The sequence below is a fragment of the Oncorhynchus mykiss genome, chromosome 25, assembly GCF_057628025.1.
Source record: "Oncorhynchus mykiss isolate SJ-2025 chromosome 25, ASM5762802v1, whole genome shotgun sequence".
In the NCBI taxonomy this organism is placed as follows: Eukaryota; Metazoa; Chordata; class Actinopteri; order Salmoniformes; family Salmonidae; genus Oncorhynchus; species Oncorhynchus mykiss.
This window is the reverse complement of record NC_143046.1, coordinates 76,796,998-76,919,758: the sequence shown is the minus strand read 5'-3', so window position 1 is coordinate 76,919,758 and position 122,761 is coordinate 76,796,998. Positions and strand designations below refer to the sequence as shown.

Genomic DNA, 122,761 nt, shown 5'->3' with positions numbered 1-122,761 from the left:
CCAGATCAATGAATACGGCTGCACAGAAATGTTTCTTATCGATGCCGGTTAAGATATCGTTTAGGACCTTGAGCGTGGCTGAGGTGCACCCATGACCAGCTTTGAAACCAGATTGCATAGCAGAGGAGGTATGGTGAGATTCGAAATGGTCGGTAATCTGTTTGTTGACTTGGCTTTCGAAGACCTTAGAAAGGCAGGGTAGGATAGATATAGGTCTCTAGCAGTTTGGGTCAAGAGTGTCCACCCCTTTGAAGAGGGGGATGACCGCAGCTGCTTTCCAATCTTTGGGAATCTCAGACGACACGAAAGAGAGGTTGAACAAGCTAGTAATAGGGGTGGCAACAATTTCGGCAGATAATTTTAGAAAGAAAGGGTCCAGATTGTCTAGCCCGGCTGATTTGTAGGGGTCCATATTTTGCAGCTCTTTCAGAACATCAGCTGACTGGATTTTGGAGAAGGAGAAATGGGGAAGGCTTGGGCGAGTTTCTGTGGGGGGTGCAGTGCTGTTGTAGGGGTAGCCAGGTGGAAAGCATGGCCAGCCGTAGAAAAATGCTTATTGAAATTCTCAATTATAGTGGATTTACCAGTGGTGACAGTGTTTCTTCAGTGCAGTGGGCTGCTGGGAGGAGGTGTTCTTATTCTCCATGGACTTTACAGTGTCCCAGTGGTATGATGGCTGCGTGATCCCATGGTGTTTATATTTGCATTCTATTGTTTGTACAGATGAACGTGATACCTTCAGGCATTTAGAAATTGCTCCCAAGGATGAACCAGACTTGTGGAAATTGTAGACCACCAAACTTGTGGAGGTCTTGGCTGATTTCTTTGGATTTTCCCATGATGTCAAGAAAAGAGGCACTGAGTTTGAAGGTAGGCCTTGAAATACATCCACATTTACACCTCCAATTGACTCAAAGGATGTCAATTATCCTATCAGAAGCTTCTAAAGCCATGACATCATTTTCTGGAATTTGCCAAGCTGTTTAAAGGCACAGTCAACTTAGTGTATGTAAACTTCTGACCCACTGGAATTGTGATACAGTGAATTATAAGTGAAATAATCTGTCTGTAAACAATTGTTGGAAAAATGACTTGTGTCATGCACAAAGTAGATGTCCTAACCGACTTTCCACAAATTTCTTGTTAACAAACTATAGTTTTGGCGTGCTTGAAAAACTAGTTTTAATGACTCCAACCTAAGTGTATGTAAACTTCCGACTTCAACTGTAAATGCAAAGTACTACTACGGCACGGGGGGCTGCCAGGTCCCTCACAAAAGAGGTTTCTAAAGAAAGGTTAAATTGCACCCTATTCCCTTTACAGTGTACTACACTTGTACTTGAGAGGTATTGACATGTTGAATGTACCGAGCTGGTTGTTTGAACCTCTGGCACACAGCTCGGACACCCATGCATACCCCACAAGACATGCCACCAGAGGTCTCTTCACTATTCCCAAGTCCAGAACAGACTATGTGAGGCGCACAGTATTACATAGAGCCATGACTACATGGAACAGTAGATTTAAGAAACAGATAAAAATACACTTTATGGAACAGCGGGGACTGTCAAGCAACACAAAATGGGCACAGACGCATGCATACACACACACAACATTTTTATTTATTTATTTTATTTTACCTTTATTTAACCAGGTAGGCAAGTTGAGAACAAGTTCTCATTTACAATTGCGACCTGGCCAAGATAAAGCAAAGCAGTTCGACAGATACAATGACACAGAGTTACACATGGAGTAAAACAAACATACAGTCAATAAATAATACAGTATAGACAAGTCTATATACAATGTGAGCAAATGAGGTGAGAAGGGAGGTAAAGGCAAAAAAGGCCATGGTGGCAAGGTAAATACAATATAGCAAGTAAAACACTGGAATGGTAGTTTTGCAATGGAAGAATGTGCAAAGTAGAAATAAAAATAATGGGGTGCAAAGGAGCAAAATAAATAAATAAATTAAATACAGTTGGGAAAGAGGTAGTTGTTTGGGCTAAATTATAGGTGGGCTATGTACAGGTGCAGTAATCTGTGAGCTGCTCTGACAGTTGGTGCTTAAAGCTAGTGAGGGAGATAAGTGTTTCCAGTTTCAGAGATTTTTGTAGTTCGTTCCAGTCATTGGCAGCAGAGAACTGGAAAGAGAGGCGGCCAAAGAAAGAATTGGTTTTGGGGGTGACTAGAGAGATATACCTGCTGGAGCGTGTGCTACAGGTGGGAGATGCTATGGTGACCAGCGAGCTGAGATAAGGGGGGACTTTACCTAGCAGGTAGATGACATGGAGCCAGTGGGTTTGGCGACGAGTATGAAGCGAGGGCCAGCCAACGAGAGCGTACAGGTCGCAATGGTGGGTAGTATATGGGGCTTTGGTGACAAAACGGATTGCACTGTGATAGACTGCATCCAATTTGTTGAGTAGGGTATTGGAGGCTATTTTGTAAATGACATCGCCAAAGTCGAGGATTGGTAGGATGGTCAGTTTTACAAGGGTATGTTTGGCAGCATGAGTGAAGGATGCTTTGTTGCGAAATAGGAAGCCAATTCTAGATTTAACTTTGGATTGGAGATGTTTGATATGGGTCTGGAGGGAGAGTTTACAGTCTAACCAGACACCTAAGTATTTGTAGTTGTCCACGTATTCTAAGTCAGAGCCGTCCAGAGTAGTGATGTTGGACAGGCGGGTAGGTGCAGGTAGCGATCGGTTGAAGAGCATGCATTTAGTTTTACTTGTCATACGCAACATACACACACGTCACATGGATTTTGTGTTGTAGATATGTGATAGTGGAGTAGGGGCCTGAGGGCACACACTTAGTGTGTTGTGAAATCTGTTGTAAATGTATTGTCATGTTTTTTAAATTGTATAACTGCCTTAATTTGCTGGACCTCAGGAAGAGCTAATGGGGATCCATAATAAATCCAAATTGGACTAGGGTCCTTACTTAGAATGTCTGCTCACTTGGTTTCCAGGGCAACATACATACAACACTTTGATTAGTCTATTTCAGTGTCTTTTTCATCAACAGACTACCCATTCTCTCTGCTGTAGTATATTCTGTTATTTTCTTGTATTATATATACATTTAACATATATACAGTATTTGTGTGGCTGATCTTGCCTATTGGTGTTATGCATTTTGTCATGTGTTCATGTTTTGAGCCGACCCCAGGAAGAGTAGCTGCTTCTTCTGCAACAGCTAATGGGGATCCTAATAAAATACCAAATTGTATGCTCTTGCATCTTTTCGTGTATCTTTTCTCGTATGCTCTTGTCATTTGCTCATAACACTATATCAGTGGCTGACATGAAAAAAATGGTGCTTTGCTTACTTTGAACAAATAGTAGAGCTTATTAGGGAACGATGAGTCATTTGCATGTAACCTGTAACATGTGACCAACAATGCCTCACGTAAGGTTACAAGACAATGTGCTGCTAAATGCAAAAGTTGACTCATCTCTCTTCAAATGTAATTTCAGGTTGTGTAATTTTGAGCCCTGATCGGGAGTCCTATCGGGTGGTGCACAATTGGCCCAGTCAATGTAAATAAGAATTTGTTCCTAGTTAAATAAAGGTCACATTTTAAAAATGTAAACGTAACAATAACAATAGATACATTTTGAGGTCTGATCCAGTGAAAAGCTGCTTGCACAATGGCTGTGGTGCTATTCTACAACTGAAATGCCACACAGTGAACGTTCTCACTGGAAATGGATAACCTCAGAGTTCAGTGAGATCTGCTGCGCTCTGCTGGTATACAGTGCATTTGGAAAGTATTCAGACCCCTTGACTTTTTCCACAATTTTTTCCTCATCAATCTACAAACAATACCCCATAATGACAAAGCAAAAACAGGTTTAGACATTTTTGCTAATTTAAAAAAATTAAATATCAACTCAAATCATATTTATTTATATTTGGAGTTTCTCCCATTCTTCTCTGCATATCCTCTCAAGCTCTGTCAGCTGCACAGCTATTTTCAGGTCTCTCCATAGATGTTCGATCAGGTTCAAATCCGGGCTCTGGATGGGCCACTCAAGGACATTCAGAGACTTATCCCAAAGCCACTCCTGCGTTGTCTTGGCTGTGTACTTAGGGTCGTTGTCCTGATGGAAGGTGAACCTTCGCCCAAGTCTGAGGTCCAGAGCTCTCTGAAGCAGGTTTTCATCAAGGATCTCTCTGTACTTTGCTCCGTTCATCTTTCCCTCGATCCTGACTAGTCTCCCAGTCCCTACCGCTGAAAAATATTCCCCAAGGGCATGATGCTGTCACCACCATGCTTCAACGTAGGGATGGTGCCAGGTTTCCTCTAGATGTGACGCTTGGCATTCAAGCCAAAGAGTTCAATCTTTTTTTTCAGACCAGAAATGGTCTGAGTCTCCTTTAGGTGCCTTTTGGCAAGCTCTAAGCTGGCTGACATGTGCCTTTTACTGAGGAGTGGCTTTCTTTTGGCCACAACCATAAATACCTGATTGGTGGAATGCTGCAAAGATGGTTGTCCTTCTGGAAGGTTCTCCCATCACAGAGAAACTCTGGAGCTCTGTCAGAGTAACTATCGGGTTCCCCCGATTGCTCAGTTTGGTCGGGCGGCCAGCTCTAGGAAGAGTCTTGGTGGTTCCAAACTTCTTCCATGTAAGAATGATGGAGACCACTGTGTTCTTGGGGACCTTCAATGCTGCAGAAATGTTTTGGTACCCTTCCCCAGATCTGTGCCTTGACACAATCCTGTCTCGGAGGTATAAGGACAATTCCTTTGATCTCATAGCTTGGTTTTTGCTCTGACATGCACTGTCAACTGTGGGACATTACAGTGCCTTGCGAAAGTATTCGGCCCCCTTGAACTTTGCGACCTTTTGCCACATTTCAGGCTTCAAACATAAAGATATAAAACTGTATTTTTTTGTGAAGAATCAACAACAAGTGGGACACAATCATGAAGTGGAACGACATTTATTGGATATTTCAAACTTTTTTAACAAATCAAAAACTGAAAAATTGGGCGTGCAAAATTATTCAGCCCCCTTAAGTTAATACTTTGTAGCGCCACCTTTTGCTGCGATTACAGCTGTAAGTCACTTGGGGTATGTCTCTATCAGTTTTGCACATCGAGAGACTGACATTTTTTCCCATTCCTCCTTGCAAAACAGCTCGAGCTCAGTGAGGTTGGATGGAGAGCATTTGTGAACAGCAGTTTTCAGTTCTTTCCACAGATTCTCGATTGGATTCAGGTCTGGACTTTGACTTGGCCATTCTAACACCTGGATATGTTTATTTTTGAACCATTCCATTGTAGATTTTGCTTTATGTTTTGGATCATTGTCTTGTTGGAAGACAAATCTCCGTCCCAGTCTCAGGTCTTTTGCAGACTCCATCAGGTTCTTCCAGAATGGTCCTGTATTTGGCTCCATCCATCTTCCCATCAATTTTAACCATCTTCCCTGGCCCAAACCATGATGCTGCCACCACCATGTTTGACAGTGGGGATGGTGTGTTCAGGGTGATGAGCTGTGTTGCTTTTACGCCAAACATAACGTTTTGCATTGTTGCCAAAAAGTTCAATTTTGGTTTCATCTGACCAGAGCACCTTCTTCCACATGTTTGGTGTGTCTCCCAGGTGGATATCTTTAAGAAATGGCTTTCTTCTTGCCACTCTTCCATAAAGGCCAGATTTGTGCAATATACGACTGATTGTTGTCCTATGGACAGAGTCTCCCACCTCAGCTGTAGATCTCTGCAGTTCATCCAGAGTGATCATGGGCCTCTTGGCTGCATCTCTGATCAGTCTTCTCCTTGTATGAGCTGAAAGTTTAGAGGGACGGCCAGGTCTTGGTAGATTTGCAGTGGTCTGATACTCCTTCCATTTCAATATTATCACTTGCACAGTGCTCCTTGGGATGTTTAAAGCTTGGGAAATCTTTTTGTACCCAAATCCGGCTTTAAACTTCTTCACAACAGTATCTCGGACCTGCCTGGTGTGTTCCTTGTTCTTCATGATGCTCTCTGCGCTTTTAACGGACCTCTGAGACTATCACAGTGCAGGTGCATTTATACGGAGACTTGATTACACACAGGTGGATTGTATTTATCATCATTAGTCATTTAGGTCAACATTGGATCATTTAGAGATCCTCACTGAACTTCTGGAGAGAGTTTGCTGCACTGAAAGTAAAGGGTCTGAATAATTTTGCACGCCCAATTTTTCAGTTTTTGATTTGTTAAAAAAGTATGAAATATCCAATAAATGTCATCCACTTCATGATTGTGTCCCACTTGTTGTTGATTCTTCACAAAAAAATACAGTTTTATATCTTTATGTTTGAAGCCTGAAATGTGGCAAAAGGTCGCAAAGTTCAAGGGGGCCGAATACTTTCGCAAGGCACTGTATATAGACAGGTGTGTGCCTTTCCAAATCATGTCCAATCAATTGAATTTACCACAGGTTGACTCCAAGTTGTAGAAACATCTCAAGCATGATCAATGAAAACAGGATGTACTTGGGCTCAATTTCGAGTCTCATAGAAAAAGGGTCTGAATAATTATGTAAATAATGTATTTCTTTTTTATTTTCTATTTTACATTTGGAAAAATCTCAAAAAACAGTTTTCGCTTTGTCGTTGTTGGGTATTGTGTGTACTGAATGTCAGAGAATAGCTTTGTATCCATTGCAGTGCTATGGATGTTCTTTCGTGCTTTCTTTGAATGCCTGACTTTCAAACCGACATATCTTTTAAATAAAAAACATTTGTACCAATTCAGTAAACTGCTCTGGTTCTCTTCAGTTCAGGATGTGATTGTGCCTTACAACTTCAAGGAGAAGGGCAGCATGTAGGAACATACAGGTAACTGCCAAAATAAAGGAAACAACTGAGAAATGAGGGATACAAAGTATATTGAAAGCAGGTGCTTCCACACAGGTGTGGTTCCTGAGTTAATTAAGCAATCAACATCCCATCATGCTCAGGGTCATGTATAAAAATGCCCAAATGTCCATTATTTTGGCTACCCTGGCTAGACGAGATCTCAGTGACTTTGAAAGAGGGGTCTCAAAGGAGCATAGGGGGTTTAAAGTGTGTGTGTGTGTGTGTGTGTGTGTGTGTGTGTGTGTGTGTGTGTGTGTGTGTGTGTGTGTGTGTGTGTGTGTGTGTGTGTGAGACAGTCACCAGATCTCAACCCAATTGAACACTTATGGGAGATTCTGGAACAGTGCCTGAGACAGAGTTTTTCACCACCATCAACAATACACCAAATTGGAATTTGGAATTTTTCATGGGTCAATGGTGTCGCATTCCTCCAAAAGAGTTCCAGACACTTGGATAATCTATGCCAAGGTGCATTGAAGCTGTTCTGGCTCGTGGTGGCCCAACGCCCTATTAAGACACTTTATGTTGGTGTTTCTTTTAGTGCTGACCCCATTTAGTCGACTGGTCGATTGTTTGGTCGTTAGGTTGTTGGTCGACTGAGATTTCTTTAGTTGAGTAGTAGCAAAATATATAGATTTTTGTTTAAAATCATGGTGTGATTGGCACCTGTCTGAGTGGACTAATCCATTGTGGAGGCCATGGGGATGGCACAGTCCATCAGTCTAATATGTGCTACTGAAGTTGTATATGGTTAAATTACATAAGAACAATGGTGCAACACTAATAAAAATTATATTTATAACAAATGTGCTTTCTCCCGCGTTGGATAGTGGGTGGGGTCCGGGGTTCAGAAGCACATAAGTGAGCTATTGAATTGGTGCCTTTTCCTAGACCATGTAGTTATGTGCATAATAGCAAAGTTAACCAGCATATTGGTGTTAAGAACAATGTGGGGGAGGCAGCAGCAGAATGAGATGAGAAATCAGGCCTTGCCTTATTGTCTAAGAAAAGTGATGAGAGAGCAAACCTCAACTTAATTAGATCTATAATCAATAACCTAACTAATAAATGTGCCTGGTTTTATAAATAATGAATATATCTACAGAAATAAGACAGATCCTGATTCTATTGCCTGTTTGAGTTTTTGTTTAATAATAGCCTACTGATTCCGCAAGCACCAAGCCTCACTCAATGACATGTCAAGTAAACTATTTTACAAATTCGACTGTTTTTAATCTTTGCTATGCTGTAATTTGTCATTTGTATTAGGATCCCCATTAGCTAACGCCGTAACGTTAGCTAATCTTACTGGGGTCCAACACCAATTAATAAGACTTTACAAACAATTACAAATCAAGACTTCACAAACATTCAACAAGTAGACAATTACCTAACAGGAAACACATTTAACATTCAGTTGATGCACAAGGCTGTGGGGCCAGATGGATTACCAGGACGTGTACTGCGAACATGCGCTGACCAATTGGCAAGTGTCTTCACTGACATTTTCCACCTCTCCCTGTCCGAGTCTGTAATACCAATATGTTTCAAGCAGACCACCATAGTGTCTGTGCCCAAGAACATTAAGATAACCTGCCTAAATGACTACTGACCCATAACACTCACTACTGTAGCCATGAAGTGCTTTGAAAGGCTGGCCATGGCTCACATCACCATTATCCCAGAAACTCTAGACCTACTCCAATTTGCATACCGCCCCAACAGATCCACAGATGATGCAGTCTCTATTTCACTCCACACTGCCTTTTCCCACCTGGACAAAAGGAACACCTATGTGAGAATGCTATTCATTGACTACAGCTCAGCGTTCAACACCATAGTGCCCTCAAAGCTCATCAATAAGCTAAGGACCCTGGGACTAAACACCTCCCTCTGCAACTGGACCTCGGACTTCCTGACGGGCCGCCCCCAGGTGGTAAGGGTAGGTAACAACACATTTGGCACTCATTTGATCCTCAACACAGGGGCCCCTCAGGGGTGCGTGCTCACTTCCTCCTGTACTCCCTGTTCAGTCATGACTGCATGGCCAGGCACGACTCCAACACCATCATTACATTTGCAGTTGACACAACAGTGGTAGGCCTGATCACCGACAACGATGAGACAGCCTATAGGGAGGAGGTCAGAGACCTGGCCATGTGGTGCCAGGACAACAACCTCTCCCTCAACGTGATCAAGACAAAGGAGATGTTTGTGGACTACAGGAAAAAGAAAACCGAGCATGCCTCCATTCTCATCGACATGGCTGCAGTGGAGCAGGTTGAGAGCTTCAAGTTCTTTGGTGTCCACAACTAACATGGTCCAAGCACACCAAGACCGTCATGAAGAGGGCACGAGAAAACCTATTCCCCCTCAGGAGACTGAAAAGATTTGGCATGGGTCCTCAAAAGGTTCTACAGCTGCACCAGCGAGAGCATCACTGCCTGGTATACCAACTGCTCGGCCTCCGACCGCAAGGCACTGCAGGGGGTAGTGCGAATGGTCCAGTACATCACTGGGGCCAAGCTTCCTGCCATCCAGGACCTCTATACCAGGCGGTGTCAGAGGAAGGCCCTAAAAATGGTCAAAGACTCCCGCCACCCTAGTCACTGTTCTCTCTGCTACCGCACGTGCTGCCACACGATGACAAGTCTAGGTCCAAGAGGCCTCTAAACAGCTTCTACCCCCAAGCCATAAGACTCCTGAACATTTAATCAAATGACTACCCAGACTATTGGCATTGCCCCCCCCCCCCTTTACACCGCTGCTACTCTCTGTTGTTGTCATCTATGCATAGTCACTTCAATAACTCGACCTACATGTACATACTGCCCCCGCACATTGACTCTGTACAGGTACCCCCCTGTACAGTCGTAGCCAAAAGTTTTGAGAATGACACAAATATTAATTTCCCACAAAGTTTGCTGCTTCAGTGTCTTTAGATATTTTTGTCAGGTGTTACTATGGAAAATTGAAGCATAATTACAAGCATTACATAAGTGTCAAAGGCTTTTATTGATAATTACATGAAGTTGATGCAAAGAGTCAATATTTGCAGTGTTGACCGTTCTTTTTCAAGACCTCTGCAATCCGCCCTGGCATGCTGTAACTTCTGGGCCACATCCTGACTGATGGCAACCCATTCTTGCATAATCAATGCTTGGAGTTTGTCAGAATTTGTGGGGTTTTGTTTGTCCACCCGTCTCTTGAGGATTGACCACAAATTCTCAAATGGGACTAAAGTCTGGGAAGTTTCCTGGCCATGGACCCAAAATATCGATGTTTTGTTCCCCGAGCCACTTAGTTATCACTTTTGCCTTATGGAAAGGTGCTCCATCATGCTGGAAAAGGCATTATTCGTCACCAAACTATCCTGGATGATTGGGAGAAGTTGCCCTGAGAAGCAACCCCACACATGAATGGTCTCAGGATGCTTTACTGTTGACATGACAACAGGACTGATGGTAGCGCTCACCTTGTCTTCTCCGGACAAGCTTTTTTCCGGATGCCCCAAACAATCTGAAAGGGGATTCATCAGAGAAAATGATTTTACCCCAGTCCTCAGCAGTCCAATCCCTGTACCTTTTGCAGAATATCAGTCTGTCCCTGATGTTTTTCCTGGAGAGAAGTGGCTTCTTTGCTACCCTTCTTGACACCAGGCCATGCTCCAAAAGTTTTCGCCTCACTGTGCGTGCAGATGCACTCACACCTGCCTGCTGCCATTCCCGAGCAAGCTCTGTACTGGTGGTGCCCTGATCCCGCAGCCGAATCAACTTTAGGAGACGGTCCTGGCGCTTACTGGACTTTCTTGGCGCCCTGAAGCCTTCTTCACAACAATTTAACCGCTCTCCTTGAAGTTCTTGATGATCCGATAAATGGTTGATTTAGGTGCAATCTTACTGACAGCAATATCCTTGCCTGTGAAGCCCTTTTTGTGCAAAGCAATGATGATGGCAAGTGTTTCCTTGCAGGTAACCATCGTTGACAGAGGAAGAACAATGATTCCAAGCACCAACCTCCTTTTGAAGCTTCCAGTCTGTTATTCAAACTCAAACAGCATGACAGAGTGATCTCCAGCCCTGTCCTTGTCCTCGTCAACACTCAGAATCACTGACATGATGTCAGCTGGTCCTTTTGTGGCAGGGCTGAAATGCAGTGGAAATGTTTTGGGGGGATTCAGTTAATTTGCATGGCAAAGAGGGACTTTGCAATTAATTGCAATTCATCTGATCACTCTTCATACCATTCTGGAGTATATGCAAATTTCCATCATACAAACTGAGGTAGCAGACTTGGTGAAAATTAATATTTGTCATTCTCAAAACTTTTGGCCACGACTGTATATAGTCTCGCTATTGTTGTTTTACTGCTGCTCTTTCATTACTTGTTACTTTTCTCTTATTCTTGTCCGTATTTCTTGAAACTGCATTGTTGGTTGTGGCTCGTAAGTAAGCATTTCACTGTAAGTATTCGGTGCATGTGACTAATAAAATTTCATTTGATACACTTTGATGTCATGTGGTGGTCGGTGGAGAAGGGAGGAGTGACAACGGGTGCTAGTCACAGTCACTCGCGGTCTCGTTTTTAAAAACACAGAGTAGCAAGTCTGAGCCCGGCCGGGCACAATCAATCGCTAGTCCGACTTCCTCTAGTAATTTGTGTTTAGTCATTATTTAATCAGACAGTGTGCTTAAAACATCATGCAAGCTCAGTGCATATAGTTGATTTGATTAAACCACATAGGAAGTGTCAATATATGGAAAAATACACTTCTGAAAATTTGTACAAATCAATTGGACGACTCTTGGTTGACCAATATTTATTTTAGTCGGGGACAGCCCTAGTTTACTTTATTTTGAAAGTTAGCTGTAAAAGTTCATAAAATCTGATAAAACATCTAGTTGAAAACAGCATCACTCAAACTAAATCAAATAGAAAGTGTTAATAATCAACAAAAATGATTTTTACAGTGAGGTATTTTATTAGAAAAGTCCAAATTAACACTGTTAGTAACAAGGCAGATATGATATGAGATCCGGAGAATAGCAAGGGCAGGTTTAATACTCTGCAAATCTGTCTGTATCGTGGAGCATGTTAGTACCACTGTCTGTATAGTACAGATGTAGGATCTTCATTTGAACCAGTTTGCTACAGCAGGAAAATAATCTTGCAGAAATAGAAAATGTAAATTATGTGGATTATAATTAATGGCCATTTTTCTCGGGGTTGTTACATTTTTTGTAAAGGAAAAGTCTGACATTACAAACTTCCGAATCCTTTTTAAACCTAAAATACACCGCAACTGTTAAATATAATGCATTGCAGGAAAGTTATTCCACAACAAGGTGATCAAATTACGATCCAACATCTGTACTAGGCAGGGTTTTGTACCACAATGAGTTTTTGATATGAATGACGAACATTAATTAGATAGCACACACTAAAGGTCTGAAAATAACCTATTATTCTGTGGCGTACGCAGGGAGAACAGAAAACAAATTCAATTAAGTTGTATTGGATTCCCCAAGCTTTACCAACTGACGATACAACACCCACCGTTTCTCTTTCTGTAAGCCTGCAGCTATGACAGCTCTGATTGACTGGACGATAGTATTATACATTTCTCTGTTTGATATATATTTTTTTATAGAAACACAGACAGAAAATGTAATATAAAGTAAGTCTGGATGCTGTATTGTTCTAGATAAACTAGACGTATTGCCATTGAAGCATCAAAATAAAACATCCAATAAAATGTCTCCAACTGGATGTTGGGTGAGTTAGTGTTCTGAGGGGAAAGTACATCTACATAAATATCAGACTCATCTTACGATTCATATACTGATCCGGGACCAAACATTTAAGCTAGCAGTCACCAACTGATGTTTTCTTTTGTTTGTTCTTTTTACAATCATTGACCACCGACTAGTCACATAAAAAGGCTGTCCTGCAGATCATTGTCTGTATTTTGTCACTTTCCTGTACATAGCCATTTTCAATATTAAAAAGGAGAAAGAGGAAGACATATCCTCTTCTGGTTGTTGACTTTCCCAAGTATAGTATGAGTTGACTGCTGTTGAGCAATCCTGGGTTCATATAGTATTTGTTTTCTTCCAAATACTTTAAGTGTTTGAGCCGGTCTTGAGTGCCAGATGGGAGGGGTTTGCTTTTGGGTCTATTCCATTGGCTTTATTTCGCCAGACAAGCTCAATCAAGCACAGATTAAGTACTTGAAAGAAAACAAATACAATCTGCACCCAGGTCTGCTGTTGAGTGGATGATGAGGTGGAACCATGGTCTGTGATGCTGACGTTCAGTGGTTACTATGGGATCTGTCTCAGTCTCAGGCAGCGCTGGACACAGCCAGCTTCTTCAGGTGGTCCATGAATACCTGTAGACTGACGTCATCTGTCAGGATTGGGGCTCCTGACTCCTACACACAGAGAGGACGAGAGTGGAATTCAGTTATATAATCTGGGAAAGTAGTTACACCCTGGAGGCTCCTCAGAGGAGGAAAGGGAGGACCATCCTCAGAGAATTTCATAAAAATAATTAAACATGAAAAAAAGTGATCATTTTTAAATAAAACTATTCACGTCACCAAATAATGTATTAAAAAACACAAAGGTCTACAGTATCTCCGTAGGGTAGCACCATGGTGTAGCAGGAGGACCGGTACTCACCCCCTTCCATAGACTTACACAGTAATTATGACAATTTCCGGAGGACGTCCTCCAACTTACCAGAGCTCTTGTAGGATGAACTGACATGTTGTCCACCCAATCAAAGGATCAGAGAATAAATAGTACTGAAAGAATAAGCTACATCTAGCTAGCATTGCAGTGCATAAAATGTAGTGAGTAGTTGACACAGAGAGAGAAAGACAATATTTGAACAGTTTTGAACAAACTAATTTCTTCAAAAATGAGGGAGGCTAGAGAGAAAGAGAGAGCAATATTTTGTTGTATTTTATTAACTTTCACTTACTTATCTAATGAATGCAGCTAGCTAGTTTAGCCTACTCAAACACCCGGCTCAAACAGAGAGGGATGCTATGTTAGCTAGCTGGCTATGGCTATCCAACACGGTAACTCTTCCAAGTCAAGGTTAAGCTGGTGGCTTTGTCAATGTATTACCACTGGGGCCCACCAGTGTAACTGCTAAACTGCTTGCTGACTGTACTGCATGATAGTAGCTAGCGGGTTTACTAATGCGTTAGTTCTAGTAGCTATGTTGACTATGACGTTCGCTAATATGGTTGCAAAGATGCATGCTGTTTGTAGCGATTAGCGGTAATGATATGAAGGTTTGGCTTGGAATTTTTTTTTTGCATGGTCACAGAGAGTTGATATGTTGTACACTGAAGTCCACAAGCGAAGGGAAAAGGTGAGAGAAGGAGAGTGAGTAGATAGATAAGTAGGAATTATACAACGCGCTAAGTGATCATGCTGTTTGAATGTGGCAGCTATGAAAGTAAATTGTGTTTTCACATGATCAGAGGTGTATTCATTCCACCGATTCTGTTGAATGAAACAGGGATAAACATACCTGAATTTGTCCAATATAAACTCTTGTTTGCAACTGTTGGACTAATGGTTACATCCTAGACCAACTAGCTGCAGGCAATAGTGTGCAAGGCGGTATTGAATGTGCCACTGTCTGTCACCATGATTACTCAAAATGTCTCTCGACCTGTGCACTTAAGTTGTAAACTTTCATTCATAAACAAGATTGTAGCAACCTCATGATCATTCGGTATAGGAAAAATCTGAGTATCACGTAGTAGCCTAAACCTATCGATGTTACATTGAGCTGGGTGAATGGATTGTGACTGACAGTCATCCAATATGCTGTAATAGAAATAAGGCCATGCTCATGAAAAAAATGAGTATCCTCCCTCATCTTAAATGGCACCGACAGCCACTAAGTTACACCTTCATTATCCACTAAAAATGTAAGATGACTACACTAATTTGTGTAGACTTTACCTGCTTGTGTAAAAGAAACGGACAACAAGTAAGAGTTGGGACTCTCTCTCCAGCTACATGATGACTTTCAATACAACATTAAGCTGAGTCAGGCTGAACCACAGTGGACCCTATGCTCCTCCAGGATCAACAGTCATTATTGCACAGACATGCCATTCAGAAAGAGACAACGTGCTTATCCTTTACAAAATAAAATACTAAAAACACCATCCTTAGCAGTATGTACTTTTTATTAATAGTATCTTCTCTAGTTCCTGGGTAAAAAATAAGAATCAGTAGAAGTCTTACCTGGCCCCATGCATACATGTTGTTGTGGGTTTGTGATGGGTTAACTTTAGATAGCAGGAAACGAGCCTAGAAAACAACAAGAACATCAATACAGGAAGTTGAATAGACTTGACAGTTGACATTCATATACATTTTAGCGAGTGTGTGTATGTACCTGTGATCCGCCAAACTCTGTGTCTATGTAGCGGGGCATTGGGAAGCGGCTGTGCAGGATCTCCTGGGCGTCGTCCGCTGGAGCCTGCAGCAGGTGGCGGAAGTTCTCGTACTCGGGCATCTCCTGGTAGCCTGCCTTACGCCACTGAGACACAGTCTGATGGATAGACAGAGAAAAAGGGTTAGAGAGAGGCCAGTTAGAGATGTCCTGAAGACATGTAGACGTTTACAGATCTGAGAAATTGAGAGAAGTCTGTTTAGGAGCAGATTGGTTTTGATTGACATTATTTCAATAGCAATCAATGACACTGGATATAATGTATTTCTTTTTTTCAAACAATACAAAACATACACATACAAATATCAACAACCTCACCCCCCCATCTCCAGCGCCGCACATGGCCTCAAACTGCACCATTTTGTTTGTCTCCGTCATCCTCGTATTTTCAATATTTAGATAATAAAGCATCTGACATCTCCATTGTGTTAACGATGGAGTATTGGTTGATTTCCAATTTAAGTATACATTTTTGAAAGATGATTGCTGAGAAAAGTATGTCTCTATGCACCCTCATATGCCATATCTTGAAATATGCAAACAGATTAAAAGTACATTTACAATGTAATACTTCTGACAGCTAACTTTCTAACTCCGCCCATAACGTCTGGATTTTATAGCATTACCAGAAGGCATGGATAATTGAGTCATTGTTAGTTTTACACTTAAGACAGGACTCTTGTATAATATTAAGAGTACATTTTCGTTAACTCATTTTGTTAGTTATGCTCCAACATTCCCTCCATCTTGTCCATAAGTCTTGGTTCCAATAGTTTATATTTTTTCTAAGAGGTTGTCAGTTGGATATGCTCTCTGCAAGGTTCTGTATAGCTTACCTATCATATGAACATCCTTTTCTGACTTTAATAGGATTCCCTCAAGATTGCTCTGATGACCAAGAGATTTCAAATCAAACATAATTAAGTTGCATGTATTTGAAAATATCTAGATTGGTCAGTCCAAAATTGCTTTTTAATTTTGTCAAAGAAATAAATATATTTCCTATTACCAAGTCATTTATGGTTTATATGCCTTTAGTGGACCATATTATCGGTGAATTATGAAAAGCTATCCAAGGATTGTTCCATAGGGTTGTGTTTTTGGGGAGTGATAATAGTTCTGGTAGAATACGTATAATTTTCATCAATATTGTTATAGTGTTCTTAACTATGAAGTTAATGTTCTTCGCTTAATCCTTTGAAAATAGACAAGTGAAAAGATTTTGGGGATGCATATGCGCATCTTCAATATGTACACTTTGTTCCTCTTTAGTGCACTTAACTATATGTCGCAAGTAAAAAGCCCTGGGTGGCGAGTTGGTACAATTCCAAGTCTAGAAGGTTAAAACCCCCCTCAGACTTAGGAAAATCTAAAACTTACATTTTTATTTCTATGAGCGTTATTTGCCCATAAAAAAGTATGTTATGAAGGAGTATAGTTTTTTAAAGAATGTATTTGGTGGGTAATTAGAATGATCGAGAATACAGTGCCTTGCGAAAGTATTCGGCCCCCTTGAACTTTGCGACCTTTTGCCACATTTTAGGCTTCAAACATAAAGATATAAAACTGTATTTTTTTGTGAAGAATCAACAACAAGTGGGACACAATCATGAAGTGGAACGACATTTATTGGATATTTCAAACTTTTTTAACAAATCAAAAACTGAAAAATTGGGCGTGCAAAATTATTCAGCCCCCTTAAGTTAATACTTTGTAGCGCCACCTTTTGCTGCGATTACAGCTGTAAGTCACTTGGGGTATGTCTCTATCAGTTTTGCACATCGAGAGACTGACATTTTTTCCCATTCCTCCTTGCAAAACGGCTCGAGCTCAGTGAGGTTGGATGGAGAGCATTTGTGAACAGCAGTTTTCAGTTCTTTCCACAGATTCTCGATTGGATTCAGGTCTGGACTTTGACTTGGCCATTCTAACACCTGGATATGCTTATTTTTGAACCATTCCATTGTAGATTTTGCTTTATGTTTTGGATCATTGTCTTGTTGGAAGACACATCTCCGTCCCAGTCTCAGGTCTTTTGCAGACTCCATCAGGTTTTCTTCCAGAATGGTCCTGTATTTGGCTCCATCCATCTTTCCATCAATTTTAACCATCTTGCCTGTCCCTGCTGAAGAAAAGCAGGCCCAAACCATGATGCTGCCACCACCATGTTTGACAGTGGGGATGGTGTGTTCAGCTGTGTTGCTTTTACGCCAAACATAACGTTTGCATTGTTGCCAAAAAGTTCAATTTTGGTTTCATCTGACCAGAGCACCTTCTTCCACATGTTTGGTGTGTCTCCCAGGTGGCTTGTGGCAAACTTTAAACGACACTTTTTATGGATATCTTTAAGAAATGGCTTTCTTCTTGCCACTCTTCCATAAAGGCCAGATTTGTGCAATATACGACTGATTGTTGTCCTATGGACAGAGTCTCCCACCTCAGCTGTAGATCTCTGCAGTTCATCCAGAGTGATCATGGGCCTCTTGGCTGCATCTCTGATCAGTCTTCTCCTTGTATGAGCTGAAAGTTTAGAGGGACGGCCAGGTCTTGGTAGATTTGCAGTGGTCTGATACTCCTTCCATTTCAATATTATCGCTTGCACAGTGCTCCTTGGGATGTTTAAAGCTTGGGAAATATTTTTGTATCCAAATCCGGGCTTTACACTTCTTCACAACAGTATCTCGGACCTGCCTGGTGTGTTCCTTGTTCTTCATGATGCTCTCTGCGCTTTTAACGGACCTCTGAGACTATCACAGTGCAGGTGCATTTATACGGAGACTTGATTACACACAGGTGGATTGTATTTATCATCATTAGTCATTTAGGTCAACATTGGATCATTCAGAGATCCTCACTGAACTTCTGGAGAGAGTTTGCTGCACTGAAAGTAAAGGGGCTGAATAGTTTTGCACGCCCAATTTTTCAGTTTTTGATTTGTCCCACTTGTTGTTGATTCTTCACAAAAAAATACAGTTTTATATCTTTATGTTTGAAGCCTGAAATGTGGCAAAAGGTCGCAAAGTTCAAAGGGGCCGAATACTTTCGCAAGGCACTGTAGATATTAAATATTTGGGAGCCATGCCATTTTGAAGAGGTTTATTCTACCTGTAAGATTTGCTTTCATATTGGTAAGTAATGGGATTAGTTAAGTCATCTGTATATACAGTTGTAGTCGGAAGTTTACATACACCTTAGCCAAATACATTAAAACTCAGTTTTTCACAATTCTAGACATTTAATCCTAGTAAACATTCCCTGTTTTAGGTCAGTTAGGATCACCACTTTATTTTAAGAATGTGAAATGTCAGAATAATAGGAGAGAGAATTATTTATTTCAGCTTTTATTTCTTTCATCACATTCCCAGTGGGTCAGAAGTTTACATACACTCAATTAGTATTTGGTAGCATTGCCTTTAAATTGTTTAACTTGGGTCAAACGTTTCAGGTAGCCTTCCATAAGCTTCCCACAATAATTTAGGTGAATTTTGGCCCATTCCTCCTGACAGTGTGTAACTGAGTCAGGTTTGTAGGCCTCCTTGCTCAAACACGCTTTTTCAGTTCTGCCCACAAATTTACTATAGGATTGAGGTCACGGCATTGTGATGGCCACTCTAATACCTTGACTTTGTTGTACTTAAACCTCTCTGGGATATGTGGGACGGTAGCGTCCGACCTCGCCAACAGCCAGTGAAATTGCAGGGCGCCAAATTCAAAACAACAGAAATCCCATAATTAAAATTCCTCAAACATATAACTATTTTACACCATTTTAAAGATAAACTTGTTGAAAATCCAGCCACAGTGTCCGATTTCAAAAAGGGTTTACGACGAAAGTACACCAAACGATTATGTTAGGTCAGTACCTAGTCACAGAAAAACACAGCCACCTGTCATGTGGATGGAATATCTTGGCAAAGGATAAAGCCTCACTAACAGGGATGTAAACAAATTTGTTCACCAAATTTGAGAGAAATAAGCTTTTTGTGCATTTGAAACATGTCTGGGATCTTTTATTTCAGCTCATGAAACATGGGACCAACAGTTTACATGTTGCATTTATATATTTTTGTTCAGTATATTATTTCTGTATATTTTTGCTTAAGGTAATTTATATTATATTTGATTTACATGTATTATTTCAGTTGGAAAGTTGAAAGCTTCAAAAGATTTGAATAGAAATGACCATTCAAGATGGTCGAAAGCCTTTTAGTATCAACAGCCATTATTGATAAAGTGAGTGTGCAAAACACTAGGAATACTTACTCTTTCCATGACAGACTGACCAGGTGAATCCAAGTGAAAGCTATGATCCCTTATTGATGTCACATTAAATCTTAAATATACTTCAATCAGTGGTCACCAACCGGTCATTTGCGATCGACTGGTCGATCTCCAAGCCATTCTTAGTCGTTCACCAAACATTTCTGAAAAAAACCCAACAATAAAGCCTTGTGTTCCTAATTTTTGTATTTGTTTTGCATTGTTGGCGGTAGGTGCACTTGATTCTGCAGCCCTAGTGCCGGGAAGGTAAAGTGTTCTCATTTTGAATCATTTCAGGTCTGAAGTTTGAACTCCTCCTACTCGGCAGGCCCAGAGATCAAATCAAGGGCACCTAAAGGCCTACTGCTGGCAAATCAGACAGCATCTTTCTCCACAGTTTCCACGCGCCATAGACTGTAAAAGGAAGCCTCTAACGCACAGAAAAGTTGATAATGTGACATTTCAAAACTTTTAAAACCATAACTAGAGAGAGACTCAACTAATACAGCAAAGACCTGCTGTTTTTATGAGTAAGTTAATTTAAAGTTGTTATTCAGCACCGTCAACACTTTGTTCAACAGTTTTATAAGCCATTAACTTCTTGACGCTACCCATCCCTTAAGCGGGATAATTGTCATCAGCAACCGCTGAATAGCATAGCTCACAGTCAAATAATATTACTAAAAAATATTCATATTCATGAAATCACAAGTGCAATATTGCAAAACACAGCTTAGCCTTTTGTTAATCCACCTGTCATCTCAGATTTTGAAATTATGCTTTACAGCGAAAGCAATTCAAGTGTTTGTGTAAGTTTATCGATAGTACGGCAAAACATTATGTACACTAAGCATTAAGTAGCTAGGTAACGGAAATCAGAAAAGCAATCAAATTAATCGTTTACCTTTGATGATCTTCGGATGTTTTCACTCACAAGACTCCCAGTTACACAACAAATGTTCCTTTTGTTCCATAAAGATTATTTTTATATCCAAATACCTCTGTTTGTTCTGTCAAAACATGTCAAATGTTTTTTTATAATCAATCCTCAGGTTGTTTTTAAAATATATATTCGATAATATATCAACCGTGAGTGTAGGTTTTTCAATAGGACCGGGAGAAACAATGGCCACTTTACTCTGTTATGCAAAACTCACTCTGAGAGCCCCCACCTATCCACTTACGCAATGTGATCTTTCTCACTCATTTTTCAAAATAAAAGCCTGAAACTATGTCTAAAGACTGTTGACACCTTAGGGAAGCCATAGAAAAATGAATCTGGTTGATATCCCTTTAAATGGAGGATAGGCATGCATAGGAACAGAGAGGTTTCAAAATAAGAGGCACTTCCTGATTGGATTTTCCTCAGGTTTTTGCCTGCAATATCAGTTCTGTTATACTCAAAGACAATATTTTGACAGTTTTGGAAACTAATCTGAAATAGGCAGTTTCAAATTGTACGTTTTTTAGCCAAAAACGAAAACACTGCCCCCTACATGCAAAAGGTTAAATGCGTGTTCTCTATACTTCCACTCACGCTACAACCAGCACTTCAGCTGCAATAAAAGAGTATAGCTCTTTTATTGCGTTTCGATAAGCCCGCATTGTTATTATTTGCGGCTTGTTTTTTTTTTGTATCAAGGAATACATTACTTTCTCTGGTCATAGAAGTAACATGAATTGCTGCATGAGGCAGAAATAATGCAATGCGACTTAGTCTTCCAACTGATGGCAAAACTTGTCTCTTTTTCTCAGTGGAGAGAGGAGGGACGGTGAGTCGGGTGATCAGCAGCCTCACAAGTAATAAAACAAATTATATATTACCAGTGTGATCATATAGCTAAAATTTGGAAAATATAATTTCCAAATGTTATGAGAAGAACAATGGCAGGGCAATTCAAGTGTAGCCAATATGCAGTTTTAATGTATTGGGCCTATAGCCTACTGCACAAACCTCATTGCTACAGAACTGGTTGTAATAGGTTCATGTTGCATAATAGGCTTATGTTTTTTAAGTAATGTAAAAGAAAATCTGAGCGGTAGATCTTGGCTTGCATTTTTACGGAGTAAGTGAGCTTGACTCAGAAAAGGTTGGTGACCACTGGTGTAGATGAACGGGAGGAGACAGGTTAAAGAAGGATTTGTAAGCCTTGAGATAATTGAGACACAGATTGTGTATGTGTGCCATTCAGAGGGTGAATGCGCAAGACAAAATATTTAAGTGCCTTTGAACGGGGTATGGTAGTAGGTGCCAGGCACACCAATTTGAGTGTGTCAAGAACTACAAGACTGCTAGGTTTCCTGTGTGTATCAAGAATGGTCCACCACCCAAAGGACATCCAGCCAACTTGACACAACTGTGGGAAAAATTCCCGTGGAAGGCTTTTGACATCTTGTGGAGTCCATGCCCCAAATAACTAAGGCTGTTCTGAACAAAAAACGGGGTGTAACTCAATATTAGGAAGGTGTTCTTAATATTTTGTACACTCAGTGTATATCTTGTTTTTTAGCGTATTGTATTAGAAAGAAATACATGAACATGTTTCAGTTTAAGTGTCTAGTTTTTAAAAACACTGTTTGATTGATATGTATCAAGTCTGGTAAGAATTCTGCCATTCTATTGCTGATGAGCTTTGTAATTATTTTATTTTCACATTTTATTAAAACTTATGGGTCTGTAATCAGCAGGAGACACTCCAGATGCTCCTGGTTTTAATATAACTGAAATAACTGTTCGATACATGGAACTAGGAAGCACTGAATTGAATGACGCATGTTGTCATTTCTGTAAATAGGGGGGGCTACTTTATCCCAAAATGTTAAATACAATTATGGGGAAGCCAAGTCAGCTAGGCGAACCGAACTAGTGTGCTCGCATGGTCCCTTAAAATACATTTAGCTTGAAAAAACTAGAAAAGTGACAATAGTACTGTTTGTCCATTTAGAGAGACTGTAGCCAGTATACACTTCCAAAAATAGTCCAAATGAATAATAAGATAGATTTATTGAGTTGTCATTGATTTTGACGTTTTTGCCGAAGAGATCTTAGTCGCACAATTTTACATCTAATTAATGAAAAAATTCCCATGAAAACAAGTTGTCTCTTGTGGAATAACAACAAAGACTTTATTGAAGAATCCCTACTGTTGACCAATCACCAAAGAAGCTTCAGCTACCGATTTCAGCTTGTGTGCCTGAACAACCGAAAAAAAACGAAGTCCAAAACAAACAAAAACGCCACTAAACATTGTCATAATATATGCACAAACTCTTCCCAACCTCTTTTGGCTGGGAAGCATGCAGACGCCTTAAGAAGGGTGTAGGATCAGTCCAATTTTAGTTTAATTCCGATTTATATAGATTTTCATAGAAGCTTTGAATTATGTTGTTTCTAATTAACATTTGTATCTTTATCTTTTTAAATTATAACTGGATTGGCATATATCCGTTTGTGAGGGCTTCGAGATGTTTACCAGGTTTATTTCCCATTAAGTAGTATGCTTTATTTGAGTTTCACCTGTAGTTGTTGGCTCTCTTCAAAGTAAAATATCATATTCCTGCTTAAGTTCAAGATATTTTTATGGGCTTTTTCTAAAATAGTAATTTATTTTTCTTATATTTAAATGTTTTAAATCAGATTGAACTTGTGCAGAGAATGAGATTATCATTCCCCTAATGTACACATTAACTTCTTTGGGACTGGGGGGCAGTATTGAGTAGCTTGGATAAAAAGGTGCCCAGAGTAAACTGCCTGCTACTCAGGCCTATAAGCTAGAATATGCATATAATTAGTAGATTTGGTTAGAAAACACTGAAGTTTCTAAAATTGTTTGACTGATGTCTGTGAGTATAACAGAACTCACATGGAATGCAAGAACCTGAGAAAAAATCCAACCGGGAAGTGGGAAATCTGAGGTTTGTAGTTTTTCAAGTAATTGCCTATTGAATATAGTGTCTATGGGGTCATATTGCACTTCCTAAGGCTTCCACTAGATGTCAACAGTCTTTAGAACCTTGTTTGAGGCTTCTACTATGAAGGAGGAGGGAATGAGAGCTGTTTCAACCAGGTGTCTGGCAGAGTGCCATGAGCTCAGTCTCGCGCACTCCCGTGAGAGTTAGCTGCGTTCCTTTTCATTTCTAAAGACAAAGGAATTCTCCGGTTGGAACATTATTGAAGATTTATGTTAAAAACATCCTAAAGATTGCTTCTATAATTCGTTTGACATGTTTCTACGAACTGTAACGGAACTTTTTGACTTTTCGTCTGGACCTAGTACTCGCGCCTCATGAATTTGGATTAGTGGGCTAAACGTGCGAACAAAAAGGAGGTATTTGGACATAAATGATGGACTTTATCGAACAAAACAAACATTTATTGTGGAACTGGGATTCCTGGGAGTGCAATCTGATGAAGATCATCAAAGGTAAGTTAATATTTATAATGCTATTTCTGACTTCTGTTGACTCCACAACATGGCGGGTATCTGTATGGCTTGTTTTTGTGTCTGAGCGCTGTACTCAGATTATTGCATGGTGTGCTTTTTCCATAAAGTTTATTTTAAATCTGACACAGCGGTTGCATTAAGGAGAAGTGGATCTAAAATTCCATGCATAACAGTTGTATCTTTTATCAATATTTATTATGATTATTTCTGTAAATTGATGTGGCTCTCTGCAAAATCACCGGATGTTTTGGAACTACTGAACATAATGCGCCAATGTAAAGTGAGATTTTTTGATATAAATATGAACTTTATCGAACAAAACATACATGTATTGTGTAACATGAAGTCCCATGAGTGTCACCTGATGAAGATCAAAGGTTAGTGATTAATTTAATCGCTATTTCTGATTTTTGTGAGCCCTCTCCTTGGCTGGAAAATGGCTGTATGGTTTTCTGTGACTAGGTGCTGACATACCATAATTGTTTGGTGTGCTTTCGCTGTGAAGCCTATTTGAAATCGGACACGGTGGTTGGATTACAACAAGTTTATCTTTAAAATGGTGTAAAATACTTGTATGTTTGAGGAATTTTAATTATGGGACTTCTGTTGTTTTGAATTTGGCGCCCTGCACTTTCACTGCCTGTTGGCGAGGTAGGACGCTACCGTCCCACATATCCCAGAGGGGGGGGGGGGATATGCTTTTCTGTCTTTTATGTCTACATTTGTAATGGTGTTAATTTTTTACATTTACATATGTTTTTCAACAGGTCAATGTCCCAACACATCTCCAGGCTGTGCAAGGGCTAGTTGACCAAGAAGGAGAGTGATGGAGTGCTGCATCAGATGACCTGGCCTCGACAATCCCCTGACTTCAACCCAATTGACATGGTTTGCGATGAGTTTAACCGCAGAGTGACAGACAAGCAGCGAACAAGTGATCAGCATATGTGGGAACTCCTTCAAGACCTTTGGAAAAGCATTCCTCATGAAGCTGGTTGAGAGAATGCCAAGAGTGTACAAAGCTGTCATCATGGTAAAGGGTGGCTACTGTGAAGAATCTCAAATATATTTTGATTTGTTTAAAACTGTTTTGGTTACTACATGATTTCATGTGTTATTTCATAGTTTTGATGTCTTTACTTCTATTCTATAATGTAGAAAATAGTAAAAATAAAGAAAAAACCTTGAATGAGTAGGTGTGTCCAAACTTATGACCGGTACTGTATATATACATATATATTTTTTATTGGGGGGGCATAAAAGACTGTAAAAACACCAGCAAATCAAGTGATTTTTAATTGTGGAAATCTGTCCCAAAGTATGCTGATGCATAATAGAGAGATATACAAATGTAAGCAAGGATTGAAATGATTATGTTTTAGTCAAATATTGCAGTCAAATTTGCAGTCTACAAATTATGTGTAATTATATTCGGGCAACCTGACAATCCACTGCGGCTGAATCTAGTTGATGATCCCTGCACTACTGCAACACTGGCATTACAGTCCCCACTGCTCCCTCATCTATTCACAAATGTCAAATAAGGACAATAGTATCTGGCTGCAACCTGAAATGAAATCAGTCTAGTGTACGATAGAACAGGGATCATCAACTTGATACAGCCGCGTGCCGATTTTTTCTTGAGTGGATGGTGAGGGGCTGGAACATAATACAAAATAACTTGTAGACTGCAAATTGACCGCAAGAAGCCCAAACAGATATCATATTTGATGTAGTCTGTTAATAGGTATGTTGATTATGATTGGATGACTGATGAACATACCTCGCCATGGTAGATGAGGATCTGGAAGAAGGTGTCCATGAGAAGGATGCGATCAGGAAGGATACTGCTACTGTCCAGCAACACAGGCTAGGAGAAGGAAAAGTTCTACATTTAAACCACATGTAAACAATACTAATAGCAGGATACTGAACACAGGCTACGAGGAGAGAAACATGACACCATCTTAAACCACTGCCCTCTAAATGAAATGTCATCCTTCTAATGCAGCTCCAATCAATAATACTGTTTAATGACTAAACCAGGTTGGTTGAGGTATGGGGGGGTTAATCCCAGACACCGATAGCAATGTCACAATATCGGCGTTTTCCAAAACAAATGTCACAACACACCAACTCCCATCTCAGGTACAAAAGTACTATATCTTGTATAGTGTGTTGGCGTTTTAAAGGACACAAACAGCGCAGATAGAGTGGTTCTGTTTATACGTGATGCCATCTGTTTGACAAGGAGCACGGAGATAAGAAGATTACTCTTTCAATGTTCAACAGGCAGGAGTAGACAGAATATAAAGTCAGAGCCAGTGGAAACATTACATCCGCATCCCAAATGGCACCCTATCCCCTATATAGTGGACTAAGGTCAAAACTAGTGCACTATATAGGGAATAGGGTGTCATTTGAAAGGTAGCCTAGGTCTCTGCTAATCAAAAAAAAAAAAAAAGGAACACCTGAATGACTAAGACTAACATGCTGACCACACCGCTCGCGTTGCAAAATAAATTCACACATACATGTTATTCAATCATTGCACTATTTTTGACTAGAACCCCGTAGTGCACTATGTAGGGAATAAGGAGCCATTTATGACGCAACCACTGTTAAATAACTTACCCTTTTCAGAGAGGTGTGTACTACGCTGTCTGTCTGTAAGGTGTTAAAAATCACACTGTTGATATCTGCACTGAAAAAAACCACTTGTCTGGAACACATTACTGTACTCACACACACTACACTAATTAACCACAAGGTAATCTGTTATAAAAGGACCGGGGTATCTGTGCACTCTCTCTCTGTTGACCTGAGCAACACAGCTAGGCTTGCAGAATGTGAGTGGGAGGGAGGTGGGAGAGTCAGAGAGATTGAGGTCTTCATAAGGCATCCATGATTTACGTTTAGAAAGAAGAAGTAAAGCACATTTTTCAGTGGAAAAATACGTGTGTGAGTGTCTGTGTGTGTGTCTGCTTGTGCATGTCTGTGTCTGTGTGTGTCGGTCTTACCTCTGGGGGCCCGTTGAAGGAGTAGGCATAGAGAATGGGTTGTATCATGATGAGAGACTGGGTCAGGTCCTGACGCATGAACTGGTGTCTGTAGTACGAGCTCTCATCTGGACTGTTGTTGAACACTTGCAGAAAGGGAGACCTTCTCAGATGGAACATAAACTGAGGGACGCAGGAGAAGCAGGTTTTAAAATGCATTCCATCATGCTGCCAAAGCTATAATGTGCATTTTAAAATCATTTTTATACAAAGACTGAAACATTACTTTAAAAAATATATTTTTACCGTTAAGCTATTTATAACACATCTGTGTACTAGCTATAACTGTGTTGTTCTACTAAAGAGCATATCAGTCATCCAGCACATGATCACTTACCTGGGGATAGAGAGAAAAGGTTTCTGAGAAGCGGAAGGAGTTGGGATCATCCTTATGATAATCTCCAAACTTCTGACACTGGAAAGGAGAGAGAAAAAGGCAATGAAACAGGAGACCTACCAGAAAGTCCTTCCAGAGTCTACACTTAAAAATAAAATGCGACTTCACACTTCATCACACTACTTGAGCATGCCTGATAGCCTGGAAATAGCTACTTTCACTGGTTGCAGTAGGAAATAATGATATTGTTACATTTCAACATCTCCATTTTTTTTAAAACCTGGTCCATTTATGAAGGCTCTGTGGAGGGGAAAATAAAGCAGCCCTCTGCCTTGACCCCTGCCAATCTTCCATGTCATGTGTTGCTCTGTCTTAGATATAAGGCTATGGCCAAAAGTGGTGCACTATAAAGGGAATGGGGTGTCATTTGGGATGCAGACACTAAGAATAGTAGTGAGAATACTGTCTTACCAGTCGGATGAGCTGTCTATCCAGCCAGCGTAGCACGTCGGGACCCTCCTCCGTCTCAGCGCGATACACAGCCAGTCTGGCCATCAGGATGGCTGAGGCCTCCTGGTCAAATGATGCTGCAATGCTCTGGATCTGGGTCCCTGCATCTGCCCAGCTGAGAGAGGCAGAGACAGAGAGAGAAACAACCTACATAAGCATTGCATATCATTTGACGTAAACACTTTTGTTTATTTCAGTTGTAAGGTTCTCCTTTATAAGTGATACTACCAACACGAATCTCTACTATAGTTAGTATGGTTACATGAGGTAAATAAGGGATATGAAGGCCTCCCGGGTGGCGCAGTGGTCTAAGTCACTGCATTGCAGTGCTAGCTGTGCCACCAGTGACTCTGGGTTTGAGCCCAGGCTCTGTCGCAGGTGGCCGTGACCGGAAGGTCCATGGGGCGACGCACAATTGGCCTAGCGTCGTCCGGGTTAGGCCGGTAGGGATATCCTTGTCTCATTGCGCACTAGCGACTCCTGTGGCGGGATGGGCGCAGTGCGCGCTGACCAGATCGCTAGGTGTATGGTGTTTCCTCCGACACAATGGTGCGGATGGCTTCCGGGTTGGATGCGCGCTGTGTTAAGAAGCAGTGCGGCTTGGTTGGGTTGTGTATCGGAGGACACATGGCTCCCGACCTTCGTCTCTCCCAAGCCCGTACGGGATTTGTAGCGATGAGACAAGACAGTAACTAGTAACAATTGGATACCATGAAATTGGGGAGAAAAAGGAGGTAAAACAAATATATAATACAAATAAATAAATAAAATAATAAGGGATATGATGTCAGATGTTTTGTTCAGGTTGCTTTGACATTGAAAAGCCTTTAAGCATAATAAGCCCTTTAAATGAGTAAGTCCATGAGTAAATTGAACTGATGTTTTAAAAACAGTCTGGAACTCTGCTTATTTATACAAATTTCCACTTGCCACTGCCCTGTCACATGTTGAGCATTGTATAAACACAGATCTCATAAGGTAAAATACAATAAAATACAATAACTAACATGAATGTCAACATTGATCAAACGCCATACTGAGAGTTACATCACAGCTCAGTTAGTATCTACATAAATACACATTTAACAGTAACAACCAAGATAATCTCCTCCTCTGATCACAAGACAACAAACACACTTTGCCCTCTTCCCTACCGCGTTGCTATGGAAACAAGATGCATTTGCAGATGCAGTTCCATAGTGGAATAAAAAGTGGTAGATAAACCTTAAAGTCTGTAGTTACTTTGAAAAGAAGATGTGAATGAAGAATCAAATCCAGATTCATATGTTTGTGTGTTTTTATAAGTTTTATGTTTTGAAGTGAGTTAAATACGCAATCTGTGTGTGTGTGTGTGTGTGTGTGTGTGTGTGTGTGTGCATGTGTGTGTGTGTATTTACTTTCTGGCCGTGGTGGTGACTCGGATGCGTTTCTGTCCACTGGAGTGTTGGTACTGGGTGACGTACTGGACCGCGCCTCGGCCCCCCTGGGGTATAGGTGCATTATGCTGTGTAGAGGAGACAAGAACGGTTGGTAGGATCATTCGAAAACAATTGAGAACAAGTTATCTGATTATAAATGTACACATGCACATGTTATAAAACAACGCCAAAATATGATAAATGTAAATGACCCATCTAACTAGGCTAATATAAGTGGGTGGTGCCTGTGAGTTTTATTCAAATGGTTTTCCCTGTACAAACACACATAACTGCTACTGCCTTCTGGACAACTTTCAGAACAACTGAAATAATTGGGTGATATGAGGGGGCTTAATAATTCATAATAATTCATTAATAATTCATGATTGGGAGCTTAGATCGAATTAGAGGCAAGCTCCTTACCAATAACCCCCAAAACACTCCAGAGCCAAATGGCTCATTAACTGTGCTGCAGCCATTAGAGTGGAGGAGAGGATATTGGATCTCAAGCTTCTGTTTACACAGAGAGCATCTCTCTCCCTCTCTCACTCCTCAAAAATCTAGTGCTTGAAAGTAAGTTGTTCTGGTCTGTTTTTCTTTCCCTTCCACACTCTAATAGATAGTGTATAGTAAGGAACAAGCTAAGCCCTTGTACTGAACTCCACAGGCCAGAGAATAGGAGGATAGCTTGATGACTTGGAGAACAGCAGGAGACTGACACATCACAACAGCAACCGGTTCCCTGGAGCCCCAGAGGATCGACACACACAGGATAACGTGACTTTACACGTCAGACTCTGTCCACCAGTCAGTCAGCCAGGCAAGTCAGTCAAGTCAGCCAGTCAGTGCTCATGGACTGAACCAGGCGAGAGGAGAGTTAGCAGCCAGCCAACCCAGGGAGGCCGTGAGGATGCCGGTAGCCCAGGTCTATGCAGCTCTGATGGTGGTCTCCAGTCTGTTCTCTGTGTGTGGTAATGTGGTTTTATTACTGGTGGTTCTTCTTAACAAGGAGCTCCGCACCGAAACCTGGGCCCTGACCCTGAGCTTCTGCCTGAGTGACCTTGCCCTGGGTCTCTCCATCATTCCCTTCGGAGTCCACAACAGCCTGTTCAGAACGCAGGGCTACCCCAGCGACGGGCCCCTCTGCCAGGGCAGCGCCTTCCTCTACCTGCTTCTTCAGCTGGCCTCCATCCACTCCCTGACCTGGGCCACCATTGACAAGTTTACAGAGATCTGTTTCGCCCTGAGCTACAGCACCATCTGCACGTCCAGGAGGACCAGGGTGGTGCTGGTCCTGGTGTGGCTCTACGGCCTGATCAACGCAGCCTTGCCACTGCTGGGCTTCGGCCGCTACAGCTACAGCAGCACCAGGTTCCTGTGTGCCCCCAGCTTCCAGCCAGACTACAGGGGCTTCAGTCTGCTCTTCATCGTGGTCGGGATCATAGCACCCATACTCATCATGTGCTCCATGTATGCGTACATTGTGTATATTGTGAGGAAACAGGTGCGGCGAGGGACATTTGTTTGCAATGACCAGCACTGTTTTTATGTCCCTGCTAATAACTACTTCAGGAGCTCCTTAGTGATGGTGGCAACTGTGGGTGAGTCTCATTGGTACTTAACCTTGTGAATAGTACAGTGAAGCTATTGATTTGTTGATGCCATTTATTTCCAACAAAGCCAGGCATAAGCCTTTGATTATAACCCTTTGATGTACTCTGAGCACAGACACATAATAAAAGCGTTTTATGTAAGGAACAAAATGTCAAGGTCCATCAGTGGCTGTTATTCACATTTTTCTGTTGGCTACATTTATAGATGGTGAAATTCAGTCTTCTTGAATTTGTTCATATTAATGTGCTACAATAACATTACACACATAACAATAAGGCTCATTGTTATATATTTGCGAGATTCCATAAATATACCAAATAGAATTCTTATAACGTTCCCGTAATTAGTCAAATAACTGCCTGTCTGCATTTCTCCATAAATATACTTTTCTAACGTAATTACTCTGATAATCTCCTGTCTTAATTCTCTCCCTTGTAAGTGTGCCTGCTAGTGTGCTGGCTGCCTTACATCACCACCTGTTTCTATGAGACGTTCAGTGGCCATGATCCGCCAGCAGCAGCCTCAGCCGTGGCTACCTGGCTCATCCTCCTCACCTCCGCTCTCAACCCATGGATCAACTCCATGACGCAGACGTAAGCAATAGCCAACAACTGCTCGCTGGACGTCGATTGAGGCAGCCCCTTGCACCTCTCTGATTCAGAGGGGTTGGGTTAAATGCGGAAGAAACATTTCAATTGAATGCATTCAGTTGTCCAACTGACTAGGTATCCCCTTTCAACTTCCCCTTAATAGCCCCAAACAAACAGTCACTCAGACAATATAAAGTCATTTCAATGCTGCGTCTCAGGAAGAATAAGGCTCAATCTTATGAAGATGTTATACCTCAATATAAAGCCACTCAATATCCTTGTTGTCCATCAATGGCCACATGAAACCAAAATCAGAGGGAATTGAGAAATGATCTTGATTCAGACGTAAGGGATAAGCAATAGGGCTGGGACCTCACAATAATATCAAGATATTTAGGTGCCAATACAATATGTATTGCGATTCGATACTGCGACTTTATTGTGATTTGATGTTCCAAACATGTTGTAGGGCGTTCACTCACGCTCTAGAATGTAGTGAAATACAGGTCAATTCAAGAGGGTGCTACTAAATGAGGCTTTCTTTAGCCGATGTCATTATGAATCACATAAAATAAATCATCAGATTGTTCTCTACAACACTTAATATGCTTGTACTTAACCGTGTTGATGAAATAAGAACATTTGGTGTGACCACTGCTAGTTTAGATCGCAAAGCTCTTTGTTGTATCTCTTCCATATTTTAGTATTGGGAGGTGGTAACATTTGGTCCAAAGCACGGAAACACTTCCAATCAAAATCAACTTGATACCCTCCTCATTTTCATCTCCAAATCCATGGGTTTCTATTCCTCTAACCTCAGTCAATCACGTTGAGAGGGGCAGTTTCTATGGAGATTTAGAAATACTTTTTTTGGATAGTTTTGTGTGTGTGTGTGTGTGTGTACATATATATACATATATATACATACATATATATATATATATACACATATATATAGTATTCGGCCCCCTTGAACTTTGCGACCTTTTGCCACATTTCAGGCTTCAAACATAAAGATATAAAACTGTATTTTTTTGTGAAGAATCAACAACAAGTGGGACAAAATCATGGAGTGGAACGACATTTATTGGATATTTCTAACTTTTTTAACAAATCAAAAACTGAAAAATTGGGCGTGCAAAATTATTCAGCCCCTTTACTTTCAGTGCAGCAAACTCTCTCCAGAAGTTCAGTGAGGATCTCTGAATGATCAAATGTTGACCTAAATGACTAATGATGATAAATACAATCCACCTGTGTGTAATCAAGTCTCCATATAAATGCACCTGCACTGTGATAGTCTCAGAGGTCCGTTAAAAGCGCAGAGAGCATCATGAAGAACAAGGAACACACCAGGCAGGTCCGAGATACTGTTGTGAAGAAGTTTAAAGCCGGATTTGGATACAAAAAGATTTCCCAAGCTTTAAACATCCCAAGGAGCACTGTGCAAGCGATAATATTGAAATGGAAGGAGTATCAGACCACTGCAAATCTACCAAGACCTGGCCGTCCCTCTAAACTTTCAGCTCATACAAGGAGAAGACTGATCAGAGATGCAGCCAAGAGGCCCATGATCACTCTGGATGAACTGCAGAGATCTACAGCTGAGGTGGGAGACTCTGTCCATAGGACAACAATCAGTCGTATATTGCACAAATCTGGCCTTTATGGAAGAGTGGCAAGAAGAAAGCCATTTCTTAAAGATATTCATAAAAAGTGTTGTTTAAAGTTTGCCACAAGCCACCTGGGAGACACACCAAACATGTGGAAGAAGGTGCTCTGGTCAGATGAAACCAAAATTGAACTTTTTGGCAACAATGCAAAACGTTATGTTTGGCGTAAAAGCAACACAGCTCATCACCCTGAACACACCATCCCCACTGTCAAACATGGTGGTGGCAGCATCATGGTTTGGGCCTGCTTTTCTTCAGCAGGGACAGGGAAGATGGTTAAAATTGATGGGAAGATGGATGGAGCCAAATACAGGACCATTCTGGAAGAAAACCTGATGGAGTCTGCAAAAGACCTGAGACTGGGACGGAGATTTGTCTTCCAACAAGACAATGATCCAAAACATAAAGCAAAATCTACAATGGAATGGTTCAAAAATAAACATATCCAGGTGTTAGAATGGCCAAGTCAAAGTCCAGACCTGAATCCAATCAAGAATCTGTGGAAAGAACTGAAAACTGCTGTTCACAAATGCTCTCCATCCAACCTCACTGAGCTCGAGCTGTTTTGCAAGGAGGAATGGGAAAAAATTTCAGTCTCTCGATGTGCAAAACTGATAGAGACATACCCCAAGCGACTTACAGCTGTAATCGCAGCAAAAGGTGGCGCTACAAAGTATTAACTTAAGGGGGCTGAATAATTTTGCACGCCCAATTTTTCAGTTTTTGATTTGTTAAAAAAGTTTGAAATATCCAATAAATGTCGTTCCACTTCATGATTGTGTCCCACTTGTTGTTGATTCTTCACAAAAAAATACAGTTTTATATCTTTATGTTTGGCAAAAGGTCGCAAAGTTCAAGGGGGCCGAATACTTTCGCAAGGCACTGTACATACATACATACATACATACATACATACATACATACATACACACACATATATATATATACATATATACACATACATACACACACACACAAAACTATCCAAAAAAATAGTCTTTCTATTTAAATCTCCATAGAAACTGCTAGCTCCAGAACATTTCTAAATGACGACTGTTATGAGGGGGAAAAGCTGAGCACTTGAGATTATGAAATGAGCTTCTCAGTGTTGGAGCAGAGCTGTAGAGCCGATGAGGCCGAGCGGCTGGCTACACTGCATTGTTGGTTATTTTCTCTACCCCTCTCTCTCTAAATTCAATCTCACTCACTCACTCCCCCTCCCATCTCTTTCTCCCTCCCTCTCCCTCTCAGGCGCTACAGAGCGGCTCTGCGGAAAAGCCTGAATAAAATACGACGGCTGTTCCAGCGCCCTCTGAAGAACTCCTGCCCACAGAGCACCGCCATCCAACTTGAGATAGTGAGCCAAGATCGCCACCATCACAACATCTCCAACCCATCACTCTTGTCAGAAGCCAACTCCAAAACAGGGTCACCAGAGGCCAAATTCATGTCAAAGGTGACTATGGAGGATGGTAAAGACACTATGGACACTACACTAGGACAAGACTCTGTCACTGTGGAGCCATCTGAAAAACTAGCCTGACTACAGACTAAAATACAGACCAACTACAGACTTAATTTTATGAATCCCGGGACTCCCTGAAAAAAAAGTGGCAATTGTTACTGAGTGAACAAAATGAATGAATGAAATGAAATACAATACAGGTTGGGACTAAACACCAGAGAAGGACCATATGAAGGATCATTGTGGTGACAGGATGCAACAGACTGACAGTCTCTAGTATGACCAATGGGATTGTGACACTTGTGTCTTAAGTGGATCTATACACGAAGACTGCCATACCAGCGATCTTATCTGTTCTGTTTCTAACTAAAAAGGTTAGCTTACAATGCACATTGTACAGTCAATCAGGGACATTGGACCATTGTCTGTTTGAACTACAATGTTGAACTACAATGTTTGAACTAGATTGCAAACTGTACTAAACTGTACATATACAAACATTACTGTCTGTCCAAATGTGTTCTTCCTCAATAAATATACCTATGGCAACACTGCCTATCTAAAATCATTGAAATGTAATCTTTCAGTTTATCATAACTGGATGTATTGGATTAAAATGAATGTGATCATCTCAATTACATTTATAGATCCATCTTATACTACTGTATGTTTCATAAAGAGGCCATAGTGGTTTAATATATGAGCATACCGTCTGGTGGCATAGTGATGCTGTTGCACCTCTATCCGGTACCTCTGACCAGCCCAGTACAGCAGTGGAAGAGATCATTATGGAACAGCTAGCACCCTCTATGGTGGTGCAATCAAATTCACTGAGTCTTTGGCACAAGTGGAACATTGCTCTGTGGATCACCTAATCTCAGATTACTGTGATATAAAAACGACTACTCAGAAACCTTGCCAATAAAAAGCTTTTAACACAAAATATGGTAACATTACACAAAATATAGCAGTTATTGCCAAAAGTAGCTTAGTGATCACAATCCAGAGTGTGTAATATGAAGGCATACCTGATTGACCACCTCAAAGTACACTGCCAGAGTGGTGTTATGGTCAAGACCACATATCTTCCATTGAGATGTGCCCCCTGTTCCAATTTCCTTTAAGGAAACAAACAGAAGGGATCAGTATCAAAACGACATTGTTCTACAAGGGACCAGAAACAGAGCAACGTTGATACATCTCCTTCGGCAGAGATTCAGGACACACAATATTCTGGATTAACAACTACAGTTACAAAAGTGTTGACCGGTCAAAAGTACATGTCTGTTCTGCATATCAGCTGATCGATGATGTAGAGTATTTGGTCACTGTTCTATGTATTTGACATGGACTCACATTTTCAGACACACACGGCCCTTTGGCATTTAATGACACACATGGCCCGATGGCTCCTGAAATCTTGATCTCTCGAGACGTCTGAAATGAAGAAGGACAGATGATATTAGAAGATATTAGCAGTTTGCGCACAATTCTATTTGGTAAACTACAAAGTCAAGAAATCTATATTTCCCATAGAGTTTTATGGATAGAATCAACTATCCAAGAGAGCATGTCGCTCTGTTCCAATATCCACACTACGTAGAAGCAATGTATTGAGTATGCGTAGATATTGGAACAGTGGCTGTGTTCTAAAATGACACCCTATTCCTCAAAAGTGCACTACTAGTACACTATATTAGGTAAAACGGTACCATTTCAGACACCGCCAGTCTGTGCAATGGCTCTACCTTTATCTCCAGAGTGCCAGCGAAGGCCATCTTGAAGGCTCCAGCCACATCTTTGGTAAAGACCCTCTGGAAGGTTTGTTTGAATAGTGAGGTGTTGAAAGAGTCTGCCATCACCATGTAGCCTCTGCAAAACAGATATACTCATAGGAGTTCAACTATACATAGGGTGAATCTCAGAAGTCTCTCTTCGCCGCCTCCTCTCCTCTCTCCTCCTCTTCCTCAAAGCATCAGACGAGAGCATTTGAGAAGAAGAACAGAGGACAAACTCTCCTCTTACTATGGGAGGAGCCAGTGTTATTGACATATTTGTGTGTGTTCAGCGTATCAAATGGCACTATATTCCCTATATAGCGCACTACTTTTGACAGGGCCCTGTAAGCCCTGGTCAAAAGTAGTGAACTATATAGGGAGCCATTTTGGACTCAGCCTGTGTGTTCACCAGACAGAGTGTCCTCACCCGGTGTGATTGGAACAACACTTCATCTCCAGCAGTCCGGTCTGGTCCAGAGCACAGGCATAGATGTCTATGATGTGGCCGTTGATGGAGGCACGGCTCGCCAATGCCTCGTAATGCTGAAAATGAAGAAAAGGGGTAAAACCCTAACTTCATACAGGATAAAAAGAGGATCCAATATCAGGTTGTTTTCTGGATCAAAAAGGGGGTGGTGGGCGTGGCAGAGGGCGTGGCACTACGCTCACTGGGCGTGGTTGAATTTCAGAGAACATTTTAGAGGCCTCCCATCTTGGTGGTGTAGAGATGTTTTTGCATTATTAAGTCAAATTCCAGTAATTCTACACATTTCTTCATAGAGCTGAGAGAAATGTTTAAAACTGTAAAGGACATTTCCTGCAATTCTACACATTTGCCATGGATCTGAAAGAAAATGTTTTAAAGCTACTTTACATCAAATCTACATATTCTGCCATGGAGCTGAGATAGCAATCAGTTTTAAAGCTAATTTCCTGCAATTCTAATGCTATGTTATTTTGCTCAAACATAATCAAATCTATACTGTGTGGCCTACAGCAGGTCAGCCAACAGGGGGAGACTCATCGAGGCCTGGTAACAGATGGAGTATACATCATGAGGCGATGACTCCATCTGCTGGACATGCCAGGTCTCGATGGGCTCTCCAGCCAGGACTAATTGGGGCTGATTGGGAGCTGGTGAGTAATCAAGGGCAGATTGCTCACCAGCTGTGCAAGGCCCATAAAGCTGCCAGGAGGAATGGGGGAAGAAAGGACTCCCGTGGTATGGTTGACAGTTGCAGAGGTAAGAAGAGAGAGTTCAGTTTTGTGCCCGACAGGATACCGCCAGGAGATGGAGATGGCATCCCATTTTCTTTTTGATCTATTATTTAAATATACACCCTTGATCCTTCTCTGTCTGTGTCTGATATTGGTATACGTCTTGACCAAACCCTCTGATCTGCCACAACTGAAATGGGAATTTTCTATTCTACCTAACTTTTATGGTGATTGTTAGTTCTCAAATATTATAAAAATACATTAAAACATTTAGGTGGCTGAAAAAACACTTAGGAGGCCCGCCCAAGGATTTCCATGGCAGAAATATCCCATAATATAATATACAGAAAAAGGTAATACCTGTTTAACTTATGCTAAAACACATCTAGCCATTTAACTGATTGTCTCACTTTAATGTGGTGTAACACACAACTTCATCATTCACAGACAGTGGCAACGGACCTGAAAAAAAGTTCAGATCATGGTAAACTCATCTAAATAACAGGAAAAGTGAACCGTCAAAGGTTGAGCCAAAACTTACTTTGGTCCCCTTTTTCATGAACTTGGCGTTGTCCTTCTCAATGTCGTGCCAGGAGCGAATAGGGGTCTTTAGCTCATCTCCTACCACCATGCCTGGACCCTGAGTGGCTGGTCCACCGATGAAGGTCATGATGCGTGCCCCAGTGTTCGGGAAGGTGCACTGGATGGTGGAAAAAAGGGACATTTTATTACAAAACATTTCTATGAAGCGGACTAAACAATGCAACCAAACACAGACTAAAGCTAGTAATCCTGGTCAATTCCCACGGCATAATAGGTTTATACATCTTACAAATCCTACTTCATACAGAGGAACACAGGGAAATATGAATTTGAAGTAGTGTGCGGGGGCTGATCAGACTAAAATGGTAATATTGAAAATGGTGTCATTGAAATATGTACCATTCCAATGACAAATATGAACAGACCTGGATTTTAATATTATTTAAAATCTTTCAAACACTTTGAAAACAATTGCTTCAGTCTGCCTGAGATGCCAGATAACTATTGTATTGGTGCCGTTAGGTCAGGAAAAATCTATCAAACCAAAGTATTTTAAATATTTTAAATACTATTTGAACCCAGGACTGCATTGAGGCAGTTTATATTTCTGTCTAGGTCTAACCTCCAGCAAGCCAACAGCGATGGACATGGCCGACCCTAACGAGCGGAGGGGCCGTTTTCCCTGAGTGACAGGCCAGGGATCCCTCTGGAGCTCTCCAAGCAGGTCTGTCAGGTTCATGTCAATCTTCTGGACAGGCTGGAGGAATCTAGGAAAAAGAAAATAAGTCCTAAGATTAGTCTAATTTTGTGTCATGCTAAATTATTTTAATGTACAGTACCAGTCAAATGTTTGGACACACCAACTCATTCCAGAGTCTCTTTATTTCTACAATGTAGAAAACAATGAAATAACACATATGGAATTACATAGTAACCAAAAAAAGTGTTAAACAAATCAAAATATATTCTTCAAAGTAGCCACCCTTTGCCTTGATGACGCATATTTAATAGGTTTGATGTCTTCACTATTATTTTACAATGTAGAAAATAGTAAAAATAAAGAAAAACCCCTGAGTGTCCAAACTTTTGCCAGGTACTGTATGTACTGCCATGGCATTGGTGTGTGGCTGTATGTGTATTTTTCTTATACATTCAATAAATCAATAAAATCAGTCAATTCAACCAATCTACAGACCACAATAAAAAAGGTACTATACTGAACAAAAATATAAATGCAAAATGTAACAATTTCAACGATTTTACTGAGTTTATATAAGGAAATAAGTCAGTTAAAATGAATTAATTAGGCCTTCATCTATTGATTTCACATGACTGGGCAGGGGTGCAGCCATGGGTGGGCATGGGATGTCATTGGCCCACCCACTTGGGAGCCAGGCCCACCCACTGGCGAGCCAGGTCCAGCCAATCAGAACGAGTTTTTATTTATTTATTATAGACAGAAATACTCCTCAGTTTCATCAGCTATCCAGGTAGCTGGTCTCAAACGATCCCACAGGTGAAGAAGCCGGATGTGGAGTCCCTGGGCTGGCGTGGTTACATATGGTCTGAGGTTGAGGCCGATTGGACGTACTGCCAAATTCTCTAAAACAGCGTTGGAGGCGGCTTATGGTAGAAATATTAACATTAAATTATCTGGCAGCAGCTCTGGTGGACATTCCTGCAGTCAGCATGCCAATTGCATGCTCCGTCAAAACATGAGACATTTGTGGCATTGTGTTGGTTGACATAACTGCACATTTTAGAGTGGCCTTTTACACAAGGTGCACCTGTGTAATGATTATGCTGTTTAATCAGCTTCTTGATATGCCACTCCCGTCAGGTGGATGGATTATCTTTGCAAAGGAGAAATGCTCACTAACAGGGATGTAAAAAAATGTGAGAGAAGAACTTTTTTGTGGTCTGAAAAATGCCTGGGATCTTTTATTTCAGCTCATGAAACATGGGACCAACACTTTAGATGGTGCATTTATATTTTTGTTCAGTATACAATGTCAAAACAAGGCTGTAGACTGTAGCGTGGTTTACCTGTTGGAGAGGGGGGGCTGTGGAGCTTGTGGTCCCCGTCCTGCCTGTGCAGCAGTGGGTTTGGTCAAGCCCAGCATCTCCTGCAGCTGCTTGGCGTTAAGGTCTTTAGTTCCCCTGAAGACGTAGCTCTTTGAGATGCCATCGCAGCCCAGTTCGTGGACCTGGATCATGCGTCCGAAGGTGATGAGGCCAACCAGGGCTGTAGGAGGCAGCAGCGACAGGGACATCTGTAAGGACTCCTTCAGAGCCTGCAGGTCTTCATCCTCCATGCAGGTGTCCACCACGTACAGGAAGACCAGAGGCATCTGGGGACCTCTCTGTGGGGTAAAGAGAGAGAACCTGGTCAACTATCCTATTGCATAAAACAGTGAAAGGATGCTAGAATCCAACAGATGACTGATAGTTTAATTTTCTGTGGGGGCCAGGGGGACAGCAAACTAATTTTAAGGTGGACTAATAAAAACAATGACAAAATGGTTTTCAAGTAACATTATCAAGATGTATGAGAGGTCCAACACAGGCCTTGTTTTAATGTACTAGATGAAAATGAAATAACATACGTGTAGGAAAGATGAGATCTTATCTGAATGCTGTTAAAAACTATTATAAAACGGATCAAATTGAGATAAATCAAAATATTTTGATTTGGGGAAAAAAAATACTGTATTACAATTCGAGAATCCAGCATCGATCAAATAAAAACATTACCTGGACAACATATTCAATGGTGGAGAACTGTGGCAGCAGCTCAGCTGGCTGGTTCACTTCTGATATCCCAGCATAGGTAGGTGGAAACTGATTTCTCTGATAGCAGAAGTTGCAAGCCCACAGTTTGGCTCCGTAATCCACTTGGCTAGGTTGAGAGACAAAATGATTGTGGTAAAAATCTGAGAGAGAATGACCACACAGTTTAGTTGTAAACAATACAACTCTATGCACAAGGATTACGAAGATAATGTACAATTCACATACACATTTACTGGAAGAATGTGCAGATGCAAAGTTTGGTAACAGAACTACGGTAAAATGTCTCAGTTTTTTATGCAACCACATTTTCCAAAAGCTCTTAAAAATCTGCTCTGAATTACAATTCAAAGATGTGGCATGACACATTGAGTTTGAAAAAATATATATACAGTATTTTGGTTATTCAAATACAGTAGGAGACAGAATCCGGTAACAGAATAACGGTAACAGAATAACATCACGGTTCCCTGATCTGTACTATACAGAAATTCATCATTATGGATATGTATATCATTCTCTTTTAGAAAACATCTACCAGAAAGTCACAAGACCCCTTTTCCATCTGTTTGACCAGAAACCAAAGCCTTTACTTACTCCAAATGTTTTATATGCCTTAATTTCTCAAACATATAGACACTTAGCTTTCATTTGACACTCAATTTGACATGCTCCTATGAACTTCAAATGTTGGTGGTCATTTGTCCTTTTACATGGAAATGCTCCCAGACTACAACTATTTAAACAGTACATGTGAACCTTCTGAAGACTGAGGATGTGTAAATCACCTGTTTACAGTTAGGCTACACATGGAGGAATAGTCATGAATGAGGGAGGGAGATAATAGGGCAGGGGTCTCCAAAATGAAACATTGTGAGCTACTGATGTTTTTTCTTTAAAAAAAAGGCACATTCTTCTCCTCTCCGCTGCAACGCACCTCAGCTCCAGGTCCTTAGGGTAAAAGAGAAAGACATGCACTGTTTTTCCATCAAGATACCTGGGAAAATAATGGTTAATAAAAAAATCTCTAAAGGGGCCCTATAAAATCTGTTTTTTTCTCCCCAAATTGTTTAATATTTTCCAAAATTATGTTCCTAGTTTTATTTTTCCTGCTTTTAATTAATTTCACACTAAAAATGACAATGGTTCATAGAGAAACAACGAAATTGGATGTTCCGAGTCGATGTCAATGTTTAAATCACATCAGAAGACCATTTTTGGGGGGGAGGTACAGAAAAAAAAGTAACAAATGTAGATTTGTGTAATTCCCCTTTAATTGCGCATCGGGACCTTCAATTGCACATCTAGTGTGCAATGTGATCTAATGTGCCAGTCTAGCGATGATTCTGTACTGCTGCTGCTCATTTCATGGCAAAGTTTTCAAATAGATACAAATAATATAATTTTGCCAGGTAAGCCTACTGCGCAGTTAACATTTAATTGAGAAGGTTTTGGGGAAAGTATTTCTGTCAACTCACAAGACGGTAGAGGTTGACCGATTTATGATTTTTCAACGCCGATACCGATAATTGGAGGACCAAAAAAAGCCGATACCGATTAAATCGGCAGATTTTAATTCATTTATAATAATAACAATACTGAATTAACACTTATTTTAACTTAATATAATACATCAATGAAATCAATTTAGCCTCAAATAAATAATGAAACATGTTCAATTTGGTTTAAAGAATGCAAAAACAAAGTGTTGGAGAAGAAAGTAAAAGTGCAATATGTGCCAAATAAAAAAGCTAATGTTTAAGTTCCTTGCTCAGAACATGAGAACATATGAAAGCTGGTGGTTCCTTTTAACAAGAGTCTTCAATATTCCCAGGAATTATAGGACTATTTCTCTCTATACCATTTGTATTTCATGTACCTTTGACTATTGGATGTTCTTATAGGCACTTTAGTATTGCCAGTGTAACAGTATAGCTTCCGTCCCTCTCCTCGCCCCTACCTGGGCTCGAACCAGTAACACATCGACAACAGCCACCCTCGAAGCATCGTTACCCATCGCTCCACAAAAGCCCCTCTGCAAGGGGAACAACTACTCCAAGTCTCAGAGCAAATGTGACTTTTGAAACGCTATTAGAACGCACCCCGCTAACTAGCTAGCCATTTCACATCGGTTACACCAGCCAAATCTCGGGAGTTGATAGGCTTGAAGTCATAAACAGCGCAATGCTGGCAAACGCACAAAAGTGCTGTTTGAATGAATGCTTACGAGCCTGCTACTGCATACCACTGCTCAGTCAGACTGCTCTATCAAATATCAAATCATAGACTTAATTTTAACATAATAACACACAGAAATACGAGCCTTAGGTCATTAATATGGTTGAATCCGGAAACTATAATTTCGAAAATAAAACGTTTATTCTTTCAGTGAAATACGGAACCGTTCCGTATTTTATCTAACGGGTGGCATCCATAAGTCTAAATATTGCTGTTACATTGCACAACCTTCAATGTTATGTCATAATTACGTAAAATTCTGGCAAATTAGTTTGTAATGAGCCAGGCAGCTCAAGCTGTTGCATATACCCTGACTCTGCGTGTAATGAACGCAAGAAAAGTGACACAATTTCCCTAGTTTAATATTGCCTGCTAACATGAATTTCTTTTAAGTAAATATGCAGGTTTAAAAATATATACTTCTGTGTATTGATTTTAAGAAAGGCATTGATGTTTATGGTTAGGTACATTCGTGCAACGATTATGCTTTTTTCGCAAATGCGCTTTCGATAAATCATCCCCCGTTTGGCGAAGTTGGCTGTCTTTGTTAGGAAGAAATAGTCTTCCCAGTTCGCAATGAGCCAGGCAGCCCAAACTGCTGCATATACCCTGACTCTGTTGCACAGAACACAAGAGAAGTGATACAATTTCCCTAGTTAAAAGAAATTCATGTTAGCAGGCAATATTAACTAAATATGCAGGTTTAAAAATATATACTTGTGTATTGATTTTAAGAAAGGTGTTGATGTTTATGCTTAGGTACACATTGGTGCAACGACAGTGCTTTTTTCACGGTGATAAATTATGATAAATTAACAGGCACCGCATCGATTATATGCAACGCAGGACAAGCTAGATAAACTAGTAATATCATCAACCATGTGTAGTTTACTAGTGATTGTGTTAAGATTGATTGTTTTTTATAAGATATGTTTAATGCTAGCTAGCACCTTGGCTCCTTGCTGCACTCGCATAACAGGTAGTCAGCCTGCCACGCAGTCTCCTCATGGAGTGCAATGTAATCGGCTATGATCGGTGTCCAAAAATGCTGATTACCGATTGTTGTGTAAACCTGAAATCGGCCCTAATTAAATCGGACCCAATTAATTGGCCATTCCGATTAATCGGTCGATCTCAACAAGACAGTTATCACATCAACTGCTAGTGATGGGCATTCTAAGTATTTTCTGTGAGCTGGATATTTTGGCTCCATTTACCTAAAATAGCTGTTCATTTGGCTCCCAAATGGCTCTTCGTTCAGTAAATCTTAGAAATTGAACTAAAACCATGAAAAAAATAGTACATCTTTAAATTAAAGACTAAAACATTGCCTATCATTATCTCTGATCGTGAAATGTGAGTTGAAATAAATGTTTACCTGACCACTAAAGAAATTAGTGTGGACCAGATGACTAATGGCTTCTTCCTTGCTGAGCGGCCTTTCAGGTTATGTCGATATAGGATTAGTTTTACTGTGGATATAGATACTTTTGTACCTGTTTCCTCCAGCATCTTCACACTGTCCTTTGCTTTTGTTCTGGGATTGATTTGCACTTTTCGCACCAAAGTACATTCATCTCTAGGATTCCTGAGCGGTATGACGGCTGCTTGGTCCCATGGTGTTTATACTTGCGTACTATTGTTTGCACAGATGAACGTGGTACCTTCAGGCGTTTGGAAATTGCTCCCAAGGATGAACCAGACTTGTGGAGGTCTACAATTGTTTTTCTGAGGTCTTGGCTGATTTCTTTTGATTTTCCCATGATGTCAAGCAAAGAGGCACGGAGTTTGAAAGTAGGCCTTGAAATACATCCACGGGTCCACCTCCAATTGATTCAAATGATGTCAATTAGCCATGACATAATTTTCCAAGCTGTTTAAAGGCACAGTCAACTTAGTGTATGTAAACCTCTGACCCACTGGAATTGTGATACAGTGAATTATAAGTGAAATAATCTGTCTGTAAACAACTGTTTGACAACTGTCATGCACAAAGTAGATGTCCTAACCGGCTTGCCAAAACTATAGTTTGTTAACAAGAAATTTGTGGAGTGGTTGAAAAACAAGTTTTAATGACTTCAACCAAAAGTGTATGTAATCTTCCGACTTCAACTGTATATTACTGTAAATATTGATCACTTTCCCTGTGTATGATGATATATTTTGATACTGTGAAACTGTTATACATTTTTTTTTACCTCCTGTTTCAGAAAGTGTTGTCACGGAGTATTGCCCCTATTTATAGGACCTTCCACCCCCATCTGGGATATGGATGCCTGATGAAGACCTAAGGGTGATGTAAATAAATATCACCTGCATGAGCAGCAGTGTGCGGCGTTTTCCTTTCTGTTTTCCATGGGTTTTCCTACAACTCCAGCACCTGCGGAAAGTACCTGGATGTGTGTATGTTCAGCTTTTGTATCAGACCGTATACCACGAGTACAAAACATGTATTTGTACTGTTCTAATTACATTGGTAATCAGTTTATAATAGCAATAAGGCACCTTGGGTGTTTGTGGTATACGGCCAATATACCATCACTCCGTGATGCGTTGTGCATAAAAACAGCCCTTTGCCGTGGTATATTGGCCATATACCACACCCCCTCGGGACTTATTGTTTTAATAATCGACATATGCAGCTCAAAAAGCAATAGAAACAGCATGAAAATCAGGGAGCCAAATTACATTTGCGATTCGGTTACCGACTTCACCAAAAAGAGCCGTTCAAAAAGAGCCATTTGTTTGCGAACGACCCATCACAACTGACTACACAAGGAGTGCTAGACAAACGCCTGCACTACACAGACAGAAATGGGCAATATTTCTGGAAATTAATTGGCAGATATTGGCTTTATAAGCCAGTAGTGTCTAACTGTAACCGATGTGAAATGGCTAGCTAGTTAGCGGTAGTGCGCGCTAATAGCGTGTCAGTCGGTGACGTCACTCGCTCTGAGACCTGAAGTAGTTGTTCCCCTTGCTCTGCAAGGGCTGCGGCTTTTGTGGCGTGATGGGTAACGATGCTTTGTGGGTGTCAGTTGTCTGTGTGCAGAAGGCCGGTTAGGGGCGAGGGGACGGACTAAAGTTAAACTGTTACATAACCAGGGGTGGGATAATGTCAATGTTGCGTTGGTTAGATAGCAGCTGGGAGTTTCCAGTGTCTGATACAAGGTAGATTTGTTTATGACAGTTAGAGGTGGAACACATGAAAATTGCATGTACTTTCAGAATTGTTTTGCGAGCTACACATAGGTGGTCGGCAAGCTACTGGTAGCTCGCAATTGACCCCTGGAATAGGGAATGCTCCTTTGTTCCAGTGAAAAATAAAAAAGATTTGGAGCACAATTATCAAAATGTACCAGGCATTTATACACTCAGTGGCCAGTTTATTAGGTAAACCACCCTGATCACAAAAATGGTTCACTCCTACAGACAGTGAGTCACGTGGCCAAGCTATATAAAGCAGACAGGCATCCAGTTAGTGTTTGAGTGAACGTTAGAATGGGCAAAACGAGTGACCTAAGCGACTGGGCGTGGAATGATTGTCAATACCAGGCATGCCGGTTCCAGTATCTCAGAAATGGCCGGCCTCCTGGGCTTTTTACGCACAACAGTCTCTAGGGTTTACCGAGAATGGTGCAACAAACAAAAAACTTCCATTCAGCGGAAGTCCTGTGGGCGAAAACAGCTCGTTGATGAGAGAGGTCGAAGGAGAATGGCAAGAATTGTGCAAGCTAACAGGCAGGCCACAAACAGCGCAGTACAACAGGGGAACGGCATCTCAGAACGCACAACTAGTCGGTCCTTGTCACGGATGAGCTATTGCAGGAGACGATCAGAACAGGTTCCACTCCAATCAGCTAAAACAAGAATAATTGGCTACAGTGGGCAGGAAATCACCAAAACTTGACAATTGATGAGTGGAAAAATATTGCCTGGTCGGACGAATCCCGGTTCATATTGTGTCATGCAGCCAGGATTTAGCATAAGCATCATAAGTCCATGGCCACTCATGCCTTGTGTCAAAGGTACAGGCTGGTGGGATGGTGTGGGGAATGTTTTCCTGCCACACGTTAGATCCCTTGATACCAGTTGAGCAGCGTTTCCATGTCCCAAATAATTCAGGCTGTCCTGTAGGCAAAGGGGGGGTCCGACACAGTACGAGATGGGTGTGCCTAATAAATGGGCCACCGAGTGTAGTGTATATCTGCTTTATTTGAAACGTGAAAAATACAAAAGTGAAAAAGTATCGTTGTCTCACCAGAGCGGGTTAAGGACAGCGCGGCAGGTCGCCCTGCTACACAGCACAGGCTCATACTGGATGGGGGGCAAGTCTGGGCGCTCCTTCAGGGGGGTGAACAAAGAGGCCACGGGGACCACCATGCGGGTGGCCTCAAGACGACTGGAGGGCCAGACGTTCCAGCTGAAACGCACCCCATCACGCTCCTCATTCTGGGCGATAAACTCTGGGAAGGTCGCCATTCCACCCTACAGACTGAGAAGGAGAGAAAGGCGTGTTATAGAAATATAGGCTATACATTTATGGTAATGATTCCATTTGATATTTCAACATAGCATTAATTATATAATAGTCCACTGCACTGCAAGGAGTCTCATAATATTATCTTTTTATAATTGCCTGGCTTTTTACCATTGCAGTGTCCTGAGATACCCTTTTGGACTTTGAGCATAATGTTACACTCCAGCATGTTTACTTCCAATTTGAATGTGTCATATATACTGGTAGTGGAAATGCAGTCAAATATGATGTAACCTATGCTATGGGAAATTCTGGCTTACTTCTAAATAGGGCAAAAAAATGGCTCTAAAAGTCATGACTAGAACCTGGCTAAGGTACAGAATGTGATCCTGACTGTGACCCACTTCTTCACCCACTGTCTGATCAAATGTTCAAAATAATTTACTTTGAAAACACACTGAATCTGAATAGAAGTCCAATCAACAGGTGTAGACCTTACAGTGAACCGACAGTGCAGTTTCAAAAAATACGGATAAGAATAAGAAATAAAAGTAACAAGTAATTAAAGAGCAGCGGTAAAAAAAATAAAATATATATATATATATACAGGGGGGTGCCGGTACAGAGTCAATGTGCGGGGGTACCGGTTAGTTGGGGTAGTATGTACATGTAGGTAGAGTTCATTAAAGTGACTATTGCACAGATGACAACAGAGAGTGGCAGTGGTATGGAGAGTGGAGGGGGGGCAATACGAATACTCTGGGTAGCCATTTGACTAGATGTTCAGGAGACTTATGGCTTGGGGCTAGAAACTTAATTGGAAGCTGCTTGGACCTAGACTTGGCGCTCCGGTACCGCTTGCCTTGTGGTAGCAGAGAGAACAGTCTATGACTACAGTGGCTGGAGTCTGACAATTTTTAGGGCCTTCCTCGGACACCACCTGGTATGGGGGTCCTGGATGGCAGGAAGCTTGGCCCTAGTGATGTACTGGGACGTTCGCACTACCCATTGCAGTGCCTTGTGGTCGGAGCCCGAACAGTTGCCATACCAGGCAGTGATGCAACCAGTTAGGATGCTCTCGATGGTGCAGCTGTAGAACCTTTTGAGGATCTGAGGACCCATGCCAAATACTTTCAGTCTCCTGAGGGGGAATAGGTTTTGTCGTGCCCACTTCACGACTGTCATGGTGTGCTTAGACCATGTTAGTTTGCTGGTGATGTGGACACCAAGGAACTTGAAGCTCTCAACCTGCTCCACTGCAGGCCCCGCCGATGAGAATGGGGGCGTGCCCGGTCCTCTTTTTCCTGTAGTCCACAATCATCTCCTTTCTCTTGATCACGTTGAGGGAGAGGTTGTTGTCCTGGCACCACACGGCAAGGTCTCTGACCTCCTACCTATATACTGTCTCGTTGTTGTCGGTGATCAGGCCTACCACTGTTGTCATCTGCAAATTTAATGATGGTGTTGGAGTCGTGCCTGGCCGTGCAGTCCTGATTAAACAGGGAGTACAGGAGGGGGCTGAGCACGCACCCCTGATGGGTGATGGGCCCCTGTGTTGATGATCAGCGTGGCGGATGTGTTGTTACCTACCCTTACCACCTGGGGGTGGCCGTCAGGAAGTGCAGGATCCAGTTGCAGAGGGAGGTGTTTAGTCCCAGGGTCCTTAGCTTATTGATGAGCTATGAGGGCACTATGGTGTTGAACGCTGAGCTGTGGTCAATGAATAGCATTCTCACATAGGTGTTCCTTTTGTCCAGGTAGGAAAGGGCAATGTGGAGAGCAATAGAGACTGCATCATCTGTGGATATGTTGGGGCGGTATGCGAATTGGAGTGGGTCTAGGGTTTCTGGAATGATGGTGTTTATGTGGTCCATGACCAGCCTTTCAAAGCACTTCATGGCTTCAGATGTGAGTGCTACGGGTCGGTAGTCATTTAGGCAGGTTATCTTAGTGTTCTTGGGCACAGGCACTATGGTGGTCTGCTTAAAACATGTTGGTATTATAGACTCCGACAGGGAGAGGTTGAAAATGTCGGTGAAGACACTTGCCAGTTGGTCAGCGCATGCTCGCAGTACACGTCCTGGTAATCAGTCTGGCTCTGTGGCCTTGTGAATGTTGACCTGTTTAAAGGTCTTACTCACATCGGCTGTGGCCTTTAGCCACTGTGGCTCTAGCCTTTAGCTCAGTGCGGATGCTGCCTGTAATCCATGGCTTCTGGTTGGGGTATGTACGTACAGTCACTGTGGGGACGATGTCATTGATGCACTTATTGATGAAGCCAATGACAGATATGGTGTTCTCCTCAATGCCATTAAAGGAATCCCGGAACATATTCCAGTCTGTGCTAGCAAAACAGTCCTGTAGCTTAGCATCTGCTTCATCTGACCACTTTTTTATTGATCTAGTCACTAGTGCTTCCTGCTTGAATTTTTCCTTGTAAGCAGGAATCTGGATGATGGAATTATGGTCAGATTTGCCAAATGGAGGGATGAGGGAGAGCTTTGTATGCATCTCTGTGTGTGGAGTATAGGTGGTCCAGAGTTATTTTCCCTCTGGGTGCACATTTAACATGCTGATAGAAATTTGATAAAACTGATTTAAGTTTCCCTGAATTAAAGTCCCCGGGTACTTGGAGCCCCGCGTCTGGGTGAGCGTTTTCTTGTTCGCTTATGGCGGAATACAGCTCATTCAATGCTAGTGAATGCATAGTGGTGCCAGCTAGTAGTAAGTTCATTGTATTGAACTATCACTAACCTTTGCGGTCTCCTGAAGTCACAATATTTGACCTGATGAGATTCTATCAGATATGCAAATGTTCACAATTCCTTAATAGTTAAAAGGTCTTTCAAAATGGAAACACTCACTGTATTGGGCTTTTATCTAGCTAGTTAAGTATCTGACCTGAATCAAATACTCTACACACACGTACATTGTAATATTATTGTATGGTGGCGTTACACATTTTGTATTGTAGATATGTAGTGTAGTGTTATCATGTACTGTTTTATCTTTTGTGTTATGTGCCTTAATGTGTTTGAACCTAGTAGTTGTTGCCTTGGCAGGAACAACTGTAATGGGGATCCCTAATAAATACAAATGGTGACTCAATCAAAAGGCTTTACAAACGGATGCTGGATTACCAGCAAAGCTATTTTGATTGAATGAACAACCAGTCTCTGTACAACAACAACATTAGCTAGATACAGTAGCTAACAAGGGCACGCCAAAAACAATTACAATTGTTAAATAGATTTCAGGAGAGAAAATCACATCACAAAAAAAGATAGCCAACCCAAAAAGTAGACAAGCTAGCTAAATAGAATAAATTGCATTCACCATGTTAACAACCAGCTAACGTTGGCTATCTAATTTAGCTTCAGTTAGCGGATCGACCGGCGAATGAAACGTAAAAAAATAAAAAATAATTATTCACTCTGCTCAGCTCGCTAAACCGCTACACAACTGTAACTTAAGTATTACATCCAAAATGCATTACGTAATACACATATCCCAAACATATGTCTTAGTCAATAATTACAGCAAATAGTAGCACATTTGAATATTTACCTGATGTCCTCAGACTGGTTGACTCTGCTACGTACTGTAGTGACAGTGAACAGCGCCAAGCACAACGTTGGCTGACAACGTAGCAAACAACATGGCTGCGAGGAGTAATGCCACGTCAAGAGGTGTCCAATCATAGCCCCTCACCCACCTTTGAGGATGTGGTCTAATCTTTATGGCAAGAGTTTCATTGCTAGAGCGATAACACATATGATTGACAACTACGACAATCATTGATCAACCAAACAGAGAAAAGGAGACACTGGCTTTTTAAAACATTGCAATACAAATTTTATTACATTATGACAACAACAAAAAATGTCAAACTAATTTCAGCATATCCTTTACAACATCTCCAAATCTTGGTTGGGTTCATTAGGGTACACCGGAAAACATTTTAAGTTGTTTTGCAATTAAAAACACAAATTAGGGTATCTTATTGGACAAGTCCAATAGTGACTCCGGATTGAAGTCTATTTTCTTCTGTTTGGTGCCTAATGAACATAACTGAGGACAAGCTTCATAATCCCATCATTTATGCATCTTTTGTGCCTATTTTACAATTAGTGTAAAAATCACAGAACTTCTTTTGATTTATCCTGATAAGTAAATAAGCCTCTGCATAATTTTATACACAAACATCGTAATTAATTATATTAGAGGCAAAATAACTTGCATCTCCTTCTTGCTAAATCCAAATGACAACCTTTTATTTAACCGGGTTAAGGCTCAGTGGTTCACATATTGTTGAATCCCATCATTCCTTTCGCGTTGCCAGCTGCACCCTGTTGGAACTGTCTCATCATGGACTGGAGACCAGACATTCCACCTGAAGAGACAAATGATAATCAGAGTGTTTCAGGGGGGATCAGTTAAACTCTAGAGCAAGGCAGAGAGGCAGAGTCGCTAAACATGATCAAATAAAGGTTATTTGGGTTGCAAGGTGACTTGTAGATCAGCAATTCTGCAGTCTATATCACATCTATGTCATTACGTTTGGACCGACCATGCTCAAAGTAACAAAGTAAGTTTGGGTAATGTGAAATGACTTATTGTAAAAGTCAAGCCTACCCATATGGTGGAGAACCCTTGGGTCCATCATCTTTGCCATCTGTTGGTTCAACTTAGCCATCTGAGAGGGGTTGACATTCTTGGACATATCACCACCTGCAAACATGTAAAAGTGCAAAATTGTGTAATTGGATCAGTGCTTCTGTTTCCGGGCTGAAACGTGTCTGAAACGTGACTAGTCATGAAATCCTTGCTTCCCCTGTCCTTGTTTCCTCCCCCCACAGAGTGCATTGAAGGAGAGGCTCCAAGGTCCTTCCCTCAGACCTCCTACTATGCGATTTGAGAGAGGGAAATGGAGGAAACATGGACAGAGGAAGCAAGAATGACAACTAGTAATGTTTCAAAAGGCAAAAAGTTAATACCTTTGAACAGGCCCTTGATGCCACCCATCTTCTTCACCATCTGGGCAAACTTGGTGTACTGGGTGAGCAGCTCCTGGACGTCCCTGGTGGCAACCCCTGAACCGCGTGCCACTCTGGCGATTCGGTTCGGCCCCTTGCTGAAGAGCTTTGCACCGTCTTTGTTGTCAAGTTCTGCAAAAACCAAAGAAAGAAACCAGTGAAGAAAACATGTACGCATTTTGTATAACCCTTTTGTTTCTATCCCTTACTGTTGTTTATTGATGAAAGTGGATTGCATCTTTACCTTGGTCGTTCATGCTGTCCATAATTGTCATGAGTTTCTTCAACCTAGCCATGGACTCCTGCTCGTTGCCTTTGCTCATGAAGTCTGTTCCGAAACCTGGGATCATACCCTTGTGACATTAACAGAAGTCAGATTAGCATTGTCATCTTTAAATGTATCCCACACATGACCAGAAGAATATAAACTATTCTTAGGTATTCATTATTTACCAAGGGGGAAGGGTATACAGTTGAGATTGTTTTCGAAAGGTCTTTGTGCTGAAACGTTGACCATCTGCTTGTTTCATCTATAGAATGTGGGACTATGGGGACTTAGATTTTTCCCCTATTGGGTATTCTGGTTGCCGCTTACTTACCATGATCTGTCCGAAAGGTCCCATCTTCATGATGTTTTGAAACTGCTCGTACATGTCACGAAGAGTGAACTGACCTGTGGTGCAAATGGTGATTAGAATAAACTTAAACCATACCGCATATCTATGTTATAGACTGTAGAGCATATGCATACTGCATGTCAGTTATGATATGGGGCTGGTTTTACAAGTATGTTAGCTGATGATCTCATTCTCACCATGTTTCAGCTTGTCAATTAACTCCTCATTGTCATCCAGCTTGAGTTCATTGACTTTGTCTATCAAACCTTCAATGTCTCCCATGCCTGAGGACAAAATACACACAACTCAATCAATACAGGTTGTACATAACGTAAAACGTGTTATGATGATCCATTATTCAAAAGGGAAAACAGTTTACCCAGTAGCTTGCTGATGAAGGGTTGTGTCTTAAATGGCTCTAAGTCATCAATGTGTTCTCCAGTACCAATGAAAATGATGGGACTCTTAGTAGCAGCCACTCTATAAAAAAGCAACAGGAGTATGAAACATTACCTAACCATCAGGATTATCATGAAGTTAATGAATTCTGCAGTAGTAAGGAAACTCAGTTGACCATAACTTGGATAAACTGTCAAAACAAAGAGTGACATGTACTTACGCACTGAGAGCACCACCACCTTTGGCATGACCATCCAGCTTTGTCACTATGACGGACGCAACTTCTACTTTGTCTTTGAAGGCCTTCGCCTGGGCTTCACAAGCTTGGCCAATGGAGGCATCCATTACGTACACAATGTTGTCAGGTTGCTGGAGGAAATAGAAACATGCTTGGGGTAAGACCATGCATGCATTGATGCATTTTCTCTAAAGCAATACAGTGCATTCGGGAAGTATTCAGGCCACTTGACTTTTTCCACATTTTGTAACGTTAGTCTTTCTAAAATGTATTAAGTTGTCGCCTGTCCCCCCAATCAATCTACACCCAATACCCCATAATGACAAAGCAAAAACAGGTTTTCATAAATAAAATATCACATTTACAAAAGTATACAGACCCTTTCCTCAGTACCTTGTTGAAGCACCTTTTGCAACGATTACAGCATCGAATATTCTTGGGTATGACGCTACAAGCTTGGCACACCTGTAGTTGGGGAGTTTATCCCACTCTTCAATGTAGATCATATCAAGCTCTGTCAGGTTGGATGGGGAGCATTGCTGCACAGCTATTTTCAGTTCTCTCCAGAGAAGTTCGATCTGGTTCAAGACCAGTCTCTGGCTGGGCCACTCAAGGACATTCAGAGACATGTCCCGAAGCCACTCCTGTGTTGTCTTGGCTGTGTGCTTATGGTCATTGTCCTGTTTTTTCATCAAGGATCTCTGTACTTTGCTCCGTTCATCTTTTCCTCGATCTTGACTAGTCTCTCAGTAAATGCAGCTGAAAAACATCCTCACAGCATGCTGCCATCACCATGCTTCACCGTAGGAATGGTGCCAGGTTTACTCCAGACACGGCGCTTGGCATTCAGGCCAAATAGTTACATTTTTGTTTCATCAGACGAGAGAATCTGGTTTCTCATGGTCAGTCCCCTTTAAGAGCAGTGGCTTCCATCTGATCACTCCAACATAAAGGCCTGATTGGTGGAGTGCTGCAGAGATGGTTGTCCTTCTGGAAGGTTCTCCCACCACAGAGGAACTCTAGAGTGATCGGGTTATTGGTCACCTCCCTGACCAAGGCCCTTCTCCCTCGACTGCTCAGTTTGGCCTGGCTGCCAGCTCTAGGAAGAGCCTTGATGGTTCCAAACATCTTCCAATTAAGAATGACGGAGGTCGCTGTGTTCTTGGTGACCTTCAATGCTGCATAAATGTTTTGGTACCATTCCCCAGATCTGTGCCTCGGAGCGCTAAGGACAAATCCATTGACCTCATAGCTTGGTTTTTGCTCTGACACCCACTGTCAACCGTGGGACCTTACTTAGACAGGTGTGTGCCTTACCAAATCATGTCCAATCAATTTAATTTACCACAGGTGGACTCTAATCAAGTTGTAGAAACATCTCAAGGATGAGCAATGGAAACAGGATGCACCTAAGCTCAATTTTGAGTCTCATAGCAAAGGGCCTGAATACTTATGTAAATATGATACTTCCGCTTTTATTTGTAATAATTTTGCAAACCAACCCAAAATAACTTTTCTCTTTGTCATTATGGGCTATTGTGTGTAGACTGATGTGGGGAAAAAATATATTTGAGAACAAGGCTGTAACGGTCAGAGGGTCTGAATACTTTCCGAAAGCACATTTTATAATGATGATACAAAAGCTCAGACTGACAGAGAGATGATCACAGTGGTGCAAAAATACTACTTACCACTGCATTGGAAACCTGCAACATCTCCTCAAAAAGGGAATCTTCTTGCTTGTGTCGGCCACTGGTATCAACAATGATTATTTCAAAGCTCTCATTTTTGAACTTTTCCACACCTTCCGCAGCTATGACGACAGGGTCCATCTCTGTGTAACTGGATTTAACAACGTTAGTGTACTGTATGCAGCAAAGGCCCTGTAATAGACTTGCGTCCTTTCTAGGGGGTGTACTTGTACATCAAGGTTCCTTACCATATACATTAGCAAAAAAAATAACTTGAGATGCATCACATACAGATGAGAAGCAACCAAATGCAAAGCATACATACCTTCCATAGAATGGAATTCTGGCTTTTGTTGCATTTTGCTTCAACTGATCGAAGGCACCTGCACACACACAAAAATATGTTGTTGACTTAATTTTCTTTTAGGTCATTTTCTTTCTTTTGAGAAGGAATATCAAACAGATACATTTTGAAAATTAAACTACCAGCTCTGAAAGTGTCAGCGCAAATCAAACAGGTTTTCCACCCTTTTCTTTGGTAGTAGTACGCCAGCTGTGGAAAAGGTTTTCAATACAGAACATTAGTGATGGCATAATATATTTTGGACAAATGACCACCTGAATGTGCATATCTTTAGGCTGAAAGCCAGGAATGGCTCACCTTGGAACAGGTTGTGGTTTTCCCACTGCCCTGAAGACCCACAAACATGATGACATTGTTCTTTCCCTTTGTGGGTGTCCAAGCCTTGACCCCTGGATCCACCAGCTGAGAGACAACCACAACATTAAATCTTAGACACACTCCCATCGCATCAAATGCAACAAACACAGAAACATTGCATCTTTGTAAGATATGTGAAGTGAGAACATAGGGACAGGCCTCTCCAAACCACACAAGCTTTTTTAATGTGTAAACAAGAAATCTGAAAGTACTTGGAAAGTCTTCTCCCCGCATGAAATCTAAACTGATCAGCTGATTATCCATGTCCGAGGGTATGCCTTCTAATGTGAAACTAATTATGTATTGAGCTGAGCAATCAAAACCTTTAAATACAGGTAGACTACAGCTACTGGATCCCTTATTTCAATTAAGGTAATTTTTGAGGGGAATGACTTTTGATGGTATAGTACATTGCCGAAACAGTTTACAAAACACGGTGGAATATCAATAGACCAAATGACTTTTGAAAACCACTAATATAAAAATAACCAGGAAATCCCACCAACAACTGTCAATCATCTACCCAAGTTTTCAATCAAAAATTAACTCCTTCAGTTACTTTACACTGGACCATCATTAAACTAATACTAATGTATGGAGGTATTACAATACGTTCAGTTTCACGCCACAACAACTGACTAACAAACAATGAAGTAAGAATTAGAGGTCGACCGCTTATGATTTTCCGATTACGATTATAATAGATACAGATTATTTGAGGAACAAAAAAAGGCGATACCGATTACTTGGCCGATTTTTAAAATGTATTTGTAATAATGACAATTACAACAATACTGAATGAACACTTATTTTAACTTAATATAATACATCAATCAAATCAATTTAGCCTCAAATAAATGAAACATGTTCAATTTGGTTTAAATAATGCAAAAACAAAGTGTTGGAGAAGTAAAAGTGCAATATGTGCCATGTAAGAAAGCTAAAGTTTTAGTTTTAAGTTCCTTGCTCAGAACATGAGAACATATGAAAGCTGGTGGTTCCTTTTAACATGAGTCTTCAATATTCCCAGGTAAGAAGTTTTAGGTTGTAGTTATTATAGGACTATTTCTCTCTATACCATTTGTATTTCATATACCTTTGACTATTGGATGTTCTTATAGGCACTTTAGTATTGCCAGTGTAACAGTATAGCTTCCATCCCTCTCCTCGCTCCTACCTGTGCTCGAACCAGGAACACATCGACAACAGCCACCCTCGAAGCAGCGTTACCCATGCAGAGCAAGAGGAGCAAGAGGAACAACTACGCCAAGTCTCAGAGTGAGTGACGTTTGAAACGCTATTAGCGCGCACCCCACTAACTAGCTAGCCGTTTCACATCGGTTACACAAGCCTAATCTCTGGAGTTGATAGGCTTGAAGTCATAAACAGCGCAATGCTTGAAGCATTGCGAAGAGCTGCTGGCAAAACGCACAAAAGTGCTGTTTGAATGAATGCTTACGAGCCTGCTGGTGCCTACCATCGCTCAGTCAGACTGCTCTATCAAATCATAGACTTAATTATAACATAACACACAGAAATACAAGCCTTAGGTCATTAATATGGTCGAATCCGGAAACGATAATTTCGAAAACAAAACGTTTATTCTTTCAGTGAAATACGGAACCATTCTGTATTTTATCTAACGGGTGGCATCCCTACGTCTAAATATTGCTGTTACATTGCACAACCTTCAATGTTATGTCATAATTACGTAGAATTCTGGCGAATTAGTTCGCCAAGAGCCAGGCGGCCCAAACTGTTGCATATACCCTGACTCTACGTGCAATGAACGCAAGAGAAGTGACACAATTTCACCTGGTTAATATTGCCTGCTAACCTGGATTTCTTTTAGCTAAATATGCAGGTTTAAAAATTATATATATATATATAAATACCGATATCCGATTGTTATGAAAACTTGAAATCGGCCCTAATTAATCAGTCATTCCGATTAATCGGTCAACCTCTAGTATAAGAATAGTCCGACACTGACCTTGACAAGCTCCTTGAACACAGAATGCTGGATCATTCTCCTCTTGTTCAGCCCAGAGGCCATCTCCTCCAGGTCAATGGATGATCTGTGGTCAAAAAAATATTACATTAGTAGGATACAGAATTCAGCTTGTCTACTACAGTACAATGTGTTCCTGAATAATGCTACTTACTTTACATTTTCTCTGAGCTGCTTTACCAACTTGATGTTGACATCAGCTTCCAGGAGGGCAGCACACACTTCTTTCAGCATGGCATTTAATACCTACAGAAAGAGAAGGCATTATCTATGAGAAATATCATATGGTCTTGCTTGATTGAAACCTGGCAACATATGTAACTATTATTTAGTTAACAACCACACTTTGCCAAAAGTTGTACAAAAATAAGAAGTCTGATTTGGTACTAGATATACCTCCTCATTGATGATGGTGGCATTGCTCAGTGATCGCAATGCCGAGGTTATTTTTCTTCCCAAATCGGCTAACACCATGTTGGCAGGTCTTGTTGAACCTATAAAAAATATTTAGATTGGCAAATTTGGTTATACAGCCACTGCCAACTACTATACCACTTAAATGCTGGATAATAATGTTATGGAAAGTGAATTACAAAATCAGTTGAGAAATACGGCCTCTTCGGCTTCAATGTTGAGGGAACCCCCTTGTCTCCACACCTTTCACTGACACTTATTGGTGATCAAACGTCCGTTGTTGACTTCCTTAACTGAGCAATGAACGAAAATAATGAGTGAAATCTAGAGATTAGTTTAGCATATAGTCAGGACAACATGACAGAAATTCTTCAATAAATTGTCGACATGAATTAGCTAGAAAAATACCGTAGTTAACTAATACAACATAAATAATAGATAATTTTGACCCGACTGCATCCACACAGCTTATAAAACTATCTCGCTAGCTAAATTTCTAGCTAGTTAACGTTAGCATCGACAAACTCGAGTGAGGCCGTGGTTCTCCGAGAATATGATACGTATAAAGACAGCATCATAATTTCATTCGATGGATGGATCGATATCGTGCTAACATTACGACATTTACAAAACAGTAGCTAGCTACTCAATTACCATTATTATAATTATTAAGAAGATCGTTACCTAAAGTTTGCCAACTGGCTTGAGAAAAGCAACCAAACGAACGTCATCTCAATACCAGATATCCCAGAATGCCTATCTAGTTCCGGGGTTATGTTTACTTCTTTGCAGCCCCTGTATTTTAAGGTCGTCTGAAATGTCATGTTTTCTACTTAGAGTAAACGCTAATTTCATACAACACGTGTCCATTTAATTTGCCAAAATCAATATTCAATATATTTCTACAATATCAGTTACTTTAAATGTAATAATATATTCTAAATTCTCTCCATTTCACCACTACTGTTAATAGGGCTCCAATTATCGCGCCTCCTTAAATCTCAAATACGTATCCGGTATTTTCTACACATGCGTTCAATACATTCAAGCATGAGCAATCGTATGTGGCAAAATATTTGTTGAAATGAACTTTTCAGACGGAAAAAAAGAAATCGTACGATTACTCTCCAGAGTAAATTCAAAGGACCTGCCACGTTTAATTGACTGGATGAAAAACTCTGGTATTTAATAACCCTGGCATTAGCTATTTTAAGACTAAACCAACCATCCCATGTTCATGTTGGATTATGATGTTTTAACTGTATTACATTAGCTAGTCATTTTGTTTCTTGCAGATGAAGTGGATGATGGATTGATTGACAATCAAAAGGTTATACTTCAAAGTATTTCTGAGGATCTTAGGGCATGTCTTCCTTTGGAGGCTGTGCTCTCCTCCGAGTCCTTGGCTATTCAGAAGGTGGGTTACTGTAATTGCTTTCATTCCTCAACATCTTTACTCCGGGCCAAATTTACTTGCGGAGTGCTTGTATTTGGTGCAAGGTGTGTGTATTTTATTTTCAGAGAGGAATAAAAATTAAAAAACACTCACACTTAAAATTAGACTTTTATGTAATTAAATGGGTATTTCACCCAAATTACAAAATTACGTTGGTTTCCTTACGCTCTAAGCAGTCTATGGACAAGGTATGACAACAATCCATGCTTTGGTTTAGTTTCCCTTGAACTGTTTCCACATGCTAACGTGTGTGGTACAAATCCCAATCAAGTCATGGGACTGTTTTTCACACATCTCCAAATAATCCAAAAGTATCTAAACTTGTGAAGCTGAACAAAGTCACAGATGATTTGAACACGTGTGAAAAATGTATTATCGGTCCCATGGCTTGAATGGGATTTGTGCCACAAATGCTAAAATGTTAGCATGTGGAAACTGTGTCCAGGGAAACTAAACCAAAGCATGGATTGCTGTCATACCTTGTCCAGAGACTGCTTACAGTGTAAGTAACCAGTGTAATTTTGTAATTTCGGTGTACTATCGCTTTGACTGTCACAAATGAACTAATTATGTTCATCATCAATTGATTATTCAGACCCAACAGAAACCCCAGCCCACACTGCATGTGGATGCTTTCCTGTATGACGAGGACACCGTGGATACACTCTGTGAGGAGGGCAAGATGAGCCGCAACTACTGCCTGAACTGTGGCACTCACAGAACAGCTCCCCTGGGTAGGTTTGCCTAGCATGGGCCTCCCGAGTGACGCAGTGCTCTATGGCACAGCAAAGCAGTGCTTCAGGCGTAACTACAGACCCGGGTTTGATCCCAGGCAGTGTCGAAGCCAGCGGAGACCCATGAGGCGGCGCACAATTGGCCCAGCGTCGTCTGGGTTAGGGGAGGGTTTGGCCGGCCAGGATGTCCTTTTCCCACCGCGCTCTAGAGACTCCTTGTGGTGGGCCAGGCACATGCACGCTGACTTAGGTCGCTAGTTTTACGGTGTTTCCTCCGACACGTTGGTGCGGCTGGCTTCTTGGTTAAGCAAGCAGTGTGTCAAGAAGCAGGGAGGTTTGGCAGGGTCGTATTTCGGAGGATACATGGCTCTCAACCTTCGCCTCTCCCGAGTCAGTACGGGAGTTGCAGCGATAGGACAAGACTGTAACTACCAATTGGATATCACGAAATTGGGGAGAAAAAGGTGTAAAAAGTAGAAGAAAAAAAGGTTTGCCTTGCCTGGTTAATCATTGTACATGTTCTGAAGGATCATGCCATCTCACCAACAATCCAATTACCCAAAGCCCATCAATAATCATACTGAACAAAAATATAAGCGCAGCATGTAAAGTATTGGTCCCATGTTTCATGAGCTGAAATAAAATATCCCATAAATGTTCCATAAGCACAAAAATATTATTTATCCCAAATATTATGCACAAATGTGTTTACATCCCTGTTAGTGAGCATTTCTCCTTTGCCAAGATAATCCATCAACATGACAGGTGTGGCATATCAGGAAGCGTATTAAACAGCATAATCATTACACAGGTGCATCTTGTGCTGGGACAATAATAGGCCACTCTAAAATGTGCAGTTTTATCACACAACACAATGCCACAGATGTCGCACATTTTGAGAGCATGCAATTGACATGCTTAATACAGAAATGTCCACCAGAGCTTTTGCCAGAGAATTGAATGTTCATATTTCTATCATAAACCGCCTCCAACGTAGTTTTAGAGAATTTGGAAGTATGTCCAACCAGCCTCACAACCTCTACCTCATGTATGATGTTGTGTTAGTTGAGCGGTTTGATGATGTTAATGTTCTGAACAGTGCCCCATGGGGGTGGTGGGGTTATGGTGTGGGTAGGCATAAGCTTTGGACAATGAACACAATTGCATTTTATGGATGGCAATTTGAATGCAGAGAGATACCGTGATGAGATCCTGAGGCCCATTAGCGTGCCATTCATCCGCCACCATCATCTCATGTTTCAGCATGAAAATGCACTGCCCCATGTCACAAGGATCTGTACACAATTCCTAATGCTGAAAATGTCCCAGTTATTCCATGGCTTGCATACTCACCAGGCATGTCACCCATTGAGCATGTTTGGGATGCCCTGGGTGGACGTGTTTCACTTCCCGACAGTGTTCCACATCCCGACAGTATCCAACAACTTTGCACAGCCATTGAAGATGAGTAAGACAACATTCCACATGCCACAATCAACAGCTTGATCATGTGAAGGAGAAAATGGCCAGATTATTATTATTTTTAAAGGTATTTATGACCAACAGTTGCATATCTTTATTCCCAGTCAAGTGAAATCTGTAGATTAGGGCCTAATTTATTTATTTACAGTGCCTTGCGAAAGTATTCGGCCCCCTTGAACTTTGCGACCGTTTGCCACATTTCAGGCTTCAAACATAAAGATATAAAACTGTATTTTTTTGTGAAGAATCAACAACAAGTGGGACACAATCATGAAGTGGAACGACATTTACTGGATATTTCAAACTTTTTTAACAAATCAAAAACTGAAAAATTGGGCGTGCAAAATTATTCAGCCCCATAAAGTTAATACTTTGTAGCGCCAGACTTGATTACACACAGGTGGATTGTATTTATCATCATTAGTCATTTAGGTCAACATTGGATCATTCAGAGATCCTCACTGAACTTCTGGAGAGAGTTTGCTGCACTGAAAGTAAAGGGGCTGAATAATTTTGCACGCCCAATTTTTCAGTTTTTGATTTGTTAAAAAAGTTTGAAATATCCAATAAATGTCGTTCCACTTCATGATTGTGTCCCACTTGTTGTTGATTGTTCACAAAAAAATACAGTTTTATATCTTTATGTTTGAAGCCTGAAATGTGGCAAACGGTCGCAAAGTTCAAGGGGGCCGAATACTTCCGCAAGGCACTGTAAATGTACTGATTTCCTTATGAACTGTAACTCACTAAAATCTTTAAAATTGTTGCTAGTTGCGTTTATATTTTAGTTCAGCATAGATGTGTAAGATAAGGGTGGGTTTATAACCCTCATGTGGCAGCATTGTGTCAAATTAATGTTTATTTTAATGTTTATTTTCTCAGAGTTCATCTCTCACTCCTTCTCGATATTGGAGCTCCAGTTCCTTTTCCAGCATGTCCTACCAGACCTGACTGGGAGACTAGTGGTGGATGTGGGTTCCAGGCTAGGGGCAGTACTCTATGGGGTAAATTACAGTTTGGTTTGGAATGAAAGGGAAACCATTTATGGCATTGAGATGTATTGTTAAAGGTTATGTGAAAATATTGCTGGAAAATGTCATGAATTCTTTGGCAAAAAAGTATTTACTCTTCCAGTCATCTGTTGTGCTTCAGGGGTACCTGTACAGCTCTGCAATTCGGCTTGTTGGGGTAGAGATCAGTGCAGAGTTTGTCAGGCTTCAGAATATGGCTGTGGAGAAGTATGGCTTCAGTGACCGAATACAGGTAAAGCGATCATTAGTATAATTTTACATTTATTTATCTTGATCTTTGTTTTATGTTTTTAAAGAATGTAATTGCCACAGCTTTCTCTCATTGTCTCACATTTCTGCAGGTCATCCATGGAGATATCAGTACTCAGGATTCCCTGTTACAGAATGCAGATGTTCTCATCATGAACAATGTGTTTGAGTACTTTCTACAGCCCAATGACCAAATTAAGTAGGTAAACCTTGGACACCACACCAGGGGTGTATTCATTAGGACATATCGTTTCAAAAAGTTTTCCAACAGAAAATATCATTATCCTATAATGCAGCGTTTCCCAAACTCGGTCCTCAGGAACCCAAGGGGTGCACATTTTGTTTTTTGCCCTAACACTACACAGCTTATTCAAATGATCAAAGCTTGATGATTATCTGAATCAGCTGTGTAGTACCAGGACAAAAACCAACACGTGCACCCCTTGGGCTCCCAAGGACCAAGTTTGGGAAACGCTGCAATATAGGATGCAGTAAGTGGTCATTGGAAGATTTCAATTGCATACTCCTCATGTCCTGTCTCCTTCTCAAAACCAATTGGATGAGAAAGCCAGAGGTCCCGCCCCTCTGACCTCCTCCAATGGGTTTTGATGAGGAGAGAGGGGTAAGGATGCAATTGAGATCTTCCTCATATATTGTATCTGGTAATGATGCTGTGTAGTACCAGGACAAAAACCAACATGTGCACCTCTTGGGGTCCCGAGGACGGACTTTGGGAAACCCTGCTCTAATGTCTCTATCCTCGTGCTTTTGTAGAGCCTGGTATTTTATCGTTCACAATTTCCGCAAGAAAGGTGCTCTATTGGTTACCGTTCCAAGCCTCCAGGAAGCACTTTCTTCACATCAGGTAAGTACTGAAAATGCCTGTAAAAACTTTCTGTTTTCCACACATTGAGAATTGAATGTTTCTATGATGTGTAACTTCAAGCATAATGCACACCTCTCTTGCTGTACTGTGCTCCTCCTTCAGGGAGGGATCAACCTCAGCAAGTGGGTAGAGGAACTACCTCTGGATTACAACGTCTATCTGGGGAAGGACGGTGACCTGGACGCATTCAAAAATATACACCTGTATAGGGTACTGTGACCCTGAGTGAAGACCAAACATCTGCTCAGACTTTCTGTCCCTTGGATATTGACTTTCTGCTGCAATTACAGATGGATTATCTTATAGGACTGTGCCCTACCATATCATGTTCAAGGTATAACAATCTATAAAGATGACTGAGTGATCTGTGATAAGAAATCCCAAATATCACTCTGATAATGTTATGTACTTTGCAGTTCAGTGAATGATTTGTCAGCCTTTTTACAGAAAATGTTTGACCAATGTCTGAAATACTGTAGTAAATGAGTAGTTAAAACATTTGCCTGATGGTTCTTGTATGTTCCCCTCTGAAACAGGAAGCATGGGAGGGTAGCATAATTACAGCAGAAAGTGGCTATTAAATGGCACCAGCTCTGAGGAACTTCTGTGTTGCCTTCTTTACCAACAGCATGGCATCACATCTCTTTTGCAGCGCTTTAATAGTGTTTCATTTTGGACTCTGTGGCAATTGTAATTACAATCTCTTTGATGGATTTTGCACCTTAGTTATGAGGCTCTCTAACTACACCAGACAGGCATCATGCATATGGGGCGGCAGGGTAGCCTTGTGGTTAGAGCGTTGGACTAGTAACCGAAAGGTTGCAAGTTCAAACCCCTTGAGCTGACAAGGTACAAATCTGCCTCTGAACAGGCAGTTAACCCACTAGGCTGTCATTGAAAATAAGAATTTGTTCTTAACTGTTAACTGACTTGCCTAGTTAAATAAAGGTCAAATAAAAAATGCAGTCATGTTATAGTAAACATGACACCATTGTTGAACATTGGCCTTCAGTCACTTTTTCAGTCTGAAAGCTGCTGCGTTTACACAAGCTGACAAGTTTTACAAATCAGATCTTTTGCAAATAATTGGTCAAAATATCAGAATAAGGCTGCCTGAGTAAACGCAGCATAAGAACAAAGCACGTACATATTGGTGATTCAAAGCCCACATGGCGGACAGACGGGAAGTTGGATGCATGTGGAAAATGTTAGGCGCTATAATATGTATAGGCGCTATGATTATGATCACTCACAAACCTGTACAAAGGTTGTGTATCAGTTGAAAAAGTATGTTTTACCAGAACAGATATGCTATGTTTTACTATTAATTTGTATGATGCTCTGAATCAAGTAGTAACAAATCCCATATTGCTTCTCCACTCTGATGTTCAACGAAGATAAACATGATTGGAGGTGATGATGCGACCTGTACAAAGGTTGTGTATCAGTTGAAAAAGTATGTTTTACCAGAACAGATATGCTATGTTTTACTATTAATTTGTATGATGCTCTGAATCAAGTAGTAACAAATCCCATATTGCTTCTCCACTCTGATGTTCAACGAAGATACGACCTGTACAAAGGTTGTGTATCAGTTGAAAAAGTATGTTTTACCAGAACAGATATGCTATGTTTTACTATTAATTTGTATGATGCTCTGAATCAAGTAGTAACAAATCCCATATTGCTTCTCCACTCTGATGTTCAACGAAGATAAACATGATTGGAGGTGATGATGCGATTGGCGGGATAAACAACCAATGGAGATCATATAGTCTTCACTCAAGCTACGCCCTTCTATGCGCTTCTCATCTGTGAAATAGAGCGGATCAAATTTATAGTCAACACGCAGTCCGTCTGCTGGTGAAGTGGGGCAGTCCGTTGACTTTTTGTATTTTTCTCCCGCGGATTATTGTTTTAATGTTACATAACCGATCCGGTAAATCTCTTGAATTCTTCCTCTAGTATGCGAAAATGTTCTCGGGTGGTTTAAACATCGAGATTTTTAATTGCTAATATCAGACAGGTTCCCATTCATTGAGCACATTTTCATGTGAGTTGGTTGGAAAAGCGTCACTTTTGTGTGTTACTGGAAGCGTGTGCCATTAACAAAGGCTGGATTTCCTCTTAAAATTGTCGTAGTTTATCACGACCATTTTTTAAAAATGTTTGGGTCACTGTCCTCATGTCTGAGTTTATTGCCGATGAATATTGATTTAAAACTTTGTAATTACATGGTTTCTGGCTTTCTTTTCCCTCCTTTTTGAGTCTCAAAGAGGACAAATCGGAGACGAAGATAAAGAAAGATGCCGCTTCTCCACAGAAAGCCGTTTGTCAGACAGAAGCCCCCAGCGGACCTCAAACCAGATGAAGAAGTGTTTCTTTGCAAAGTCACACATGAAATCTTCAGGACATACGAGTACGTGAAGACCAAATTGATAAATTCATTAACATTAAATAATGATCAATGTTAGTTATTAACTATTAAATGAGCATCCAATTTTGTCTCAACTCAAATTAGGAAAGTTTAACCATAGTGACAGCAAACATTAGCTAGCTTGCTAAGAAGCTAAAATCCACTGCGGTGCTGGAAGATGGACAAAGTACTACTTATTATAAACTAGTTGGTAAATCATTAATAATGTATTGTCTGGTTGACACCTATTTAGCTAGTCATCAGATGAAATGGGTCAGAACCGTTATTTCTATTCAGTTGTCAAACTTTATTTGGCAGGTGTAGCCAGCTTGATCACCGCTAGTTTAGCGGCTACTATAGCTAGCTAGTAGTGTTGGAGCGACTACCATTTAACGTAGCCGTGTTAACCAAGTATTTGGGCCTGCTAGCCAGCTTGAAGCTAGCGTTGCAAAATATCCAACTTGAGTCAACTTTATTTGACTATAATTATTGCCGTAATTTACTGTCATATCCATCGAGTAACTGGTTGGTTAATCTAACCAGTCTTAGAAGTTATCGGATGCTCTCTTAGATACTTTTACATAGTCCTAAAATGAGAGCAGAGCCGTTCGCGCTCATCACAACTCGTCTTGCCTCAGTTCGCGTGTGGAACGTGGGCAGGCTCATTGTTGTGGGATTGTTTATAGCTAGCTAACTAGGAAGCAACATGTTAACTAGTGTGTATAGTGAAATATTTTAGCAATTTGTAACCCATAGCCTAGACAAACTTTTTAATTCGGACTTGCCTACGAATAATACTGACTTATTTCAAGGGGTTCTTGAAAGGTAAACAATTTTCACCCTGGCCCTCAGTCCAGATAGACTGCACGTTCCCATGTTACTGTACATTTAGTAGAGGGACAGTGACAGACATCTTTTAATTCTGTTAATTATTTTATCACTATTTTGAAGATAGACTGTTTTATATTTGTGGTTTTGCTTAAGGTATAATTTCTTTGGAATTGTATTTAGTCAGCATGTGTGACCGACTGATCAACATGACTTTGAGGTCCTATCGATGCAGAAACTGGAAAAGCATTTCAATATTTACAGTGTACACAGATGAGCAAGGTATATTTTGTGCAAGTTAGGTTGTGTTATGTTTTTAACGCTGATTTGGGGTGAGCATTGGTTTTCGTTTCCTCCTATGAATATGTGGGCAGCAATATTTTGCATATGTCCAGCCCAACATGCAAAATTAGTGAGCAATTTCATGCCCTTAAACATTAGGGCCCTTGTCAAAAGTAGTGATGTTACACTATAGGGGATATGCAATTATCTGTACTGACTAGAATCACCCCGTCTCCCAACAAGTGACTTCTTTGAGAGGACCATCCTATGCAACAGCCTAGTGTGGAGCTGTGCGGTGACGGGCAAGCCTGGCCTGACCTACCTGGAAGCTCTGGACTGTGAGAAGAGAGGTCGTCAGAGCCTCCAGAGCTTCCCCTCAGCCCTGGTGGTCCCCCTGCTGCACCTCACAGCCCTCACATACCGTACCCGGCTCCATGAGATCTGTGATGATGTGTATTCTTACGTCAAGGAGAGGTTCTTCCCTGGGGAGATTGTGGACGTTGTGACCCGCTCCGGTACCAGGTAAAGTGTTAATTTAACCACATGACCTCACCAAGCATCATCAGTTGTACTCAACTTTACTGTAATCTGGGTGTTCTGAGCCGCACCAGTGTCGGGTAATGTGTTGGTTTTATCCATATGATGACCTCCCCGACAGTCATCAGTTTCACTTTATTTTATACATATGACCTCATCTAGTGTCATCAGTTTCACTTCTAACCAGGGGTCTGATATCATTTGGTTTTATACCAGCTTCCTGAAGGACTACAATGCCTTTTACGTTCTCTCCCTATGAGTCTCGGTGCTTTGATAGTTCCTGTATTTAGCCAAAGTAGTATTCATCCAATGTCTTGTTTATTTATGTTCACTAGCATTACCTTGGTGAATGTAGAGCCCAGCTCTTTGACAGTGAAATCATGTTCTCTGTAGTAAACCGATACATGGATTTTTGTCAATGTGGTTGAGAGTTGGCTATGACCTGTTTGGAGAGGGGCACCAGAGGAGCTCTAATATAGAATTGTATTTGTCACAATGCGCCTTACTGTGAAATTCTTACTTACAAAGTAAAAAAATAAACTAGCATTAATTTTTTTTTAAATTTTTTATTTTACCTTTATTTAACCAGGCAAGTCAGTTAAGAACAAATTCTTATTTTCAATGACGGCCTGGGAACAGTGGGCAGAACGACAGATTTGTTCATGGGCAGAACGACAGATTTGTACCTTGTCAGCTCGGGGGTTTGAACTCGCAACCTTCCGGTTACTAGTCCAACGCTCTAACCACTAGGCTACCCTGCCGCCCCACAACAATAATGAGGCTATATGCAGGGGGTACAGGTTAGTTGAGGTAATATGTACAGTACCAGTCAAAAGTTTGGACACTCATTCAAGGATTTCTTTATTTTTACTATTTTCTACATTGTAGAGTAATAGTGAAGACGTCAACTACGAAATAACACACGGAATCATGTAATAACCAAAAAAGTGTTAAACAAATCAATATATTTCTATATTTGAGATTCTTCAAAGTTGCCACCCTTTGCCTTGATGACAGCTTTGCACTTGTTGGCTGCTTGTCCTTCACTATGTAGTCCAACTCATCCCAAACCATCTCAATTGGGTTGAGGTCAAGTGATTGTGGAGGCCAGGTCATCTGATGCAGCACTCATCACTCTCCTTCTTGGTCAAATAGCCCTTACACAGCCTGGAGGTGTGTTGGGTCATTTTCCTGTTGAAAAACAAAGATAGTACCACTAAGTGCAAACCAGATGGGATGGCTTGTCACTGTAGAATGCTGTGGTAGCCATGCAGGTTAAGTGTGCCTTGAATTCTAAATAAATCTGTGCCACCAGCAAAACACCATCTCCATGCTTCATGGTGGGAACTGCACATACAGAGGTCGTCTGTTCATCTTCTCTGCGTCTCATGAAGACATGGCGATTGGAACCAAAAATCTCAGTCTAATGCCCATTGATCCTGTTTCTTGGCCCAGACAAGTCTCAAATCAAATTGTGTCACATTTCACCTTACAGTGAAGTGCTTACTTACAAGCCCTTAACCAACAATGCAGTTAAAAATAACAATAAAATAGAAGAGAAACAAATCATTAAAGAGCAGCACTAAATAACAATAGCAGGGCGGTATACATGCGCTAACGGTACAGAGTCAATATGGGGGGGGAACCGGTTAGTTAAGGTAGTATGTATATGTAGGTAGAGTTATTAAAGTGACTATGCATAGATAAGAGTAGCAGCGTAGGTGGGGGGGTCGCAATGCAAATAGTCTGGGTTGCCGTTTTGATTAGCTGTTCAGGAGTCTTATGGCTTGGGGGTAGAAGCTGTTTAGAAGCCTCTTGGACCTAGACTTGGCGTTCCGGTACCGCTTCCCGTGCGGGAGCAGAGAGAACAGCCTATGACTAGGGTGGTTGGAGTCCTTGAGAATTTTTAGGGCCTTCCTTCCTCTGACACCTCCTGGTATAGAGATCCTGGATGGCAGGAAGCTTGACCTCTGTACTGAGCCATACACACTACCCTCTGTAGTGGCTTGTGGTCAGAGCCCGAGCAGTTGTCATACCAGGCAGTGATGCAACCCGTCAAGATGCTCTCGATGGTGCAGCTGTAGAACCTTTTTGAGGATTATGGTCAGATTTGGCAAATGGAGGGCGAGGGAGAGCTTTGTACTTTTCACTCTGAGTGTGTGGAGTAAAGGTGGTCTAGAAGTTTTGTGGTTGCATATTTAACCTGCTGATAGAAATGAGGTAAAACTGATTTAAGTTTCCCTGCATTAACGTCCCCGGCCGTTAGGAGCACTGCCTCTGGATGAGTGTTTTCCTGTTTGCTTATGGAGGTATACAGCTCATTGAGTGCAGTTTTAGTGCCAGCATCAGTCTGGTGGCATGTAGATTATGTGGTCTACAGGGTAGATTGTTTGGTCTACAGCTTATCATTAGATCCTCTACCTCAAGCGAGCAAAATCTCGAGACTTCCTTTAGATACCGTGCACCAGCTGTTGTTAACATGTATGCATCGACCCCCGCCCTGTGTCTTACCAGAGGCTGCTGTTCTGTCCTACTGATGTAGTGTATAACCCGCCAGCTCTATGTTCTTAATGTCGTCGTTCAGCCACGACTCGTGAAACATAAGATATTACAGTTAATGTCCCGTTGGTAGGATATACATGCTTTCAGTTCGTCCCATCTATTTTCCAGCGATTGAATGTTACCTAGCAGGACGGAAGGCAAATGCAGATTAGCCACTCGTCGCCTGATCCTCACAAGGCACCCTGATCTTTTGCTGCGAAATCTCAATTTCCTTCTCCAGCGAATGCCGGGGATCTGGGTCTGGTCGGGTGTCAGTAGTATCTCCCTCCCGTTCAACTTATTGAGGAACTCTTTGTCCAGTTTGAGGTGAGTAATCGCAGTTCTGAAGTCCAGAAGCTCTTTTCGGTCATAAGAGAAGGAAGCGGCAACATTATGTACAAAACAAGTTACGAACAACGTGAAAAAAAAACAAACAAAATATCATGGTTGGTTAAGAGCCGATAAGACTGCAGCTATCCCCTCCGGCGCCATCTTCAAACACAATGGCTTCTCTTCTTATTATTGGTGTCCTTTTAATAGTGGTGTCTTTGCAGCAAATTGACGATGAAGGCCTGATTTCACGCGGTCTTCGCCGAGCAGTTATTTATGTGTCTGTGACCTTTATTAGGGCTGCAATCTTTGAGGCTGGTAACTCTAATAAACTTATCCTCTGCAGCAGAGGTAACTCTGGGTCTTCCTTTCCTGTGGCGGTTCTCATGAGAGCCAGTTTCATCATAGCTCATGATGGTTTCTGTGACTGCACTTGAAGAAATGTTCAAAGTTCTTAATTTTCCACATTGACTGACCTTCATGTCTTAAAGTAATTATGGACTTTTGTTTCTCTTTGCTTACTTGTGCTGTTCTTGCCATAATATGTACTTGTTCTTTTACCAAATAGGGTTGTCTTCTGTATACCACCACTAGCTTGTCACAACACAACTGATTGGCTCAAATGCATTAAGAAGGAAAGAAATGCCACATTAACTTTAAACAAGGCACACCTGTTAATTGAAATATATTCCAGGTGACTACCTCATGAAGCTGGTTGAGAGATTGCCAAGAATGGCCAAAGCTGTCTTCCAGGCAATGGGTGGCTACTTTGAAGAATCAAACACTTTTTTGTTGTTGTTGGTTACTACATAATTCCTTATTTGTTATTTCATAGTTTTGATGACTAAAGAAATCGTTGAATGAGTGTGTCCAAACTTTTGACTGGTACTGTATATAATGTCTTCAACTTCCTGAGTGGGAAGTTGACTGACTCCTTCTGGACCTTACCCCTACCTAACATTTAGGCCTACATCAGCACAACCATCTCAGAAAATCCTAGGGAGAGCCCTGATTGTACATTTTTCAATGTATTTCTTGTTAGCTACTGTAGAGCAGCCAGGTACCCATAACATTAAGTCTATAGTTACCAGTCCTACTAAGGGTAGTCTTCTGCCAACATTATTATGCAACAAGAAATATGCTTTGGCCTTTTGATTTGAGCAGTGTGGATGTCGCGCTCCATTGTGGGGATGGATGGGAGTGTGCTCTTACTCCTGTCGTCCACGATCAGCTCCTTGGTTTTATTGACGTTGAAGGAGAGGTTGTTGTCCTGGGACCACACTAAGTCTCAGACCTCCCCTCTGTAGGCTGTCTCCTGACCGTCCTTATCCTGTGGCTACTAGATTATAGAAGCCACTGGGCATATGGATCTAAATAAATGAGCCCTCTTCATTCCAAGAGGACATCGGTCAGCCATCATAAACTGAACTTTGAAAATAACACAACGGGAGGGACTGAGTGGATGGACCTAAGGCAGGCTCTGTGATTGGCTGAGCCAGCAAAAGGAGTTGTCCCAGACATTACATTATCACAGCTTAGCAGTAGGTAGCTGAGTGAGAGAATGCCAGACAAGAAGCAACATGCACCCACAGCAGGGGGGGCAGAGGGAAGGGGGAGTAGGCCAGTGGTTTAGGTATTAGTGCGAGCATGTATTGTTACAAATATTCTGGGCCTCAACAATGACCATTTCAATTCTGCTACTATGACTATTGTTACAAGTACAGTTATTGAGCAGATTTAATCTAATTTTAAACATGTTAATGAACTAGACCTAGAGCCTTTCACTGAATGAATTTTAAGCCCCATCTATGCTCGTGACGTTTAGACCCTACCCTACCTAGGCCCAATTTTCTAATGTGAAATTTAAGCCCTGGTCCTGCCCTAAATCAGAAATAACTTCCATTAGCTGCTCGTCTGTCTTGTGCTGCATACACTCTGTGCATGACTTGTGAGTATCCATAGCAACACCTCTGCTTGGTGACGAGACTGAGAGCAGTTGGCTGTGAACCAGCTACTTTTCGTCACTCAACTCAAGGAACATTTTATTTTCAGTAAAATAATCTCTCCTGTGGAGTCAGACAATGTTTTAGTCTTATTTAAAGAGGTTGAAGCACTTCTGACGCTATATGTACATGGAATATGTACTACGCAGCAGAGCACAAGCAAATGGCTCAGCTTCAGAATGTTAATGATACATGAGTACTAGCTGTTCCTTAGTTATTGATAGAAAAACAGGCCCTACCCGGCCCTAACCCACTGTACAATGTTGAGACCTACCGGGGTGGGGTAGCAGAGCTCTAACTGGACCTTAGAAGCCCCATGGACTTGTAATACAGGGGTTTTCAGTGATTTAGCTTTGTTTCCTATTTGCTATCTCCTTGTATTGGGCAACAAAACAAACACTTTCATTCAAGAGATTTCATTCAAGAGATATATTACACACACACAGTTGAAGTCGGAAGTTTACATACTTAGGTTGGAGTCATAAACTCGTTTTTCAACCACTCCACTAATGTCTTGTTAACAAACTATAGTTTTGGCAAGTCGGTTAGGACATCTACTTTGCATGACACAAGTCATTTTTCCAACAATTTAGTTTACAACAAGTTTACAACAAGTTTACAGACAGATTATTTCACTTATAATTCACTGTATCACAATTCCAGTGGGTCGGAAGTTTACATACACTAAGTTGACTGTGCCTTATAAACCGCTTGGTTCATTCCAGAAAATGATGTTGAGGCTTTAGAAGCTTCTGATAGGCCAATTGACATAATTTGAGTCAATTGGAGGTGTACCTGTGGATGTATTTCAAGGCCTACCTTCAAACTCTATAGACCTCCACCAGTCTGGTTTATCCTTGGGAGCAATTTCCACAAGCCTGAAGGTACCACGTTCATCTGTACAAACAATAGTACGCAAGCATGAACACCATGGGACCACGCAGCCGTCATACCGCTCAGGAAGGAGACGCTTTCTATCTCCTAGAGATGAATGTACTTTGGTGCAAAAAGTGCAAATCAATCCCAGAACAACAGCAAAGGATCTTGTGAAGATGCTGGAGGAAACGGGTACAAAGGTATCTATATCCACAGTAAAACGAGTCCTATATCGACATAACCTTAAAGGCCGCTTAGCGAGGAAGAAGCCACTGCTCTAAAACTACCCTATAAAAGACAGACTACGGTTTGCAACTGCACATGGGGACAATATTGTACTTTTGGAGAAACGTCCTCTGGTCTGATGAGACAAAAATAGAACTGTTTGGCCATAATGCCCATTGTTATTTTTGTAGGAAAAATGGCCCGATTGCAAGCCGAAGAACACCATCCCAACCGTGAAGCACTGGGATGGCAGCATCATGTTGTGGGAGTGCTTTGCTGCAGGAGGGACTGGTGCACTTCACAAAATAGATGGCATCATGAGGAAGGAAAAATTATGTGGATATATTGAAGCGACATCTCAAGACATCAGACAGGAAGTTTAAAGCTTGGTCGCAAATGGGTTTTCCAAATGGACAATGACCCCAAGCATACTTCCAAAGTTGTGGCAAAATGGCTTAAGGACAACAAAGTCAAGGAATTGGAGTGGCCATCACAAAGCCCTGACCTCAATCCCATAGAAAATTTGTGGGCATAACTGAAAACGTATGCGAGCAAGGAGGCCTACAAACCTGACTCAGTTACACTAGCTCTGTCATGAGGAATGGGCCAAAATTCACCCAACTTATTGTGGGGAGCTTGTGGAAGGCTACCTGAAACGTTTGACCCAAGTGAAGCAATTTAAAGGCATTGCTTCCCAATACTAATTGAGTGTATGTAAACTTCTGACCCACTGGGAATGTGATGAAAGAAATAAAAGCTGAAATAATTCTCTCTATTCTGACATTTCACATTCTTAAAGTAGTGATCCTAACTGACCTAAGACGGGGAATTTTTACAAGGATTAAATGTCAGGAATTGTGAAACTGAGTTGGAATGTATTTGGCTAAGGTGTATGTAAACTTCCTACTTCATCTGTGTATTTGTTTTTGCCATCTGTGTGTGTGTTTTACATGCATCGGATTGACCATGCAGCTGTGTTTTTCAATCAATTGAAATGTGTTTTGAATATTTCCTACAGGCAGCTATGTGAAATCTTGGATGTGCAGTCTCCCAACCATTCCAACGGGCCGGTCAATGGGCATGCCAAACTTCAGATGGAGGGGGACTTCATCATCATCAGTGACAGTGAGGAGGACTCTCCTAAAAGCCCCAAATCAAAGGCCAATGGGTCAGTCTGTAAGCCAAGCTATTCAGAGCTGCATCTGAATATGCATCCTAATCCCTATGGTCAAAAGTAGTGCACTTTATAGGGACTAGGGTGCCATTGCACATGCACACCAAGTCTTTGCCCCTGTTTTTAGTTTCTTTGTTAGCATGGATTAATACCTTTTTGCCCCCCCCGTCATGTTTAAAGCAAGACAAAGAAATCTGTCAACCCGTCTGTGTTCAAGTACAAAGTACGGCCCATCAAGGAAGGCAGTGTTCCCATATTCACCAAGGCTGGTCAGATGAGGTGAGACTAACCTACTGACTAACAATGTTCTGGTAGCTTGTATTGTTCTTATTCAACAGTTAATCCCCTCTGACTTTTTAAATGGAACCACTAACCGTTATTCCTGTCTCTTGCTCGCTTATTTTAGCCGTAAGAAGAACACGTTTTCACGAGACAGACTAAAGCTGCTGCTCAAACAGCATTGTGAACCACAGAACGGAGTCGTTATGATCAAGGTATTAAGATTGAACTTGAAAATATTATGAAATATGCCCGTTGGTGTGTGTTCCTTTTTAAGCAAAAACTCTTAAGGATCTTGTGGCCATTTGAATCAAGTAGGGCCGTCCCCGACTACAGAACCTTGGTCAACCAAAATGTGTCTCTTCTTTCGACCAATCGATTTGTAAATGTGTATTTTTCCATATAGACAGACCCTATGCGTTTTTTAAAATAAAATCCACTGTATGCATTGAGCTTATCTGATGCTTTAAGCTTACTGTTCGATGAAATAACACGCAAATGACTCGAATGAGCCAGAGATCTAGAACTCAACCAGACCCAACCAACCAGACCCAACCATTCTCTTCAAACTCCTGCTGGCTTTTACTCTCCTGAAGTTGCTTACAATAGGCTACACGAGGAGTCGGCAACCTTTCTCATGTGGAATGCCAATTTCTTACCAATTCTACCAATCTGCGTGCCAGTTATGTTTTTCATATCAACATTTTTGTGGAACAGTTTCATTTATAATAAGTCTTCATATCTCAATCATTGTCATGTGATTAATAAAGAAAATTATACTTTTTAGGTTTAACATCTATTTAATCCCAGCCCCTGTCCCCGCAGGACATCTTTTGCCTCTTGGCAGGCTGTCATTGTAAATAAGAAGCCTAGTGGTTAGAGCGTTGGACTAGTAACCGGAAGGTTGCAAGTTCAAATCCCCGAGCTGACAAGGTACAAATCTGTCGTTCTGCTCCTGAACCCACTAGGCCGTCATTGAAAATAAGAATTTGTTCTTAACTGACTTGCCTAGTTAAATAAAGGTAAAAAAATAAATAAAGGTTCAATAAAATAAATGAATAAATATGGCCAACTATGTAAAAAATAGCCTACTTAAATCTAGCAAATTAAACATTAAATCACATTTGTCTACGCATGGCCTGTCTGCAATGAACTGGAAACATTGTATCAACTATTAACTTGGCTCAGGCCTGAAGCAGGTGCTAGTGAACTTGCAACATTGTATCAAGTTTCCTGCACCAGTGAGCTTGGGACAGACACAGCTGTTGGCTGTATTCAGACCCTTTGATATGAGACTTGAAATTAAGCTCCGGTACATCCTGTTTCTACAACTTGATTGGAGTCCACCTGTGGTAAATTCAGTTGATTGGACATGATTTGGAAAGGCCCACACCTGTCTGTATAAGGTCCCACAGTTGACAGTGCATGTCAGAGCAAAAACCAAGCTGAGGTTGAAGGAATTGTCCGTAGAGCTCCGAGACAGGATTGTGTCGAGGTAAAGATCTGAGGAAGGGTAATAAAACATTTCTGCTGCAGTGAAGGTCCCCAAGAACACAATGGCCTCCGTCATTCTTAAATGGAAGAAGTTTGGAACCACCTAGAGCTGGCCGCCCGGCCAAACTGAGCAATCGGGGGAGAAGGGCCTTGGTCAGGGAGGTGACCAAGAACCTGATGGTCACTCTGACTGAGCTCCAGAGTTCATCTGTGGAGATGGGAGAACCTTCCAGAATTACAACCATCTCTCTGCAGCACTCCACCAATCAGGCCTTTTATGGTAGAGTTGCAAGATGGAAGTCACTCTTCAGTAAAAGGCACATGACAGCCTGCTTGGAGTCTTCCAAAAGGCACCTAAAGGACTCTGACCATGAGAAACAAAGTCCTCTGGTCTGATGAAACCAATATTGAACTCCTTGGACTGAATGCTAAACATCACATCTGGAGGAAACCTGACACCAGCCCTATGGGGATCGTGGTGGCAGCATCATGCTGTGGGGATATTTTTCAGTGGCAGGGACTGAGCGATTGAGGCAAAGATGAACGGCACGAAGTACAGAGAGATCCTTGCTGAAGTCCAGTCGGAGGCCCTGAGCAGGTTAACAGGACAATGACCCTAAGCAGACAGCCAAGACAATGCAGGACTGGCTTCGGGAAAAGACTCAATGTCCTTAAGTGGCCCAGCCAGAGCCTGGACTTGAACCTGCTCGAACATCTGGCGAGACCTGAAAAATAGTTGTGCTGCGACGCTTCCCATCCAACCTGACAAAGCTTGAGAGTCTCTGCAGAGAAGAATGGGAGAAACTCTCCAAATACAGGTGTGCCAAGCTTGTAGCGGTTACCCAAGAAGACTCCAGGTTGTAATCACTGCCAAAGATGCTTCAACAAAGTACTGGGGGAAAGGTCTGAATACTTATGTAAATGTGATATTTCAGTTTATTTTTAATACATTTGCAAACATTTCTTACCATGTTTTTGCTTTGTCATTATGGGTTGTGTGTTTGTTGAGGGGAATAAAAAAAACCATCTATTTTAGAATAAGGCTGTAATGTAACAATGTGGAAAAAGTCTAGGTCTGAATACTTCCCGAAGTGTGTGTGTGCTACTGCTTGACGACAAAAAAAATCTGTCGACTAATTTGGGTCAGCCCTAGAATCAAGGAACTGTCATTTTGCGCTAGTGTTGTTGCCAACAGTTTCTTATTTGTGTTTCATGCTTAGGCATCAACTGTTGCTAAGTACAAGTTGGCAGAACAGCACTTCTCCCAGTTTTTCCCTGACCAGCCGCCTGTGTTTGTCTTCAGTCCTCCTCCTAAAGGGCGGAGCAGGCCCAAGAATGATTCTTCTCCTCGAGAGGTGAGGATTGGCAATGTACTTGTCCCATATGGCTCTACAGGTCCTGGTCAAGTCGTACACTGTATAGGGAATAGGCTGCCATTTTGGACACATCCCATATGTACACCCTTTGTTATGATTACTCAGCGAATATGTTATAACAATCTTATTATATTGTAAATGCTAACTTTTTGTTTGACTTCCACCATGAATTTGCTCAGTACGACTTGTGACGAAATGTGAACCATTTTAAGAGACGATTGCGTTTTGATTATTTATTTCCTTTACTGTAGGCAGCAGAGGAAAAGCTTCGTCTGATGCAGCAGAAAGAGGAGATGATAGCTACGGGTGAGTCCAGTAGATTAGTTGGATATTAGTAGATAATTCTTAGCATGTTATCATGTAAGTGCAAAAAGTAGTGCAGTGTTAGCATGTAAGTGCTAATGAGTCTGCCAAAAGATGTATGAATGATCCCATGGTTTGGCTGCCACATTTAATCTATATATCAAGAATGGTGACAATGTGTTTTAATAAATCTGTCATGTTCAGCACATGAAAAGGCCAATCGGGAGAGGGAAGATGACCTGGGGGCCAAAAAGAAAGAGAAGGAGGACAAAGAAAAGAAGAGGGAAGAGATGAAAAAGATGTTTGAAGAGGAGAAGCAGAGGAGGAAAGACGAGAAAGAACGTATGAAAGTGGAAAAGGAAAAAGTACGTTACGATTAACATTATTTTTGATCGATATCACTGGGTTTTTAATTTACATTTGTACACCATACAACGTCTCAGATCACTTAATATAGATTACACTGTATGGATCGTAATACTATATTGCAGGAGAGAGAGAAGCTGAAGGAGGAGAAGAAGAAATATGCAGAGAGACTAAAGATCTGGAGCAAACCCAGAGAAGACATGGAGTGTGACGACCTGAAGGTAAGCAGCCCCAACCTTAGCTAGTTTTTGTTTGGCCTCATCCTCCGTAATTGAAACGCTTACTTTTTCTCATTGATACAAGAAAGTTGGTGCTGTATAGGCAACTTCTGTGTTCGATATGAGTTGGCTATACAGCGGAAACTCATCTGCGTCCATGTTAGCCTTTTGTGTTTTAAGACACAACAGTTGTGAAACATTGTCCTAAATGGGATCTCTAAGTTGGTAAGTAAAGTTAGCATGTTTAGGCCTCTGACTCTCCTCTATGGAATCATGTCCAGGATCTCCCAGCCCCAGTGCCGGTGGAGACCCGTCTGCCTGCAGAGCTGTTCGGAGATGCTCTCATGGTGCTGGAGTTCCTCAAAGCCTTCGGAGAGCTCTTTGACCTCAAGGACGAGTTCCCAGAAGGCCTCACACTCGGTGAGAAACACTGGCAAAACATTGGAAAAATACAATCACTGGTTCTACAACTTTAGGTTTATCACCCATGTTTGATATTAGAATATAGTTAATTGTGTGAAAGTACAGTGACAGTTTGGTTTAGTGTGTGTTGTCAGGAGTTTTCTGACTGTTGGGCCTTGTCTGTGTGTTCCAGAGGTTCTGGAGGAGGCCCTGGTGGGGTCGAACCCCGAGGGGCCACTTTGTGAGCTGCTCTTCTTCTTCCTGTCGGCCATCTTCCAGGCCCTGGCTGAGGAGCAGGAGGAGGTGGCCCGCGACCAGGTGGCTGAGGTTGACGCCAAAGGTAGGGACAGAAACGGGCCTCGACAACGCTTGTTTACTGTCAACACCCTGTTTAGTCTACTTAACCGATCGTGATTGGTCACCAAATATACTTTGGTAGTGAGCAATACAAAGTTATCAATGGTGACATTTCACCCAGGCTGTAGGATTGACTGACTAATTACAAAGTTTAGCATATTGAAAAATCTATTAGTTTGTCAGTGTGTGAATCTTCCTTGTTGTCAGATCTGAGTGAGGCTCTGGATGATGATGCGGACCCCACCCAGTCTGCCATCAGTGCTGTGGCTTCCCTGGCTGCTGCCTGGCCTCAGCTCTACCAAGGTGAGAGAAGGACTACAATCTTTAATATAGTCAATGTTCATATACAACTACTCGCATATTTGTTTATTTTGTACTGAGAGCCTGACTTTTCAGTGCATGTCTCTGTAGGCTGCAGTCTGAAGCAGTTGGACCTGGACAGCTGTACTCTGTCAGAGATCCTGAGGCTGCACATCCTGGCATCGGGGGCCGACTGCAACTCTGCCAACGCCAAGTTCCGCTACCAGAAACGTGGAGGATTCGGCTCTACAGACGACCCCTGTGTTGAGCTAAGGCTGGCCAACCCTGGGTTGCTCAAGAGGCTGTCCTGCACTGCTGTCTACGACCTGCTGCCAGGTAACACACACACACACAGACAGCCTCTTCAAGTTATTGCTTAAGAAAAGAAGCAGAACTGAAGAAGCTATTTTTCTTTCTGTGCCCCCAAGTGTTCGGATGTAGGCTACTAGTAAAGTTATCAGGCCTGTCAATCAGACTCAGGAAGAAAACAAGTTTCCCAGTAATATGGGTCGTATCTGGTGAACTATTTGGTCTAGAAACACAACATTTAAGCTGTAGTAATGGTACAGCCACGGAGTTAACGACTATGCAAGCTTTTTTCTCTCTCTAGGGTTCCTGGAAACGACGGTAGAGCGACGCTTAATCATTACAACATATCTGGCTTTTATGAGAATTCCAGTTCTCACTCCAAAATTGTCACACTTCTGAGCCATGCTTGGGAATAAGTACTGTTTATCGAATGAGTGTAATTTGTCTGGTGTTCTGTCCCAGGTGAGAAGCTGAAGATCCTCCATGCGTTGTGTGGTAAGCTGCTGACTCTAGTGTCTACCAGGGACTTCATAGAGGACAGTGCTGACGAGCAGAGACAGGCCAAGCAGGAGCTCAGGGAACTGAAGGCTGAGCAGCACCGCAGAGAGAGGGAAGAGGCTGCAATCAGAGTACGGAAGAGGAAGGAGGAGAAGTTAAAAGAACAGGAGATGAAATTGAAAGAGCTGAAAGAGAAACATGAAAAGCTGATGGAAGGAAGAAATGGCGACATGAAAACTGAAGAGATGAACACCAGCACTGAGAGCCTGAAGGAGGAACATCAGACTGAAGATGAGGAGGAGCAGACGATCAACAGGACTAGGAAGAGTAATAGCCTTCAGTCCTCTTGGCATACTGCTAGCAATCATAGAAAGTGTTCACATACTGTGACTCGATCAATTGTTGCGCATAACACTATTTGCATTGGAAATGTTCTATATTCTGTAGTCCAGTTCTATATGCATTGTCAAATATTTTCACTTCTGGTTAGTACCATATTGCCATTCTAACACAATCCTTTGATTTCACCCTTAGTGATGGGCAGCAATCTCCAGGAGAAGCAGCCTAAAGAGGTGAGCGCTGAGCAGCAGCCGAGAGAGAAGGATCTCCTGGAGCGCATCCAGAAGGTTGCAGCCTGCACTTATATCCTCCCCCTGGGGCGTGACCGTCTATACCGTCGTTACTGGCTCTTCCCCTCCACATCTGCCCTCTTCGTGGAAGAGGACTATTTCGGCCTGACTGAGGACATGCTGGATCCCCAGGAACCAACCTCTGAACAGGAGCCAGCCAAGGCTGAGGAGATGGAGGTGTCTCAGAATGAGGCCGGACAACCAGAGGACCTCTCCCAGACAGGCTCTACCCCAGTCCCTGACTCCAAACCCATCATCCCAGCCCCCGTCCAGAGCAGCTCTGCTCCCCCAGTGAATCGTCCTAACCACTGGGCCTTCTACAGCAGTCCCCAGGAGGTGGAGGCACTGATCGAGGCCCTGAATCCACGGGGTCACAGGGAGAGCACCCTGAAGGAGGTCCTGGTGCAGGAGAAGGAACGTATTGCACAGCTCCTCTGTACAGCAACTGCTGACCGCTACCACCAGACAGGTACTGACTAGGAGAGGCCTCTGGCTAGACTAGAGCAACCTGATCCAAATGGCAAATCAATCAAATTTATTTATTAATCATTTTTATTATTTTACATCAATTGTCATCAAGTCGGCTATGTTGGTTTGTCTCACTGCACTTCAGCTGACAATCGCTTCAGGAGTGAATGATTGACTGAATGGACGTTTGGGATACTCACTGTTTTGCCTGTCTTTTTTTCTCTCCAGATATTAAACCAGAGGCTGGTGTTAACAAAGCTGTCTCAGCCAAGTCCAAGGCTGCTTCTGCTCTTCTCCCAGAGGGCACAGCGGCTCCTGCTGAGGACTTCATGGGCAACAGGCTGAGAGATCTGCTGCTAGATATAGAGGACCGCATCTACCAGGGTACACTGGGACAAGTCAAGGTTAGACTACATCTACCAGGGTACACTGGGAATAGTCGAGGTTAGACTACATCTACCAGGGTACACTGGGACAAGTCGAGATTAGACTACATCTACCAGGGTACACTGGGAATAGTCGAGATTAGACTACATCTACCAGGGTACACTGGGAATAGTCGAGGTTAGACTACATCTGCCAGGGTTCACAGGGGCAAGTCGAGGTTAGACTACATCTGCCAGGGTTCACAGGGGCAAGTCGAGGTTAGACTACATCTGCCAGGGTTCACAGGGGCAAGTCGAGGTTAGACTACATCTGCCAGGGTTCACAGGGGCAAGTCGAGGTTAGACTACATCTGCCAGGGTTCACAGGGGCAAGTCGAGGTTAGACTACATCTGCCAGGGTTCACAGGGGCAAGTCGAGGTTAGACTACATCTGCCAGGGTACACTGGGAATAGTCGAGGTTAGACTACATCTGCCAGGGTACACAGGGGCAAGTTGAGGCTTTGGTTGGGCAATAGCTCTTTCTGATTAATAATTTGTTTTATTTCACATAGTAAAAAAAGTTGAGATGCAACCGCTTTACATTTTAGTCATTTAGCATACCATCTTATCCAGAGGGACTTCCATTAGTGCAAATCAGTTCATTCTTATAGTAATGATTAGGTAATTACACTTGGGTAAGATGAGGAATGAGCTGGTATGCAAAGTGCTGTATGTTGAGTCATGAATTGCTTCTGAGTGCAAAAAAAAAAAAACTTTAAATACAAATGTAAATTTCAGTGAGTAAAAACATGGGTGCTTATTGTCTGATATCTTGTATGGTAGGTGATGGAGAGGAGTGTATGGAGGAAAGCACTGGAGGAAGGCCACTATGAACTACTGACCCCTGAGCTGAAGGAGAATGGTGTCACTAAAAGAGAGAACTGTGACGTGGAGAACATGGAAATACATTACTTGAAAAAAGACAGGTAAGTACTGTACACTCACCACATCAAAGTCCAGTCTGTCATCTTGTGCACTGACATTAGCTAGCTATAATCAATATGGTTTAGGGGTGTAAACGTTAAAACAAAGTTGGGAACCGAACTGAACCCTCCCCCCACAATTAAAATCAGTGCCTTTGTCACAGCATTATTTTCTGTGTTATAGCCTAACTAGACCATTTGGTTATAAAGGCTTGGGGAAAGTTGTGTAATTTAAATAAAACCAGAGGAAGAGGACCTTTAGGTAACAAGGTGAATTTGCAAGACAATTGCGAGATGTAGATTACCAAGACACATGCTCATGCCTGCCCCGCCTCTCTCGCACTGCCCTGCCTGCTCTTTCTCTTTGCTACTGATGAGTGTTCAGTCGTTGGTATGCTGCATGTAGAATGTCCTAGCTTAGGCTATTCATGGGACCGAGATGGAGGTACAGTATCTTCAGGCCAGTCTTTTGAGCACGGGGTTGGCTAATCTTTGTTGTTGAGTGGGTGGGGGTGTGTTTGCCTCATTATATGACATGACCGTAGGCTACCGGTATAGCCTGTATCGATTAGGCCTACCCTTTTCAGATAGAATGGTATGTGGCCCTTTGAAAGTGCTACGGCATGTCTTTTAGGCTACACTACGGCTTCTAAACATCGACACGAAACCTTATCTTATATGAACGGTATTTTACTTGTCTGTAAAGTAACGCTGCTTCTAAAGCGGGACTCACTTCCATCACTAGGCAACCAGAACTGTCAATCCTAGCATGCCTGCTGCCTTGCGCGCGGACTGCTCTTTCCTTAAAGTACTTTAAAGTGTTTTAATCATCGGCTTACCAAGACATTTAGTAGACTGAAAGCACATCTAGCTACCCTACCATGAAAAAACAACACAGCAGGACATCAATCAGCGACGTTTATTGTTGTCAGGGAAACAATATAACATTTATATGCCGGCACAGAATTTTACTGACTGCAAAGGTACCGACGCTTCTGATGCAGCACTTTGAAGTGTCTGGAAGGTTATACATTACCGACATGTTACTGTAGCTGCGTTCTATGTTTTTAAAGGTTCGCGGGAGAGAACTTCATTGCCCGGCCCTAGTGGTCATACGAATGTAATTGGACCATTAAAGGCTCTGCATGGTCAATCCAATCTCTGCAGTGGCCGTACAGCATTTACTGCGATACGGCCTCTGGAGAAGGCAGGGCATTCATACTTCTTGGGCTTGGCAGAGCTGTTGTGTGAGGAAGTTATCAAGGAAGTGAGTTTGTTTATACAGCACCTCCTGCCCCCACCTACCGTCAATCAATCATGTCAATATTGACATAAAATTGTATGATTATATATCTTTTTTTTAAGTTTACCAAAAACCCATAAAATGGCGGTTTAAACGCTCAGAAAAGTTGTCCATTTGTCACATCCCTAATATTGTTACATTGAGATCAATTATGGTTACGTCTGAGAAAAAGGCATAGCCACCAGACACTTAAATAAGTTTAAAAAAATGATTCCCAGTGTTTCTTTATTGACGCCCTGAGCTGAGACTGCACAGGATCGATCAGTAAAAAGCATTTTTGTTTTTTCTTTTTTTTCTCCATGTTACAGGTTTCACTGGTCAGGTTACAGGAGCTGAAGGCTGAGACCAAGAGGTTAGCTAGATATATGGTTACAGTGTGAGTTAGTTGAGAAAAAGCATTCTGTTGACTAACCCCAGTCCATACAAATTTGCGCAACCGCGGCTTTCAAACGAGGCTGCAATGAAAACTAATGGGACTGTAGCGACTGTGTTGTCATTCAAGCATTGATTGACATTGTAATGGCTCAATAGTATTGGAGAAAAGTAAGGAAAAAACGGACCTCTCTGACACTGTACGTTAAATTGTGATGTCGTACAGCCTCTCTCCACCAGGTGAAGCTCTTCTCTCACAGATTTAAAAACAGGAAAGGGACAGGGTAAGGACAGATACCTAGTCAATTAACTGAATATTATTTTTTTGCGTCATCACTGCAAGCCATCATGACTCTCAAAAGCCGTGACAGCCGCTGTTTACTTCTGAAGATAACTTTAGCGCCGCCCTAAAAACCTGACTCAAATTCGACACAAGCCTTCAAATAGGTATTTAATGACACATATAAACTCTTTTATAGTGTTTTACTTACATTTTAGAGGTGATGAATTGGACAGTGATATAAGCACCCAACATTTTTTTTTTTTTAAGACCCGACGGAGCTCTGCCTTCAAATCATGCGGAGAGGTGCAGCATGAAGGTCTCGTCATTGATTTTATGGAAAGGGGAGAAGTTGTGCTTTATAATAGTATTCATATTACAGTTGACCTGGAAGTATTATGTTTTTTGGGGTGCTAAAATAAGGTAAACTGTAAGTTACAGTGCAATGTACAAAAGTGTGTTAGCTAACTATAGGTAACAGACTTGTAAAAATGTGGTGTGGAACTCTTTTTGTCAGTGTTTGTAATGGGGAAACTCATGACCCCAAGAACAAGCAACATCTGGTACAATAAGTCATACATTCCACATACCTTCCTGTTTTTTGTATCCCTACAGTATCTTAGACTGTGCTTCCCCAGGAGTCAAAGTTTAACACAATCTCTCTCGGTCTTGTCCATGTTGTTCAGGTTACAGGTGTCATTGTTCAGGCTACAGGAACTGAAGGGGGATAGTATGAGCACAACGTCCACCAGCCCCAACACCCCTCAGATGGTCAACAACACTGTCCACTACCTGGCTCAGGCCCTGGCCCACATTCAACAGGGAATTGAGAGAAAGTTCCTCAAGGCTCCACTAGGTAGGCCAGCAAAACTCCCCCTCACATCATAACGCCTTCCTGCAAAGAAGAGGAATTGTCCCAATTGGCACCCTAATATATTTTATAGTGCACTACTGTGACTAGGGCTCATAGGGAATAGGGTGCCATTTGGGATGCACAGTGTTGTCGTGTCTTTACTATCATTTAAACTGAAGACTTATTTTTTATCAAAGATTCTCTGTAATTAGTTACTCAATTTAAACTGAATAATCATGTAACTGTAATTAACTAGGAAGTTGGGGCACCAAGGAAAGTATTCAGATTACAAAGTTATCATTTCCCAATATAACCTTTCAGATATTTTCATATCTGATCCATAGTCTTCTGATTAATGATTTATTTATTTTACCTCACGTTAGTCTCATTCCAAACGTTGTAAATTGTTGGTTATCTGCACAAATCCAGTCTTCACTATGAGTCATCCATACATCAATTGTCTTAAATAATTTATTTATCACTAACTAAGTAATTCACAGAAATGCATAAACAAACAGTAAATATGGTTACATGAAATGATAGAATGTGCCCTAGTGGGCTGAACCGGCATGACAGCTTGTTAGACAAAGGGGCAATGGGGGGGTCGACTAAAGTCCCTACAGAGTTAATTATAACAGTTAAAATGCTAATCCCTTACACATGAACGCTCACTCATTCGGGAACAATTGCAATCAATATATATATTTACGCTCAGTGTGTCGTCTTGATCGCTGGTGAAAAGTATTTATTTTGTAGAATTCTCTCTCTCTCTCTCTCTCTCTCTCTCTCTGTGTCTCTCTCTGTGTCTCTGTGTCTCTGTGTCTCTGTGTCTGTCTGTCTGTGTTAGAGGGGATAGTTCAAAGTGACATTCGTTATAGAATGGATGTTTCGGCGGTTGTCGTTCTTCACATTCAATGATGCCGAATTCATAGCTGCAGACTAGTAATTTGTATCAAAGATCTCAGAGTTTAATCACGTATGGTTAAAAAGATTCAGCAATGGTCTATACCTTTAGCCCTCTCGTAATTGAGGTAAGCTTGGTCTCAACCTTAGTCCTCCCCTAATGGAGAAAAACATGGTCTGGTGATAATTTCTCAAAGTTGGGTTTTTATTCAGAATGGCAGAAGAGGGCTGTCCCAGGATGTCTGACCCTAACTGGGCTCAGGGGCGGTCCTCTGATTTAGTTCAAATAAAAAGGGAATTATATTTTTCTTCATTAAACAGTCCACAATCATATTACATCATTGTACAAACAGTATCATCCTCACTCAGTCATCTTAAACAACAATTAGATATAAACCTCATATCTGAGGCTATTATATAAACAGCGTTATGTGGCCACAAGCCTTTATATCCATATGGTCTAGTTAGGCTAATGTGGCCACACCGTCTCTCATGAGCTTCCCAAGTTGTGACAAACGCACCAGTTTGTAGCTGGATTCTTCACCAATCTTTTACACTTTCTCTGGAACATTAAATGTGTTCGTACCTCAAGTTCTGTGAGGTGGAAGGATTTCCTTTGTCCTCTGTGAAAGTTTACCCTCTCTCTAATACTGTGTGTCCATGAGGCAGGGTCTTCCTTAGGAATTTATGACCTCACTCTGCCCACAGCAGTCTGGTTGTAGAAGCAGAGAGTGGGGGATGGTGCTCGCTGTACTCAGAGGGCAACATCATGACAGTGTGCACACTTAGATAATGCTAATTGTAGTAATTTTGAGACTTTTCCTGGATTTAAAAAATTGTAATTGAGAATCTCTTGAAATGCTTTTTAGGCCAAGCTTCTAGTTACAGACGATGTTCCCGCTAAGCTGCAGCTCCCCGGGGGACTGCTGTGCAGAAATATCAGCCCACCGAGAGAAGCACGAGATTTAACTTCTTTACTCAACTTTCTAGAGCAGTGGTCACCAACTCGGTGATCTCCAAGGCATTCTTAGTCCATCACCAAACATTTCTGTAAAAACCCCAATGATAAAGCCTTGCGTTCCCATTTTTTTTTTTTTTTTGTATTCATCATGGGCTGTTGACGGTAGGTGCACCCGCTTCAGCTGCCCTGTGCACCGGGTAGGCCAACTGTTGCTATTTTGAACCATTTCATGTGTCAGAAGGTACAAAATCTGCCTTCCCGGCGGGCCCAGGGAGGCCTACCGCTAGCCACTTAGATGGCTTAGATGACCTTGTCTGCAGTAACGTAGCAGGCATAAAAGAAAGCTCCAGCTAAGTTGATACTGTGAGATTTCAAAATGTTTAAAACCATGACTAGAGAGACTATCAATGAATAGAGCAAAGAGCTGCTGTTTTTGAGTGAGTTCTTGTTTAAGTTATAAACGCTACAACAAGCACTGCAGCAGTAATGAATGAGTAGGAAGGTTTTAAAAAAATATATATATATATATATATATATATAATATATTTCACCTTTATTTAACCAGGTAGGCCAGTTGAGAATAAGTTATCATTTACAACTGTGACCTGGCCAAGATAAAGCAAAGCAGTGTGACAACAGCACAGAGTTACACATGGGATAATCAAACGTACAGTCAATAACACAATAGAAAAATATATGTACAGTGTGTGCAAATGTAGTAAGATAAGGGAGGTAAGGCAATAAATCTGCCATAGAGGTGAAGTAATTACAATTTAGCATTAACACTGGAGTGATTGATGTGCAAGTAGAGAAGGTGGGGTGCAAAAGAGCAAAATAAATAACAATATGGGGATGAGTTGGGTGTGCTATTTACAGATGGGCTGTGTACAGGTACAGTGATCGGAAAGCTGCTCTGACAGCTGATTCTTAAAGTTAGAGAGGGAGATATAGGTCTCCAGCTTCAGAGACTTTAGCAATTCGTTCCAGTCACTGGCAGTAGAGAACTGGAAGGAAAGGCAGCCAAATGAGTTTTGGCTTTGGGGATGACAAGTGAAATATACCTGCTGGAGTGTGTGCTACGGGTGGGTGTTGCTATGGTGACCAGTGAGCTGAGAAAAGGCAGGCTTTACCTAGCAAAGACCTATAGACGACGAATATGTAGCGAGGGCCAACCAACGAGAGCATACAGGTCGCAGTGGTGGGTAGTATATGGGGCTTTGGTGACACAACGGATGGCACTGTGATAGACTGCATACAATTTGTTGAGTAGAGTGTTGGAGGCTCTTTTATAGTTGACGTCGCCGAAGTCAAGGATCGGTAGGATGGTCAGTTTTACGAAGGTATGTTTGCAGCATGAGTGAAGGATGCTTTGTTGTGATATAGGAAGCTGATTCTAGATTTAATTTTGGATTGGAGATGCTTAATGTGAGTCTGGAAGGAGAGTTTAGAGATAAACCAGATACCTAGGTATTTGTAGTTGTCCACATATTCTAAGTCCAAACCGTCCAGAGTAGTGATGCTCGTCGTGCGGGCAGCGATCGGTTGAAGAGCATGCATTTAGTTTTATATGCATTTAAAAGCAGGAGGCCACGGAAGGAGTGTTGTATGGCATTGAAGCTCGTTTGGAGGTGTGTTAAGTGTTCAAAGAAGGACCAGATGTATACAGAATGGTGTCGTCTGCGTAGAGGTGGATCAGAGAATCACCAGCAGCAAGAGCGACATCGACATGCATGCATGCATGCACGCACGCACACACGCATAGACGCCTAGACGCATAGATGCATAGATAGATTGAAAAGAGTCGGCCCGAGATTTGAACCCTGTGGTACCCCAATAGAGACTGCCAGAGGTCTGGACAACAGGCCCTCCGATTTGACACACTGAACTCTATTTGAGAAGTAGTTAGTGAACCAGGCAAGGCAATCATTAGAGAAACCAAGGCTGTTGAGTCTGCCGATAAGAGAACGGTGATTGACCGTGTCGAAAGCCTTGGCCAGGTCGATGAATACAGCTGCACAGTATTGTCTCTTATCAATGGCGGTTATGATATCGTTTAGGACCTTGAGCGTGGCTGAGGTGCACCCATGACCAGCTCGGAAACCAAATTGCATAGTGGAGAAGGTACGGGAGAATTCAAAATGGTCTGTGATTTTGTTAACTTGGCTTTTGAAGATTTTAGAAAGGCAGGGTGGATATAGGTCTATAACAGTTTGGGTCTAGAGTGTCTCCCCTTTGAAGAGGGGGATGAGTGTGGGATGAGCGCGTCAGATCTTTGGGGATCTTAGACGATACGAAAGAGAGGTTAAACGGGCTAGTAGTAGGGGTTGCAACAATTTTGGCAGATAATTTTAGAGGGTCCAGATGATTCTATCCCAGCTGATTTGTAGGGATCCAGATTTTGCCGCTCTTTCAGAACATCCTCTGTCTGGATTTGGGTGAAGGAGAAGCGGGGGGTACAGAGCTGTTGGTAGAGGTAGCCAGGTGGAAAGCATGGCCAGCTGTAGAGAAATGCTTATTGAAGTTCTCGATTATTGTAGATTTATCGGTGGTTACGGTGTTTCCTAGCCTCTCCTAGTGCAGTGGGCAGCTGGGAGGAGGTGCTTTTATTCTCCATGGACTTTAGTATCCCAGAACTTTTTGGAATTAGTGCTACAGGATGCAAATTTCTGTTTGAAAAAGCCAGCCTAAGCTTTCCTAAGTGACTGTGTATATTGGTTCCTAACTTTCCCTGAAAAGTTGCATATCGTGGGGGCTATTTGATGCTAATGCAGAACGCCACAGGATATTTTTGTGCTGGTCAAGGGCAGACAGGTGAACCAAGGGCTATATCTGTTATTTTTTTATATACTTTTTTTGAATGGGACATGCTTATTTACAATGGTGAGGAAAGTACTTTTAAAGAGCAACCAGGCATCCTCTACTAACGGGATGAGGTCAATATCCTTCCAGGATACCTGGGCCAGGGCGATTAGAAAGGCCTGCTCGCTGAAGTGTTTTAGGGAGCGTATGACAGTGATGGTCGTTTGACCGCGGCCCCATTATGGACAGGCAATGAGGCAGTGATCGCTGAGGTCCTTGTTGAAGACAGTAGAGGTGTATTTAGAGGGCAAGTTGATCAGGATTATATCTATTAGGGTGCCCGTGTTTACAGATTTAGGGTTGTACCTGGTAGGTTCCTCGATAATTTGTGTGAGATTGAGGGCATCTAATTTAGATTGTAGGACGGCCGGGGTGTGAAGCATGTCCCAGTTTAGGTCACCAAACATCTTCAATCAATTCACATATGGTGTCCAGGGCACAGCTGGGGGCTGAGGGGGGTCTATAACAAGTGACAACGGTGAGAGACTTGTTTCTGGAAAGCTGGATTTGTAAAAGTAGAAGCTTGAATTGTTTGGGCACAGACCTGGATAGTATGACAGAACTCTGCAGGCTATCGCTGCAGTAGATTGCAACTCCTCCCCCTGGCAGTTCTATCTTGTTGGAAAATGTTGTAGTTTGGGATGGACATGTCAGAATTTTTGGTGGCTTTCCTTAGCCAGGATTCAGACACAGCTAGGACATCAGGGTTGGCGGAGTGTATCGATAGTCTTGGGTATTTTTTTAACGTCAATATTTCACTTTGTCTGTTCATAGGAGTAACAACATGAATTTGTGCATGAAGCAGAAATAATGCGGTGAGACTCGAGTTTCACCATCAGCTGGAAGATGGTGTCTGTTTTTTTGGTCAGTGGAGGAAAGGGATAGTGGAGTGATGTTGAGAAGCAGACCCTCAGTCTGCTGCGCTCTCCCTCCACTAAAGCTTATCATCATGTCCAGGCACCATCCACCCAGTAAAATAAAAAGCTAATTATTTAAAATGTATGCTCACTTAGCTGTACTTCACAAGTAATATAACAATGGATATATTACCGGTGTGATCATATAGCATACCTCAAATTTTAGAAAATATATATTTTTAAATGGCCTGAACAACAATGCATTAATTGGCAGGGCAATTTCAAGCAAAGTCAATATGTGGTAATGTTTTGGGCCTACAGCTTACTGCACAAACCTCATTGCCACAGTACTGTTTTTAATTGGTTAATGTTGCATGGCTTACGTTTTTTAAGTCATAGATCTCGGCTTGCATTTTGACTAAGGTTATCTTGATTCAGAAGAGTGGTCGCCAACCTTTTCTGAAGTTTTCCCTGTTAACCTTATCAACGTTTCCATTTACTGTGGCAATTGTGATTGAATCAACGCAATATTAGCCACTTTTTAATGCAACATATCGAATAAAACAAAATATGCAAGAGATTTTGTTGTAGGCAGAACGCATCAGAGTAGGATTCTATTGCAATGACACACATGACTCAGCCTGTACTTTATATAGACTAGTGTTGCATAAACTATCAGACCTGCAGTAGGCCTATATGCAAATAGACCATTGCCATATGGATCTGTGCCATTTACTTTGAACTGGACTGTGTTTACAGCATGAGCGGTCGTGAGTAGATGCGCTTGTTTTGAGATCATAGCGGAGGCTGCATGTAGCCACATGTGCCCATTGTGTTCATATCCTTTGCTAGTTAGTGCGTTATTAGCCAAGTTATAGATCATTTGTTGTCAGGAATGGGGGAGTGATTGCTTCCTACAAGAGCACAAAATGTGTACGTTACCTGACTGACTTTTCAAAGATGTCTAGAAAAGTTATTTTTTTTTTTTTATTCTTAAAGGGACAGTGTTGTATTTTGAGACAGGCTTGAATAAGCTAAGTCGGCAGAGGGTAGCATAATTTGTCTGATTCTTTGTAATAATGGTATGGGAATAATAGTGCGTTTTTAATTTTGTAAAGTGGTTTCTTGTGTCAAACAACACAACCCCATTTTCAGTCACATCCTTGTCTGAAGGACAAGTGGATGATCAGGTTCATGTCAAGCCCTGCATGTTTTTTTTTTCAATAGTCTCATGGAATGTAGACCTACAATGAGCACTTCACATTGGCTGCTACTGTAGGCTGAACAGCTATTTCCATGTTAAAATGTTAATGAAGGCTTTTTCTCCATTGTTTTTGATGGTAGGCCACTCTGGTAGGCCTACATTATGATCAAATAGCCACAGTAGCCAACTTGGCCACTGTTATAACTAACTTAAAGTGGGTACAGCCTCAGTGTTCAAAGTAAATGTACGCTGGAAGTTGGACAGAATTTTCACAACGTTCAAGTCTGCACTCAGTAGACCTGAAATTTGTTCCGTGCTGGAAAAAATTGGAGGGAACATGGTCAGAGGCCTTTATCCGAGCATATTTTAACTAGGGCTGAGTAGTAAGTGCTTACTTGATGTCAGCTTGATTTATTTAAATAATCACTGACTTTCATTGTTTGGGTTGAATTCTGTAACAATAAAACAATTCATATAAGTCCTGTGATGGTAGTGACTGCCAATTACTGCTTATCACTGATTAACCATTTATTCGCATTACTTTACAATATTTTTGTGTATTACATTTATTTTATTTGACTTCATTTAATTACTAGTCATCTCTATAGAGCTGCTTCCTATGCTGTCTGACAATCACTCTTTTGTAGTACTTCAAAGTAAATAAGGCATACTTTTATGACTGAATGCCAACTATCAGTCACTTAGATCATGTATTTTCATGGAGAGATATCTCACGAAGCAACAGCTGCTCTCTCTATCCCCTCACGATCACGAATTCTTCTTCCTCTTCCATACCAGGCATAAAAGAAACACAGACCGGACAAGTAGCTGCACAATGACTTATGGTCATTGTAGGTAGTTTAGCTCATAAAATAAAGAATATTGGCCTGTTGGAAACTACAACTCCCTTCTGGATCTGATTCATCTTTAGAGAATGCGCTCATTGAGCTCACAGAAAAAAATGGAATTCAAATCATTGAATCGATGTCAGTCAGTTGTTTTAAAAACTGAAAAATGAGACATTTTTGTTAATCTCTCAGCACTACTTTCAACAGACCTTAACTGCCAGCCAGACAGGGAATGAGTGCTACCTGTGTTTTAATGTCTGCTGTGACCTGTATTTTTCACACTCTAAACTGGTCATTCGAACAGTATGATCTTTTAGGGTTTAGGGCTTTTGATTATGTTTGACGTTCAAATTGATATATTTTGACTTTCATGGCAAAACAGTGCCTCACCTTATTCCCCCTCCCAACAGGCGATGAAGACTCTAAAAGGGACCAGAAGGCAAAGAAGAAGGAGAAGAAAGATGAGGATCAACACAGTGAAGGTAATTATATTATAGATGATGGAGAGGAGTGTTGCATTCTGTGACATGTTTCAAGTTTTTTTGTCATATGCACAAGAAAAGTGAAATGCCTTTCTTGCAAACTCTAAACCCAATAATGTAGTAATCAATGTAGCACTAAAAATAACAAGGTCGAACAAAAACACATGGGAAGTTAAGACGCTATATGCAGGGATACTGGAGTGTTGGCGATAGATATGTATAGGGGTAAGGTGACTAGGCATCAGAATATATGATAAACAGTAGCAGTGGCGTGTGTGAGTCGTGTGTAACAATAAAATACATGGGTGTGTCAACTCAGTCAGTGTAGTTATTTAGCAGTCTTATGGCTTGGGGATAGAAGCTGTTCAGGACTCTCTTGGTGTCAGACTTGATGTACCGCCAGCCATGCGGAAGCAGAGAGGACAGTCTATGACTTGGGTGGCTGGATTTTCTGGGCCTTCCAGACTGTCTGTCTCTTCTCTCTCTGAACCTCAGACGGTAGGGTCTAGGGATAGGCACGGATATTTGAATATCCAAATGGACTTTAGTGTTTGATTACTTGTGAGGGTATACTTAAAAATTTTCAAAAAACAAAAACATTTTTAATAAGAGGCCTATTTTTAAGAAAATGTCATTATTGATGTGACAGTGCTACATATAAGGATAGATCATGACATTAGATATTTCAATATAACGAGTTGACAGGTTTTTTTGAGTGCGCCCCAATAAAGAAAGATGTACTGGTAGACAACACACTTTTCGTGCATGTAGCTTGTCGGACGATCAAAGCAGCGCTACTCAGAGGCTCCTTGTGAAGTGGGAGATTTCTAATCGATGCAAAAAGGGGAAAAAATGACGGAATGAAGTTGGCTAAATGATCAACCAACAGGTAGGCTGTTTTTTAATATGAATGGATGTGAGGAGTGCAGCAAAATCGCCTTAGCCAGCTAGCAAGGCTAATTAACTAACTTAACTGGCTAGTGTAGTTAGCTAGCTTCTTTAACCTAGCGCAGCAACAAGTTTGTCTAACTTGCTCAAATAGGTTTGGCTACTTTCTCTCTCTTTCCGTGTCAGACACACTGGCCTCTGCTCATCTCGCTCCCCTCTCCACCATCTGTGCTGAAACAAGTGCACCTCCGCACGAGCAAGACCCCATTGCAGTAGGAAAAGTTGTTTCTTTTAAACGCATGTATTTCGACTATCTGGATATCTGAAAGAAGTTGACATCTTAAATGCCCATCCTTGGGTGGTGAATACTGTAATAATGTCTGACTGTATGTCTCTTCTCTCTCTGACCAGACAGTAGTGACGGGGTGGTGAATACTACTGTAATAATGTCTGACTGTATGTCTCTTCTCTCTCTGACCAGACGGTAGTGACGGGGTGGTGAATACTGTAATAATGTCTGACTGTATGTCTCTTCTCTCTCTGACCAGACAGTAGTGACGGGGTGGTGAATACTACTGTAATAATGTCTGACTGTATGTCTCTTTTCTCTCTGACCAGACAGTAGTGACGGGGTGGTGAATACTACTGTAATAATGTCTGACTGTATGTCTCTTCTCTCTCTGACCAGACAGTAGTGACGGGGTGGTGAATACTACTGTAATGTCTGACTGTATGTCTCTTCTCTCTCTGACCAGACAGTAGTGACGGGGTGGTGAATACTACTGTAATAATGTCTGGCTGTATGTCTCTTCTCTCTCTGACCAGACAGTAGTGACGGGGTGGTGAATACTGTAATAATGTCTGACTGTATGTCTCTTCTCTCTCTGACCAGACAGTAGTGACGGGGTGGTGAATACTGTAATAATGTCTGACTGTATGTCTCTTCTCTCTCTGACCAGACAGTAGTGACGGGGTGGTGAATACTACTGTAATAATGTCTGACTGTATGTCTCTTCTCTCTCTGACCAGACGGTAGTGACAGTGGTCGGTTGGTGAAGACGGTCCAGGAGCGTTGGAGGGAGTCTCTGCTGGGTTGTTCCAGCATGTCCCAGGTCTTCCTCCACCTCTCCACCCTGGAGCGCAGTGTCATTTGGGCCAAGTCCCTGCTCAACGCCCGCTGTAAGGTCTGTCGTAGGAAGGGAGATGCAGAGAACATGCTGCTGTGTGACTGCTGCGACCGAGGACACCACATCCACTGTGTCCGCCCCAAACTCAAGGTAGGATGGATGATGATTTTCTTCACACATGGCCTATGGATACCCTGTGTTTCCCCTACAATTTTAATGGCGGGCAAGCACATTCTGTCCCCCCCTCCCTAAAATAATTGGAACTCGATCGATAATGTTGGTATGAAACCTTTTCGAGGTTCATTTGAGGACCCTGTTGTCTTGAAAAGTAACCTGATGAAAGAGTGTAGTTCCCCGTCACCTGTAACTCTGCTGTCTACTGTACCGGTGTAATCTAAACCTATTCTTTGCTCTGTGTTGTGTCCAGGCCGTCCCAGAAGGGGACTGGTTCTGCCCGGAGTGCCGTCCCAAACAGCGAGCCAACCGCCTCCCCTCCCGCCAACGGTCCTCTGTCAACTCTGAGGAATTGGAGGAAGAAGACTCTGGGGAGGAGACGACGGAGGAGAAGAGGTGTGTTCTGAGCGTTACTGTACTTCATTGGGTTGAAAGTAGGCAGACCCCATTTAGTCCATAGGCTGTTGGTCGACCGAGACTTCTTTAGTCAACTAGTCACAAATTATATAGATTTTTGTGGTACAAAACACCTGTCTAATTTGCGCCTTTCTCAGTGGACTAATCCATTGTGGAGGCCGTGGGGATGGCACAGTCCATCACTCCAAGACGTGCTACTGAAGTTGTATATGTTGATATTACATAAGAACAATGGTGCAACACAAATACAAAATATTTATTCTATAACAAATGCGCTTTCTCCTGCGTTGATGGTCGCAGTCCACGGTTCTGAAATGTAATCTTCAGTGTGCCGTTAAATTGGCGCCTTTCCCTATATGTTGCTATGTGCATACTAGCGAAGTTAACCAGCGTATCGGTGTTGAGAACAATACGGCGTGGCAGTAATGAAGTGAGGAAATGGGCCTTGCCTTAATTGTCTAAGAAAATTTAGGAGAGGAAACCCCAATTTAATTAGGTCTATAATCCAATAGCCTAACTGTTTAATTTGTCTGGCTTTATAAATCCATATACACAGTTGAAGTCTGAAGTTTACATAAACTGAGTTTAAATGTATTTGGCTACGGTGTTTCACAATTCCTGACATTGAATCCTAATAAAAGTTCCCTGTCTTAGGGCAGTTAGGATCACCACTTTTTTTTAAGAATGTGAAATGTCAGGATAATAGTAGAGGGATTTATTTCAGCTTTTATTTCTTTCATTACATTCCCAAAGTTTACATACACTCAATTAGTATTTGGTAGCATTGCCTTTAAATGGTTTCACTTGGGTCAATTGTTTCAGGTAGCCTTCCACAAGCTCCCCACATAAGTTGGATGAATTTTGGCCCATTCCTCCTGACAGAGCTGTTGTAACTGAGTCAGGTTTGTAGGCCTCCTTGCTCGCGCACACTTTTTCAGTTCTGCCCACAAATTTTCTATAGGATTGAGGTCAGGGCTTTGTGATGGCCACTCCTATTCCTTGACTTTGTTGTCCTTAAGCCATTTTGCCACAACTTTGGAAGTATGCTTGGGGTCATTGTCATACAACTCTCCTTCCGTGGCCTCCAACTGCTCTTAAACGCAAGTAAAACTAAATGCATGCTATTCAACCGATCACTGCCCGCACCTGCTCGCCCGTGGACAACTACAAATACCTAGGTGTCTGGTTAGACTGTAAACTCTCCTTCCAGATTCACATTAAGCATCTCCAATCCAAAATTAAATCTAGAAATGGCTTCCTATATCGCAACAAAGCATCCTTCACTCATGCTGCCAAACATACTAAAACTGACCATCCTACCGATCCTCGACTTCGGTGATGTCATCTATAAACTAGCCTCCAACACTCTACTCAGAGACTGCATCTAGTTTTATCACAGTGCCATCTGTTTTGTCACCAAAGCCCCATACACTACCCACCATTGCGACCTGTACGCTCTCGTTGGTTGGCCCTCGCATCATACTCGTCGCCAAACCCACTGGCTACAGGTTATCTATAGGTCTTTGCTAGGTAAAGCCCCACCTTATCTCAGCTCACTGGTCACCATAGCAGCACCCACTCGTAGCACTCCAGCAGGTATATCTCACTAGTCATCCCCAAAGCCAATTCCTCCTTTGGTCGTCTTTCCTTCCAGTTCTCTGCTGCCAATGACTGGAACGAACTGCAAAAATCTCTGAAGCTGGAGACTCATCTCCTTCACTAGCTTTAAGCACCAGCTGTCAGAGCAGCTCACCGATCACTGCACCTGTACATAGCCCATCTGTAAACAGCCCATTTATCTACCTACCTCATCCCCATACAGTATTTATTTATCTTGCTCCTTTGCACCCCAGTATCTCTACTTGCACATTCATCTTCTGCACATCTACCATTCCAGTGTTTAATTGCTATATTGTAATTACTTTGCCACCATGGCCTAATGCCTTAACTCCCTTATCTTACCTCATTTGCACTCACTGTATATAGACTTTTTGTTTTATTTTGTTCTACTGTATTATTGACTGTTGTTTATTCCATGTGTAACTCTGTTGTTGAATGTGTCGAATTGCTATGCTTTATCTTGGCCAGGTCACAGTTGCAAATGAGAACTTGTTCTCAACTAGCCTACCTGGTTAAATAAAGGTTAAATAAAAAATACATTTAAAAAATGGTCCATTTGGAAGAACCATTTGCGACCAAGCTTTAACTTCCTGACTGATGTCTTGATGTTGCTTCAATACAGTGCCTTGCGAAAGTATTCGGCCCCCTTGAACTTTGCGACCTTTTGCCACATTTCAGGCTTCAAACATAAAGATATAAAACTGTATTTTTTTGTGAAGAATCAACAAGTGGGACACAATCATGAAGTGGAACGACATTTATTGGATATTTCAAACTTTTTTAACAAATCAAAAACTGAAAAATCGGGCGTGCAAAATTATTCAGCCCCCTTAAGTTAATACTTTGTAGCGCCACCTTTTGCTGCGATTACAGCTGTAAGTCACTTGGGGTATGTCTCTATCAGTTTTGCACATCGAGAGACTGACATTTTTTCCCATTCCTCCTTGCAAAACAGCTCAAGCTCAGTGAGGTTGGATGGAGAGCATTTGTGAACAGCAGTTTTCAGTTCTTTCCACAGATTCTCGATTGGATTCAGGTCTGGACTTTGACTTGGCCATTCTAACACCTGGATATGTTTATTTTTGAACCATTCCATTGTAGATTTTGCTTTATGTTTTGGATCATTGTCTTGTTGGAAGACAAATCTCCATCCCAGTCTCAGGTCTTTTGCAGACTCCATCAGGTTTTCTTCCAGAATGGTCCTGTATTTGGCTCCATCCATCTTCCCATCAATTTTAACCATCTTCCCTGTCCCTGCTGAAGAAAAGCAGGCCCAAACCATGATGCTGCCACCACCATGTTTGACAGTGGGGATGGTGTGTTCAGCTGTGTTGCTTTTACGCCAAACATAACGTTTTGCATTGTTGCCAAAAAGTTCAATTTTGGTTTCATCTGACCAGAGCACCTTCTTCCACATGTTTGGTGTGTCTCCCAGGTGGCTTGTGGCAAACTTTAAACAACACTTTTTATGGATATCTTTAAGAAATGGCTTTCTTCTTGCCACTCTTCCATAAAGGCCAGATTTGTGCAATATACGACTGATTGTTGTCCTATGGGCAGAGTCTCCCACCTCAGCTGTAGATCTCTGCAGTTCATCCAGAGTGATCATGGGCCTCTTGGCTGCATCTCCGATCAGTCTTCTCCTTGTATGAGCTGAAAGTTTAGAGGGACGGCCAGGTCTTGGTAGATTTGCAGTGGTCTGATACTCCTTCCATTTCAATATTATCGCTTGCACAGTGCTCCTTGGGATGTTTAAAGCTTGGGAAATCTTTTTGTATCCAAATCCGGCTTTAAACTTCTTCACAACAGTATCTCGGACCTGCCTGGTGTGTTCCTTGTTCTTCATGATGCTCTCTGCGCTTTTAACGGACCTCTGAGACTATCACAGTGCAGGTGCATTTATACAGAGACTTGATTACACACAGGTGGCTTGTATTTATCATCATTAGTCATTTAGGTCAACATTGGATCATTCAGAGATCCTCACTGAACCTCTGGAGAGAGTTTGTTGCACTGAAAGTAAAGGGGCTGAATAATTTTGCACGCCCAATTTTTCAGTTTTTGATTTGATAAAAAAGTTTGAAATATCCAATAAATGTTGTTCCACTTCATGATTGTGTCCCACTTGTTGTTGATTCTTCACAAAAAAACACAGTTTTATATCTTTATGTTTGAAGCCTGAAATGTGGCAAAAGGTCGCAAAGTTCAAGGGGGCCGAATACTTTAGCAAGGCACTGTATATCCACATAATTTTTCCTGCCTTATGATGCCATCTATTTTGTGAAGTGCACCAGTCCTTCCTGCAGCAAAGCACCCCCACAACATGATGCTGCCACCCCTGTGCTTCACGGTTGAGATGGTGTTTTTTGGCTTGCAAGCATCCCCCTTTTTCCTCCAAACATAATGATGGTCATTATGACCAAACAGTTCTATTTTTGTTTCATCAGACCAGGTGACATTTCTCAAAAAAGTACGATCTTTGTACCCATGTGCAGTTGCAAACCATAGTCTGGCTTTTTTATGGCGGTTTTTGAGCAGTGGCTTCTTCCTTGCTATGTGGCCTTTCAAGTTTTGTTGATTTAGGACTCGTTTTACTGTGGATATAGATACCTTTGTACCTGTTTCCTCCAGCATCTTTACAAGGTCCTTTGCTGTTGTTCTGGGATTGATTTGCACTTTTCGCACCAAAGTACGTTCATCTCTAGGAGACAGAAAGCGTCTCCTTCCTGAGCGGTATGACTGCTGCGTGGTCTGACTGTATGGTGTTTATACTTGCGTACTATTGTTTGTACAGATGAACGTGGTACCATCAGGTGTTTGGAAATTGCTCCCAAGGATGAAGCAGACTTGTGGAGGTCTACAATGTTTTTTTTTATCTGAGATCTTTGCTGATTTTCATTGGCTTTTCCAATAATGTCAAGCAAAGAGGCACTGTGTTTTAAGGTAGGCCTTGAAATACATCCACAGGTACACCTCCAATTGACTCAAATGATGTCAATTAGCCTATCAGAAGCTTCTAACGCCATGACATTTTCTGGAATTTTCCGAGTTGTTTTACAGGCACATTCAACTTAGTGTATGTAAACTTCTGACTCACTGGAATTGTGGTACAGTGAAATAATCTGTCTGTAAACAATTGTTGGAAAAATGACTTGTCATGCACAAAGTAGATGTCTTAACCGTCTTATCTAAACTATAGTTTGTTAAAAATACATTTATGGGGTGGTTGAAAAACGAGTTTTAATGACTCCAACCCCTAAGTGTATGTAAACTTCCGACTTCAACTGTATCTACAGAAATAAGGTGTATCCTGTTTTGTGTTTGTTTAATAGTCTACTTATTCTGCGAGCACCAAGCCTCACAACCACATGTCAGATAAAGCAATTTCACAAATGTGGCTGTTTTGTCATATCTTAGCTATGCTGTAATAAAGGCTTTAAAAATGTATGTAATAATTTAACAAACTCTGGTATTATAATTGATTTAGTGTTTACACTGTTTCAAGTAGTCAGAAAAATAACATTGTCATCTAACTGCACATAATAATGAATAATATGCATGCAGCTCTTGCTCCTATACAATCCTTTTTCTTAATCTCCTTATTGTTATTACAATAATTATAATCTGTATGCCTAAGTGTCAGCGATTAGGTGAATGGAGAAGCGGAGTCAGGCGCAGGACACAGGTATGAGTATTAATCTGAATTTACTCAATGTAAGCAATGTTCCAACAAGGAAAAATACAAATATCCGGAGCACAAGGAACGAACCCACATGACAATGACAATCACTCACAAAACAAAAAAGGAAGCCAGAGGGTTAAATAAGGAACATTGATTATGGAATGGAAACCAGGTGTGTATAATGAAGACAAAACTAAAATGAAAAGTGGATCGGTGGTGACAAAGCCGGTGACGTCGACCGCCGAACGCCGCCCGAACAAGGAGAGGGACCAACTTCGGCTGAAGTCGTGACACTAAGAGCGAGTCCGGTTTAGACTTAATACTTTAATTTACGCCTATTTCAATATAGGCTCCTGTATCTATCAATTATTCCTTCATGTAATCACGTAGCATACATGCTTTGAAATGCAATCAAGCATTTTTGTTTTAAAATGTAATAACAAAGGGAGCCTTGAATAATTAGCCTAAACAATAAATGTTTTTGTTGTCTTTGCTGTAATAAAGCCTTCATAAAAAATATAATTAGGACAGTCTATGGTACTTATCATTTTTGTGTTTACACTTCCAAATGGTCAGATTTAAAAAAAAATGTGTTATCTGACAGCACTTTATTGTAATTTGACTGCGCTTGCTCCTATAACCTCCTTTCCACAATTAAGTAAAATGTCTTACACAGATCTGACTTCCCTCCTGAGTAACCAGTAAACATTCCCCTGTTTCGAGTTTATTTTTCATGTCCACTGCATCAATTTTGCTGTCACGTATAGAGTTAATAACCAATTTATTGATGCGATTATGATAGGTTATAGGTCAGGCCTTATTGGTCACTAGCATGCAATACACACCCTTTCAAGCAAAAGTTGAGGGAATAGGGAATGTTTTTCCTAAACAAATTATTGATTTCGGTAACAGAACTTTTCAGCCCAGAAATGACAAACTAAATGGCTGTAATTATGTTGCAGCTTCAGCACGGACGGCGAGATAAACACATGCTGTGCTGCCTGTCAGATGCAGCAGGGAGGAGCGAGACCACATGCACCAGACAGACACTTGCTGTATTTTTTTATGTTTGCTTTTGAGCCATTTGTGTGTAATTATTTCATCAAACAGTGTGCTTAAAGCATCAGAAAAGCTCAGTGCATAGGTGGTGTCTATATCGATTGGTCGAAAGAACAAACGACTCTCGGTCAATCAAGATTTTTTGTTGTTGTACAGCCGTAGTTTATATTAAATTGAATACTTTAAAACAATAAACAACCCAACACATTTAGTTTAGTCAGATATCTGAAGTTTCCCTCCCACAATTCTGTCTCCCTCTTCTCCTTTAGTGCCGCTAAAAAGGTCCGGACTGCTGTGAAACCTGCTGTGCCTACTACCAAAGGAAGTCGGTCGAGCAGGACCAACTCAAGTCATTCCACCCCCCGGAGCCAGCAGACCACCCCCAAACAGGCCCCCTCAGCTGGGAAGGGAGCTGCTTCCAGGTCCTCAGGGAATAAGCCCACCCCAGTCTCCAATAAGCCCACCCCAGTCTCCAATAAGCCCACCCCAGTCTCCAACGGCAGACCTCCACCACGGCCAGGCAGCAGAGTCAGCTCCCGGCTCAGTCATGAGATATTGGCAACCAACGGTACCTCCAGCAGGCCAGGCAGCCAGCTCACTCCATCTCTGTCTCTGGCAGACTCCCGTAAAAGACCAATCTCAGGTAAGACCAGTTAAGACAGTGGGAGGGGAGATGGAAGAGGGTTGTGTTAGGTGATTAAAAATACAAAATTGTGTTCTTATAAAGTAGTGCGTTAACATGATGTGCCAGGGTCTTTATATTGCTGAAGATGTAATGCAAAAAAAAAGTATGTCTGTATAAAAGTGTTGAATGTTTAATTTTCTCATGTATCAATTACACAATTTCCCTCTAGTTTCTAGGCTTTCTCACTCACTGTGCTCATCTTTGCATTTATATTCTCCTTCCGCTGTTTCTCCAGCAGAGGTCTCCCACAAACCCAAGCTGGTCCTGACTCCCTCAGTCTCAGGTTCTTCTTCCAATCGTCGCAGCTCAGGGAGGAACCTAGGAGTCCATGAGCTGTCTGCCTGCGAGCAGCTGACTGTAGAGCTAGTCAGACATGAAGACAGCTGGCCCTTCATGAAACTGGTGTCTAGGACACAGGTAATACCTGACTTTATTTAAAGGCTGATATGAGAGGCACGCAGAGCGACGTGCATGCGTTTAAAAAAACAGCGCACACACACATGCAAGCACTTCTATGAATACGTTTTCCTATACTATTACATAACTAGCTACGTCACTAGTGACACACATACAGTGCCTTCAGAAAGTATGCATATACCCCTTGACTTATTCCACATTTTGTTGTTACAGCCTGAATTTAAAATGGATTAAATGTATTTGTTTCTCACCCATCTGCCACATAATGATAAAGTGAAACATGTTTTTTGAAATGTTTGCACGTTTACTGAAAATGAAATCCAGAAATATCTTATTTACACAAGAATTCACACCTCTGAGAGTAAATACTTTTGTAAAAGCACATTTGGCAGTGATTACAGCTGTGAGTCTTTCTGGGTAAGTCTCTAAGAGCTTTCCACACCTGGATTGTGCAACATTTACCCATTATTATTTTCAAAATTCTGCAAGCTCTGTCAAATTGGTGGTTGATCATTGCTAGACAACCATTTTCAGGTCTTGCTGTAAATTTAAGTCAGCTTGTAACTCTGCCACTCAGGAACCTTCACTGTCTTATTGGTAAGCCACTTTGGCCTAGATGGCAGTGTATGTTCAAAGATTTGACTGATCCAATGACCCATTGCATTTCTGTTCAAAATGTTGTATCAAGTCTGCCAAAATGTGCCTAATTGGTTTATTAATACATTTAAGTTCATAACTGCACTCTCCTCAAACGATAGCATGGTATTATTTCACTGTAATAGCTACTGTAAATCGGACAGTACAGTTAGATTAACAAGAATTTAAGCTTTCTGCCCATATCAGATATGTCTGTCCTGTGAAATGTTCTTGTTACTTACAACCTCATGCTAATCACATTAGCGCACATTAGCTCAACCGTCCCGCGGGGGGGGGGGAGACACCAATCCTGTAGAGGTTTTAATTACTTCACTAGTCAACCTCAATACTAACTTGTTGTATTGCTTTGAGATTTGTGGATTGTTTTGTCTTTTTAAATGACCTGATTTTGTCTCCTCACTTCTGCAGGTTCCAGACTACTTTGACATTATCAAAAAGCCCATTGCGCTGAGCACTATCCGAGAAAAGGTTAACAACTGTGCATATAAAACAGCCAGTAAGTTGAGATTTTGCTTTTTTGTGTTAACTAAAACCTTTTTATGCCGTCATGTTTCTGTACTTCACCAGATGGGACATTTTATATATGTTTTTCTCACAGCTGCTTACGTTGAGGACGTGGAGCTTATGTTCGCCAACTGTTTACAATACAACCCTCAGCACACAAATGAAGCTAAAGCAGGAACAAGGCTCCAAGCCTTCTTCAACTCAGAGATCTTTAACCTGGGGCTGGCGGACCGGACCACTCCTCCACTGAAGCGGTCCCGGATGTAAAGCCGACTGGCTGAAACTACTTGGTCGTATTCATTAATGCACACCGTAGCAATTTGTTTTTTACCTGGATGTTTTTCAACAAAAAACTATTTCTTCTTGGACAAATTCAGGTAGTCCCTTCCTGTTTCGCTTTTGTTTTCATCCATTTTTTTCTCTAGTGAATACCATAATTCATTGGAAAGTCTGAACATTCCCAAAGCATTGTGCAGTGTAATATCATTCCCTCAAGATAATGCAGGAACAACTAACTCGCTGTGAAAGTATTTGCACTCAATATTTGAAAACAACTCTTTTCTATTCGTATTCACTCAGGGAAAATGAATTGTGGTTGGAAAGAAGTGTTTTTAACAGTGCATTTTTATATTTTGTATCTTGTGAGGATTTCTAGACTTTCTTTGTGCACGTAATTTTCTTTGACCATTTCAGTTAATTTAGATGACTTAAGTATTAACTTTAATATGGACAGTTTTGCATTTGTTCGTTTCACAGTACTGAACAGTAAACTAATTTTGCATGGACTGTTTCAGGTTCCCATCTTTCAGGGAAACACTACACTGGAATCTGATTTACTGTTCCTTATTTCCTATAATTCATTGGTTATTTATTTTAGTTAAGCTAAGAACTTGCTTTAAATTATATTTTTATAGAACATGTTTGTTTTTGTAAAGAATTATTGGCATAGGTTTTAGTTCAAACTATAGAAAACTGTTTTGTGGTAGGGTTTAAATACTGAGTTTTGTCCCCCTAACTTTCTCACCTCTGCTTTTGTATTTGCTATCGTGTATATTTTCTATATGTAAAAATAAATTCACTGTTTTAATATTTCTTGGTCAGCTCTCACTTGTGTTGCCAATCTCTGATTCATAAATATGAAGTTCCTGAATATATTAATGGCGTCTATTTTAGGTTAATATTTTTTCTACACCTCACTGAGATAAAATGGGCTCAATATTTTGTAGGGTTAGAGAGAACTTAAATTTCCTGGCGGGGAAGTTGGTGTCCGCAGTGAAGTGTAGAAATCCGCAAGTGAATTTAGCTTTATTGTTAACCGTAAGTCACAAGACAAATTCCCCTTATCCCTTCGAATCCCACTGCTGATCCCGCCCGCCGCAAATGCAGTGGCTCATACTCGCGCGCCCCGTACCCCCACCCCGTCAGGACGTTCATTCCCATATCTCTTTACCCCTAAAGATTTCCCCACATAATAGCAAATCTCACAGGACCGACGATCTTACAACATGGTAGGATAATTTACTCTTCTAGTTGAGTGCTGAAACTACTCGTAGTTTCTAGTTGAGTGATGATTTTAACTTTTTGTAACTTTGTTGCAACATTGGGCAGTGTTCGACATTGGCTTGCTTGCTTACGCACCAACGTTTTGATTGCTGGTTACAGTTCTACATTCCGCAGTGGTGCGCTATAGCTACAATGTTTGTTTTATATATATATATATATATATATGTGATTTCGTTTGTAAAATCAGTTCCAATTTAGGATTGTTACAGGGCCTGCATCCCCAGGCGGCCATTTTAACCTAATTATAGCGCAGTCCGCTATCTAACTAACGTTTCTCACTCTACCACTGACAGTTACCTTCATGATCTGAAAGTTTAGCCAAGTTGGCTTGCTAGCTAATAACATAGCTAGCTACCTGATAGCAATTATGTTTTCTACACGACAAGCTACCTTTAATGATTGGGACTATCTAACGTCAACTTGTAATGGTCTTGCCTGCCTCCTGTTTTGTTTGATTGCACTCAAGCCAATACGCCCATGCGGATTTCCACGCTTGTTTGACAGTGGAAACTAGCAAGCATTTGCAAGCCAATATTGTTCCCATAGGTACTGGTTTACTGTAGTGGGCCTAACCGACTAAACTCCACTATTTACAATATAGTTGAGTGGCGACTAGTGTGTGCGCACTGGAGCGCCAAAGTCACACACAATTATTTCAGGACCCAAAAGACAAGTCTACAATTGCAGGCTATGCTTTGCGTGCTCAAATCAGTCGTTTTTGAAAACGTCATTTTGTGACGTCGTAGCTCCAGTCTGCCCATACTGATCGCACCTCAACACAACTCGTTGAGTTGAGTTTAATCGGATACCGTGGGCTTTGACACATGCACATGTTGCTATACACCAAGCGAGTTACCTGTCTCATTCACTGACGGTTGACAGTGTGGTGGTCACTAACTAGTCACTGGTCAGCGAGTTTCGTGCACTCTTTTGATAGATTGAGGGTGGCTAATCAGCAGTCACCACTGTTGGAATGTCTTAATATTGCCACAGCTTGGCTTTCTGGTCCGATTGTCATCTTTAATAGAGAGAACACTTTGGCCAACTAACATAGCAGCGTATGTAGCCCAAAGGCCGGTAGATGGCGATATTGTTGATCCAAACGCATTTGTATGCAGTCGGTAATACACTCCTATACCCCTCCGTACCTAAAACGTTCTCCATTCAGGCTGACAAGTCTTCGATTTCCTCAACTACATTTACTGGCGACAAGACTGTTAAATATGTGTACTTTATGAAACACCATTTCCACCACCATGCTAATGTTACATCCTGATGTTGCGCCCTGCTTTCAGCCAGAGTTAACAACTGACTGCTGCAAGCTAATTGGCTGAACGCCATTCACAATAATCTAGGCTGCTATATCATCTGGTTCACATTTGAGTTCTAAATCACACCTTGAATGAACCTTGTATATCATCCTCCCCTCTTTCCACAGGCCTCGGGTGTCACTGTCAACGATGAAGTCATCAAGGTCTTCAATGACATGAAGGTCAGGAAGTCATCCTCTACCGAAGATGTAAAAAAGCGTAAAAAGGCTGTGCTGTTTTGCCTCAGCGATGACAAGAAGAAGATCATCGTAGAGGAGGGCAAGTGGATCCTCGTTGGTGACATTGGGGAGTCGGTGGACGATCCATACGCATGTTTCGTCAAGCTTCTACCGCTCAACGATTGCAGATATGGCCTATACGATGCCACATACGAAACAAAAGAATCCAAGAAAGAAGACCTGGTATTCATATTTTGGTAAGTTTGTACATTGCCTTTTGTTAGTTTGAAAGGTGCAAAGCTGCTGTCAATAATGTTTCTTAAAAGCCTATATTCCCTAGCTTGGCTGGGGTGTCATTTGGTAGGTACCCTAGATCAGTGGCTGTGTCAACCACTGGTTCAATCGCTGGGATCTGACACCGAATTAGTCAATTCATATTAAGTGTTGTGCTGGAGGACCATAGCTTGGTGGTCCCTGCTATAAAAAGTTTGAGAAACAGAAACATTGCTGCTGCTTTCATTTGTGTTGTATGGATTACTATGGAATAAAGCCGTTATTAAGTCAGTGTTTCCCACCTCATTCCAGGGCACCTGAGGGTGCGCCCTTGAAAAGCAAGATGATCTATGCTAGCTCTAAAGATGCCATTAAAAAGAAGTTCACAGGTAAGTGAAAATTGCTATATACAATCACTATTTCTGTTCTGTTTGACCTGATATTCAATGATCGTGTGGTTCAGTAATTTATTCGGGTGATGTCAGAATTTGCATAGTAAAAACTAGGCTATCTTATCAAAACTATCAAGTATTAATAACTACAAGTTATTTTCTTTTCGTATTCATGTTCTATGAAAGTGTCATGAATGTCAGTGTTGGCGTTTCAAATTTTTCAAAATACCATTTAATTTCTACCCCATTGATCCATTGAAAGTTTAGAGAAGAATGTGTGGGATCAAACAAAATTCCCCCAGACACCCCTGTCATTTTTGATAGTGCTTCCTTTAGTATTCAACACAACAGTATAAAACAGATGGGAATTAACTTGATATACTCGCCTTTGTTTTTCAGGTATCAAACACGAATGGCAAGTCAACGGATTAGACGACATCCAGGACCGCGCCACCCTGGCAGACAAGTTGGGTGGAAACGTGGTGGTATCACTCGAAGGGTTACCATTGTAAATGGAAAATACTACGTGCCATCTGGATTCCAGACGCTTTCATCTTAGCAGCTGTATCTATAGCATTTGAATCTAAAGGAATAGCTTTAGGCTTTTTTGGTCTGTATTTTTTCCACACAATGGAAGAGATGGATGGAGATCTCATTAACATATGCGAAAGCCTACAAGTTATTTTGCCAGAAAACTTCAACTTCTTTTTTTTTTTTATTTTTTTTACCTTCAAGGAATGATCACACATCACAGGTTTTTCCAAAACAAATATGAACAGCAACGCCACACTACCTGAGATTAATAACACTCCCACAATAAAAACATTAAGATTAGCACTGTTTTTGCGTTCTTCGCCACTTAAACAATGATGACTAAATGCTCAGTAGCATAGGAAAATGTGAATGCTTTCTATAATGCCTTGACAGTCATATTCACTGCCTAGGTTACAGCTAATGGCAAGTATTTTGCACTCATGAGGTTTTCATATGACTGACTTATTTATTTACAATGTTCTATTTTATCCAATATGTTATTTGACATGGCAAAACACGTAATAGACTATGCATATACTAAGCACTTTGTTTATACACTACAAAAGTTGAGGCAAAAAGGTCAAGAATAACTAAAGAATATCTGTATTTATGTTAACTAGATAGAGATGTTACCAGTTTTCATTCCTTTTATGCATATGGACAAGAACAGATCAGTATTTGACTGTTCAATTGCCGCCTTGCTTTCATTTGAATGTACAGGACACCACAGTAAAAAGGGGGGTTGGTGCTTGCAGTTTTTTTTAACACTAAAATAAAGATATTTCAAATATATCAATAAAGATGGCAATATGTGCATTTGGAGCCTTAAGTGGAACATTGTTTTTGAGATTGGGTGAGGAGGTTGCCACTTTACAATAAAACCTTGTGGCAGATAACAGAAATATGTGTCTTTTGTTCTGTGTTGTCTGTCTGTGTGCATCTGTTCATCAGGAGGGCTGGGCAACAATAAAGAGATACGTGACTGATTTCCTCTAACAGGAAATAGAAAAGATCTGGTCTACATGCTGTGTATTGGTTAATGTTTTATTCAATTAAACCGGATGCAGGGGGTGACGATTTTCTTGGCTCAGTTCAGAACAGTACAATGTTACGGAAAATTCAGAAATATATTGTTTAGAATAGATAGCATTCTTTGTTGTGTAGAAGAGGGAATCATTTCAGTTCTATAATTTCTGTATAAGGTGGTTTCTCTGATGCTTTTTATATGTAATGTCTACAGTCTTATAAGGGAAGCCAAGCTAGTAAGGCTATTTCTGTAGGAGTACAGTAAACCATTCATGACCGATCATACTGTATGTCATGGTGAATTGGAGTACTGTCAACTTTTAAAAAAAAATTTAACTAGGCATTTGGTATTTTATTATTGCAAAAGCAGCAGCTACTCTTCCTGGGGTCCACACAAAATATGAAACATAAGACAGAACATCATTAGACAAGGACAGAACTACATAAATGTTTTAAATGCCACACGTAGCCTACATATCAATGTATACACACAAACAATCTCGGTCAAATAGGAAGAGGTGTGGTGCCGCGAGGTGTTACTTTATGTTTTTTGAAATCAGGTTTGCTGTTTATTAGAGCAATATGAGATGGTAGGAAGTTCCATGCAATAAGGGCTTTATATAATACTGTACGTTTTATTGAATTTGTTCTGGATTTGGGGACTATGAAAAGAAGTCTGGTGGGATGTGTGTGTGTCAGAGCTGTCTGTAAGTTGACTATGCAAACTATTTGGGATTTTCAACCCAATGTTTCTTATAAAAAGAAGTGATGCAATCAGTCTCTCAACTCTTAGCCAAGAAAGACTGGCATGCATAGCATTTACATCAGCCCTCATTACAATGAAGAGCAAAACGTGCCGCTCTGTTCTGGGCCAGCTGCAGCTTAACTAGGTCTTTCCTTGCCGCACTGGACTACACGACTGGACAATAATCAAGATTCAACAAAACTAGAGCCTGCAGAACTTACTTTTTGGAGTGTGGTGTCAAAAAAACAGAGCATCTCTTTATTACAGCTAGACCTCTCCCCATCTTTGCAACCATTGAATCTATATGTTTTGACCATGACAGTTTACAATCTAAGGTAATGCCAAGTAATGTAGTCTCCTCAACTTGTTCAACAGCCACAACATTCATTACCAGATTCAGCTGAGGTCTAGAACTTAAGGAATGATTTGTACCTAATACAATGCTCTTAGTTTTAGAGATGTTCAGGACCAGTTTATTACTGGCCACCCATTCCAAAACAGACTGCAACTCTTTAAGGGTTTCAGTGACTTCATTAGCTGAGGTTGCTGATGCATATATGGTTGAATCATCAGCATACATGGACACACATTCTTTGTTTAATGCCAGTGGCAGGTCATTGGTAAAAATAGAAAAGTGTAGAGGGCCTAGAGAGCTGCCTTGCAGTACACCACACTTTACATGTTTGACATTAGAGACACTTCCATTAAAGAAACCCTTTGAGTTCTATTAGATAGATAGCTCTGAATCCACGATATGGCAGAGGTTGAAAAGCCATAGCACTTAAGTCTTTTCAACAACAGGTTATGGTCAATAATATCAAAGGTTGCACTGAAATATAACAGTACAGCTCCCACAATCTTCTTATTATCAATTTCTTTCAACCAATCATCATTGATTGAACTACACTGACATCATTTGTGCAGTGCAGTACATGCCCTTCTCTATAAGCATGCTGAACATCTTTTGTTAATTTGTTTACAGAGAAATAGCATTGTATTTGGTCAAACACAATTTTTTCCAACAGTTTGCTAAGAGCTGGCAGCAAGCTTACAGGTCTGCTGTTAGAACCAGTAAAGGCTGCTTTACCACTCTTGGAGACCGAATTACGTTGTCTTCCCTCCAGACCTGAGGACAAAGACTCCTCTAGGCCCAGATTAAAAATATGACAGATAGGAGTGGCTGTATAGTCAGCCACCATCCTCAGTAGCTTTACATCTAAGTTGTCAATGCCAGGAGGTTTGTCATTATTGATTGTTAACTATTTTTCCACCTCTCCCACACTAACTTTACAAAATTCTAACTTACACAGCTTTTCTTTCATGATTTGTTTTTTATGCATGAATATAATAAGTTTGCCCACTTTGCCAATGAAATAATCATTAAAATAATTGGCAACATTAAATGTTTTTTTGATGAATAAGCCATCTGATTCGATGAAAGATGGAGTTGAATATGTCTTTCTGCCCATAATTTCATTGAAAGTACTCCAAAGTTTTTTTACATCCTTCTTTATATCATTGATCTTGGCTTCAAAATAGTTTCTTCTTCTTTTTGTTGAGTTTAGTCACATAATTTCTCAATTTGCAGTAAATAAGCCAGTCAGATGTACAGCCAGACTTATTAGCCACTCCTTTTGCCCCCCCTCCCCCATCTCTTTCAACCATACAGTTTTTCAATTCCTCATCAATACATGGAGCCTTAACAGTTCTAACAGTCAGTTTCTTAACAGGTGCATGTTTATCAATAATTGCAAGAAGCAATTTCATAAATTCATCAATTGCAGAGTCTGGATGCTCCTCATTAATCACATCAGACCAACAAATATTGTTTAACTGACCAGCTAGTCAATTAAGAACAAATTCTTATTTTACAATGATGGCTTACCCCGGACAAACCCTCCCCAACCCGGACAGTGCTGGGAAAATTGTGCGCCGCCCTATGGGACTCCCAATCATGGCCGGTTGTGATACAGCCCGGAATTGAACCAGGGTCTCTAGTGACGCCTCTAGCACTTAGATGCAGGGCCTTAGACTGCTGTGCCACTCTGGAGCCGACTGTAATTTGAACATCTATAGATTAACTCATATTTGTAATTTATTTTATACAGCGATCTTTCAACCTTAACACTAATAGTACTGCAGCTTCCCAAATGAATGTAAGCTCTAAGCTCTAAGTTTCAACGAACAGCCAGTCCAGTTGTTCCCTGTCCCTTCATTTGAGCAGGGCCGAGTGTTTCTAGGAGAGAGAGCAGCAGTGTCTTCTACTGCAACTGGGCTGGGGGCCAGGCCTGCTGCTTGTTCCCTGTGGAGAATTTGATCTGCAGGCAGTGAGCAATCCTCTGCTGGTCAGAGCTATTTATGGCCAACACATGCTTTTGTGTCTTGTCGTCGTTGTCCACAAATGGCAAAACGGACAAGTTTCCAAAGAGCAACGAAAGGGAAGCCCTGTTAGAGGAGGAGAGCAGGCAGTTAGAGTACACACGCCCACTGCCCCTACCAAGAATGCATTTCACACTCAAGGAACAGAATAGGAAAGGAAAGAAAGGAATGGAAAAACATTGAAAAAATCCTTGAAGTATTATAAGATGTAACCCCTGTTTATGAGAACTATATACAGTTGAAGTCGGAAGTTTACATACACTTAGGTTGGAGTCATTAAAACTCAGTTTTCACAAATTTCTAGTTAACTATAGTTTTGGCAAGTCGGTTAGGACATCTACTTTGTGCATGACACAAGTTATTTTTCCAACAATTGTTTACAGACAGATTATTTCACTTATAATTCACTGTATCACAATTCCAGTGGGTCAGAAGTTTACATACACTAAATTGACTGTGCCTTTAAACAGTGTGGAAAATTCCAGAAAATGATGCTTTAGAAGCTTCTGATAGGCTAATTGACATAATTTGAGTCAATTGGAGGTGTACCTGTGGATATATTTCAAGGCCTACCTTCAAACTCAGTGCCTCTGTGCTTGACATCATGGGAAAATCAAAAGAAATCAGCCAAGACCTCAGAAAAAAATTGTAGACCTTCACAAGTCTGGTTCATCCTTGGGAGCAATTTCCAAATGCCTGAAGGTACCACGTTCATCTGTACAAACAATAGTACACACATAAACACCATGGGACCAAGCAGCCATCATACCGCTCAGGAATCCTAGAGATGTGTCTCCTAGAGATGAACGTACTTTGGTGCAAAAAGTGCAAATCAATCCCAGGACAACAGCAAAGGACCTTGTGAAGATGCTGGAGGAAAGAGGTACAAAAGTATCAGTAAAACGAGTCTTATATCGACATAACCTGAAAGGCCGCTCAGTAAGGAAGAAGCCACTGCTCCAAAACCGCCATAAAAAAGCCAGACTACGGTTTGCAACTGCACATGGAGAAATGTCCTCTGGTCTGATGAAACAAAAATAGAACTGTTTGGCCACAATGACTATTGTTATGTTTGGAGGAAAAAGGGGGAGGCTTGCAAGCCGAAGAACACCATCCCAACCGTGAAGCACAGGGGTGGCAGCATCATGTTGTGGGGGTGCTTTGCTGCAGGAGGGACTGGTGCACTTCACAAAATAGATGGCATCATGAGGCAGGAAAAATTATGTGGATATATTGAATCAACATCAAGACATCAGTCTAGAAGATAAAGCTTGGTCGCACATGGGTCTTCCAAATGGATAATGATCCCAAGCATACTTCCAAAGTTGTGGCAAAATGGCCTAAGGACAACAAAGTCAAGGTATCGGAATGGTCATCACAAAGCCCTGACCTCAACCCTATAGAACATTTGTGGGCAGATCTGAAAAAGCATGTGCGAGCAAGGAGGCCTACAAACCTGACTCAGTTACACTAGCTCTGTCAGGAGGAATGGGCCAAAATTCACCTAACTTATGGTGGGAATCTTGTGGAAGGCTACCTGAAACATTTGACCCAATTGAAGCAATTTAAAGGCGATGCTACCAAATACTAATTGAGTGGATGTAAACTTCTGACCCACTGGGAATGTGATGAAAGAAATAAAAGCTGAAAGAAATAATTATCTCTACTATTATTCTGACATTTCACATTCTTAAAATAAAGTGGTGATCCTAACTGACTTAACAATGTCTACACTGTATTTCTGATCAATTTGATGTTATTTTCTTTTATTTTTTGATTTTTATTTTAATGGACAAAAAAATGTGCTTTTCTTTCAAAAACAAGGACATTTCTAAGAGACCCCAAACTTTTGAATGGTAGTGTATCTTTTTGAGAAAACAAAATTTTACTTTTGAAACAATCTCTTTCTCTGAGAAAAAGTATTAGCATAAAACAATATAACTCTCCCCCTTTTTTTGCATACAATATAGCTAATTATTTGTATTATTTATTTTATAGTCTTTTTTGCTCATCTATATCAAGGATGCCAAAAATGTTGGAGGTGACTAAGTGTGTATGATGTATATAACTATGATCATAATTCTGAATGACAATCTGTGCTGACTGGCTGTGCTCATCCTGTTTGCATGGACAATCTTTGTTGAGAGCAAGGAGAGGCCACTTTTTTATTTTCAGCTCACTTGTCCTGACATATTTTCTGAGTTGTCATGAAAGCACTTTGTTTAAAATATGTACAGTTGAATTCGGAAGTTTACATACACCTTAGCCAAATACATTTAAACTCAGTTTAACAACTCTTGACATTAAATCCTTGTAAAAATTCCCTGTCTTAATGTTGTAAATGACTATTGTAGCTGAAAATGGCTGATTTGTAATGGGATATCTACATAGGCATACAGAGGCCCATTATCAGAAACCATCACTACTGTGTTCCAATGGCACGTTATGTTAGCTAACCCAAGTTTATAATTTTAAAAGGCTAATTGATCATTAGAAAACTCTTTTGCAATTATGTTAGCACAGCTGACAACTGTCATGCGGATTAAAGAAACAATAAAACTGGCCTTCTTTAGATGAGTTGAGTATTTATTTATAAAAAAATAAAAAAATAAAAATAATAATAACTTTTATTTAACTAGGCAAGTCAGTTAAGAACAAATTCTTATTTTCAATGATGGCCTAGGAACAGTCGGTTAACTGCCTGTTCAGGGGCAGGATGACAGATTTGTACCTTGTCAGCTTGGGGATTTAAACTTGCAACCTTTCGGTTACTATTCCAATGCTCTAACCACTCTCTAACCGTATCTGGAGCATCAGTGTTTGTGGGTTCGATTACAGGCTCAAAATGGCCAGAAACAAAGAACTTTCTTCTGAAACTCGTTAGTCTATTTTTGTTTTCTGTGAAATGAAGGCTATTCCATACGAAAATTGGACAGAGGAACTCTAGCTAAAAAGCCAGCATCCTGGAGTTGCCTCTTCACTGTTGTCGTTGAGACGGGGGTTTTGAGGGTTCTATTTAATGAAGCTGCCAGTTGAGGACTTGTGAGGTGTCTGTTTCTCAAACTAGACACACTAGTGTTCTGTCCTCTTGCTCAGTTTAAAAATATATATATATTTCACCTTTATTTAACCAGGTAACCTAGTTGAGAACATGTTCTCATTTACAACTGTGACCTGGCCAAGATAAAGCAAAGCAGTGTGACAGAAACAACAACACAGAGTTACACATGGACTAAACAAGCATACAGTCAATAACACAATAGAAAAAAGAAAGAAAGTCTATATACAGTGTGTGTAAATGGCATGAGGAGGTAAGGCAATAAATAGGCCATAGTAGCAAAGTAATTACAATTTAGCAGATTAACACTGGAGTGATAGATGAGCAGATGATGATGTGCAAGTAGAGATACTGGTGTGCAAAAGAGCAGCAAAGTAAATAAAAACAATATGGGGATGAGGTAGGCAGATTGGGTGGGCTATTTACAGATGGAATATCTACAGCTACAGCGAGCGGTAGCTGCTCAGACAGCTGATGTTTAAAGTTAGTGAGGGAAATGTAAGTCTCCAGCTTCATCGATTTTTGCAATTCGTTCTAGTCACTGGCAGCAGAGAACTGGAAGGAATGGCGACCAAAGATAGGTGTTGATCAGTGAGATATACCTGCTGGAGCGCATGCTACGGGTGGGTGTTGTTATCGTGACCAGTGAGCTGAGATAAGGCGGAGCTTTACCTAGCATAGACTTATAGATGACCTGGAGTCAGTGGGTCTGGCGACGAATATGTAGCGAGGGCCAGCCGACTAGAGCATACAGGTCGCAGTGGTGGGTGGTATAAGGCGCTTTGGTAACAAAACGGATGGCACTGTGATAGACTACATCCAATTTGCTGAGTAGAGTATTGGAAGCTATTTTGTAGATGACATCGCCGAAGTCGAGGATCGGTAGGGGGAGGCTTCTGTTGCCAGAAGGTCTGGACTGGGTACTGTCGCCGAACGCTCTGGACTGGGTACTGTCGCCGGACGCTCTGGACTGCCGAGGCGCACTGTAGGCCTGGTGCGTGGTGCCGGTTCTGGTGGTACCGGGCTGGTGACACGCACCTCAGGGCGAGTGCGGGGAGGAAGAACAGGGCGTACTGGACCCTGGAGGCGCACTGGAGGCCTGATGCGTGGTGCCGGTATTGGTGGTACCGGGCTGGTGACACGCACCTCAGGGCGAGTGCGGGGAGGAGGCACAGGATACACTGGACCGTGGAGACGCATTGGACATCCAGAACATAGAGCTGTCTCAATACGTCCTGGCTGGATGCCCATTCTAGCCCGGCAAATGCGCGGAGCTGGAATAAACAAGAGTGCTGACATGCAACTACACATAGACAATAACCCACAAAAACCAAAATGGAAAATGGCAACCTAAATAGGATCCCCAATCAGGGACAACGATAAACAGCTGCCTCTGATTGGGAACCAATTCAGGCCACCATAGACCTACATTTCCCTAGACAAACCAAAACCCCATAGATATACAAAAAACCCTAGACAGGCTAAAAACACACATACCACCCTCGTCACACCCTGACCTAACCAACATAATAAAGAAAACAAAGATAACTAAGGTCAGGTCGTGACATTAACAATGTCTCTCTACACTGTATTTCTGATCAATCTGATTTTATTTTAATGGACAAAAAATGTGCTTTTCCTTCAAAAACAAGGACATTTCTAAGTGACCACAAACTTTTGAACGGTAGTGTAGGCGTCACAATTATTGCCACCCGATTTGTCATACTTTGTGCACCCTTCCCTTGCTAGGATAACAGCACTGAGCCCTTTTCAATGTTTTATGGGATTGGAGAACACATTGGGAGGGATTCATTCCTCCATACAGAAGTAGGAAATCATGGCAGGCCCCAATACAGTTCATTAAGCTCAGATGAACTTAAGAATGTAGAATGTTAATGCAGATTTTATTTTGTTTTATTTCATTTATAACAATCTTAAGGGTGCCAATAATTTTGACACCTAATATTTGTTGTATTCTTTTGTATTACTTGTTAAACAAAATATATTTCTCTAAGCAATTGTAGTAGTGTAAAGTAATATAATTTCCACATTTATTTTAGCCTACAATGTAGCTCAGTATTTGTAATTTTTATTTTATACAGTTTTTTGCTCATCTTTATCAAGGCTACCAATCATTTTGGAGGTGACTGTAGTCAAACCTAGAAGTGAAACAAAACATCAGCGATGTAATGATGAAAGGGCATACATACTACAGTATCTAGTTGTGTGGATCAAACGGCAATGTATCGTTATGAAGCAATAAGGTGTTGTTACAGTTCTGCACCATGTCAAAACATGTTTCTCAATTTATAAGGATTGCAAAATAGAACAACAACAAGCCTTGTTGATGCTGTGATAAAGTTACACTCACGTCTAGAATTGAAGCGATCCATTACATTGTTTGTGCGTGTTTTGTATACTTGCATCAAATCACAGAAATACACAATACATGTTTTGTAGTTAATATAATAAATATTTAAGATATTACTTTCAAGGTAAGAAAACGGAAAGATTTAATGAAGTTTATTACATGGTAATAACATGGCATCATACCAACACTCGCGGACTGTTTATCACCGTGTGAGTTTTGTGCCATCTAGTGGTTGTTATAATATATACATGCCAAAGCTTTATGTATGTCAACAAATTGTAGTCAGCACACAGAACAAAGTTCATACCACAACGGTGCCTCCAAGACAAGTTGTAGACTCGCCTCTTACCCCCTGTGCTTAATGCTGTCCAGTATATTTTTTCCTTCTGTTTCCCCCTTTCACACCCAGCTAATGCAATTACAAAGACAACAGAACTAATATAATTTGAGGTCAGCTGTTGTGGACTGTCAGATTGTCGTTTATAACCATCATATTTAAAAATACATATTCTGCCAAGTGTTAGGTAGAGAAGCAGATCAGTAGCCAGAAGATATTCTATTCCACTATATTCTTACAAAATATTAGTTTAATTGATTTTGATGTAGCTATGGTAGCTATTGCACACATATGCACGCGTACACACACAAAACCACAAATGAATTAGGGAAAAAGTCATGAAATGCTAAGAATGATGGAAAACCTTTTGCTCAGTTGGATCTATCTATAGACCTGCCTAATCAATGTTTAAACCTTTAAAATAGTTTTGTGAATGTGGTGGGATGAAATTGTAAGAGTGAAAATATTTGTAAGGGCCTATTAGTACCAGTCAAGTGGCTACTCTTGGCCCCACTTGGAGGTTTGGATTGAAAGCTCCACGTTTTATCATCCCCACTGCGGCCTCGTCACGTGACGTCACACGACTTCCTCACTACTCCACCCGCAGCAGCCATGATGGTAGGTGTTATTCACAATTTACTCTAGCTAGCTAACCTTATTGTTTTATGTGTGCAGTCATCTGACACAGACACATTCATCAGTAAACGATGCTTACGGTAATGTGGCTAACGCATGTTGTCTTGTGCCGTCGTCTTCTGTTTAACGTTACCTAGCAAGAAGGGCTGGACGATGGTCCCGATTTCCTCTCGGAGGAGGACAGAGGAGTAAGTTTTTTTCTTCTTCTTAGATTTAAAAAAATATTTACCTTATTTGTCTCTGGTCGTAACAGTTAACTAGATTAGCTATTTGCTTTATTTGTATTCTGCAGTAATTACTTATTGCATGATCTGATCAGCTGTTAGACAGGTGACAACTGACGTCAAATTGGTTGAATAGCTAACGTTAGGCTAAGTTAGCTACAGTAGTCAGTTTGACCACATCAGAAGTCAGTTGACTTCCTAGCTGGCCAGCAACTGTTACAATCCAGTAGGTAGCGCCCTCTTGTTAATTGTGAACATACGTAACCTTATTTTAACTTCTCAAATAAGAAGTGTATTGCCATTGCTAACTAGTAGCACACCCATCTAACTATGCACATGTATTAGCTTTCTGCTATTGTTTTGCTGGCTAGTTTGCAAGCTAAGCTAGGAAGTACACAGCCATCATTTGACAGAGCTAACTAGCCGTTATGTAATTGTTGTGTCCTGTTGGAGCATTAGCTATGTAACTAGCAGGCATTGCATGATTGCCATTCTGTTCATTCATTCAGAATGCTGAGCAATATTGTGCTAGCTTGCTAGTATAATTGGATAACAACAACATGACTTACCTTAGTAGGCAAACAAATGAGGAAGACTACTGTCAACATTCGTTTAAAGATTCACATACTGTCTCATTTGTATTTTGGTATATCCCTCTCCTCCAAAAGGGGAAAAGCAAACAGTAGAGTCTTGCTATATCTATCATCTCTTCTGTGGAATGTAGCCAGCTTTAGTTGTGGGGAATGGTGATTTTTGTCATTGGCTTGTCACTAAATACAATATCTATTACAATATTTTACAGCCTAGGGCAGTCAATGTTGACCTCCAAACTGATGCAACACTCCAAGTGGACATTTCTGATGCATTAAGTGAGCGGGACAAGGTTAAGTTTACTGTCCATACTAAGGTAAGAGAGTTTGCCCATTTGTCAATATTTCTTCCTGTTTGCCCTGACACTTGGCACATAAAATGGCAATAACACAGATAAAACAATGAGACAGACATTTCACTGGATGTATAATGTGAAGCATCCGCTTGGCCGACAGTGGGAGAAGATGTAACGAGATGGATTTTGGACTACATTTTGATAATTTTCTCATCGATGAAACATTTGATCTCAATTCAGTTTTCTGTTCCCAAAACTGGAATCTGTTATGAACAGAGTGCACCAAGTTATGTAGACTTTACCCGTTGCAAAAGTTTAAAAAATTGCGTTGTTTAGAAGGAGTGCGATGGCGAATGGGGTTATTTCACACACACACTGCAAAGAGTAGGCGTTCCCT

General features: G+C 41.3%; 7 protein-coding genes across 21 annotated transcripts in view; 5 read left to right on the top strand and 2 right to left on the bottom strand.

Moving 5' to 3' along the window:
* Window positions 1-11,830: 11,830 nt before the first annotated feature.
* Window positions 11,831-51,602, bottom strand: LOC110505784 (protein transport protein Sec23A). The gene is made up of 18 exons (XM_021585220.3): window positions 51,342-51,602; window positions 47,556-47,789; window positions 41,021-41,165; window positions 40,313-40,629; window positions 38,889-39,033; window positions 38,265-38,423; window positions 36,933-37,048; window positions 36,476-36,599; window positions 36,084-36,164; window positions 35,756-35,845; window positions 29,365-29,471; window positions 27,929-28,082; window positions 27,458-27,535; window positions 27,082-27,243; window positions 25,845-25,931; window positions 15,300-15,455; window positions 15,146-15,211; window positions 11,831-13,302 (listed from the first exon to the last, which is right to left on the bottom strand). The coding sequence occupies exons 2-18, from the start codon at window positions 47,774-47,776 to the stop codon at window positions 13,213-13,215; spliced, it is 2,298 nt and encodes a 765-aa protein (XP_021440895.1). The 5' UTR covers window positions 47,777-47,789; window positions 51,342-51,602; the 3' UTR covers window positions 11,831-13,212.
* Window positions 29,627-31,596, top strand: LOC149972134 (histamine H2 receptor-like). Its single transcript, XM_090221124.1, has 2 exons — window positions 29,627-30,986; window positions 31,439-31,596. Exons 1-2 carry the CDS (start codon window positions 30,296-30,298, stop codon window positions 31,594-31,596), a joined length of 849 nt encoding a protein of 282 aa, XP_090077250.1. The 5' UTR covers window positions 29,627-30,295.
* A 3-nt stretch (window positions 51,603-51,605) lies between the features above and the next one.
* On the bottom strand, window positions 51,606-59,681 carry LOC110505785 (signal recognition particle subunit SRP54). Its single transcript, XM_021585221.3, has 17 exons — window positions 59,586-59,681; window positions 59,081-59,194; window positions 58,884-58,981; window positions 58,642-58,733; window positions 58,470-58,554; window positions 56,417-56,521; window positions 56,242-56,308; window positions 56,081-56,138; window positions 55,756-55,906; window positions 54,047-54,195; window positions 53,807-53,907; window positions 53,625-53,711; window positions 53,410-53,483; window positions 53,055-53,163; window positions 52,772-52,942; window positions 52,410-52,505; window positions 51,606-52,167 (listed from the first exon to the last, which is right to left on the bottom strand). Exons 3-17 carry the CDS (start codon window positions 58,959-58,961, stop codon window positions 52,076-52,078), a joined length of 1,515 nt encoding a protein of 504 aa, XP_021440896.1. The 5' UTR covers window positions 58,962-58,981; window positions 59,081-59,194; window positions 59,586-59,681; the 3' UTR covers window positions 51,606-52,075.
* A 169-nt stretch (window positions 59,682-59,850) lies between these two features.
* On the top strand, window positions 59,851-65,738 carry LOC110505783 (class I SAM-dependent methyltransferase). The gene is made up of 8 exons (XM_021585219.3): window positions 59,851-60,082; window positions 60,197-60,318; window positions 60,953-61,091; window positions 63,456-63,577; window positions 63,726-63,836; window positions 63,946-64,052; window positions 64,628-64,718; window positions 64,842-65,738. Exons 1-8 carry the CDS (start codon window positions 59,986-59,988, stop codon window positions 64,956-64,958), a joined length of 906 nt encoding a protein of 301 aa, XP_021440894.1. The 5' UTR covers window positions 59,851-59,985; the 3' UTR covers window positions 64,959-65,738.
* A 781-nt stretch (window positions 65,739-66,519) lies between these two features.
* Window positions 66,520-107,540, top strand: LOC110505782 (bromodomain adjacent to zinc finger domain protein 1A). Of its 15 annotated transcripts, none has more exons than XM_036962347.2 (26): window positions 66,520-66,678; window positions 67,008-67,158; window positions 68,509-68,787; window positions 75,796-75,945; window positions 76,132-76,230; window positions 76,358-76,445; window positions 78,945-79,079; window positions 79,352-79,406; window positions 79,608-79,768; window positions 79,895-79,990; window positions 80,269-80,407; window positions 80,583-80,729; window positions 80,954-81,049; window positions 81,158-81,382; window positions 81,818-82,180; window positions 82,388-82,951; window positions 83,179-83,354; window positions 84,160-84,302; window positions 86,941-87,110; window positions 95,150-95,221; window positions 97,139-97,386; window positions 97,664-97,806; window positions 104,458-104,831; window positions 105,112-105,290; window positions 106,356-106,443; window positions 106,546-107,540. In XM_036962347.2, the coding sequence occupies exons 2-26, from the start codon at window positions 67,046-67,048 to the stop codon at window positions 106,716-106,718; spliced, it is 4,476 nt and encodes a 1,491-aa protein (XP_036818242.2). In that variant the 5' UTR covers window positions 66,520-66,678; window positions 67,008-67,045; the 3' UTR covers window positions 106,719-107,540. The 15 variants fall into 15 exon arrangements, with proteins under 15 accessions (XP_036818242.2, XP_090077239.1, XP_036818239.2 ...); XM_090221113.1 differs by having other exon boundaries at window positions 66,520-66,792; XM_036962344.2 differs by having other exon boundaries at window positions 66,520-66,792; window positions 105,109-105,290.
* A 173-nt stretch (window positions 107,541-107,713) lies between these two features.
* Window positions 107,714-111,604, top strand: LOC110505781 (cofilin-2). Its single transcript, XM_021585217.3, has 4 exons — window positions 107,714-107,959; window positions 109,453-109,760; window positions 110,089-110,165; window positions 110,568-111,604. Exons 1-4 carry the CDS (start codon window positions 107,957-107,959, stop codon window positions 110,678-110,680), a joined length of 501 nt encoding a protein of 166 aa, XP_021440892.2. The 5' UTR covers window positions 107,714-107,956; the 3' UTR covers window positions 110,681-111,604.
* A 9,560-nt stretch (window positions 111,605-121,164) lies between these two features.
* Window positions 121,165-122,761, top strand: part of LOC110505779 (sorting nexin-6) — a 7,743-nt gene continuing 6,146 nt past the window's right edge. The window contains exons 1-3 of the mRNA XM_021585212.3: window positions 121,165-121,236; window positions 121,392-121,442; window positions 122,281-122,385. Of these exons, the coding sequence (XP_021440887.1) occupies window positions 121,231-121,236; window positions 121,392-121,442; window positions 122,281-122,385 (162 nt within the window). The 5' untranslated portion in view covers window positions 121,165-121,230. The remainder of the gene's footprint in view (window positions 121,237-121,391; window positions 121,443-122,280; window positions 122,386-122,761) is intronic.

Coding starts and splice junctions, on each gene's coding strand:
- LOC110505785 (XM_021585221.3), bottom strand. CDS start 58,961: ATGGTGTTAGCCGATTTGGGAAGAAAAATAACCTCGGCATTGCGATCA. Junction 58,555..58,641: donor CAGCTCAGAGAAAATGTAAA/GTAAGTAGCATT, acceptor TTTTGACCACAG/ATCATCCATTGACCTGGAGG. Junction 55,907..56,080: donor AGAATTCCATTCTATGGAAG/GTATGTATGCTT, acceptor TGTTAAATCCAG/TTACACAGAGATGGACCCTG.
- LOC110505783 (XM_021585219.3), top strand. CDS start 59,986: ATGAACTTTTCAGACGGAAAAAAAGAAATCGTACGATTACTCTCCAGA. Junction 63,837..63,945: donor GCTTCAGTGACCGAATACAG/GTAAAGCGATCA, acceptor ACATTTCTGCAG/GTCATCCATGGAGATATCAG. Junction 64,719..64,841: donor AAGCACTTTCTTCACATCAG/GTAAGTACTGAA, acceptor CTCCTCCTTCAG/GGAGGGATCAACCTCAGCAA.
- LOC110505782 (XM_036962344.2), top strand. CDS start 67,046: ATGCCGCTTCTCCACAGAAAGCCGTTTGTCAGACAGAAGCCCCCAGCG. Junction 81,383..81,817: donor TGTCTACGACCTGCTGCCAG/GTAACACACACA, acceptor GTTCTGTCCCAG/GTGAGAAGCTGAAGATCCTC. Junction 95,222..97,138: donor TGAGGATCAACACAGTGAAG/GTAATTATATTA, acceptor CTCTCTGACCAG/ACGGTAGTGACAGTGGTCGG.
- LOC149972134 (XM_090221124.1), top strand. CDS start 30,296: ATGCCGGTAGCCCAGGTCTATGCAGCTCTGATGGTGGTCTCCAGTCTG. Junction 30,987..31,438: donor AGTGATGGTGGCAACTGTGG/GTGAGTCTCATT, acceptor CTCCCTTGTAAG/TGTGCCTGCTAGTGTGCTGG.
- LOC110505781 (XM_021585217.3), top strand. Junction 109,761..110,088: donor GACCTGGTATTCATATTTTG/GTAAGTTTGTAC, acceptor ACCTCATTCCAG/GGCACCTGAGGGTGCGCCCT. Junction 110,166..110,567: donor CATTAAAAAGAAGTTCACAG/GTAAGTGAAAAT, acceptor TTTGTTTTTCAG/GTATCAAACACGAATGGCAA.
- LOC110505784 (XM_021585220.3), bottom strand. CDS start 47,776: ATGGCGACCTTCCCAGAGTTTATCGCCCAGAATGAGGAGCGTGATGGG. Junction 39,034..40,312: donor CAGCCCCCCCTCTCCAACAG/GTAAACCACGCT, acceptor TCTTTTTCCTAG/ATTCCTCCAGCCTGTCCAGA. Junction 37,049..38,264: donor TCATGAAAAAGGGGACCAAA/GTAAGTTTTGGC, acceptor CTTCATTTTCAG/CATTACGAGGCATTGGCGAG.